Source organism: Natrix helvetica, assembly GCF_964273705.1.
Source record: "Natrix helvetica genome assembly, chromosome: 2".
Classification (NCBI taxonomy): Eukaryota; Metazoa; Chordata; class Lepidosauria; order Squamata; family Natricidae; genus Natrix; species Natrix helvetica.
Window position 1 is genome coordinate 263,483,139 of NC_138552.1, and position 111,167 is coordinate 263,594,305.

The window sequence follows — 111,167 nt, forward strand, 5'->3', positions numbered from 1 at the left end:
GTGCCAAAATTGGACGCATGCATGTGTGCTATTGCACGCGCGTGCCCACTCAATTTACCCACCCATCTGCATGCATGTGTGACAACCCCTGGCGCATGCACATGCGGCCTCTCCCCAGGCTCCGGAGGCTTTCCTGAAGCTTGGGGAGGGTGAAAACGGCCTCCCCTGGAGGCCCTCCAGAAGCCGGAAAGGGGTTGTTTCCGATCTTCCGGTTGGCCCATTGGGACCGTTTTTTGCCCTCCCTAGGCTTCAGGAAAGCCCCCTGGAGGCTTTCCTAAAGCACCGGAGCTGACAGCTGGCGTGCCACTAAATATGGCTCCATGTACCACCTGTGGCACACGTGCCATAGGTTCGCCATCACGGATATATGCAATGCCGAAACTAAGCACTTGTGGGTCCAGCATAGCTGAGAATGGGAAACAATTTTTCTTTGAATACAGTAATTTTATCCAAAACACTTTTCAAGCAGAGGGGTGATGGACAACTTTAAGTAGTTTGGCCCCATTTGTTCAAGATGAGATCTTTGTTCAGTGTTATGGTGATCCAAGTAGCATTTCATTTCATGTCAGATTCAGCTGACTGTTTCACACAAAGCAGCTGATAAAAATTCTGGGGTTTTAGTAATACTAAAAAGATAATATAATGGTTAAAATATCGAACACTGAAGACCCAGACTTATGGCCACCCACAACCATGAAAGTTTGCAGAGTTACGTCCATCATGGTCTCTAAACTCAGAATTCAAGAAGGGAATTTTGTGCAGAGTCTTCCAGAAAAGGTAGGGCATAAATTTTACAAATCAACAACTGAACAAGAATTTGTATCCATTCGGTCAGGTCATCAACCTAAATAATGTTTGTGTAATTTAAAGTTTAAATTTCTCATGCTCTGTTAAAGTTGAAAATGTATGGCAATTTCTTTTTGTCTTAAAAAATGCAAATAAATAAAGAAGTTTTGCCAAAAAGAGTTGGTTGATTATTTTATTATTGTCCTTAATTTAAACCTCCACTGAGCTCTAATCGTGAAAGCAGATGCTACCCTGCTAACAACTTCCTAAACATCTGGGGTTTCCAAAACTGTTTGGAGGGATCAAAGATGCTTCAGGATAACATAGGCAGGAGAAGAATGTATAAAATTGCAAGGGAAGGAGGGACAGTCAGTGAAATTATAATCCCTTCCATGTGTGGAAAGCCTCTGGGCCAAAACAGCTTATTTGCAATCATTATTTCTTATTTTTCTAGTAGTACACCAAAATAGCTTTTAAAAGAACATCATCAATCAATACAATCAAAATTTATTTTAGAACATAAGAAGAAAAAAGGAAATGTAGTAGCAAGCAACAATAAAGTTTATTGAAGATGATTAGCTCAATGTAATTACTGTCAATTATTTAAAGTAGCCCACACCAGGAAGCCAAAGGAATGCAGGCCAATATAACATTTATTGAGATAATAACAGAACCTTGCAAGTTTAAATGCATTTCCCTTCTCCTCACTTCCTTTATGAGAATTAGGAAGTCTTATCTGAGACTTTTTCTTGGATTACAGATCTGCCCCAACTCAGGTTTCTTTCATTTAAGCCTTGTCTTGGTAACATCTCTTCCTTCTGTTCCTCAAGGCCATTCCATCCTTCCATTACAATTATTCAATATCAGAAGCTTGCAGGAATATAAAGTAAAAAAATAAAAAATGATCCGGATGGAGAATAGATTTCTTCAGCAGGCAATCTGAAATTTAAGAGTATAGATTCTTTTTTCAAGTGTTGTACTATAGATTATTACTAGTTGGGCTTTGGTGGAATTACTAGTTGATGTCTGAAAACAAAGGATGAGAAACTGAACTGAGTCAATGGCCATACTTCTTTGGTGGGAGAAGGAAGATCAATTATTTTCATTAAGGGAACCTTCCTGATACATTTATCCTGTCGTGTTCAGTTATCTGGCTGGAGATAAGGGAACTGTTGGTCAATATAGCAGTAGGCACCAAGATGGAGAAAATTATAGGGAATGAAGAATAATTAAAGGAATGAAAGTGAGGCCTTTATTGCAGAATTGCTGGGTGAGTCTCAGAATGTTGTAAAAGAATCATGTGATCATTTCCTATATTTGTAAGTTACTATTCTTGTTTTCACAAAACATCTGTTCTGGAATGATAGACCTGCACAGTGCCATTCAGCTGATAGATGGCAATTTCTTTATCATCCATCCATTTATTAAAATACATTTCTTTATCATCCATCCATCTATTTCCTTTTAAAAACCTTTCCTTACCATTCAAGTAGTAACCAAGATCATGTTAAATTTCTTTGTCATGCAACCATTGCTTTGTTTATCCTATTTTATAGGACTGAGTAATAAGTTATGGGTCTGCTGGTTAGTCATAGGGCATTTCCCCTTCATTTACACTTCTCCTTGAGTAGATGGGCAAGCATCAGTATAAAATTTGTTGTCCCAGCTGACCAACCCTATTCTTCCGCCCTCAGATCTGCTTTGAGTCACTGATGAATGGCACTGTTCTGAATCACAAAAAGAATCACAAATAGCATAGCAGAGTTGGAAGGAACCTTGGAGGTCTTCAAGCCCTGATTATATATGAACATTATGATAAACAAAATGATTGGTTGAGTCCTCTAGCTTTGTTTCCTTTTCCAACATATTACCAGCCACTGAGAAAACATCTCCCAATTAACACCACTGATGATACAGTCCAGCTGCAATTGGGCAATTCTGATTGGCCAAACTAAGTGGAGGACAGTGAATTGTTTCTTTAGTGAGTATAAGGCAAACGATCAGATTCCACGCAGGATTGTTTTAAGATATGTCTTAACATTTATCTACTGTGGGATGAAAAGAGTCAACAGAATCTATAATATAACTAAGGCAGAATATCAGCAAATAGCCCGAGCATTTAAAGATGAAGTGAGGAAAGCTAAGGCTCACAATGAAGAAAGGCTTGCTACAAAAGTAAAAAATAACAAAAAAAGCTTCTTCCAACATGTTAAAAATAAGAAAAGAGTTAAGGAAACAATTGGTCCATTGCTGGGAGAAAGTGGCAAGAAGGTGACAAGCAACAGGGAGAAAGCAGAACTATTTAACTCATGTTTTGCATCTGTCTTTACAGAAAGGGATAAAACAGTCCAACCTATCAAAAACAGCACCACAAAAATCAGATTAGGAACACAAGTTGAAATAGGGAAGAAAATGGTAAGTGAGCACCTGTCTACCCTAGATGAGTTCAAATTACCAGGACCGGATGGATTACACCCCAGGGTTCTGAAGGAACTGGCAGACGAGATCGCAGAACCACTGAACTATATCTTTCAGAGATCTTGGAGCACCAGGGAACTACCAGAGGACTAGAAAAGAGCTGATGTGGTTCCCATCTTCAAAAAAGGGAAAAAAAACAGATCCAAGAAACTACAGACCTGTCAGCCTGACCTCAATACCAGGAAAGATTCTGGAAAAAAATAATCAAGCAATGAATTAGCGAACACCTAGAAGCAAACAAAGTAATAGTCAAAAGCCAACATGGGTTTGTCAAAAACAGATCATGCCAGACTAATCTTATTTATTTTATTTTTATTTATTTCTTCACACTTCTAGACCGCCCCCTCTCCCAAAAGGGACTCGGGGCGGTGTACAGTCCACACAACAAATACATCATCCACAATAAAATTCATTAAATAGATAAACAGATAAATAAGTGAATAAATATAAATATGGAGGAGGTTAAACGAATTAAAAGAACTGTACAGCAAGAATATAAATATGACTTTAAAACCCTAAAATCAATTAAATTTAAAACAATACCCTTAAAATACCAGTTAGAAGTATATTTCCAGGAGGTAACAGTTATAACAATTATAATTATGCCAGACCAGCTAATCGGAACAGGTGAGTCTTCAATTTTTGTCGGAAGAGGGGAAGTCCGTGGTGGTTCTAATATTGGGGGGAGGTCATTCCAGAGGGTTGGGCCCATCACAGAGAAGGCCCTATTCCTTGGCGCCGCCCGCTGGCATTGCCTAGTGGACGGCACCTGGAGAAGCCCCTCCCTGTGAGAGCGAATTGGCCGCAGGGATGTATGTGGGAGGATGCGATCCCGCAAGTAACTAGGTCCTGTGCCATGGAGCGCTTTAAAGATGGTGATCAGAACCTTGAAACGCACCCGAAAAACCACAGGCAGCCAGTGCAGCTCGCGCAGGAGTGGTGTTACGTGGGAGTATCTGGTACCCCCCATGACTACCCGCGCGGCCGCGTTCTGGACTAGCTGCAGTCTCAGGGCGCGTCCCAAGGGAAGCCCCATGTAGAGAGCATTACAGTAGTCTAGGCGAGACGTCACCAGCGCATGAGTGACTGTGCGTAGGGCATCCCGGTCCAGTAGGGGGCGCAATTGGCGCACCAGGCGAACCTGGTGGAACGCCCCCCTTGCCACGGCTGCCACATGGTCATCCATTGACATCTTATTGCATTCTTTGACAAAGTGACCAAATTAGTGGACCAGAGGAATGCCGTCGATATAGTTTACTTGGATTTCAGTAAGGCATTTGATAAGGTAGACCATAACCTACTACTAGATAAAGTAGAAGAATGTGGGTTGGACGGCACCACCACCAGATGGATTCATAACTGGCTGACCAACCGCACTCAACGTGTAGTCCTCAATGGAACTGCATCTACATGGAGGGAAGTATGCAGTGGAGCACCCCAAGGCTCTGTTTTGGGCCCAGTACTCTTCAACATCTTCATCAATGATTTGGATGAGGGAATAAATGGGGAACTCATCACATTTGCAGATGACACCAAGCTGGCAGGAATAGCCAACACTCCAGAAGATAGGCTATAGAAGGATCTTCACAAACTTGAACATTGGGCACTATCTAATAAAATGAGATTCAATGGTGAAAAGAGTAAGGTTCTACATTTAGGCAACAAAAACGAAATGTACAGGTACAGTATAGGTGGTACTTTGCTCAACAGTAGTAACTATGTAAGGGATCTTGGATTCTTAGTGGACAACTTAAATATGAGCCAGCAGTGTGTAGCAGCTGCCAAAAAAGCCACAGTTCTAGGCTGCATCAACAGAGGGATAGAATCAAGAACATGTGAATAAAATAAATAAATAAATAAATTTTATTTGATTAGCCGCAACCCTCTCCCGAAGGACTCGGGGCGGCGTACAATCAAAAGGATAAAATACACATAGGACACACATACATACGAAAAAACAAGAACAATCTCATTTGTGCGTGGAGGAGAGTAGACTTGTAAGTGAAAGACAATAAACACAGCTAAAAACACAATTAAAACACAGTTTAAAATCCCCTTAAATAAAATTGCTAAATTAAAAACCCCTCAGGAGCGTAACGAAGTTATGGTTGAGCCAGGCCAGATATTTGAAAAAGGTGAGTCTTGAGCTTAACACGGAAGGAGCGGAGGTCAGTAGTGGTCCTAATATCCGGGGGGAGGTCATTCCACAGGGCTGGGCCCGCCACAGAGAAGGCTCTGCTCCTAGGCGCCGCCCCATGGCATTGTCTAGTGGACGGCACCTGGAGAAGTCCCTCTCTGTGCGAGCGAATAGGTCGTAGGGATGTGTGGGGCAGAATACGATCCCGCAGGTAACTAGGCCCTGAGGTGAAGTGTTAATACCACTTTATAATGCCTTAGTAAGGCCACACTTGGAATACTGTATTCAGTTTTGGTTGCCACGATGTAGAAAAGATGTGGAGACTCTAGAAAGAGTGCAGAGAAGAGCAACAAAGATGATTAGGGGCCTGGAGACTAAAACATATGAAGAACGGTTGCAGGAACTGGGTATGTCTAGTTTAATAGAAAGAAGGACTAGGGGAGACATGATAGCAGTGTTCCAATATATCAGGGGTTGCCACAAAGAAGAGGGAGTCAAACTATTTCCCAAGGCACCTGAGGGTAGAACAAGAAGCAATGGGTGGAAACTAATCAAGGAGAGAAGCAACTTAGAACTGAGGAGAAACTTCCTGACAGAACAATTAATCAGTGGAATAACTTGCTTCCAGAAGTTGTGAATGCCCCAACACTGGAAGTCTTTAAGAAGATGTTGGATAGCCATTTGTCTGAAACAGTATAGGGTTTCCTGCCTAGGCAGGGGTTGGACTAGAAGACCTCCAAGGTCCCTTCCAACTCTGCTATTGTATTGTATTGTATTGTATTGTATTGTATTGATTATAATTTCTAGTTTGGCTAAAGAGAAAAGAGAGAGTAACAAAAGGGGGAGAGAAAAACTAGTTTGAAAATCCCAGGAAGACAAGTTATCCTAAAAAAAAAAAAAGTACAACCAGTTGCCAGAGGTCACTAAAAGTTATTTTCCTCTTCCCTGAAAGAGAAAAATAATATTGCATCAGAATATTGCTGCTGGTCCTCTCAAGAAAGATGAAGCAGCCAAGGAGAGCTTTTGAACAGTCTCTGCTTTGACAGACAGCCTGTATATTTAATTCCTGCTTCCTCACATAATTTATTTCACCTAGCATGGTGATTCTGAAAATGGGTAAATTGATGAAATAGATGTGTAATTGAGTGACTCCAGAACAACAGGGAAGTATTGGACCTGGATGAAGAGTGACCGTATTGAGTTTGAGGAACTCCTAGCTTGCATTCATTTCCACTTCAAGCCATTGCTAAATATCTCAGGTATCACCACTTAAGCCAAAATTACAGAAATATTTGTGAAGCTGCATACAGAGCAGCTGTCTTGAATCCCCTCCACATGGAGCAAATAAATGATTTACAGATAAATCTTCACTGGTTACAGTTTTGGAAAAACCAGGCAAGGAAGTCAGAGAAGGGGCTTCACTATATAGACCAGAATGCACAAAATTCATTTACTGACCATTCAAGGTTACCATGGCACTGGAAAAAAGTGATTTGTGACCATTTTCACACTTACAACATCCCCATGGTCAAAATTCGGACACTTGGAAAATGGTTCATATTTAGGATGATGACGACAGTGTCCCGGGGTCATATGACTCCCTTTTGTGCTCTTCTGACCAGCAAAGTCAATGGGGAAGACAGTTTCATTTAACAACCGTGCTACAAACTTAAAAACTGCAGTGATTCACTGTCAAGAACAGTCATAAAAAGGAACAAAGCACTCTTAACAACTGTCTCATTTAGCAACAGAAATTTGGGGATCAGTTGTGGTCAAAGACTGTCTGTATATTTTCTCAGTCTGAGTTCTCACTTTTAGAGGTGAAAAATAAGTCAAGATCTTGTGAAGGCTTTAAAATATAGATGTTCCCTTTTTCTGTAAGAGTTCAAAGATTGTCCATTGAAAGGTGTCTTCCACTTCTGTTTAAGGCTTTGGTTGGTACCAGGACAGCAAAATGGGGGGCAGAGAAGGCTAACTGTGGATTAGAGGTGCTGAAGTGTGTTTGCATCAGCTTCAATCACCTGCTAAACACCCTAGTTCACACCTCCTCCTGGAGAGTTTGCTTCTCACCAAATAGGTAGAATGGCTTGTACTATAAAATGAAAATCAATGGGAAAAAAGTAAGGTTCTACATTTTGGCAAGAAAAACAAAATGCACAGGTACAGTATAGGTGGTACCTTGCTCAATAGTAGTAACTGGGAGAGGGATCTTGGAGTCCTAGTGGACAACCATTTAAATATGAGCCAGCAGTGTGCAGCAGCTGCCAAAAAAGCCAACACAGTTCTAGGCTGCATCAACAGAGGGATAGAATCAAGATCACATGAAGTGTTAATACCACTTTATAATGCCTTGGTAAGGCCACACTTGGAATACTGCATTCAGTTCTGGTCGCCACGATGTAGAAAAGATGTGGAGACTCTAGAAAGAGTGCAGAGAAGAGCAACAAAGATGATTAGGGGACTGGAGACTAAAACATTGAGGAACGGTTGCAGGAACTGGGTATGTCTAGTTTAATGAAAAGAAGGACTAGGGGAGACATGATAGCAGTGTTCTGATATCTCAGGGGCTGCCACAAAGAAGAGGAGTCAAGCTATTTTCCAAGGCACCTGAGGGTAGAACAAGATGCAATGGGTGGAAACTAATGAAGGAGAAAAGCAACTTAGAACTAAGGAGAAATTTCCTGATTGTTAAAACAATTAAGCAGTGGAACAACTTGCCTCCAGAAATTGTAAATGCTCCAGCACTGGAAGTTTTTAAGAAGATGTTGGATAACCATTTGTCTGAAGTGGTGTAGGGTTTCCTGCCTCAGCAGGGATTGGACTAGAAGACCTCCAAGGTCCCTTCCAATTCTGTTATTCTATTCTAGTGTTTATACCACCTAAGGTAGCCTCTGGGCAGTGTTTAAAATAGGGGAAATAGGAAAACTACAGATAGTCTCAATTTACAACAGTTCATTTTTTAAAAAATTTTTAAATAAATAATTGTATTGAATATTTTAATATTTAAAAACAGTGAAAAAGACACAACAAGGAAAAAAGCCACAATAAAACAAAACAAAACACGGAACATACATAACAATATAGAGTAATTTTACAGCTTTCAATATCGACTTTCCTGCCTAGCTTTTATAATTCTCCCTTCTGCATTGCCTTCCTATTACTATAGCCTTGTCCTATGATGTAACAAGCATAGTATAAACCCTTATAGTAATATTCATTATTGGTATCTCCATCTATTTGTATTCTCTATTTCCTGTTTTGGCTTTTAATTTCTAGCCACTTGTATATTTTATTCCAAACATTATAAAAGTCCGATTCTTCTCTTTCTTTTAGTTCTATTGTCATTTTGTCCATTTCTGCACACTCAAGTATTTTCCTGGTTGAAGTTTCGTCTGAGGGTGTATTAGTTTTTTTCCAATTTTGTGCGAAGGCAATCCTGGCTGCTGTGAGTATATGTATGGTTATGTATTGAGGTTGTTTGTCCATTTTTTGATCCAGTAGTCCTAGTAAGAATGCTTCTGGTTTGAGTTCTATTTTTCGCTCAGTGATTTCTTCTAATACTTTCGAATTTTGCACCAGTACTTCCTTGTGATGGGGCACGTCCACCACATGTGATAGAATGTTCCAGGCTTATGATTGCATCTCCAACAATTAGAGGATAAATTTGGGTACATTTTGGCCAATCTCGCTGGATGCAAATGCCATCTATAAAACATTTTATAGAGATTTCCTTTGTAAGCTGTTGCCTTCATAAATTTATAATTTCTTTCCCACAGTTTATCCCATTTTTCTAACTCTATATTGTGGCCAAAATTTCTTCCCCAGCTAATCATTGTCTCCTTTACCGTCTCTTCCCCCATTTTATATTTTAAAAGAAAGTTATATAATCTGGTGATCGTTTTTCCTCCCGTTCCTAGTAATATTTTATCTAATTCCACTTGTGTCTCATATATTCCGTATTGTTCCCGATCTTTTTTAAATCTTGTTTTAATTTGTAGGTATGGCCACCATTCCATATTTATTCTCTTTGCTTTCAGATCTTGTACTGATTTTAGTTCTCTTTTTTCATCTAAGAGGTCTACAACAGTTCATTTAGCTTCATTCATATAGCTTCATTCAAAGCTACAACTGCACTGAAAAAAGTGACTTATGACCGTTTTTCACACTTACGACCATTGCAGCATCCTCATGGTCACATGATCAAAATTCAGACTTTTGGCAATTGACTTACATTTATGGCGGTTGTAGTGTCTTGAGGTCGCGGAATCAACTTTTGCAAATTTCTGACAAGCAAAGTCAATGGGAAAACCAGATTCACTTACCAACTCTCATGCTAATTTAATACCTGCAGTTTGTAAAATAAGGCAAAATTCACTTTAAAAATGTCTCACTTTACAGAAAATCTGGGCTCAATTGTGAATGTAAGTCGAGAACTACCTGTCTTTAAAATTGTTCAGCTTAGATTTAGAACATCTTAAGTTTGATTCACTTGCAGGCTGAGGACAAGATGAAGGCTATGTTGTGGTGGTGATGGTGGTGGTGGGATGTTAAGGAATGTTAATACCATGGTTAAATTTAGGTGGGGAAAAAGTCTCTTAGAATTGCAAGAGATCATTTAGCTCATCAGGTGTAACTCACTGCCCAGTTCAATATACATTTGCCTGGGAAAAGCAGCCATTCAAAATCACACCAGTCTTAAGGAGCCAAAGACCTCCCCCTGATCTGCAAGTGCACCAAAAGGAATCTTGGAGCTGAACTGGGAGTGCATTTAAGTAGGACCATAGTGGAGAATGGGGTAATCATTATTTTTCTGGGCTCTAAGGGACCTATAGTTTTCTTTATATATCCATCTTCTTTTCTTATGCTGTCAGACCAGATTATTACGAGTCTTATGACACCTTCTGCCCTCATGTAGGAGGTTTTATATGACGTTCACCCACTCAATCCCTTGTGTGTAGGTGTGGGTGTGGGGGGAATTTCTGTTTTTACACAGCATAAACCAGGTGAGAGAAGATGAAGTCATATAAAACCTCCACTATAAGGGCAGGATGTCATTCTCAAGCTGTAGTCGTATATAAAAGCTTGAGCCTTTTAATAAAACTTGCTAGTGTGAAAAGGTACTATCAGACTCCTGATTTTAGGCTCTCTTTTCTTACAATACCTATAGATGGTAATGATCCTTGTAACAGAGAACAGATCTAGAGTGACATCTACAGGTTCTTTTCACATCCTATACAGCTACGGTCAACTATTTTTAAATTAGATACGGTACAATAACTGGTTTTTGTTAGGTGTGGGTAAATGAGAATCCTCAAGCAAATATTGCAACATACATTTTGCTGGTCTGTAACCATGATCACAAAAGCATATGTTCAACTAAATGCGTCCTCAATCTCCTGGATAAAAAGTTCTTCAGATGCCTACCAAGTGGTAAAGAACAAGAAAAAAATGGATTCACCATGAGGTCAGACAATGTTCAGAATCTTCATCAAGGCAATCCCTTTACTGGGTCATTTGAAAACTACAGAAGCATTTGTTGAGTTTCTACAACTTTCTCATTAAGTAAGCTTATTAGATCATGGTGAAGGCATGTACCCTAACAGAGAGCATAGGAATGGTGATGTGCAGCATCCCTAATTCAAGTCTCAAGTACTACTTAGAGGAAATAAAAAGAATTGATCTATGCTTGACAAATAAATCTCTCTCTAACCAGATACCTTGGCTCATAGTGGACATGTATTTCCTGTCAAAAGTGTACAGTACATCACTATGACTAACTTTCTCCCAGTCACGTTGCTTCTAGATAATGGACATTGTTGGGAGGATCCAATTGGAGCTACACCACTAGTTTTCTGTCTAGATGCCTCCACTTTGCTGAAAGTTGAAACACCCAGGTAATGAGTGGCTGGGGGAAGTGTCAAATCCATAATAAAAGATGAGCCTCATAGAACTTAATTTCTACCGAGGGACTTTTGGAAACAGAAACAGGAGCTGTATAGTACAGTATTATCATCTTAACCCAACATTTTTAATTATGGAATAGTTCTAAAAAGATGAGAGATTTGAGCAAGTTGATTTGTGGATTTTATTCTCTTATTGCCTTCTTTGGCTTTTTTTCTTTTTACATACCTCCTCAAAGCTGAAATTAAACCAAGGGAAGAAGTATAACAATTTCCTGGTTTTAAAAAATAATGGAGAGATTATTTAGCTTTGCTTTGTTATTCTGTTTTAATGGTTGTCATATTGTTTTTAACAATAAGTTATTGGTTCCACACTGCCTAATCATGTTTGGTAAGAAACTTGTGCTGCTGTATATTGAAATTGTGTGTGTGTGTGTGTGTGTGTGTGTGTGTGTGTGTTTGTGTGTGTAATAAAAAGCTAAAATGTGGGGGAGGGCGGTTCTTTCCATTCATGCAAAACTCTCCTATTTGTTACTCTACTGACATTTCATCCTACACAATTTCTTTCCCCCCGTCTTTGTTCAGAATAAACTATAGCAGTTTCAACATGCAGACTAGCAGTTAAAGCCAGGTAAATTTTTACACTAAATTGACCAGAAGCCAATTCACTTTTTATTTTCATTTCTCTATATTTGTATTTATTTTTTCATCATAAACTCAGCATCTTCAAATGTAGCTGAAGTTAAAATTATTCCCAATTCTATTATTAGTTCCTACTCTTTATTTCTCAAGAACAAATGATGCTAGGGATTGGAACCGCCGACCTTTCTAATCAACAAGCTCAGCGTCTTAGCCAGAGCCACTTATTTAACTATATCGTTTTTTAAAAAAAACATATCTTCAGGTTTCCTTATGTGCAAGACTGCATAAAACTGAACCACTACTCGTCGTGATTCAAGATTGCCATAAGGTGTACAGTTAGTCCTCAACGTATGACCACAACTGAGCCCAAAATTTATGTTGCTTAAGTGAGAACGTTTGTTGAGTTTTGCCCCTTTTTATGACTTTTCTTTCCACATTTCTTAATTGAATCACTGTGGTTGTTAAATCGGTAAAAGGTGATTGCATGACCCCAGGTCAGTGCAACCTTTATAAATGTGAGTTGGTTGTCAAGCAACTGAATGTATATCACATGACCCTGGGGATGCTGCAATGGTCATAAGTATGAAAAATGATCATAAGACACCTTGTAACTATGAATGGTCACCAAATGAACTGTTTTAAGCCAAGGACTACCTGTATTAAGTAGGACAACGCATTGCTTCGCCTTTGAAAACAAAATACAGGTAGCCCTCCACTTACGATGACAATGGAGCCCAAAAGTTAAGGCAAACAAGTTGTTAAGTGAATCATTGCAGTTGTTAAGTCGGTAACACGGTTGTTAAGTGAGTCTGACTTCCTCATAGACTTGGCTTGTCAGAAGGTGGCAAAAGGGGACACCTGGGGCCCAGGACACTGCAACCGTCGTATGAGTCTGTTGCTAAGTGGTCTAATATTGGTCACGTGACCATGGGGATGATGCAATGGTCATAAGTGTGAAACGCGGTCATAAGTCACTTTTTTCAGTGCCGTTGTAACTTTGAACAGTTACACTAAATGGACTGTTGTAAGTTGAGGACTACCTGTTGCGCTTCAGTGAGCAACTTTCTAAACAAAATATGTATTTTTTTTCAAGACTGCAACTCTGCACTGGAATGTAGTTTACTTAAAGGAGTTAAGAGGTGAGGTGTGCAGGCCCTAGTACTGTCGTAAATTGAGGACTAATGATATACTGCCCAGATAAAATCCATGAACTAAGATTTTGCTTTACAGGCCATTTTTAAGTTTCTTTTTAATCTGGTGAATTTTCAAGCCTTGATTTATATTGCTTATTTGCATCTAATGAATATGTGCGTACATCTCAGAAACACAACAGCAAACAAAGTTTTGAAAGAAAAACCATTTATTTTCTTATAAAAGTTCTGGACATTTTTGGTTCAAAATCTTTACTTCATATCAGAACTTTCTTTGTACTTGACATGATCTAGGGGCTGGGGGAGAGCTGTAACCTTAACAATGTTTACATCGCTCCTTGAAAACCTCAAAGAAATCTTAGAGGAACTAGTTCCTCCTCCTTTTAGCATAATACTGAAACAGGTAAACACATCTTCCTTTAGGGGATATATTTTTAAAAGCCTGTGTCCATATTGGCGTGTGAATGCATGCATGTAAGCAATCCCATGTATCATTGGAAGAACAGTGAATCCCATTTACTCAGAGATACGTTGCTCTGAATGCTATCAGGCCTACTATTTCCTCTTAACGATGCACAGGGATACATTCCCAGGAACATTTTGAGTAAACCTATACAGGACTAATCAGCAACATGTTTTTACTGGAACTGTATGCTGATGGCTCAGCAACTTTGCACATTTCAGTATTCAACAGTGCTCAACGACAAGAATTATTAGGATTCTCTAATAGGTATCTTATTGCTTTTTTTCTGGTTTGGATCCGGAATTCTATTATGCATAAATACCGTGTTTCCCCAAAAATAAGACACAAAAATAAGTCTTATTTTCTTTTGAGCCCTCCCCCCTGGAAATAAGTGCTTGGCCTTATTTTCGGGGAGGGCTTATTTTCAGGGGAGGGTTTATTTTAGCGCATGCACTCAAAAGCCCAATTTGGCTTATTATTCAGGGAGAGCTTATTTTCAGGGAAACAGGGTAGTATTCCTAAATTTTGCTATATTCGATGAGCTGCTTTCTTCTATGTGTTGCTCTATTGACAGTATAAGAAGAGAAGCAGATGAAATAGCTGAATTTACCAAAATGATTCCAATAGTGTATATACGTTAGCCTTGCCCAACTGGCCTCTCTTTAGATGAGTGGGAATAAACCTTCCAAATTCCCAGCAACTATGAGGGTGCTGACTGGAAATTCTAGTCAAATTGTTCCACACATCTGGAAAGTCCTTAGCAAGAGAGGGCTGCTTTAAGACATGCAAGCACAAGGAAATACAGAATTGAACTGAACTGAACAAGTACTGCTAGACAAAATGGGCTTTCCTCTTTTTTTTCTGGTAAAAAAGCTTTTAAATGCGCTTGTTGAGAGTTATCATGCAAAAACATTACTTTTTGGTTTTTTACTCTTCCCCCTTTGCACAGAAATTCAAAATTATTCTCTCTTTGAGAATCTGTATCCATTCTGTATAGGTACCAATTTATATTGTATTGGTAATGAGGTCAAAATAAAATGCATTATTTCTAAAATGTGTAAATCAATTTGAGGCATTTTTAAAAATTAAAACAGTGGTTCCCTTTGTGGCTAGGAGGCCCAGTTAGGGGAGGGGGAGAAGGAAACTGGACCTTGAATAAGCAGCGGGGCCAGTGCGGGCAACAGGCCAGCATCCACGTATGCAAGTGCCCGCCAGCCCGCCATTCATGCGCTCCAGCCAGCCACTCATGGAGGCCCAATTCCCAATAGACCATGGCCCGGCAGTGGGGCCCAGCCCAACGGTTAGGAACCCCTGAATTAAAAACAAATCAATCTTGAGCAGATCAACATGATCTAAACTGGTTTACAAAAATCTAGGAAAGTCAATTCAGCTAGCCTATAAAATATTGTCCACAGTGCTCTAAATCCTGCTATGGATAAGTCTCTCCCCTCTCTTGAGAATTAAAATTACTTCTTAATCATCTAGAGCTGGTGGCCAGTCAACATCCACGGACTGCAGAAAAAAAGAAAGAAAAATAATTGAATCATACCTAATGCATTTATTTGCAGAATATTTAACCTCAGATAATGGTTTCAGTACAAATGATGAAATTTGGTTTCCCAAGTATGCGACAGTGATTTCCAACATGAAGGCGCCAAGAACTACGTCAAGTGTAGTTAATACACTGTATGTTCCCAGATTGGGGAAAGCTGAGGTGACAATATACTTTAAGTTAACATCTGATTAGCCTTTAAAAACCTGGATGAAAAGCCATTTAAAGCCAACTTGGGGTATGATTTGGTTGTTATGGTCTAATCTGGAGTTTAAACTAAAATTTTAATCCCGGTGACCTTCTACAGTTCTCCACATACAAAACTAAATTTGCATTCTCTCACTCTAACAGGAAAAGTTTTGAAGAGAGATGAGGTGCTGTAGGAAAGGACACAGATTGCAGAGATTAGATTAAAGTCAGGTTGCCAGATCTGAAAAAAATCCCCTGTGATTTGCCTCTTAACTTCCTATTGGAAAGACCAATGGTGGCAATCCCATCCTTCTGTCTACAGAGACATACAAAAGAGAGTACTCACTTGTACATCCAGCTCCAAGATGTCTGCAGTTGTCTTCAACAGGAAACCAATATTGGGCTTAGTTCTTCCAAAATCTCCATGTACAAATTCTTTAACATAACTAACATATTGCCGATAAGGAAATGAGAAAGATATGCTTGTTAGGCTAGATTTTAAAATAAGACTTCAGAATATGTACTTCTCCCTTTCTTTCTCATTCTTTCTCAAACACACTGCTAGAGGTAAATGACAGGATATAGCAAAATTCGGGGGGGGGGGGGGGGAGAGTTAGAAGAGAGGATGGCACCTTCTGGGGGAGGGGGGATAGAGAAAAAAGATAGAATGTAGCATGAGCTATACGCTCGCCACACATTTTCCTGCTCCAAGAAAAACTATACTTGAAGATTTATGTTCATTCTTCCAAATTTAACACTATCGTTTTATTGAAGAGCTCAGTACCGAATTCCTGACCACTGAGGCACTTCAGTTCAGAAAGGATACGTCCCTGCTTGGGTCTTCAAGTGAAGACGGAAATGATGCTCGTCTATGTACTCTGATTGCATGTTGTGGATGACACGAATCCTGACAGCTAATGGCCGCCGATGAAGTACACGTAATGGAGTTTTTTGATCAAGCTTTAAGTCCTGGTCAAGAATTTCAGATAAAAAGTAACATTACATACATCACAAACCCAGGAGTTAGAAAATCCAAGTGTCCATTCAGACATCTTCCACAGTATAGTATATGTTCTCCTGCTTGAGCAGAAGGCTGAACTAGAAGACCTCTAACAACCATTCTATTCTATTCTATTCTATTCTATTCTATTCTATTCTATTCTATTCTATTCTATTCTATATTCCACTCCATTCTGTTCTGTTCTGGGAAACCAGCTCCAGGTTACCACACACAGTGATAACAAAGTAACCTTGATGAACCAATAATGAGGATGAGAACATGACAAAACCTTTGGAGGATAGTATGAAGATTCAAGAAAATGTTGATAAGCTGGAAAATAGGGACTTTGCTTTTCAACAGGAAGAAATGCAAAATTCTACATTAGGTTGAGAAAAATGAAAGACATGGATGGGTACAGGCCATGGAGAAAATATACTAGGAAACAGTGCATGAGAAAACATTCTGCATATCTTGGTGAATCAAAAGCCGAACACAAGCCGACTGTGTGATTTAGCTGAAAAAAAGCAAATAAAACTCTATATCCGTAATGGCGAACCTATGGCACGCATGCCACGGTTGACACGTGGAGCCCTCTCTGTGGACACACGAGCTGTCACCCAGCTCAGCTTCATCACGCATGTATGCGCACCTCCCACCAGCCAGTTATTTTTTGGGTGTCTGTCGCAAATGCGGGGGGGGGGGGGGAGCACAGGGTGTATGACGCAAATTGCATTAATTCTGTGGTTTTCCACTAAAAAAAGATGCAATAATTTTCATCTTGAGTTTGATGAAAGCTAAATAAAATGGGGCTTGTAAAAATCTTTGTACGGGATTTAAAAACGAGCAAACAACTGATAAATACCACCCCAGACATGCAACCTTCATAGAGTCTAGGAACGTAATGTCTTCCTTTTGGATCACTTTCTTTGTCCATATTAAGGCACTGTAGGACTTGGTCTTCTCTTCTTCCCCTTCTTTCATATGTACAATGGCCTCTCTGAAAGGAAAACAAACAACAAATGTGAACAGCCACAAAGTTATGATGGGCAGAAGGTGTCTCAACAGATACTAGATGGGAAAAAAGTCTCCTCCTCCATCCTGCAGCATATCTTGGACGTCAAAAGTAGCAAATCTGAAGTAGCAGAGGATTCCCAAAAATCTGCAATCTGTAATATAATATTACTTGATCAAGAAATCAATAAAATATGACGATCATCTGAAAAAGAGAAGCAAAACTCCCAACTCATGCTTGTGATCAAATACATTCTAGACCTTTTTATGATCTTGTGTTACTGGTTGTATTATTATTTTCCCCCATTATTACTAAATTTATAATCATCCTTATATAAGCACGGAAGGCAGTTAACAAGAACAAAACAAAACTCAACTAATCAAAATAGTAAAATCAAAACTAAATTCGGGACGACTGAAATCAGTTTAATCATAGAAGTTTGGAAAGAGAAGATGTATTTCGGCTACGTTCCTATTCCCTACTGAGGAGTGGGTATCAAATGTACTACCCAGGGAATACATACCATTGCCAGGAAGCCCCTTGAGATAGCCCCCCTCCCGTTTCACCGATCAATCAGCTACTTTAAAAGAGTCTCTTCTGCTGATTTCAGTAAATGTTGTAGATTATGCCAGTGCCAGAAAAAATAAGATGATTCCATTTTACATGGAAATATGCTTTAAAAAAAACTCAGATTGAGGTTTTTTTTTTAAAAAAAATCCTGTTTTATTTAAATTCAACTAACCTGTTGACAAGTTGTAAATCACGAACTTGGACTTTGTCTGAAGAACTGTTGATCCTCTAAAAGTGTTTTATAAAAATAAAAAATAATAATTATATGTGATTATTTTGCAATTAAAATCTGATACTAAAAACATATTTTTTAAAAAATGGGTAGATAGCACTATACTCTTAATTAGCTAAACAAGGAGTACTGTGTATATTCCTGAATATCATTAAATAATTCTTGCCATATGACTTATGAAATCAGCAATGTGTATATACAGTTTAAATGCTAGGGCAGGATATGTACATCATTAAGATGATAATGTGTAAATTACTATGATAGCCTTCCCTTCTCCATGGAATTTAGGGCCAAGTTTTCATCTGGCCACTGTTTAATAACCTCCAGGAGGAGGAGATCATATTAGTCCCCATATAATTTAGCTTTATAGGTAATTTTGCAAGAAAATCTCTGATTGACTCCTTTCATCCCAATCTACACAACAAGGGTTATACAGTAGGTCAACCTTCAAACATTATACCTTTTGAAGCTCCTTCATTTCTACTGCAGCCAACTGGACTTTCCGAGGGTTAACCAGCTCAACTGCAAAGGGCCTTCCTATGAACAAGGGTATAATCATGATGGTGTCAATCAAGAAAGAAGGATGGGAAGAAAACAAATTAAGATTATAAACTAGTTTTCAGATTTAGACATGGGGAAAAAAGAAAATTAACAATTGAAAAATATCCATTTTCAGCAAACTATATAAAAATATATCAAGATGTAAGTTCACAAAGGGAAAAACTTAATACATGCCTAGGTTTATCAATATCTCAAATACCTAAAATTAAAATCAGGTGCGCTAGATGAAGTGCAAACGATTAAATCAGTATAGAGAACCTAGGAGGAACGAGTTTTACTTAAACCTCAGACATTCAGTTTAATTTACTCCTTGTTGGTGAATTATATGGTACCACCATGTCTAAATCAAAAGAGGACCTTGTAGCCTTCAAAAAGATTATAGATGCCTAAAGGCTGGCAAGAGATTTCAAAGGATTACCAACCAAATGGACATCAATAATTCCACTGTCCAGAAGATCATCTACAAGTGGAAAATATTTCACACAACTGCCTATTTGTCCAGGCCAGGCTGTACCAGTAAGTTCAACCCCCCAGCAGAACACAAGATACAATAATACAATACAATAATAGAGTTGGAAGGGACCTTGGAGGTCTTCTAGTCCAACCCCCTGCCTAGGCAGGAAACCCTATACAGTTTCAGACAAATGGCTATCCAACATCTTCTTAAAGACTTCCAGTGTTGGGGCATTCACAACTTCTGGAGGCAAGCTGTTCCACTGATTAATTGTTCTAACTGTCAGGAAGTTTCTCCTCAGTTCTAAGTTGCTTCTCTCCTTGATTAGTTTCCACCCATTGCTTCTTGTTCTGTCCACAGGTGCCTTGGGAAATAGTTTGACTCCTTCTTCTTTGTGGCAACCCCTGAGATATTGGAACACTGCTATCATGTCTCCCCTAGTCCTTCTTTCTCTTAAGCTAGACATACCTAGTTCCTGCAACCGTTCTTCATATGTTTTAGTCTCCAGTCCCCTAATCATCTTTGTTGCTTTTCTCTGCACTCTTTCTAGAGTCTCCACATCTTTTTTACATCGTGGCGACCAGAACTGAATGCAGTATTCCAAGTGTTTTTAAGAATCCTAGAATTTCATCACAAGAGCTTCAGGTACTACCTTGCTTGCTGCTATCAATGGCAAAGTGCATGAGACTTCCATTTGAAAGAAGTTGCACAAATTAAATCGACATAGGAGGTGTGGTGTGCCAAGAGAAAGCTTTTGTTTTCCAGAAGAAAAAAATAGAGCAAGACTAAAGTTTGTTTATAAACACCTAGGCAAAGATCAGGAGCTCTGGAACAATGTGCTCTGGACAAACAAGACAAAGATAATTATGTGGCTACAGGATCAGAAGTTGTGGTCTGCAAATTTTGTTAATTTGTTTGTTAACTTTGAGCAAATTATTTCAAAGTACATTTTTCATAGCTTTTATTGTTCTCCCAAAGGTACTTTTTTCAAGAGGCAACTGGACTTCCTGCTTCTTTATTGAAACAAGAAAGTCCAGTTGCCTCTTAAAAAAAGCACCTTTGGGATAACCATGACCTGGATGACTGAGAATCTCTACAGACATTCAGTTTTTGTTGTTGTTCAATTACATTACATGTTTAAATACTGTTTGAATGAAGATCTTTTATACATAAATGTAGTTAAGTCATAAATTTTCTCCTAATGAGATTTCTTTAGATATGCTGTCCAGATTTCTACACTGAACAGTGGGATGGGCTCCATGGCCTGTCAGTGATGGCTAGCCTTTTAGGCGCCGAGTGTCCAAACTGCGTGCATGCCCAAACTGAAAGGTGTGCACGGACGTGCAAACTCGGGCATGCGCATGTGCAGCACAGACTCGAAGACCAGCTGGCGGGCGGGAGGCGGGCATCCCAACAACGGCAGCATGGCAAGAGGTAAGATCGTTTTCTTTTGTGAGCTTGTGTTTCATTGTTTGCAGGGAAACAGGAACTCACGAAAGAAACACTACGGAGATCTGACCTGGAACGACGGCGCAGATGCCAACAGAGAGGGCTCTGCATTCCACCTCTGGCACACATGCTATAGGTTCACCATCATGGGCCTAAGTGGCCCCTTCCAACTCCCATGATCTCAGAAATGGGGGTTTTTGGGTCAAAGGATTGTCAATTGATTTTTTCCCCATTTAGGATATTTTCAAGTGTTGAACTTACCATTGCCTAACGTTCTCACATCAACATCTTCCCTTCCAGAGGATGAAAAATTAAAACCTTAAAAACAGGAGAAAGAAACATTGACTGAATTTAGAAATCTGTATATGAGCCATGCTATTCAGCATGATCACGGCAAATCATAGTTTAGCTCTACATCAGGGATATCAAACTCAAGGCCCAGGGGCTGGATCAGACCCACAGGGTGCTTAGATCTGGCCGGCGGGACTGCCCTGGAAACAGCAAAGGCTCGCACTGCCTCAGCCGGCAAAAACTGACTTCGGGAGGGCCACGGGCAAACCTTCTGAGCTCTGTTTTCGCTGGCAGAGGGTTGCAGGAGGCCGTCGTAGTTGAAAAGAGAGCTTGGGAGCCTGTTTTTGATGGCAAAGTGCTCGGGCCAAGACAGGAGCCCCCAACATGAGTGACAATGAGCTGGCCATGCCCATCTCAGCCACACCCACCCTGGCCCCCTGAGGTGAAACACAACCCTGATACAGCTCTCAATGAAATCGAGTTTGACAACATTGCTCTACATTAAACAGAGGCTGGGTTACTTGCCTACACAATTTTCCTGCATTTTTTCATCAGTGCATACATATTGCATAACTTATTTAAAGTAATGTAAACATATGCATGAACACACTCACTATCTGCTTTGAAGGCAACCATGAGATGCTCCAAGATCAATTCTTCTACAGAGGATTCCATCTTCCTCTCTCCATCTATAATCCAGGGAGTCTGAGGTAGAGTTCTTGAATATTTATTATATCTTCCTGTTTTTAAAAAAAAACAGAAAAATGTGCTATGATATTTATTAATAATACAATACAATACAATACAATGGCAGATTTGGAAGGGACCTTGGAGGTCTTCTAGTCCAACCCCCTGCCTAGGCAGGAAACTATACCGTTTCAGACAAATGGCTATCCAACATCTTCTTAAAGACTTCCAGTGTTGGGGCATTCACAACTTCTGGAGGCAAGCTGTTCCACTGATTAATTGTTCTAACTGTCAGGAAATTTCTCCTCAGTTCTAAGTTGCTTCTTTCCTTGATTAGTTTCCACCCATTGCTTCTTGTTCTACCCTCAGGTGCCTTGGAGAATTAACCCTTAGTTTATCAAAAGTATTACAAATAAAAGCATTTTACTAGAAGCCAAGTGCACAGAAAAAGAAGTCACTATCATAAAGCATGTATTAGAAGTTCCCTCAAGAATTGCTCCTTAAGCTACTTTTTCCTCATGCCTTGAGCAGCGAAGGCTAAAACATGTTTGCTTTGAAAATATATCTATCAGCTAGTTGATCTATTGTGATATACAGCACATCACATGTTAAGATTGTTTCAGCCTATTTTGATGAAAAATAACTGGATAAATATTTGTATTTCATCTAATTATTCTGATCTGATTATTATAATACAATAGTAGAGTTGGAAGGAACCTTGGAGGCTTCTAGTCCAACCCCCTGCCTAGGCAGGAAACCCTATACCGTTTCAGACAGATGGCTATCCAACATCTTCTTAAAGACTTCCAGTGTTTTCCAAGATGCTTTTCCAAGATGCTTTTCCAATGACATTAGCTATCAAGTGAGTACAATCCTGGCCTAAGAAAAACTGCCAAATATAAATTCCACTTCCTAATAGCCCATTTTAATCAGAAATAGAGTGTGATTTGAAAAACAAATTCTCATTTGAAGTCAAATTTAAATATTCTGCATATCAATCTCCTTCAATGCGGATGAATGTCACTGAAAAAAGGCATCACTTTTTTACCACTTTCTCAATGGCTGAGTCATTTCTCAATGGCTCTACCATCATACTTCCCCATAGAACAAAACTTTTCATATATAGTTATATGGGTTTCCGTCCCAATAACAACTGAGCGGCCTTTTCTTATTAAGCAAAGGGCACATTTGCCCAGGAACCTTAAAAAAGAGTGACCCTTTTCAACCTCTATTAAAGGAAATACTCTCACCAGCCACAAAAATGGCACCATTGTTGCATTGAATCTCAACTGCTCTGCAAGGAGTTTTAGGCGAACTTGGAGGAGATGGATAGTTCCTGTATTAGGGGAGATATAAAAGGCAATTCACTAGAGAAAAATTGAAGGAAAAGTTAAACATTGTGCAAAATAAATAGATATGAGTATCCCCCAAAAACCCCTTTCTTTCAAATATTTCAAAAACATTTTAGAATGCAAATAATTTTAAATAGTGCAATATTATATCTGAGAAATAGAAGCAGGTGAAAAATTACAGTAATTGATAACCTTGATAATCTGAGGAGCATGAGCAGGAGAGTAGGCGTCTTCAGCCACATATAATGGATGCACATGACTACACACAGCCGGTCCTCCATGCTTCATTGCTGACCACAATGTCTCCTTCATCTTTCTTGGAAGGAAAGAAGGAAGGAAGGAAGGAAGGAAGGAAGGAAGGAAGGAAGGAAGGAAGGAAGATCTCCTTCTTGGCATTTCTGTAGTCTTTCAGGGATGAGGAAATCAACCCCACCGAGCACATCCTTCTCTCCTAATCATTTTTACAAAGATATCTGCAGTACCTTTATTTTCCCATTATTCACCAGTGTATTCAGCCACAAGGGCCAATTTTACATTGCCCTATTGATTCAACTCCCTCAAATGCATGAGATTGCCAAGTTCTACATAGAGCAGTGATGGTGAACCTTTTTGGCACTTGTCTGGGATGAGACCTGGAAGAGGAGCTGCCCAGGGGGCATGTGCGCACCGGAAAATGCACTTCTGATTTCCGGCAGTGCATGTGCGCTGGCCAGCTAGACTTCCAGTTACTGGACATGTGCGCGACAATCAGCTGACCACGACGCATGCTCACACCAGAAAACAGAAGACCAGTTCTTCCAATTTCCGGCACTGCTGCACACACGAAGGCCAGCTGATCATCACACGTGCATGCACGCAAGAAACTCGGAAGAGGAATGGGCAACACTGCGCATGCCAGGCAACATGGCTCTGTGTGCTACTTCGGGCACGTGTGGCATAGGCTCTCCATCACGGACATAGAGCATGCAAAATCCACTGGGTATTAAATGTTAGCTTGAACAATTCATGCTTGACACATGCTTGTATTATGACTCCTGTTGACCAAATTTACAATGGTGGGTTGCAGGTGGTACGCCCCAGGATGGGCGTACTGGTGCCTGCCCAGAGCACCGGGTACCGTTCTGGTATGGTGCTCCAGAGGGCCCACCCGCCCGCCTGAGCTCCTTACCTGTATTTGAGCTCTTCGGCGCTTCCACGCACAGAGCACACAGCACCTGTGCGATGCTCCGCTGAGTAGCTGCGTGCTGTGTACGCGCACGCTGCACGCGTTCATGTGGTGGATGCCGGGCCCAGTTGCAACCGTACTGGTTGCAACGGGATCCGGAACCCACCACTGTTTCGTAGCTATGATTTATTCCCTTTTTTTATTAGCACAGCACAGATTCTGATTTTATTTACCATTTCTTATCTTCATGTCTATCCCATATCATCATGATCTTCAATATTTTTAGGCCTACACTTTTTATGTTAGAGCTGTTAATCTCACAGCGTCTGTGTTTTTTTTTTTAACTTTAAAAAAATATTGAAATAAAGATACTATTTAAAAAGTTTGCAACACTGCTGCCAAATCTTTCTAGTTGTTCATAACCCTCTGATAATTTCATATCTACAATTTTACAACTAGGGCTCATCTGCAAATCTAATAATAATTCTTTCAAATTCATCTTTTATATTTTTATAAAGTTATTGAATAGTGCTGGGCCAAGGAAAAAGCTCTGGAAAGCCTACTTGATTGTTTTTTTAAGCTGATGAAGATCCACATATGAATACTCTTTGGATGCAACTATCTAACTAGTTGCAAATCTACCAATCCGAAATACTAATTAGCACATAATTGTTTATTCTGTTTGCAAAACAAACACGAGAGATCTTCCCAAACACTTCACTTCAGGCACACTACATCAATAGTTTTCTACTGTTGTAACATACAAATCACTATCATAAAAAATATAAGGTTAGCCTTTTTTCCTGTTATTAAAAACTTATGCTGACTGCTGGTAAAAACACTATTTTCTGTATCTGCCAACATGCCGCTTGACTATCTTTGTGTTGTGAAATTCTCTCTCTCCCTCCCTCCCTCCCTCCCTCCCTCCCCACCTCCCTCCCTCTGTGCGTTTAACATAAACTCAGGAGTTACTTACTTGTGAAATTCTTCTTCATCAATCATATCCAAAGCTTTTACCACAGCCATTCTGGTGAAGACTGACTATAGAGAAAAGTAAAATGATGCCTGAGTTATCAGGCACTGCCTGATTCTTTCTATCAGATTTATTTTAGCCAAGAAGGAAGCCATTCTTAATGGCATATCTAGTAGTATCCCTTTTGTTTATTGTTTCCTTGTTTTGTTCTAAGCTTGGTGCTTTATTATAGAAGAAAAGTTTTACATTTGAGTAGAGACTTAGGTTTTACAAATTCTAACTTCAGACTGCTTTGGGTGCCAACCTTACCTGGGAAGTATGTGCCTCCCTGTACTTTATTCATTTTTATTTTTATTTCCTTCTATTTCATTGTGTCTGATTTTCAGACACTGCCAAAATAAGCTCCTGCAGGTTTTTTTGGCAAGGTTTTTCAGAAATGTTTTGCCATTGCCTCCTCCCTAGGATTAAGAAAAAGTGACTGGCCCAAGATCACCAGCTGGCTTGATGCCCAAAATGGGACTAGAACTCACGTTCGCCCAGTTTCTAGCCTGATGTCTTTACCACTACACCAAACTGGCTCTCATAGTTTGTATTAGTGTTAACATCATTCATACATATTCTTCTTTATTTATTTCATATGGCTGGCCATCTTTCAAATTCTGAGCAGCTAAAAAATATTAAAAACGATACACATCAAATAATGATAAAAGACAACAAGCATATCATGGCAATTAAGGAACCTGCAACTAGCAATTGCCTGTTTTTAAAGATACATATATTTAAAAACTCAAAGGCATGGTAAGTACTCCGCTATTCTCCAGATGTTCTTGAATGAGAATTCATGTAACTTCAGCCAGCAAAGTCAAAATATTTAGAAAGCATCAGAGTGTCTATCGTGAGATGTGGATTTTGGAGTACAGGGAACTGTATAAAATTAAAGTTAATTACCTGTTTATTTTTTGCTGGTTTGAAGCAACCTGGACACACTGAAGCTCTGAATGAAAACAACAAAAATCAGTCAAATATCTTTAAAAAGGTGATTACATTTTCTACCAAATAGATAATGAATACAATAGTATAAGGCAGGGGTGTCCAAACTTGGCAACTTTAAGACTTGTGGACTTCAACTCCCAGAATTCCCCAGCCAGAGCTGGTATAAGGTTTTATATTTGCCAGTGTCAAAACATTTTATTAAGAACAATTGCCAAAAAGATACTTTTGAAAACACCTTTCCCATCTCCCTAGTCAGACAACTCTTGCTCCTTAGACCGGGTGTATCAAACTCACATTGTCATGTTGTCAACAAATGATGCATTGCAACTTTTCCTCCCCTTTGTTAAAATGGGGGTGGGCGTGACCAGCACGTGGCAAATCTGGCCTGTGGCTGGGGATTTGACACCCCTGCCTTAGACTGTCTTCCTTTGGCCATGGAACTGGAAGGCTCTGCTTCTCTGGCAAAATATCACAGCAAAGTTAAGGCCAATCTGAGGAGCTTTGTATTATTGAGCTGCTAACACTTGCCCAGGGATTAAAAAGCTAAAGAGCAGAAGATTATAGTATCTGAGTTGAGGTGGTGCAGTGGTTAGAGTGCAGTACTGCAGGGTACTTCTGCTGATCACCAGCTGCCAGCAGTTTGGCAGATCGAATCTCACTAGGCTCAAGGTTGATTCAGTCTTCCATCCTTCCAATGTGGGTAAAATGAGGACCCAGATTGTTGGGGGCAATATGCTGACTCTGTAAACTGCTCAGAGAGGGCTGTAAAGCACTATGAAGCAGTATATAAATCTAAGTGTTATTGCTATTGTTATCTTCTATTGACTGGAAAATCAAAGGGCAGTATTCAAACAAAATACAAGACAATAATTCAATTGGAACTATTTAAATCCCAGTTCAGGCCCTTGCATTTCATTCTTGTTTATAAAAACTGATCTTCCCACTTCACTCCCCAGATCTTGTGGGCTATCTCTTTTTTAAGTGGAAGACATTTGGTAGATGAAGGGTAGAAGCATGAATGAGTAGAGTTACATTCTTATCCTTTCTACTCCACTTTAACAATTCCAGTTAAACAATTCCAGTTAGCCCAGTAACAGAATCATGGGCTAGAAGAAGCATGTTATTGGAAACAGAGTAATGAATGCCAATTTACAATGAATGCCATTTACTCTGTTGTTATCCTAAGGCCCCATGGCGAACCTATGGCATGCGTGCCACAGGTGGCACGTGGAGCCATTTGTCAGGGCATGTGAGGCGTTGCCTTGTCAGCTGGCCAGCGTGCATGTGCGCGCTGGCCAGCTGAGTTCAGCTTTTTTAAAAGGCATTTTTCGCTTTCCCCAGGCTCCGGAGGCTTTATAGGAGCCTGGGGAGGGCGAAAAGAGCCTCCCCCCTCCCCGGAGACCTCGGAAGGCTTCAGGAGCTCTCCTGAAGCCTCCGGAGCGCAAAAAAACAGCCATATGGGCAAACCAGAAGTTTGGTTTGCTAGTAGGGTCGGTTTAAGCCCTCTGGAGGCTTCAGGGACCTTCAGGAGGCTTTCCTGAAGCCTCCGGAGGGCCTCTGCGGGGGGGGGGGAGGCTTTTTTCGCCCTCCCCAGGCTCCTCTAAAGCTTCTGGATTCTGGGGAGGGCAAAAAAAGCATGCAAAAAATGGGGGGGAGCACCTCTCATGCACGCATGTGCACTGGGGGAGGTGTCGCGCGTTGCATTATGGGTGTGGCATGCCCGCACATGACCCCCCTGCGCTCCTCCCTTTATGGCACACGAGCCAAAAATAGTTCACCAGCCTAAGGAATGCAACCCAAGCATGGTGACATTATACAGGGCACCTAGCCCTCAGCAGCAGCACTATCAGGCAACATAGCTTGTCTATTAGCTATTTCAAATAGTAGCTTGCTCAAGATATCTCAAATATTGGAGGGAGATCTAGAATGTTCAGCCAATACCATCTGTCTCTGCTCTCATAAAATATTGTTTGTTACATTATACTTACAGGAAACAGCAATCTTCATCTGTCTCCGGATGAGCAAATACAACACTCACTTCAAACAGGCTCTGAATCACAAAGATAGAAGTTAGTTTTCAATTGCTACTGATTTCCTCCACATCACTTTTTTCTTCAATGGATTGAATTCAGTCTGTCCAATCACCTGAACCCTATCATCAGGAATAGATTTACAATCTTAAACAGGAATTGTATTTTCTGCTCAGCAAATACAAAATGTGAGTAACAAATTCAAGTCCTTAAAGCATATGCAGGAGGCAGTGATCCACGCAGGTCCTCAGGCATACAACTGCACATGTTAAAGACATGTCTACAACTGCAGATGTTAAAGAGCAGATCAGCTGTATTATTCATATTGGCATTAAGAAATAGGCATGTTTCTTGGATGCATTTCTGAGAATTTCCTGCAATAATCACTGGATATCTTCAGTGCTTATGGATGCTTCCATTTCATTCTCTTTTACCAAAGAAAATCAGAATGATTTTTACATATACCATATTTTTCAGAGTATAAGACGCACCAGAGTATAAAACGCACCAAGATTTTGAACAGGCAATTTTTAAAAAAAAGTTTTTGCACTCTGCAAACCTCCCCAAAACAGCCCATTTTTTGTAAAAAAGGCCCCGTTTTTTCCAATAAAAGGCATGAATAGCCTTTAGGGGGCTTGCAGAGTGCTCCTGGGGGTTAGCCCCCCCCCCCCCCAATGAGCAAACGGCCTGTTTTTCATCAAAAAAATTGCATGCATAGCCTTTAGGATGCTTATAGAGTACTCCTGGGGGCTGGGGGGGGGGGCAAAAATGAGCAAACAAACCCGCCTGTTTTTCACTCATTTCTGCCCTCCCCAGCCCCCAGGAGCTCTCTGAAAGCCTCCTACAGGCTCTGGCATTTTGGTGAAGGGGATGGGGCTTCGGGAGGCAAAAAATTCAGTGTATAAGACACACCCAGATTTTCAGCCTCTTTTTTGAGGGAAAAAGGTGCGTCTTATACTTTGAAAAATATGGTACTAATAAACCATGAAATACCAGCCAGAATATGAAACCATGGTCTACAGTTGGCTTAATAATTTGAATTGGTTCAAAGTTTTAATCATAGTTCCTGGTTCTGACAAACCCAAATTATCTTACTCTCTATGAAAGAAGTTTGGGTTTAACTGCCCCTTTAAGTCTTTCAGTTCTTTAATTTTCATCTCCACTGTTTCCCTCTACTATTATAAAAAGAGAAGGAACTATATTGTGGGTTAATACTAAATGTATTATTTATTTGAGTTATTTATCAACTGTTCTTTATTAAAAGGTTATTAAAAGGTCGCAGGGACAACGGGACCCCCCATTGCAGGGCAGGGCAGAGGAGTTTGGGGAATACCTGCAGGATAAAATTGATCAGATCCGGAGGGGGTGGACCCACTCCAGTGCTCCAGGGGGGGCGTCCGAGGCTAGTCTTGAGATTCCACGCTGGGAGGAGTTTGACCCTGTTGTCACCGAAGATTTGGACAGGTTGCGCGGGCGACTGCGAGCCACCACATGTTTATTGGACCCGTGCCCCTCCTGGTTGGTACTGGCTTCCTGGGAGGGTTCACGTGGCTGGCTACTGGGACTGGTGAACGCTTCGTTGGGTGAGGGCCTTTTACCAACCGCCTTGAAAGAGGCGGTGGTGAGACCCCTGCTCAAGAAGCCTTCTCTGGACCCAATGGAGCTAGCAAATTATCGTCCTGTCTCCAACCTTCCTTTTTTAGCAAAGGTTGTTGAGAGTGTGGTGGCTCAGCAGTTCCCGCGTCACCTGGAGGAAGATGATTATCTAGACCCGCGCCAGTCCAGCTTCCGACCCGGTCACAGCACGGAGACGGCCTTGGTCGCGTTGGTGGATGATCTCTGGAGGGCAAAGGATGGGGGTTGTTCCTCCATCCTTGTCCTATTAGACCTCTCGGCGGCTTTCGATACCATCGACCATGGTATCCTATTGCGCCGTCTGGAGGGGTTGGGGATCGGGGGCACCGTATTGCGGTGGTTCCGCTCCTACCTCTCTGGCCGGACGCAATGTGTGTTGACAGGGGAGCAGAGGTCGACCCCGAGGCCCCTCACTTGTGGGGTCCCACAGGGGTCGATCCTCTCGCCTCTCCTGTTCAACACATATATGAAACCGCTGGGCGAGATCATACGTGGTTTTGGGGTGAGATATCATCTGTACGCTGATGACACTCAGCTGTATTTTTCCACCCCAAACCACCCCAACGAGGCTGTTGAAGTGATGTCCCGTTGTCTGGAAGCCGTGCGGGTCTGGATGGGTGACAACAGGCTCAAGCTCAACCCCTCCAAGACAGAGTGGCTGTGGCTTCCGGCACCCCGGTACAACCAGCACATTCCATCGCTGGCCATCGGGGATGAACAATTAGCCCCGGTGGAACGGGCACGCAATTTGGGCGTCCTCCTTGATGCCCGGCTGGCTATGGAAGATCATGTGGCAGCCGTGGCGAGGGGGACATTCCACCAGGTTCGCCTGGTGCGCCAATTGCGACCCCTTTTGGACCGGGAGGCCCTGCACACAGTCACTCACGCGCTGGTGACGTCTCGCCTGGACTACTGTAATGCTCTCTACATGGGGCTCCCCTTGAGGTGCACCCGGAGACTGCAGTTGGTCCAGAATGCAGCCGCGCGGGTAATTATGGGGAGATCGAGGTTCTCCCATATAACACCGCTCCTGCGCGAGCTGCACTGGCTTCCTGTGGCCTACCGGGTGCGCTTCAAGGTGTTAGTTACCATCTTCAAAGCGCTCCATGGCATAGGCCTAGTTACCTGCGGGATCGTGTCCTGCCCCATACATCCCTGCGACCCATTCGCTCACACAGAGAGGGTCTCCTCCGGGTGCCGTCCTCTAGAGATTGTCAGAGGGCGGTGCCCAGGAGTAGGTCCTTCTCTGTGGCGGGCCCTACCCTTTGGAACGACCTCCCCCAGACATTAGAACAACAACCGATCTCCGCTCCTTCCGCAGTAAACTGAAGACCCACCTGTTTCGGCTAGCCGGCCTGGCATTATTCGACAACTTTTCCACCCCTAGGTCATTTTTGTCAATTTTAGTTTTTAAACTATTAATGTTATTTATTGTAATTATTTATTTATTTTTTTACCTCCTCTGTATGACACTGTGCTAACTGTTGCTTGTGTACGTCGCCCCGAGTCCCTGTGGGGAGAGGGGGCGACTAATAAGTTTAAATAAATAAATAAATAAAATAAATAAATAACCAGAAAATGCAACAAAACAATATGAAAAAGCCATGCAAGCATGGTAGGTCAACCTGAACATTTTAAAATGCAGAGAGAAATGAAATTTTGACCTGGTACCAAAATAAATGTAACATTCACACAAATTTTATGACTGAGAATTCCACAATATAATATCAAAGGTTCTTTTCCTGTTTGTTACATAACGGGACAAAAGATACTTTGAAAAGAGTTATCCTTAATGAGGTCATGTAGTTACATTAAATTGTAACACTTAAAAGAAATTTCTTTTACAAACACCTAAACATTGGTGAAATGAAAATTAATTATTTGCCTGAACTTTGGAACCAAGGCGTGAAATATTCTAAACAAATCAATGGTTAAGGATAGTAAAAATATTCAATATATTAATGAAAGAATAAAATTCAATCAACACAAAGTGGAGGTTTTCAGCTTCATAATCTTAGAAGTGCAACAGCCAAAATACAGGTTGCATTGGCTAATGGTGAACTAGTGTTGCAAAAGCAGAGTAAGTGGTTTATGTATATGCTACCTTTCCATCAGCAGGGACTCCCAACTCCTCCAAAAACAGGGGATGGATAATCCATTTGTAAGCTTCTTTCAGCTGAACAAAGTCATCTTTTCCAATTGACAAGCCCTGTTTCCTAAATTGTAAAAAAGACAGTGTTTTCTGAAGTACATGCAATTGGGATAAAAAATAAACTGACCCATATTTTTACCATTTTAACAAGTTCTTCTGTAATCCATTTGTTTGTTTGTTTATATCCTAACTTTATTATTTTTACAAATAACATAAGGAGGTGAATATATTCAATACACCTTCCTCCTATATTCCCCACAACAACCCTGGAAGATGAGTTGGGCTGAGAGAGAGTGACTGGCCCAAGGTCGGTCAACTGGCTTTCATGGCTACAGGGGGACTAAAACTCACAGCATCCTGCTATATAGCCTGGTGCCTTATCCACTAGACCAGGGGTGTCCAAACTTGGGAACTTTAAGACTTGTGGACTTCAACTCCCAGAATTCTGAGAGTTGAAGTCCACAAGTCTTAAAGTTCCCAAGTTTGGACACCCCTGCACTAGACTAAAGTGACTATTAACAATCTATTATAATCCAAAGATCTAAAAATAAGTAGAATACAGTACAGGACTGGCAACATCCTTCACAATTGCCAGAGTGATAGTAGAAACACACTGATCCATGACTGAATATCCAGTACCAGTCATAGCTTTGACCACTTAAGCATACTATAATCATGTGCCCAGCAATCAGCTGATACATGACTTATCCAGGGTCACTGCTGTTTCAATCATAATTAAATCATTTAAATCATATGAGTCACGGTGGCACAGAGGTTAGAATGCAGTACTGCAGGCTACTTCTGCTGCCTGCCGGCTGCCTGCAATTTGGCAGTTCAAATCTCACCAGACTCATCCTTCCATCCTGCCGAGGTGGGTAAAATGAGGATCCAGATTGTTTGGGGCAATATGCCGACTCTGTAAACCACTGAGAGAAGGCTGTAAAGCACTGTAAAGCAGTATATGTGTAAATGCTATTGCTATTTCGGTCCTTAGATTGTGTGGAGAATATACTCACCCCATTTCTTCTTTCACCAGTAGCCATGCTGCATGCTTTAGATATGTACATAGGAAAAAGTAGGGAAGCAAAAGAGATGGAGCATGAGAAAGGAAGAGGATTGATATTTTCCTCAACAACTGGCTGAAAATACCCTGACCAGGTTTTCTCTACTTTTCATAAAAATCAAGGTCTGTCTGATACATAGGGTGATCTTTGGCCAAAGTATTTCTACCATCCCCAAGTGAAATACTAAACTTCAAATCAACCTAACCCAAACTGCCAGCAGTGATTTTCCACTTTGCTCCACTATCGATCCACCATCTTGGCTAACTAGTGCCAATCCATATTGTTCAATATCTGCCTAAAGAAGTGAATTTCCCAGCATGCAAAGCAAGGTAACGTGTAAGAACATCCTTTCTTTCTCATTGAAGGCCAGTTTGAAGCATAAATAAAAGTATCAGCAAAATACCCACCTCTCTGACTGAAAGTTGTGGTGGAAACGACACTGAAAACACAAAACTGGAAAACTGATATTCAGAAGAATTAATCTTATGGCATACCTGAAAAATATAGATTTATTTAAAATATTACTTACCATATTTCAACCCATATCCCCAGAACAAATTACTTTATACAGGGCAATCTAGAAAATTGTTTGAGCAATATTATTTATAAAATAATTCTGTTTGTAGAGATAGCATTTTTACCTTAGAATAAATGTGTTGATTCTCACCAGTTTGGCTTTAGTATTAGGGCAAAACCTTACATCACTCCGAAAATGTCTCAACACAACCAATTCAGAGGTTGAACAGATTAACCAAACCTGGCAAGAGAACTACAAATATTGTTCTTGCAAAATATTGCTTAGTGCAAGACAAAAAACAATGGGAAAAAATCATCAGCTTAGATGCACAGTTGCCTTAGATAATGCATGTTTGTTTAGCAGTTCTGAAGCTGGAGGTGCAGCAGAAAGCATTGCTTTCTTTACAAAGAGAAGGAACATATTTAATTATACTGATCTTTGCCAATTCAAGACATTTCATTTCTACAACAGTTGATGTTGTATTCTTTTGGTATTCCTCTCTATCCCAAACGATGCTTGAGCAACCAAAGAGAGTGAGAAAAACCTGCTGGTTGAGGAATACTGATTGTGTAGGAACTATTAAATGATGACTCAGACACTGAATCTGAGCCTGTAAGCTAGGAGCCACATCAATCAGAATCCTCAAAATTGCCATTCTGGAAGAATAGTTCACTCAACAAACCCTGTGCTTCCTGGTGCTTACCAGCTTAGAAAACACAAGTAGGTCCTAAATCAGGAAGGAGGAAGTATCTGGAATTTGTGCACTTGTTTGGGGGTAATGATATTTACTCTCAGATAGATATGAGCAACAAAATCTTCAGCGAAATCCTATATGAATGCCAGCTATGCTTTCAACAATATTGTATGTTACATTTGGTTTTACCCTTTGAAAAGCTGAAAATAAAGCTTCACAAGGCTGACACTTACAGCTTTGACAAAGTCTATTTCACAAAGATCCTGTAGAATCCCCAAACATATATTGCACACAACTGGATTTAAGTTTTCAATTGCTGGAGCATCACTTCCATCACTGTCCATGTCGTTTAGCTCATGGCTTCCATTTGGGTTTTGATCTTTAATCCCATTAGCATTTTCCAGTTTGATCTTTTTACAAGGGGGATTAGCCATTTCACAAGATAATATATTTTCATCTTCTTTGCTCTCCAGAAACTTGCATAGTTCATGAAATAAATCCTGATGGATCAAACAAACATAGAAATCTGTCAATATGGTTTCGCGTTCAACATGGGAAAACAGCACCAAGTTATCATTAAAGGGATGCCTCAGACTGAAAGCTACAGGTTCTGTTTATCTGCACAAGAGTTTTAAAAAAAACTAATATCAGCTAATCAGTGATCTTGTAAAGTAAATTTAAAGCCAGTGAGTTTTAGTTTTGAGTAAACCTGCATAGGAATAGGCTGGGGATCATAACACCAACACTGAGGAGAGTGAATGTTCTCCATTAAAGAATATGACAATTTTGGGCGTAGACGTTTGGGCAGTGACAATAAAAGAGAGGCGAGAAGAAAAGAGGCTGAAAGACCTCAAGTAAGCCATAGCTCAGTCCGACAGCGCAGATTCTTACAGTATCTTCAGTAAGATTTATCTATTGTTAGGAAATCCTCCAAAAGTATTTTGAGAAAAAAACTAGGTCTGAGATAAAAAGTTGACAGTCAAAGAAAATGGTTACCATGCTTGATAGATCAATGATCTAAATCAGCATAAAGCAAACACATATTCCAGCAGTCCCTTCACATTTGCTGGATGAAATGCCTGAAATGCTGAACAGAATAAGACTGAAACTGTTAAAAGAACCAGCTAACAATGGCATCATTTTTAATTGGTGCCTGAACCACAGCAAAAAAAAGTTATCAAGGGCAGAGGATTGAAAAACAAGTCTGAGGCCTGCAGATGATAGAAAAGACCACTGATATTTAGAAGAGAAAAACAAATTAGCAAATGGAACACATTAAATTTCTTAGGAAAAGCACAAGAGATGAAATCCTGAATGCACAAAGGGGGCAAGCCCTGACATATAAAGATAAGGAGATAACCATTCTGAAACAGATCCCCAAGAAAGTGAGGGAGAAAAGAAAATTTTATTCGCAATTGGCGAATAAACTATACCAGAAGGGGGTGTGGTTTCGATGGTTACTGCCTGAAGGTATGCTAATATTCTGGGAGAAGACAAGAGTTAGAATTAATACACCCATAGAGGCGCAGGCCTTTATGGAAAAAAATAAACTACTTCTAGAAAAACCAGAAGACATTTCAGTAGAGGTACAAGACACGGGAGGGGCCGGAGCACTGCCAGCTGGGGGAGATGGGGCGACATCAAGAAAACTCAGATCACACAAATAAGCAAGAAAATCCACGTGATATAAACTGACCGAAATTACCAATTGAATTTACCACACTGACTATATGCTATTATGTAATATTTGAATTTTATGCAAATGTATATTATGAGTTTGGAGGGGGGGGGGTGCACCTACCTCATTTCGCAGCTGCCAAAATTTGTAACCTTTCCCTTACCTTTTCCCTATGTAAAACATTAAAAACCAATAAAAAACTTTGTTTAAAAAAAAATTAGCAAATGGAACCATCAGAGGAGATTAAATAGCCAAATTCCTACACAGATCTGGACTCTAAGGGTCAGTCATAAATGGGACTACTAACTTTTAATCACTTTCAGTTTATTAACCTATTGGCTTCATGATGTTTTGCTTGGTTATTTCCTTTGGCTGGACTCTGAGATAGATATTTTTAGCATTAATTCTCATCTCCTTCCCCCATTCAGGATCCCTAGCACAACGTAATAAATAGTATTGCTTGCATGTCTTCCTTCACTGTGAAAACGTTTTGGACCTGTTCACTCCAAATCTCCTTTCAACCCTCAGGAAAGATTGTATGAAAAGAGGTGTGACTAAGACTGAACACTTCATGAAAATAATTCTCATCAACATTATATATTCTAATTTAATCAAACCTTATGAGGTTGCCTGTACGAAGTCTGTAATCCTACACCACAGAATCTGAAAATACAGCGGGGACACGTTCCAGAATTCCGTAACATCTGAGCAACAGGTCTGTCTTTTTCTGTCAGTACAAACATGTTGATAAAGCCTGTATATGGGGGGAAAAGTTAATAACAGAATCACTACAATAACCACAATGGAAAGAAGAACAAGGAAGGGCCATAGTTCGCTAATAGTGTACATGTGCTACATGCAGTTCCTCCTTACCCCCACTGTCAATACAGACTATATTAAGCTCAATTGACTAAATGTCTGACAATAAATGGAAGGTGCCTTTGTTCCTAAGAAAAATTAATGATAACAAACATTTAAAGAACAAATTGACAGGGAAGATATGGAACTAACAATTATATTAGTTACGTATAACAACCACTAAAAAGACCTTTTCCAGGATGATCTATCCGCAAGGTTGCCCTTTAGGTCTTCTAATAGTGTACGCATCAAAACGGTAATCTAATCCCACCCAACTACCCGGCTGCCAATTGTCCTGTTCTATTTCCTTCCATCTTTCCCAACCTTATATATTTCTACAGAGAGAGACATCTTTTGCACAAAATATCAGAATATTTATAATATTACTATTATTAGATTTTATCCCACCTTTTAATATATAATTCAAGGCAGCTAATTAATCTAAATTGAATATTCCTATTTTCTCCACAACAAACTCTGTGAAATGCATTGGGATAAGAGTCACTGGCCAAAGTTACCCAGCAAGCTTTCATGGCTAAGGGAAGTCTACAACTTAGTCTGCTGATTTGTAGGCCAACCAGAAGTAATTTGAGCTCAGTCATTTGTGCCTCAAGTGAAAATGTGAATGTTGGTTTTGGTTTCTCTTCTCTCATTTCAGTTTGCTGATGTCTAAGATAGTGTAGTCAATTCATTTCATCTTTCACTTTGTTTAGTTTTTCCATGTTCATGCTTTTTATATCTCATACAGTTTTAAGGGGTAATGCGAGTTATAATTGGAAGATGCATAATTGCATCTTCCAATTATACATGTGTAGCTCCAACTCTTATCCAGTCAACAATTATTTTTAAAGAAGTCATCAATTTTGTGCTAGAAGCAAAATTCTGGTTTTTGGATAACAGTGCAATCCTAAATCTTTTTTCTCTCAAGAAAAAAATCTTTATTAAATTAACTTAAGAGTGATAAGAACTTTAGTTTAAAATTATGCTATGTTTTATCTTAAGAGAAAGGTTAAAAGACAAATGCATTTATCTCAGTCTTATTTTCATACAATTATCTTTGGAAAAACATTTTATTCCATGTTTTGACATTTGGAGATTTGGCGATTAAAAAAAAATGAACGTATGATCATACTTTTCTACTTTTGAGACTTTGTAATCTAATCTATTGAATCTCTAGTAATTAACAATGAAACTGAAAATACTGTAAATGGATTTAGAGTAATATATGTAGCATATACTCACATAGATTCCAAATCTTAGTCTATATATCAGATTATAAAAGCAGGATTGAAGTGAAAAATATATTTTACTCTTCCCTCTTGAGTGTTGCTCAATGTTTGATTTACAACTGTTTTGCAAGAATGTTTCTCAGTTACTTCCCAGCCTGGGTCCTGCTTGCTACCTCATCATGGTGATGGTGTTCCTGGAAAGACTGAGCAAATAATGCTAGGAGTGAATGCCAAGAGTTCCTAATCTTAGCATGGTCATCTAAGAAAGAAGTTATTTCTAGTTCCCGAGAAAAAAACAAGCAGAAGCCTATAACAGGCAGCAATGATGTAGGAAGGTGTTGGAACTGGAAGATCACTGTAATGACAACAGCAGAGGTTTCATTTCATATTGTGCCGAGGAATGCAATGGTAAACCATGTAGATCTAGCACTGATATTACCTAGGAGGGTAATGAAATGTCTGTAATCAAATAACCAGACGCAGAGACCACATAGTTCAATTCTGAGTAATATATTTTCTTCTACTGGTAATCATGAAACATGCTTCTATTTTTCCAAGAAAACCATGCAGGTAGACAATATAAAGTGACTGACAATATGGTGCCAGATAATAAGTCCGTCAGGCTGGATGGATTTCAACATGCTACTGAGAAAGAGCTGAGGGTGTTTTGGAAGAGTAATTGTGTTTATAATGTGGCTAGATTAAAGTTTTCAGGATATCTGATGTTGGCATACAGGAAAAGAAATCGGTCTAACTCGCATCCTCCCCTAGAACGGTCAGGATAGTGATCGCATAAGCTCGAAGATCCCTACATCCGGCAATGTATATTAATGGCAATTCAACCGGGATCCTGGAATATATACTGTATAGTCACCGCTGCTAGGATGTATTAGCGAGCACGCAAATCGCACAGAAACTGTGACTTCCTTCCGAATAAGCATTGGCAAAGCATTGTTGGCTCTATCCCTTTATCTTGCTACAAGAAATCAAAGAATCAGAGTAGGCTACTTAATCTTTCTACGGTGCTCAAATATATGAACATAACGGCCAACGATCGCCTACCTTTTCGCCTATGTCAATAGGAGGAATAGGGGGAACTATTTAGCTGCCACGCCCCACGTCCCTGTCAATGGCTGCTCCTCGCTTCCGGATGAGAAGGAAACGCTTTCTCGATAATAATTGTTCCGGAGCACAACTGTGCAAGGATGCCAGATTTTACCGCTTTTTTTTAAATGTCCAACGCTTTGATGAAAGACGGTGGTAGCACACCGAGCTTAAAGGAAAAAGATGGCTTAGAGGAAAGAAAAAGAAGAAAAGAAAGAAAAAGAACGAAAGGAAGGAAGGAAGGATATTTCTTAAACTGCTGAAAGAGAACACTTAATTTTTTTCCTCTGGAATACAGCTGTTTTTTTAATTAAAAATTTAATGATTAAAGTAATTGTGCACGATGTAAAAAAAACTTTTTCAAGCAAAGGAAGATGTGGTTGAGTTTTTTTAATGGTGTAGGAAGAAAATAGTCCAAACAGAGAAATAAGTGTTATTGCTAGCCGCTTTATTATTATTATTATTATTATTATTATTATTATTATTATTATTATTATTATTATTATTATTATTATTATTATTATTATTATTATTATTATTATTATTATTATTTATTTTTCAGAACATTTATATATTTTTTTATTCTCTTACATACCATTTTAAGTATACATTCACATAATTATTTTTCTTCTTTACATTTATCGTTCATAGAAGGAAGGGAAAGGAGAGGGGGAAGGAGGAAAGTAGAGGAGGGAGGGAGGGAGAAAAGAAAGGGAAAATAAGGTGGCGTTACAACAGGAGGAAGGGATGGTAAACAAAGCAACCCAAACTCTATACCTATATTATAACCTATAAAATGGAATAACAAATGCTAACCGCTTTATTTGAATGTTGCAAAAATATCCCCAATGCTGTTTCAGAACTAAACTATCTAAAGATACCGAGTGGAGGGTTAAATAAAAAGTAAAATTAAACCTGACTTTATTAGCCCTAAGAAAGACGTATATCGGACGGCCATGTAAACATAATTTAAAGACAATTTCGTGAACCAACGTAATAGAATAGAGCTGGAAGAGACCTTGGGGGTCTAGTCCAGCCCCTTGCTCTGGCAGGAGACCCTATACCAGGGGTGTCCAAACTTGGGAACTTTAAGACTTGTGGACTTCAACTCCCAGAATTCCCCAGCCAGCATGGCTGGCTGGGGAATTCTGGGAGTTGAAGTCCACAACTCTTAAAGTTCCCAAGTTTAGACACCCATGCCCTATACGATTTCAAACAAGTGGCTGTCCAGTCTCTTCTTTAAAAACCTCCAGTTGATGAAGCGCTCACGATTTCTGAAGGCAAGCTGTTCCACTGGTTGTCAAACGTTGCCTTAATGTTGTTTTCAAATAAATTAGAAAACTTAAGGCACCGAGGCAATGAAAACATAGAGCAGGGGTCCCCAAACTTGGCAATTTCAAGTCTTGTGGACTTCAACTCCAAGAATTCTCCAGCCACCATAGCTTGAAGTTTGAAGACCTCTGACATAGAGGCATATTTGCGGAAGTGCTGCTCTATTTCCTTTTCACACTTCTCTTTGACTTGAATAGGAAGCACGCATCGCAGCCAGAAACAGTCGATCGGATCGACGCTTTCGTCGCGCGAGCTGAGGAAGCCGGCGCGGTTTCTGGCGTAAGTTCGATAGCTCGGCTCTCTCTGGAGCAGGAGCAGGAGCAGGAGCGCTCGCCCGAGGGTCTCCTGAGCGGTGATGGCGGCCAATCAACCGCCTCCTCCCAAGCCGTGGGAGAACCGGCGCCTGTAAGTTTGGCGGTGGCTGCGGGTGCAAGGCGGGCGAGGAAGAACCCTAGAAGAAGAAAGACCCACCTCGGAGCTTAATTGTTACTATTTAAACGGAAGGGGGGGATTTAGTGGGGAAAGGAAGGTACTCTGCGCATGCTTAAGCGTTTCGTGGTGGTCGTTGTAAAAATAATTTTCGGAAATCCACCTTGATCTCTAAACCTCCGCCCCGGATTCACTCGGTTATTGAGTTAGATGAGGGTGCAAAAGAGGTACAATCGTCTTACTCCGTCTTCTAGGATAAGTGGAAGCCTAGTAGACATACCATAGTGGCCAAAATTGTGGAAACCTTTTGGGAAAAGTGTATTTTTGAGGTTTGATGGCTAATAACATCACTTTTTTTGGAGTTTCAAGACAATCCTATTCCACTGTTGGAATGGCCTGGGAATAGCCCAAATCTTAACCCAATTAAAAATCTAAAGACTAAACAAATTTGTCAGTCAGAAGCGACCCAGCAATAAAACCCAGTTAATAGAAGCAATCATTCGATCTTGGTTTCACATTATTAACAGCTGCAGACTAAAAGACTTGGTTCATTCCTTGGGAAGACATTGTAAGACCTCAATTCATGCCTCATGAATTACCCAACTAAGTATTAACTGACATGGTGATAATTTTTATATATCTAGTTTTTTCTATTTGTTCCATTTTTTTTCTTTATAACTACTATTCTAATAGTAAATTCTTCATAAAAGTTATTGCATTACTTTCTTGATTAAATTATCTTTCCATTGATATATAATTTTATGGTACTACTCCAAAAAAAGTGGTGTTATTAGCTAGTTTTAGAAAATACACTTTTCCCAAAAGGTTTGGCCACTACTGTAAGAAGGATTTCTCTCCTCTCCCCTCAAATTTCATTACAGTATTTTTCAGAGTATAAGATGCACCCAGATTTTGAAGAGGCAATTTTTTTTTAAAAAAGTAGGTAGGTAGATAGAGGGAGAGGGAGAGAGAAATACAGTAGGTAGGTAGGGAGAGAGAGAGAGAGTGTAGATAGGTAGGTTAGTAGAGGGAGAGAGAAATACAGTAGATAGGTAGGGAGAGTGTGTGTAGGTAGGTAGGTAGAATAAGGGATAGAGAGAGAGAAATACAGTAGATAGGTAGGGGGGAGAGAGAGAGTAGGTAGGTTGGTAGGTAGAAGGATAGAGAGAAAAATAGAGAGAGAAATGCAGTAGATAGGTAGGGAGAGAGAGAGAGAGTAGGTAGGTAGGTAGATGGGTAGATGTTTCCAGGTGTATTTATCCATGTGCTGGAGAAGGAAATAGCTGACAACCTATAGCACCTAAAACTTTGTTTCTGCTGGGACAGCACTTGATCAATGTAATTCTCATCAACTACTGTAACTAAACAGCTTTCCAAAAGGGAAAAAAAGGTTTTGCACTCTGCAAACCTCCCTAAAACGGGCCCGGTTTTTTTGGGGGGGGAGGGGCAAAAATAAGCAAAAAATGGACCATTTTTTTGTGAAAACGGGCTTTTTTTTCTCCAAAAATTGCATGCATAGCCTTATGGAGACTTATAGATTGCTGCTGGGGGCTGGGAGGGCAAAAAACAGACCATTTTTTGCTCATTTCTGCCCACCCCAGCCCCCAGGAGCTGTCTGAAAGCCTCCATAAGGCTATGCACGGCCATTTTGGTGAAGGGGTGGGGCTTCAGGAGGCAAAAAATGCTGTTTTCGGTGTACAAGACGCACCCAGATTTTCAGCCCCCTTTTAGAGGAAAAAAGGTGCATCTTATACTCCGAAAAATACGGTACTTGTATTTCACACTAATTGTCTTCCAACTCAAGGCAAAGATATTCCCACCCACCCCTGAATTCAGACGTTCCTCTTTTTTTCTTCTCCCTCAATCAGGTTTACTTCTAAGGATTTTTTTTTTACTCTGGGGGCGGGGAAGTTAAAACATGACCTCATTGTAAATATTTTGTTTTCTTTTTGTGTTTCCACCTTGGAACTTGTCAGCTTTGTATGTTTGTCTGGAATGTGTGACTGTATACCTGAACGATTGGTGGGTTATGTTTTGTGCAGTTAGGTTTTCTCACTTCTGGCTGTTTTAAATTTTGCTCTGAAAATTGATCTGATTTTAATTTAAGTTTTTTCTAGTGGGGCTGTCTCTACTTAAAAGTGCAGCAGCTTGTTGATTGCATACTGTGCTAGTTTACACCTATTAGGACATACTTGCTTTCCTCCCACTTCTCCCTTCTTTTCCATTAAACAGGTGTGGTAGAGCAGTTCTTATTGCTTCCTAGCTACATAATTAAGATTGCATCATATACCCGCATAAGCTGCATTTCTTTCCAGACTTTAACTTGAGAGACAACTAAGTTTTGTCAGTCTTGACATTTATGTCAGCGTGTAGAATTTGTTGTAAAGATACTGTGCAGAGGTTGCACTTGGATATCAGATTTAAATAGCTTGTTATGCTTTACTGTGCTCCAATTTTAAGACAATTATGAAAATGTTTGTTATACAGTGGATGTTTTATTTGCTGTAAACCAGTGAGAATCACATGATTGTGGCAATCTCAAAATCATATAAATGCACAATTTTTGATTTTATGTTTTATATGTGTGTGTGTGTGTGTATAATCTATGTATACACATACACACACACCATGGTTCCCCCAAACTAAAGGGTCTTATTTTCTTTTGACCCCCAAAATAAGCACTTGGCATTACTTTTGGGGAGGTCTTACTATTTTTGAAATGCAGGAGGCAGCAAGTGTGGTCACCTCATGGCTGCTGCTCTGTTGCAATATTTTCAGGGAGGGCTTATTTTCGGGAGAGGACTTAATGTGTGTGTGTGCGCACGCACACACACACACACACACACATATGTGAATAGAAACTATTTAAATTGGTTCACCCATAAACGTGTTCTCATTTAGTTAAGGAGCTGAAATTTGCATACAGTGTTTTGCCCAAAAGAAACCCAGTCACTCCTTGGATGTCCTCAGTCTTAAACATATACTGTATTTGAGTCCAGCTACAATCAGATGTTCCCTTCTGCTGTTTTCTCTTTTTAAAAAATAACTCTGGTTTTTGGAACAATTTAGAAGTGCCAGCCTAGTTTTCTTTTTTGTTTCACATACATATTGTAATATATGTGGGTAGAAATGAAAACAGTCAGTTGTGCAATTAACCTTTGATCTCAACCTGCAACTCTACTCACTTGAAATTCCCTTGTTATGTAAAATCATTTTAAAAGCCAGTTCTTATTTACTTGAAAGTATTACTGGGACTTAAGTATCAGCGGAACTAATTCTGAAATAAAATGAACAATCTATTTGTGATACTTTAAAGCAGCAGTGCAAAAATGTCTTGGGCCAAAGATCACATTGGCATTTCAGTTCTCTGTTGGTATATTTCAAAAAGTAAATGAAACCAGAACAAAACATAAAACATTATGATTTCTTAATATTTAATCCACTTTTTACTTTTAAAGTAAATTCATGTTCATTCTTCCTTAGCTTTAATTTGTTTGTTTTTATTTCTTATGCCTCATGTGAGAGTAAAAGCCAGACAGGAGTAGCAGAAAGAAGCACTTGTGACTAAAGGGTATTCTTCTCTTCTCCTATTCTGTATACCAGTGGCAGGAAGGAAAGTTCTCCTTAAAGTGAACTTAAAGAAAACAAATTCCTGCAAGCGTCACTTTCAGTGAATTAATCTTAATGGAACAAAAATACAACCCATGCATTCTTTTTTCGCTCTATTTCCTAGTGGAGAGAGTACATGAGGGAGAAACAGACATAGTTTATCCCACATTGCCTCCTAGCAGCAACTGTGCTTGATTAACTCTGCACCTAAAGATTGCCTTACATCTTTTCTCTGCAAAAAGAAATAGAAAAGGGACAACCATTGATTAATGACTAGTGATAATATCCTTAATTGATCATAAGAGTTTCTTTGCAAATATCAGGAAAGACTAAAGTATGAGAGAGAGAACAACAGAAGCTTCTTAAAGAGAGTCAGCCAGGCAGTGCCCATTATATCCAAGGTGAGACAACACAGCCAGGCCTGCTATGCCCAAAATCCAGGACTTGCAAGAATATTCAATAGCAGGCAGCACACTTACTTGTCGTTCTGTTAATTTTAGCCTATTTCTCCAACCTAACAATCTTTTAGATTTGTATTTCTATCTTTTAAGGTATTGGTCTTCCAACACAATTTTAAGATTTTCAACTTAAGGATATATAACATAATGTTCAGTATAAATTTAATAAATAAACAAAACTTCTGCAAATTATGAATGGAAAATTTGAAAATTAGAAAATCTAGGGCTGAGCATTTAGAGTACCTAATTTGACATCTCCCTCCCAACTTGATGCCAAACTATTCTCAGATGAGTCATTCTCTGAGTATAATTTCTGAGTCAAAATGTATCTACTATAATGCCATTCAGCCCACACTTAACTAGCTTGCAAATTAACATGACCTATGTTACTTAGTATGTTTTTTCAAAGTAAAGGTATATTATTCATATGGCATTTCCACAATCTGTTACCTGATCAAAAGAATGAGGTGAAATTTGTTCTTAACAAATCAGTGCTAACTTGTTGCTGCATTGTTTTCAAAATTTATCTCTCTATGGTTTGCTTTAGAATCTTACCAAATATCAGATGGACTGATTTGTAATTAGCTGAATCTTCCTTTTTCTCCTTTACAAATATAGGAATGTTTGCTCTCCAGTCATCTAGTGATGCACTAGTTCTCCCGGTTTTTGCAAAGCTAAAACATACGTATTCTGTCAGAGCTTTTGCTAGTTTTTTTCAGTATTCTAGGATGGATTTAATCTTGTCCTGGACTTTTATACTCATTCCTGACCATGTTTATGTCAGTGTCAAGTTTCAGTCTTACTCTTTCACAATTTCCTGCTAGAAGACATAATTTATATTGAAAAAGTCTGAGTCAATATGCTTATCAAACATTTATGTTAAAAAGAATTTTAAATCCTCTGAGTGAGCAAGAGCAATTTTAAAAATGGTATAAGGCATAGTTAGCATGAATTTATAAACATACCCAGAGTGCATATGAATTACGTTTACTTTTAAGAATTATCCTATATATTAACAGAAGACTTCTGAATTTTAGATCTGCTGATGTAGGAATCAGTCAAGTGACTAGACCTGGACAGCCCACACTCACTCGTATTCCGCCTCCTATTCTGCCAAGGCCTTCACAACAGACTGGGAGCACTGCTCTGAACACCTTCAGACCTGCATATGGCAGCTCTTTTTCTGCAGGCTATGGCACATATGGGAATTCTTTTTATGGAAATTATAACCCATATAATTGTGGATATGGTGGCTTGGGCTACAGCCGTTTTCGAATGGATGATATTCCTACCAGTCGATTTGTTCAGCAAGCTGAGGAAAACAGCCGGGGTGCATTTCAGTCCATTGAAAGCATAGTCCATGCCTTTACCTCGGTCAGCATGATGATGGATGCTACTTTTTCAGCTGTCTACAACAGTTTCCGAGCTGTATTGGATGTGGCCAATCACTTTTCCAGGCTCAAAATACATTTTACCAAGGTGTTTTCAGCCTTTGCATTAGTCAGAACTATAAGGTATTTCTACAGATGGCTGCAGAGGTTACTGGGTATGAGAAGATGCTCAGAGAATGATGATTTGTGGGCAGAAAGCAAAGGAACTGTGGCCTGCATTGGTCCGGAAGATAAGGCAGCTAACTCTGCAAAATCCTGGCCCATTTTCCTATTCTTTGCTGTGGTTTTAGGCGGTCCGTACCTTATATGGAAGCTGCTATCCACCTACAGTGATGATGAAACAGGTAAAGAAGATATTTGTTTGATTGGAAATAGAAGCGTTATCTTCTACCCTCTGATATTTCAGCTGTGGGGTATTAAGAATGAGTAAGCTTTGCAAACTGCTTCAAATCTTGTTTAAATTAGAAAACTGAATCAGACAGTCTTTAATGACAAGTATGTTTGTTTTATTTCAATTTTATTTATTCACATTTACATTTCTAAATCACCCATCTCTCTCAAAGAGTGTATATAAAAATTATATATCAACCTTAACCACTCATTTCCCTCATATACCGTGTTTCCCCGAAAATAAGACAGGGTCTTGTTTTCTTTTTACACACAAAATATGCCTTGGGCTTTATTATGAGGGGAGGGTTTATTGTTTTGGGGTTGCCGGGCGGCTGTTCTCTTCCGAGCGGGCTCCCAAAGAGCCAGGCACAGCCTCATGAGCGACTGGCACACAGCAGCCATGAAGCGACCATGCTCATGAGCAGCCACCCGACAAACCCCCTTTCCAGCCGGGGACAGCGCCATTCACTGATCTAGGGGTATCGCCAAGCCGCGGGAGCGCCTGTTCGCCGCTGCCCGGCTCCCGCGGCTTGGCACCTTCGAAATGGCAGTGAATGGTGCTCTGCATGGCTGGAGAGCGGGGTTGTGCGAGCGGCTGTTTTGCTCTCACTCGTGCGCCTCCCAGCCTCATGATGCCCTGGCCCAGCTTTCCCCGCAGAGCCAGGGCACCTCTGCTGCCACTGCTGTATAGCTTTTTCTGCGGCTTCCAAACCGAGTCTTCCTGCAGTGGCCGCTCTGGGCGTGCGCTCTACGGTTGACGCTGTGCCAGCAGCTGGCCCACAACCATAGAGCGTACGCCCAGAGCGGCCACTGCCGGAAGACTCGGTTTGGAAGCCGCAGAAATGGCGTTAAGCAATGGCGTTAAGCAACGCGATCACCTTTGCCTCCCCTCCCCGGTTCCCGCAGCTTGGCACCTTCGGGATACCGCTAGGTTGGTGAGTGGCGCTCTGCCTGGCCTGAGGTGGGGGGTTGTCCAGGGGGCTTATTTGTGGGGGAGGGCTTATATTTTTGCCCACCAGAAAAATGAGGCATGGCCTTATTATCAGGACATGTCGTAATTTCGGGAAAACATGGTACTCATTTTAATTTAACATTTACAATTTTAAAAATTTAAATGTTACCTAAAATTTTAGAATTAAAAGTTTTAAAAGTTATAGGATGCAACAATAATTAAACAGTTAAAAATACTCTCTGTGTATGTATGTGTGTATACACACACACGCACACGTATACGCATGCATATACATACAGAGAATTTTTAATGTTTATTCTTGCACACACACACACACACACATATATATACACATATACACATAGATACATATACATACACATGTAGTCCTTGACTTACAACAGTTCATTTAGTGACTTCAATATTACTGTGGCACTAAAAAAAGTGACTTATGGCCATTTTCACACTTATGATTATTGTAGCATTCCCATGGTCATGTGATCAAAATTTAAATGCTTGGCAACTGACTCATATTTATGACGGTTGCAATGTCCCAGGATCATGTGATCCCCTTTTATGACCTGACAAATAAAGTCAATGGGAAAGCAAGATTCACTTAACGACCCAGTTATTAGCTTAACAACTGCAATGATTCACTTAACTATGGCAAGAGAAGTTGTAAAATGGGCAAAACTCACTTAACAAATATTTCACTTAGCAACATAAATTTTGCACTCTGTTATAATTGTAAGTCAAGGAAAGACCAACATCAATTAATTTTAAAAGCTTATTATTAGGACCTGGCATACTATAGTGTATAACTATGAATAACCTGGATCTCAGGTGGTTTTCTTTCCTTCTGCAAAGCTTTTCAAAAGTCAAATTGATTGCTGTAAATGTAGTTGCTTCCAAGATTTAAAATAAGTGATCACGATGAGGAATACTGGAGATCTAACTATTTTAATGGATTTGTATGTAATTTGGAAGAAATTAAAAACAGACCAAGTTTAACAGACATAACTCCATGCATATTAAACTTTAATCTGTTAATTTATTTCTTTCATCTACATCCAGTCTTTTACAGAGGAATTTGAACCCAAATTTCTATATTACTTGTTTGGATAACTTTGGAAAAAATAAACACTGGAGTTTTGTTTCCTTTTAATATATATACCATAATATTACCATTGTGCAAACTTTACAGTTCTAACTTTTAACTATTTACAGAGTGGCTTGCAAAAGTTTGAAATGGATTTCCTGTATTTGGTTCTAAAGACTGTTCTTACATCATGCCTCTCATAAGTTCAGGGTTGCATACTCACCACCAAGGTTATTGAACTACTTAATCTTTGTTCTGTGAAACAGTTTCCAGTGACTGGGCCAGTGGAGAGGATGATCATGTTGTTGGGAGAGCAGAATATGATTTCAATGCTATTTCAGAAGAAGAAATTTCTTTCCGTGCAGGTGAAATGTTAAAATTGGCACCCAAAGGTGAGATAAATTTGTTTTAAAATAGTCCAGCATTCTCAAATTTCTGAGCAGTGTGTAGAAATCAAAACAGAAAAGATACTTATTTTGTGTGTCTATTGAACGATTAATGAGAAATTAGGAGAAAACTTTTTTTGATCTCATACAGGCAGAGGCATCTGCTTGCAAATATTTATCAATAAAGAAGGTCCTTGTTTACATATTTTCATAGAAATCTCTGGATTTGCACTATTGAGATTAGTTGACTGTCTTAACCAGTATATTAATTGGAGGCTTGAAGTTATACAGGTAGTCCTTGACTTACAACCAGTCGCTTAGCAACCATTCAAAGGTGCAGTGGACCTCCTCAGAGAGCTATTTATGACCCAGTTTCAAAATTATGACAACGGGGGTGGGGGGAAGTGGTCACACGGTTGCATTTTCGGCATTAGGATTTTTAGCAAAAACACCCATCAGGTACAGTGGGTTTACTTAACAATTACCATGTTGGCATAAAAGTAAAATTGAGTGCACTCACATGGTAACCCACAATGATTGGCACAATTTAGGACTGTAATTCCAGCCTTAATTATAATTAATTAATAATAATAATGCTCATAAATTGAGGATTACCTGTACATATTTGGGTGTCTTTCATTAATTTCCTAAAATCTCTTCCAGCTCATTCATTCTGTGCTCCTTCAACTACATCTCACATATCTACAAGTTTATATCAGTTTTTTCTGATAGAAATAGTTCATTTCCATTCAGATTTATTTGGAAATAAATCCCATAGTTTCAGTGGAATATTCCCAGATAAACTTGTCTAAAAGAATATCTAAGGATGCACTCACATTTATTTATTTTTATTTATTAAATTTGTTTGGCACTTATCTCACCATGAGGTGATTCTGGGTGGTTTACAATGTTCACTCTAAACATAGTTTAATATCAGTTTATTTATTACTGCGTGCATATATAGTGGCCCATTTTGCAATTGCAACTCTGGGCAACCAACACAAGATTAAAAACCAATAGAATGAAAGAATAAATAACAAAACAAGTGACACCTGAGAGCAATGAGATATTGTGTAAGCACAGAAAAGTCAGTGACACCACAATGAGGGTTCATCTATCTACAGTTAAACCTACATCTAGAGGAACATCCATATCATCACCAATTTATGAAATGTCAGCAAGGTCAGAGCCAAATGATTTGTAAGGAGTTTGATGTTCCAGAGAACAAGCTACAATACAGAAGACCCACATCCTGGTCCCTGCCAGATAGTACTGCCTAATGGGTGGGCCCCAATGTGTTCCCCCCCTACTATTTTCCAACAGTAGTTGGAAAAATGTGGTTCTGCATATAACCAGAGCCCATGCCCTGGAAGATTTTCTAGGCAGTAACCATTACCTATGACTAGGCAAAGAGGCTTACTCTTGTGTAAGAGTCTTGGTTTGTGTAATAAATCAGATTAGGTTAAAATGATGTTGGGTAATTAAAGATTTAATGTTTCTATGAACTTAGCCATGCATGTAGCTTATTACCTGAATACAGAAGTTCTGTTTTTTTTTAATCCGGCAGTAGGGTTGAGCATGTTGTGTGAAGCTAGCCATAGCATGTAACCTAGATGATATCCCAAACTGCTGCCAGCAGTCATCTTTATCACAGGCCAGTGTCTTAGCCACCAGTGTATTTGCTGGACTGCTAATTGTTCCCAATTTTTTCCATCCTGAGACCAGAGCAATTCTTAGCTGATATGTGAAGCTATTGTTAGGAAAAATAGAATCTTAACATAATTTCAGCTACGGTCCAGGATTGGATGCTGTGCTGGGAATCTCCACCAGGCCACCCATCATTTTGGTTTTTAACTTTTCTATTCAATTGTCTACTCAATTTTTCTGATTTTAATTATTTTTTTAGCATTTGTTTACCTTTTATTGTATTGTAAGTTGCTCGATCACTGTATCAAGTGAAATGGATGGCATAGAAATTTAATAAATCTTCAGACAAAAGGGAAAGGCTGAAGATTTGGTGGGTGGGTGGGGGAAATATTGAGTACAGCTAGGTCCAGCTTCCTCTTACAAAGAGGCTTTGTACCCAGTTAATGCTACCTCCTAGGTCAGGTTGTAACAGGAAAGGCATGGGCCTTACCCACGGGTGGCAGAACCTAACCTTGGCAGGACCAAGGACTCTATTGACCTGCTCAGAAGTAACCAAACTCTGCCCAGATAACTTGACAAGATTAAACCCCAGTCATCTCTACAGGACCAGCATGACTGTACTCCAACTCTAAGTAAATAAAAACAACTTTAACCATCAGATACATAGTGTAATTTTATTGATTTAAGTTATCTAACCCTCACAACAGCTCTGTAATAGATCCCTCAAGCCTCCCTTATCCAGAAGGGATCAAGTAAGCAGAAACAAGATTGCATTTAGGCAACAATCGAGCATTAATATTTTTAAATGCAACCATTTTGCAGTGCTTGCATTTAAAAATATTCTCTAGATTATGTTTAAAAAACAAGACAACCTCTGCTTTAAGGTCAGACTGTAAAGGGTATCACACACGCATCACACACACAATTGGGAAATGGCTTGCAAATTGGCAATGCCTAGCTAAGTTCGCCAATGACAATATATCGATTTTGAATCTGGCTATATTTTTTCTTAAGGATCATGGTTTTATTGCTATTCCCTACTGGTTTGGTACCTTTTCCTTACTTTCTGTTCATGAGTTCAAGAGTAATGCTGCTCTTCTCAAGTTCTGAAATCTATAGGTTTACAGTGGGGTTAATGATACTATACAATCACTAACCCAGGAGCCACATTGTTCTTTAACATTAAACTCTATGAAATAGCTATTCAGTATTGTGTCAATTCAATCATAACTACTCACCAAGAGAGAGAAACCTGCAAGATAGAGGTATTATGGATGAACAGGACAAGATACTGGGATTAAGTTCAGCTTTGCACTGCCCCCCAAAGAGCAAGTTTATAGTATGGGAGTATACTTTGATCTTCTGCTGCTGCTGGCTTTGTAGATGGCCAAAGTGGCAAGTGCCATGCAGTTGTGCCTGATACACATGATATACCATCTATAATCTCTATAGTTCAGTTGACTGTTATTCACACCTTGATTATATCCTGTTTTGACTTTGGCAATATACAGGAAATCCTCAACATATGACCACAATTGACCCCAACATTTCTGGTTTTAGTGAAACATTTACTATTTTGCCCCATTTTATGACCTTTCTTGCTACAGTTGTTAAGTGAATCACTGAAGTTGTTAAGTTAGGAGCATGGTTAGTAAGTGAATCTGGGTTCCCATTGACTTTGCTTGTCAGAAGGTCACAGAAGAGGATCACATGACCTTGGGACACAGCAACGGTCATAAGTATGAATCAGTTCCCAAGCTTCTGAATTTTGATTATGTGACCATTGGGATGCTACAATGTCATAAATGTGAAAGATGGTCACAACTCACTTTTTTCAATCTTATTGTAATTTTGAACGGTCACTCAATGAATTGTTGGAAATTGAGGACTACCTGTACTACCCTTGAAATTTGTTCAAAAGTGTCAATCTGTGTTAAATACAACAACTGGTATAAATTACAGGGATTCTTGTAAGTTGCAGTGCACAGTTCTGCACAGATTGCCAATTTCTATGCTAACCTTTAAAATGGGTTAGGGTTTGACTATCTAAAAGACCTCTACTCGTAATAGAAATTTGGTTGTAGAGATATGTAAGTCCTTCACTGTCCTATAATTTAGTCTAAACATTAATTTTGGCTAATTTAACTATTGCTAACCATAAGCATTCTAAATCTTTCGTCAAATAGGTTTTCATTGCAATTTGAAAAGCTTAGGAGAATTATATAAATCTAATTTGACTATCTTAAATTCTCTAATACACTTTTATTAGGTCACTGTCATTACATAAGAATTTTCTGGTAATTGCATGTGTTTTGTTTTTCTTACCAGAACGACAACCCAAGATACGTGGCTGGCTTTTGGCCAGCCGTGATGGTCAAACAACAGGACTCATACCAGCTAATTATGTCCGAATACTTGGTAAAAGAAAAGGGAAAAAAACCTTAGAGATAGAGAAGATTGCAGAGCATCAATCCTCAGTCAGCAATACCTCTCTGGGTCAAGAAAGCACAACTGTTGGTGTTTTGGAAGAGCAAGAGGCTGCTTTTGAGTCTGCTTTTGTGGAAACAAACAAAACCCCTGTCAGATCAAACTCTCCTCCGCTTAGTGAAAATAAAGAAGATTTTTGACGCTTGAAGACTTATCAGAACGATTGGACTGCATTGGACTGTATTCACCAATAATACTTTAGGGTAGCCATTCAGTAGTAAGCAGCAAAACACAGTTATTGACAATATCCAGGTAATGTGCTATTCATACCTGGTAACATCAGTCATAAAAAACTTTGTCGTTGACTGTAGACCCTATTAGGTTCATTGAACATTAGGCAGTTGGGTAAAGTATGCTAAGGTCCATTGTATGATGGCAAACATTGCTGACTATAGAGTAAAATACCAACTTCTGATCTGAAGAAGTTGACACTAAGGCTTCAGATAGCCTTCTATCCTGAAGCCGTTTTTAAAGTCTAAAGAATCTGCTTCATATAGTAGCATTGTGGTCTATTGAGAAAAACTGTTTTCAGAGGTTTTGACTATACCTTCTGCCTGTCATTTTGTACATCTTGTGAGATAAGGAAAATCCCTGATTCAGGGAGATAGCTAGCAATAGGAAAACTTACAGAGTTGAAACTAATGTCTCCACTAAATAGAAACAAATATATGTAATATGCTTTTTAAAAAACAAGCAAAAAGGCCATCTAATTGTAGTTCTAGGATATATACTGATAGATCTCTTATATGCTTCATTATGAAAGCTGGTTTTTTTTAAATTGCTCTATAGCATTGCATTTGAAGCCTGATATAATCCTCTTAATTTGGATTGGAAGTTACTTGTTATGTGTTAAAAGCTACGCTGCCACTTGTTCTTCCGGATAAATTATGTAACAACCTCCCTCTATCTTTTTACTGAAACATGTTCTGTCAAGAATACTTCAGAGACTCAACCTCAGCATAAATTGACAATATTTCTGTGTTTTAAAGTTAATTATGTCACGTTACATGCAGTCTGAGCCTAGTGATTGCTAAAACTGATATACATGTTTTCCTGTAGTTCATTTCTTCACTTGCAAATGCTAACTATGTCATTTCACTTAACATTCTACTTAGTAAATCTGTAGTAATTTCTCTAGTAAGAATGTTGAACATGGCTTATGTATCCAAAATGTGTGAGGTGTTGTTTACAAAGTCAGATTGATATGCTCATAAAAATCACATTAAATACTATACTGAGACCATGCCATTTGCAATAGCCAGGATAAAAATCTAAGTTTATTTTGAAGAAGGCTTCAAAAGTAAGTGATAAACTAACTTCTGGGTGAAATGTATTAGATGAAATATATAGACTTTGGAGTTCTGTAGTGCTGATAACTTAAAATGTTTTGAACTTACAACAAAATTATACACTCATTTTTTCTCTCTCTCAGAATAAATGGATTTTCAAATTGAAAAATACAAATTGACATCCTTAATTTTAAATCAAAATTCTACTACACATACTTTATTTGCAATTTTGCTCCAAATCTTTTTTTAAGAATTCTAAACTCTTTTGCATCCAGTTAAATTACAGTACAGAATAAAGAGCTCGAATGAGAGTACCATACATGGAATTATTTTTTTCACCATAGCATTTATATTTTGTTAATTTGCTAAGGGCCTTAAGAGTATTTTCTTTTATTCTTTTCACTTAGTGAGGAAGCAATACAGTAATTTCTAATTAAAATACTTGAATTTCTAATTTGATATGATTAGTAGCTGAAAGCCAGAAAAATGCAAAACTAGGATTAGATATGAAGGTAGATCAGGCGGCAGGCCTGAATAATCATTTGCACACATTTCTTCATTATTTTCATGGTTATAGGTTTGCATGAAACCCTGCAATGTAAATTGGTACCCCCGTTTTCCTCCAAAAATATGCTAGGAAATTTAAGTAAAGATATTGACATGGATCAAGTACCTGAAATCAGTTTTTCTTGCCTACTGAAACTATCATCTGGTCATAAAAAGGGTAGATTCCTGATTGTAACTGACCTTCAAATCAAGGTTTAAAATATTTGATTTTTCTGTTATTTTACTATTATAAATGTGTTGAATTCTAATAAAAAGGATTATCCACTTTCAGTAAAAAGTTGAATACTCTTGAATTTGATTTGTTTCACTACTTGGGAAGTTTGGGAAGTTGAATTTACAATAATCATTATCATATGTGAATTTACTTCAGGATAGGCACTGTTTTAGCTATTGTTCGAAGTTTTGGTGGTTGCAGCACCCGTATGGTCACATGATCAGACTTCTGTGCACTTAGGAATGCAAGGGCACTGCAACTATTCCCACCCAGCTATTTCCTCCCCCCCCCTCTCGGGGTGCTCTTTTGGCTGCTTGTCACTTTGCACTCTGTACCCCAGCTCACCTTTTCCACCTTCTTGTTTCTGCTGCTGACCAGGTATATCAGGCTTTTAACTGCTGGGCTGCATGGACCTGGCTTCATGAGGTAAAAGGGGGGAGGGAGTGCAAAGCAGCCATTTCTTGAGTTAGAGTGCACCTTTTTGCTACACCCTTGACCTATAAGGGGCTGGCTTCAGGGTACAAAAAAAGGGAAGAAAAGTGCAGGGCAGCCAAATGGGCAGAGATGGGTGAATGGGGGGAAATTGGAGGCAATTCCTTATCTTATTGAGGCTTGGGGATGGGAGGGACCAAGCCCAGAATGGTTTGGATTGGGGTGGGTCCTCAGCTAATGACCAGTAACATTTGCTTAACAACAAGAGGATGGCTGAGATTGTGATCACTAAGTGATATAGTCACATGATGTCTTGTTTATAACCACCCTGCTTAACGACCAAAATTGTAGTCCCAATTATGGCTCTAAATTGAGGGCTATCTATTTAACTAAGAAAGTAGCATGTACTGTATATGCATGTCAGTGTGAATCCTAACTCTGAACCATATGTGCTTTAGTGGAACCAGAGTGCAAATGTTTATAATTATTTAACCCTTAGTGAAGATTGTATCATGCATTTGGAGTAACTGTAAAATCTATTAAATTCCACTGAATTTTGAGTACAGCCTTGTTTTCTCTAAGGAATAGTAAAAATAGGTATCAGAGTAAAAGTAGGATATCAATTTGAAACAAAAAGCAGTCTTACAACTATAATGTGTGCTACTATTGGTATTATGTTCCACCCATCTTTTTATATTACACAGTATTGGTTGCTGTAATTGACCATTTTTGAAACCCAAAAAGTAATACATAAAATATATTCTGATAAATATACATTTGTAACTTCTAATTTAGGTAAAATAAGGCTAATTGGGGCCAGGAAATCATCTTAGATAGTATTTTACACATCCTAATGCATTCTCCCACAATGTATTTATCACTGAAGAATGTGTGTATGCATGTACACAGATTCTTGAGATGATGATGTTGAATAAAATGACAGTCACTGTTAAATGTATGGCATTGGAGCAAAGCTGGTTACTATATTAATAGAAAATGTAAGGTAAGATCCTGACCTTTATGGAGTGTCACCATTAAGTCCATAGTGGCAGACCTTCACAGTTGTTTTCCTCCTTTACAATAGCATGATCCCAGAGATTAAAGTACCTCTAATTTGCTAAGAATTTAGAAGACCAGTAAGACCTGGCTTTACAAGATGAGCTTGGGGAATAATGTAAACTCTGGACTATTTTGGAGGTATCATTGATTGCTGTTTGGACTTTCCTTTGGGATATATTGTTAATTTTTTAAATTACATTTTTAATCCAATTATTGTGGTTTGGCCGGTAAGCTGTCAGGGCAGCCTCCATCAGTAACCAAGAAAGAAACCACTCAACTCCATTTTTCAGAATTAAGAGTACTTTTACTGGTTATGAGTAGATAGCAGCTAGGCAAAGCAAGATCTGAGGCAAAAGCGTGCGTAATCATAGATATCAATATGTGACCCAACTCCCTCCCCCTGGTAACCCCATCCCTCAGTCCAATCCGCACACCTCATAGGTGTCATGTGGGTTGCATCTTCAAAAACCATCATCAGGTTGGTATGCCGGACAGTTGGCCTTGGTGACAATTCCACTATCTGCAGCATGCGCAGTAGATGGTGAGAAAAACACTCCCTTCTTCATTCACTCCTGTGCTGAAGCTTCCCCTCCCAAATACCATGTCATCCCCACTCCCCGTTTCAATAGCAGCCGAAAGCAAGCAGCAAAGCAGAGGCTGATAGTCAAAGTTACTTGCAATTGGAATGACATATAAATACAGTATATTAATAAAGAATCCCACCAAGTGGTCCCTATTTTTCTACTTGCATTTTTACATGCTTTCAAACTGCTAGGTTGGCAGACGCTGGGACAAGTAACGGGAGCTCATACCAGAGATTTGAACCACTGAACTGCCGATCTTTCTGATTGACAAGCTCAGCCTCTTAGCTACTGAGCCACCATGAATTTAAATTCATGCTGATAGTTGCAAAATATTCCATTTGATAAAGGACTTTATGTGGAACTGAAATAAATGTTACATATTTAACGTATGGTCAGTACTGTATACCATATGGATATTACTCTGTAAAAGGCTTACAAACATATATAAGTAAGATTCCACCACCCCCTTGTTTATTTATCATTGCAGAATGATTTATTTCAGGGCAGATTGACTAATACACTTGTGTATTCATGTGAATACATTTCTCAATAAAAATAGCTTGAGAACTTTGGAAACTGATTTCTTATCATAAAAAATGAACTGATATAGAACATTATTTGTGCATGTATTTGTTTCTTGGACCTCTCACTGTAAATAAATAAGCACAGTTCTATATACTGGTGTAGACTTTCACTGACAGTCATCTGTTGAGCAGAGTTGGTTTCAGGGTTTAGTGACAACCTTCAGGCAAGGTGTTCTGCTATCTGAAGGTGTCAGCCCGGGTTACTGGTGAAATATCAGGAAATCTGTTGTCCAGACCAGTCATTAAACCCTTCAGCCCAATACCGCTTAAAAGAGTTTTGCTTGAATAATCTGGTTTGTGTGTATAAAACGTTTCAGACGACAATTCTATCATGTAAGATCTCCCATTCAATACCAAAGTTAGAACATTTCAATGTTTATTCTGTGCTTTATTCTAGCTGAAATGAGATGAATTTCATTTTGAGAAAATGACAGGTTGGTATGTATTCCTCACAATTTCGTTTCCAGTTGACTGGAACTGATTTCCATTACTCGACTAAGATTTGTAAGCTGGATCCCACAGCCTGAGAGCCATGCCCGCAAAAACTGCTCCAGGGAAACTGTTTGAAAAATAGTTCAGGAATACTAATGGCCTGCTTGAATTTTCTCCCTGCTTTTAATTTTGCGTGTATTATTATTTTATAATAATTATTTTAATTTATTTTATAAAAGCCCACTAGAATTGTTTGCAATAGAAAAGCTAATTAGATAAATTCCCAGCTACTTCATCACATTGTAAAATGATCAGAAAGCAGAAGCAAGCATGAAGCTATAGGGATAAGAAAAAGGTTTATATTTCTCAGTAGTTAGTATAAAACAAGGTAGTTGCAAATAGATTGCCATGCACACACAATAGTTTTAATATGAGATGAAGATCTGCTCTCCACTTTTGAAAGAGGATCATTTACCTCATTGACAGTACTATCCACTCAACTGGAACTTAATTGGTGCATCCCTGCTTGTTATCCCATTTTGTTACTTGGAGCATATGCAGAGTTTCATTCAAGATTTCATTTCATAATCAGAACTATGCCTCACTCAAGACAAATTAATCTCAGGTGAATTTTGGCAAATCTGCCACTAAAGTCTCAATGATCATAATCCCAAACTTGTCATATAAGAGCAGGTTGGTCAGGTGGAAAATGTTCAGTCAAGAGAAATTTTAGAGTCTGGATGATGGTAGCATATAAAGGTAAAATAGGGTTAATATATTTTCTAATTATCATATGCGTTCAGGCCTGTGTTTGCTGTTAGCTGCCACATAACTAGCTTGATAAGATTTCTAACTGAAGAAAATAAACATTGACTTGCAAGGTAAATTTTAACTACCCATTAAAAAAAGACCGAGGTAAGATCGGTTAAGTTCTAGCTGCAAAGCCACATCCATCTTGCATCTTGATAGTAATATGTTTAATGAAGGCTGGCCTGAGTTACATTAGCGCAGCAACTGACGTACAGAAAACATGGCAAGGGGCTCATGGGAGTCTACCTCTAATCTATGTTCTACGCCCTTTTCTAAATTGCTGTTCTCCTTCGCAATCAATCCCTCCCCAATCACTCCTTCCTATTCCACTCTTCCATTTCCATTCCACCAGGGAGCGCCCTGATTGGGAAAAAAAAATAGACCAGAGCTGCAATTACAGGGCGCTGTCGCTTGTTGCTAGGCGACCAGACGCGAAAGGGCAGGGCGGAGGAAAGCGTGCGAGAAGAGGCTCGAGCAGAGAAGGCCGCTGCACTGCGACAAAAACGAAAAGGAGGAGGCGCGCGTGCGCTAGCCCTCCTGGTTTGCCATAGGCTTGTTGGGACCCCGGGAAGGCGAGGTATAGCGAGGGGAGGCGCGTGGATTGGCTACTTAGGGTATGAATGACTGAATATTTCCCTTCCCCGAATCGCTCTCTCTCTTAATCAGAAAAGGGCGGTATTAAGAGACTGAGCGCACTGTCAAAGGGCTAAGGAGGCTGGCTGGGAGAGCAGGTGGATGGGCGAGAGCGCGGGTGGGTGAGTGAGTGGGAGCTATAAAAATGGCACAATTCCGCTGCCTCCCAATTTAGTGTAAGTGACTCGGATGGAGCAGCAGCTTCCCTAATTCATAATTCATTTGATTGCATGGTATCTTAGATAGTGGTGTATCTAAAAGGTTCATTTAAAAAAAAATACTGTGAGTCTCTTGATTTCCAATGTTTTTTAATAGTAAAATACCTAAAAGAGGAGAGGTTATGAAGCTATTGTTAGACTTCAGTAAATGAATTCCTATAGGGATTTTTAAATATATACTGTATGTAAGTATATATTACAGTTGGACACATAGTCACCCAGATATTTAGACAGACTTGGCATTTTTATCCTGGGATAGGTAGATGTTGTTTGATAGTGTTAGAGGTACCGTCACAAGTACAGCTGCCTTTTGCAATTGACTGATGGTAATTTTGACAGTGCTAGTAGTGTTTAAGGCTGCTCAAGATGTTTTGGGATTGAATCCAAAGCTATTACCATGGGTACTTAGCTTTGCTTTCTTATTATTTACAATCCTGAGGGTTGAAAGCTGAACAAATGAAAATGTTTGAGCAATATTTGTATTGCCTCGAATGTTTATATGTACCTTGGAATAAAAAATATAACTTCTTACTGTAACAAAATGGGAGAAGTCTCGGGATTTGAGGAGAGAGGGTTGCATATTTGCACTTGTGTGTTCGATGTCCTGAGAAGTGTATAGATTGAAACATTCTCTCCATTTTGTGTGGATGAAGTGGTAGCTGCTGCTCAGTGGGTTGGAGTGATTCAGGCTTTCTTGGGGGTGGGGAGGATGAAGAGATGAAGGAAGATTCAGAGAACAACAACAACAAATTTCGACTGATAGTAAGGATGGATCAAGTTCAGTTTAGGATGCTCTATTCTCTAAACTTAGAATTGAACAGTGTGAGCTTTCTAAAAATGTGTGATAAAGTTGACGCTGAAGTTCTGCCTCCACTCAAGTTATAATTTGCTTCTCTCTTATGGTACTATTGCTGCTTAGGTTTGTACAGTGCTTTCTCTATATATTCAATTTACAGGAATTTACCTATTGGTTTGCAAGCAACACTGACTCTTTTGAAGCGTACTTCAGGTAATTGATACTATCTGTGTCCTTCCTAATATTTCATTTTTGCATCTGTTTATGCAATTGGGGCTTAGGGCTATCAGGAAATAAATTAAGGATAAGAATTTAAAGAAATACTAGACATTGGAAAGATGCTTCCTACAGCTAAGTAGTTACTGCAAGAACTGCAGGTAAGCCAAGGAAACTAGCTAAATAGTGATATATATTATGAGATGCTTCATTTTTTTTCCAGCTTTTGTACTGAGAAAGACTTTTTGTTTCAAGAATATAGTGCTTTATGTATTTATATTTAACATGACTAACTTATTTTTTTAAATAAACATTTTACAGGATTACAAGGTGTTTTTTATCATTTCCATGTTCAAATAAGTTTTAAATTGTTTGAGAGAATCTATATTTCTTCACAAAAGTACAGGACAAAAATTAGAGAGGAATTCCTGCCCTTAAAATGCACACAGAGAAGAAAACCTGTACTCTAAATAATTATGTGGCAGATAATCTCCAATTGTTTGGTTTTGTTTTTTACTTTTAGTCAAATAATTGGTCTTTGTGGATAGAGATGTTTACAGTTAGTGACAATATTTTGTACTATGGTATTAGCTTTTTATTTTTGGTCCCCCTAATAAGGGTTCTCTGCTCTCCAAGGATATACCATACAATATACAATAGCAGAATTGAAAGGGACCTTGGAGGTCTTCTAGTCCAACCCCCTGCCTAGACAGGAAACCCTATACCATTTCAGACAAATGGCTATCCAACATCTTCTTAAAGACTTCCAGTGTTGGGGCATTCACAACTTCTGGAGGCAAGCTGTTCCACTGATGAATTGTTCTAACTGTCAGGAAATTTCTCCTCAGTTCTAAGTTGCTTCTCTCCTTGATTAGTTTCTACCCATTGCTTCTTGTTCTACCCTCAGGTGCCTTGGAAAATAGTTTAACTCCCTCTTCTTTGTGGCAACCCCTGAGATATTGGAACACTGCTATCATGTCTCCCCTAGTCCTTCTTTCTGTTAAAGTAGACATACCCAGTTCCTGCAACTGTTCTTCATATGTTTTAGTCTCCAGTCCCCTAATCATCTTTGTTGCTTTTCTCTGCACTCTTTCTAGAGTTTCCACATTTTTTCTACATTGTGGTGACCAAAACTGAATGCAGTATTCCAAGTGTGGCCTTACCAAGGCATTATAAAGTGGTATTAACACTTCCCGTGATCTTGATTCTATCCCTCTGTTTATGCAGCCTGGGTTGGTTTTTTTGGCAGCTGCTGCACACCGTTGGCTCATATTTAAATGGTTGTCCACTAGGACTCCAAGATCCCTGTCACAGTTACCACTATTGAGCAAGGTACCACCTATACTGTACCTGTGCATTTCATTTTTCTTGCCTAAATGTAGAATGTTACCCTTTTCACCATTGAATTCCATTTTATTAGATAGTGCCCAGTGTTCAAGTTTGTCAAGATCCTTCTGTATCTTAAGCCTCTCTTCTGGAATGTTGGCTATTCCTGCCAGCTTGGTGTCATATGCAAATTTGATGAGTTCCCCATTTATTCCCTCATCCAAATCATTGATGAAGATGTTGAAGAGTACTGGGCCTAAAACAGAGCCTTGGGGTACTCCACTGCATACTTCCCTCCATGTAGACGCAGTTCCTTTGAGGACTACACGTTGAGTGAGGTTGGTCAACCAGTTACGATTCCATCTGGTGGTGATGCTATCTAGCCCACATTCTTCTACTTTAGTATAGGTTATGGTCTACCTTATCAAATGCCTTACTGAAGTCCAAGTAAACTATATCAACGGCATTCCTCTGGTCCACTAATTTAGTCACTTTGTCAAAGAATGCAATAAGATTAGTCTGGCATGATCTGTTTTTGACAAACCCATGTTGGCTTTTTGCTATTACTTTGTTTACTTCTAGGTGTTCGTTAATTTGTTACACCATGGTGTAGCAAATCTTACTTAATCTTTTCCGAATAACAGGCTATTGTTTTGAGTCAACCCCCCCTTTCTAGAACTTTGCAAGGTGATTTGTCCTTAAAGATGTCTTTAATTCTCAGTCCTTTAATATTTATTCTTATAATGTTCATTTCATAAAAAGTCTCATAGTCTGAAAAGTGACATATAACCTATGCCTTTTCCCAAAAGTCCGTGCACTCATTGGGATGAAGTGTTCAGTATGGTTGGTCATTTTCTAGTTGCTGCCGACCCCAAGGTAGAACTCTTTAGTTCCAGGCAGGACTCCCATCTGAATGTATGATGATTGCTTGTGATCCTAGCAATTGAATGATAGTCCTCTTGTCTGCTTGTAATAGCTGTCTGGATGGGGTTAGGCTGCTTCTGGACTTCTGCACATCCTTGAAAATGCCAAGATGTGGCTCAGTTATCCCATTGCTGGCTTGGATGCCTTTGAGTAAATGTATGAGTGAATGTCTGAATGCATAAAGGAAGTGGGGGAAAGTTTCTCTCTTTGACTGCAGCTAATTATAAAAAGATCAAGTATGAATCCCAACTTCATTCCATCACATTCCTTCTTTAAACAATTTGTTAATTGTTTTGTTCTGCACTGCTCTTTGACCAAAGTAAAGTTTGACTGCCAGTTGCTTAGTTTATTGTATCCCCAGTTGTTTTCAGGTAAATATTTTTTCCAGGTATTTTTTTTTTTTGAGGTAAATATTAATACTAGGACATTTCCTATATGTGGCTAAATTTTCTCCAATGCTGTCAGATGCTGGGTGCATTTTTATCCAAAGAAAGCTGAACTCTCCTTACAGGTTACATAATAGCTACTATATAATTTGGCAAACCAAAATTCTTTAAACATTGTGAGAATTTTAAATTTTCTTGCCTTTTTCAGTGCCAAAAAATGAACCGCGGATATATAGAAAATAATAATGTCCCACATGACAATAATCAAATGGTTTTGGATATGATTCTTTGTTCTTTAATTGGGGTTCCTCAACCTATCAACTGGGAAAATGTGGCAAGATTGGTTCCAGGGTATTCATCCAAAGAGGTAGGCTTCTTTTTCATCTCCCAACTTTTAACAGAAAAGTTGTTTCTAAGCAAGTTCAGATTGGAAATGTTGTTTACTTAATTTACTTAATAACTTTCTTGTAATAGATGGGTTGTATGTTTTGTCTTTTGGGGTTATGTTTTGTTGCTGTTTTTGATATTTTGTGTTTTATCTTATTTGTAAATTGTCAAACATCTGACTAGATTATGATGGGATGGAAATCTTATCTATGTACAAGTAGTTCTTGACTTATGACCAATTGCATAACAATCTTTCGAAGTTATAGCAAATCTTCCCAGAGCTATTTACACCCATTTTTAGAGTTACAACTACCATCATATATTCCGGATCACGTGATCACATTTTGAGCATTTGGAAATTGGTTCACTTTTACAGGTGTTTGCAGCATCCTGTGGTCATGTGATCATGATTTGTGATCCCCCCCTCTAGTTTCCAGCACTTCCAGTTCACTGAAAAAAGCACTCATTGTGGAAAATAGATTTACTTAATGATCATAGCATTCGCCTAATGACCAACACAAAAAAAAAATGTCATAAAATTCACATCAACTGATGCCTTGATTTAAAACTGCAACAGCTTATAACTGTAACTGTAGGCTCAATTACGGTCATATATTGAGGACTATTGTTCAAGCCTTTGGAGAAGTTGTCAGGATGTTATGACATGTTAGCTGTTGTGATACCAAAGGTTGCTTACCCTGAAGGTATTTTCAGAATTTATACTGTGAATTGTTGGCAAAGTGTGATGCTCTAGAACACGGGTATCAAACCCGCCACATCATGTTGCCATCATGTGATGTATTGGACAGTTTTTTCCCTTCGCGGAGCTGGGGTAGGCGTGGCCCACACGTGACACATCTGGCCCACGGGCCGTCAGTTTGACACCTCTGCTCTAGAACAATGTTTCATGTCAGTTTTGCTGTCAGCATATTCTGAATACTAGTTATTATCTTAATCACAGTTTATATATTTTCCTGATTTAACAAATTACTATATCCTAATCATGGTGATTTCAGTCATAATAAACTATAATACAAAAATTGTTTAAATGCAGCTTTTCAAATTTCTGTTATGGCTTATGAATGGGGCCCTATCTGAGAGATTAGTTGTATACTAAGTAGGTCACTCATACAGTTCCTTCTGAAGAATTTCTGTTTGTTGAATTGAACAAAGCCTTTCCTCTGATGGGCAAAACCTCCTGTCCCTCCCCTCATTTCCCACCCACCCCTACTGCAGTTTTTTTTTTTTTACCAAGCTCTTTCCACAGTGTGTGTTTTTCCACCAGCACCTCTGAAAACTTCTTCCCCAACCACCTGATCATTCCCACATTTTGCCTGCCTGTTGTATGGGCAATTTACTCCCTTCACTGAAGCCAGGACATGAAAGCACCAATCCAATCCTACCTCAGGTACCTACTCTCAGGCACTCAGCAGCTCCCTGAAGACAAACTTCTAACTCCATCCAATCCAGCAATCAAGTTCTAGCCACTTTTTGCAGCACCTTTGCAGTCCAGAACCTCACACAGACTAATTTCTGACTACTGTTGGTAGATCACATTTTTGGCTATTGGGGATTTTGGAGAAGGCAAAAAGTCATGTGGAAGGACATGACCCAGTCGGTATTTGATAGCTGATTTTCAAGACGCTTTTTACCAAATTCCATATGAAATACTTTTGAGTAAACTTAGAAGGAATGAAATATCAGATACTATCAGATACAGATACTGTTATGGATTCTAACTTACTAAACAAAACAAAAAGAACCCGTACAAATATTAGTAGAGCAAAGTAAGAAATTAAGACCCTTGAGGATCTTTTTTGTGATGGGAGCTTTTCAACTTATACATAAATGATCTTGATTTAAGGAAAAACAGTGAGCTAGCTAAGTTTGCAGGTGATACAAAACCAATCTATTATAGGTGATTAAAAAGGAATGTGATTGTGAAGAACTCCAGGAGGAAGTCTTTAAAATGGATAAATGGCCAAGCAAATGACAAATTGAATTCAAGTAAATATGAAGAGATTGTTAGGGCAGCCCATCAGCCCAGGTGCATATATACACTGATGGAACCTAAGCTGTCTGCAACCACTCAGGAGAAAGATCTTATGGCCTTAACGGGTAGGGCGGTGAGCTTGATTCGATATGCAGCAGCTATGAAAAATGAAAATTCCTACAAAGGATCCTTATGAAACTAAACTATCCATGTTGTAAACAGGAATAATTTCAGAAGAAGGCAAGTGAAATGATCAAAGGGTTTAAACATCCTTTTTAGGAGACACCCCCCCGCCAAATTATTTGGGCCTTTAGCTTAAAATACAGGCAGCGGAAAAGTACATAATTTATGGGCTTGATGATTAAAAAGGATAGAATATGGAAAGAAGGGAGCCATGGAATAAGTGTAAAACTGGGATCCCCAACTTCTAGTCCATGGAACAGCACTGGACCGCGGCATCCAGCAATGGTTCCACACAAACAAGAAAGGCTCCATCCACAGAATGCAGGCAGCACACGAACCCACACCCTTTCCAGTCCATGGGAAAATCTCTCTCTACGGAATCAGTCCCTAGTGCCCAAAAGTTTGGGGGCCTCTGGTGTAAAGAGAGACTACAGTTCACATGGATTATAACTGCTATAAAGAACATTGGAAGGTACATCTTTTTTCCTTTTTTCTCTTTTTCAAAAAATTTCTATCTGTTTGTCACTTTTCTTTTACTTTCTTTTCATTTTTCCTTTAAATTTATATTGTTTTACTTTGCCAAAAGCTTATTATATAAAAATTAATTTTAACAAAGAATGATAATTGAGTATATAAAATCATAAAATGCATAAAATGCACATATAGAGAGTAAATTTTCTCCCTCAGAAAATTAAGATCAGGAATTATCTAATAAAAGTGTATTGAAAGGAAAATTGGAGCAGGAAAAAATAGGTCACTAACCCCTAACCCTAACCCTGGCCTATAAAATTCTTTGGCACAAGATGAATCACACTAATTTACATATATTTAAGAGGGGATTGAATAAATTCATAGAAATTTTTTTTATGAACTTGCGGTTTTCCCCTTGAAAACTTTGTTATATCTAGGTTGAGTCTCTAAATCAGGCGTGTCCAATCTGTAGTCCATGGGCCGCATCCAACCCTGGACAGCAGATTGTAAAAATATTTTTAAAGAAGTTTGTTATTTATAGACATTAACTATATTATATATATTTTATGCAGTCCAAGACAATTCCTCTTGATTCATTGTGGCCCAGGCAAATCAAAAGGTTGAACAACCATGTTCTAAATATTACTTAGAACAAAACAATAACAGGAGAAGGATTTGTCTCCATTTCTTGTTTGAGATTATCTCAGAAGCATCTGGTTGTGAGAAACCAAACAGGATGGATCTTGGCCTGGTTCAGAGGGATTTCTAATATGTTATTAATTATTGGTCAGCTCTCAGCATCCTAGGCAAGGTAAGATGTCTAACTAAATATACTTTACTATATTTTGACAGTGTGCAAAAAGATTTGATGAGCTGAAAAGCAATGGAAGTTCTCCAGTGGATAACCAGTTCAATCCACTAATGGCCAGTGGTGCGAAACCTGTGGAAACACTAGCTGGTTATATTAAATCATCACTTCTTAATACTCAGGATGAGTTACAAGAACCCTCTAGTGAAAATGATGCAATTTCTTTAAATGGTAGGCTTTAATCACTTCTGCTGCTGTGTTTATAGAATTATGCATGTTATTTTTCTCCTCTTGATATATCAATTGCTTTTGCTCTATATATCAATTATATATCACTTTTCAGATTAAACCAGAATGGATTTTTTAAATTAATCTTGGATTTCTTTAAATGTATATCCATTTTCTACCAAACATTTTGTGGCTTTAAAACAAAAAAAGAAAACTTGACGACTTGGGACTTCTTGGATCTAAACTACCCTTAAAAGTAGTTAAACAATTAGGCCTCAAAAGTATATCATACTTCTATTATGAATTGGACAGCACCATACTAATTATTTATTATAGACAGAAGTTATTTTGCTTTATGAAACTTGTATGAACCAAGCTGTAATTAACCCTTTATCAGCATTTTAAAAAAATGATGCTTTCCAAGAATGTTGCCAACCAATTTATAGTCTATAAACCAAGGAAGCTGTATTAACCATACAATGTACCTACCAAGAATTTAAGGCATATACAGTAGGTATGTAATATACAGGTAAGCCTCGATTTAGGATTGCAGTAGGGACTGGAAAATTTATCATTAAGCAATGCAGTTGTTAAGTAAGGCCACAAACAATTTTATTGTTTGATCAGAAATCATATGAGACTGACTGGTGACATCCTGCTGGATTCCCCATTGACTCTGCTTGTCAGAAGCTGTCTGGGAATGTTGCAAATGGCAATCACCTTACTACAGGGTGCTGCAACTGTTGTACATGTGAACTAGTTTTCAAGTGTCCATATCATGAATATGTGACCACAGGGATGCTGCAATAGTTTTAAGTGCAAAGAGCAGTCCTAAGTCACTTGTTCAACTCCATTGCAACTTCAAACAGTCACTAAACAAATGGTAATTAAATGACTACTACCTGTAGTACAATGTTTAGAGTTTGAAGACAAGCTTTCAGGTGTTCTCAGGGATGGCTGAGAAAAGGCAACTGAGAATGATACCATTGCTACTCAAGATAATGCTAGGTGCTAAGTACTATACAAGCTGCTCAGAGACCATGTCAAAAATACTATCATATAGTATATATCTCATGATGCTTACACAAACAGCGTATGCATAGGTCGATAAAAATAAGGCACAATAAGAGAGCAGAATGAGAGAGAGAAAGAGTGTGCAAGTGAAAACAATATATAGTATGACGGTGGCAAACTCAAGCATGTTCTATAAACAACTGTGTGTGATGAGACTGTGAAAACAGAGGAAAAGAAAGATTCTACATAAGAATTATGTGGCAAAATCACTTATCTCCTCCTGAAATCTCCTGATTTATGTAAGTGAGAAGGAACGAGTCTGGAAATTAGAATTTACCAGCCAAAACCTGATTACATATCTATTTAGGATATTAGCATCTAGACCAGCGTTTCTCACCCTTGGCCACTTAAAGATGTGCGGACTTCAATTCAAATCTATCATATAAATAACATAGATGAAGAGTTATCTCTCTTGGTTTTGGGTGCTGTTCTTTTCAGGGATTTGTTTTATACATAATTTACCGGGAATCTACAGCAATCCTGTTTTACCTGTCCCATTGATAATCAGAGATTTAGTATTATCATTTTTTAAAATTAAAAGCACTATGTTAAATAAGAAAAACGCAGACACACTCCAGTGGATTTTTTTTTAAATGTTCATTTGTATTTTAGCAAGGAGTTGGCAAAGAAGGAAGTATTTGACAAGGGCAGAGATAACTGCTACATTACATTGACTATTATTACGTTATGCATAATTCAGAAGTGGTATGTTTGTTTAAGCACATTTGCATTTATTCTCCCATAAAGCATATTAGACAACATGTACTATATAATAGTACATAGAGTTATGCTGGTTTTCCTTGTCTCTTGCGAGTGGAGATAAACTCAGAGATTAAAAAGATTTGCTCATTTACTTTTCTTATACTTGGGTTGTGTTAATTTTGTAAAAAAAGCCTCCCCCCCCTGACAATGCATTAAAAGTATTCATTTAAAATTTAAATAACTATCACACCATTCCTTTGGGACACTGCTTACCACACATGAGAAGTACACATCTCAACATTATGACCTAATGCTTTTTCTCCCCACTTGTGTTTAAGGAAAGTCAAGTATAGCTTCCTCAAGGAATTGCTCTTCAGAAAGTGAAAAATGTCCTGCACTTAAAGGTGGAGAAAATGCTGATGAAACTGAAGGGTAGGAAGATGGCTGTTTCATTTTAAACAGCTAGATTAACCTTAGCCTTTTTGATGGGTACTTATATACGTCTCTGTATTTTGTGGAATTTCAGAGGGAGGGATTGGTGTTTCCGTGGGGAGCATTGGCTTGCTAAAGGAAAAAAAAGAAACATTCAAAATGTGTTCCTTATGAAAAATAAATTTGCTCAGGTCTAAAAATATTACAAATGACCATATCGTAGCCTATCCAATTAATTTCAGTTTTGAAAACATTCCAATTCTGGATCCCTTAACATTCACATAATTATAATGTGTTTTATGGTTTAGTAAAACAGTATTAGATTATAGCCGGGGAATAGAATTGCAGAAGTAAATCTTTAGCTCAGGGTGACAAGAGTACTGTTTCTCTGAATTATCTTGGCAAATGGAATTATGGGATTCCAATGTGTCATTTTTTCAAAAAGGGATGTTTCAGTTGTGAAGATACTCTGATTCCACAGTGAACTTGAAAAGTATCAGTACCAACTTTCTCTTTCATCTTTATTCAGTGAGTCTTTGAAAGTTTGCACACTAAGCTTTCTCTTCAAAACTCAGTTTTTTCAAGGAGTCAATGTACTGTAAACACCAACAGATTAATAGTGAGCCTCCCTTTGCTTGGGTACAGATTTTATCTAAGAGGAAATGTCCAGAAATGGTCTGCAGTATTCAGGAGTTCTGTGACCAATTATCTAGGAGCGGGGGTGGAGGGATGGGTGGGATTTACCATTGTGTTTGTAAAAAGCAAACAGCTCTTCTAAGCCTTGAAACCTTTCCTTCTAATCAAATGAGTTTTGCTAAGAGTGAAGGCTTCAGTGTGTGACAAGCATTCACTGTCTGCCAGGTCTTCTTCATTCATTTGTACAGAGGATGAGACTTTAAGTATCTTTTTTCCTACCTTTCTTTTCTTCTTTCTCTTCTGCTTTTCACACCTCAGTATAAATTTTTAAAAAACTGTATATAATACAATACAATACAATAGCAGAGTTGGAAGGGGCCTTGGAGGTCTTCTAGTCCAACCCCCTGCCTAGGCAGGAAACCCTATACCGTTTCAGACAAATGGCTATCCAACATCTTCTTAAAGACTTCCAGTGTTGGGGCATTCACAACTTCTGGAGGCAAGCTGTTCCACTGATTAATTGTTAGGAATTTCTTTAAAAATCATATTGTAATTAGAAAAGATAAGCGAGATAACTTTACCTAGATGTAATTTTATTTATTTTTTTAACATGTTTGTAATTAATTATGGACTAAAAGTAACAATTTCTTGTGCTTTTTGTCTTCAGAAGACAGTTTTCAAGGGAATCTAATAGAGATTGAGCTAGTTGTTAACCGTATTGGATTAGAATTGTGTGAACGTAGATTCAAATTCCCACTCAGCGATAAAGCATCTTGGATGGGTTTGAGACCAACAACATTTTTGGCATAATTAATATTACTGGACTGTAATAAGAATAAGATTGTAACGAAGAACTATATATGTAGTCTTGAATTTTTGAAGGGAATGAATAGATAACAAAAAATACTGTATGTCCAGTTGTAGAGAAAATGAAAATTCAGACTACACACCTGGTTCTTTTCTTTTCTTTCTTTCTTTCTTTCTTTCTTTCTTTCTTTCTTTCTTTCTTTCTTTCTTTCTTTCTTTCTTTCACTTATTTACTTATTTATTTGGCTAGTTAGTTAGTTAGTGTGGCTACCCATTTCAACAAGTAATTGTGGACGATAAAATTTTAAAAAAATAAAAACAATTACAACAATATAAGAATTAAAATACATAGCAGCCAAGAATAAATCAAACATAATTATTAAAATAACCAAAAATCACGTCCCTGCATACACTTGGGGTCCTGGCTTGGACACAATTTTAAGGTCCTTTAAGGAAAAGCCAGCAGGGTTGGGGCCATCCTGATCTTTGGAGGGAAAATGTAACAAAAAGCAGGGGTTATGACAGAAATAAAATCACCTTCTTGGTCTCGCCAACTGGCATTTTTTGAATCCTAGCCAATAGGACCCAAGCATGGCCATCCTGTCTGATTTTTCCAAATGCTGCTTAAGTTTTGTTTGGAGCAGATCCTTGATGCAGTTCAGTGAACTACTAGTAATGAATGCAACTGGGTTTAGATATTTCTGTTTGGGCAAAAGATTTGTATGCGAATAACAGGTCTGCATGCTGCTATTGTGTCTTGAGGAACACAGAACATAAGCAAATTTAGAAAATTTATATCATAAAAACAAAAGTTAGAAATATGGGGATATAAAAAGGACTAATGTTATAAAGGAGATTTGTTTAAGTAGGCAAGTAAATTATTATCATTATTATAGAATTAATATTATTGAGCTGAATATTATTGTAAACATTTTGATTATGATTTCCTAAAAATAATTGTACCCAGACAACACACTGTTTGATTGAAATTGAATTTTTATATTATATAAATAAAACAAATAAAAAAGAACATAAGCAAATTAAGCATGTTCATAAGTGTTTCACTTTACTTCATTTTACTCTGGAGAAATAGAAAGAAACTATATTGGTCTGTTTCCCAATAAAGATGTATTTTACCCATCTCCATAATTATGGGGGATTCTTTTATTGCTTCCTATCAAACATAGCTACAGTGTGCTTTAAATGCATGTTTACCCAGCTCATGGTCCACTAAGACAATTATATTTTAGTATTCAATTATCCTTTTCCTACTTTAGGGTTCCTTAACTTTCATACATTAAAACATCATTATAACTTGAAAATCCATGTTGTTTGTCTCATGAAAGTATTATACAAACAATTAATGTGTAGATCTAAGAAACTTCATTTCCATAACAATAAAATTGTACCTAAATTTAAAATTGAACAATAATTTTCACAAATTATTCTAATATTCTAGATAATGAAAATAATATTCCTCCCTATGATTTTTCCCTTTTAAATAAAGGCCAAATATGGTGATCCATGTGTGTGATGAAGCAAAAAATCTGAAGGAAGATTTTGTTTGTCCACGAGATCTATTGATTTCTGAAATGAAGTACTTTGCCGAATATCTATCAATGGATGCCCAACGCTGGGAAGAAGTGGACATTTCAGTTCACTGTGACGTTCACATCTTTAACTGGTTGATAAGATATGTTAAAAGGAACACTAAGGAATATGAGGTTGATGAAATACCCACCTTAGGTAAAAGAAAATATATTCATTTTTGCCACATATTTTTTGAAAACCTGACTCCTACATCAGTCCAAAAGTCTGATTGCAAAAATGGTTTTGAAAGGTGATTTTCCTTTCCCGTTCTGCTTTTGATGATGAAAGCCTAATCTCTACTAACAGGAAAAGCTGAAATAAGATATAAAGTTTAATGGGATTTATGTCTTACAAAATGAGTGTAGAACAAGTGCTACACAACTTAATTTGTTAACAGTAGTTAAGAAGTCGGGGATTCCCATTTAACCTCCTTCATTTTCATGCATAGATTCACAGTTTCCTTTGACGAAATAATTATGGCTCTGTTCTTTTGCACTCTGTATACAGAAACCACCCAATCAAATTTGGGATTTGATCCAGAAATGTGGTAATGACTTGATGTGTTCTGGTTTACTCCGTAGCTAATCTAATCTAAATTAGTGCATGGATTTGATGCAAATGTTTAGGATGAAGGATATCAAAGTTACTAAGAATTGATGCAGAGCTTTCTAAGTACCCTAGTTTAAAGTGTGGCTTCTAAAGATTACTACTTACAACCTTTTTAAAGACAGAATGTGAAAAATTGATAATGGTAGCCTCAATGGTGAAAAATATCTGCCCCTATTTAGGAGGAGAGACGAAGTTTGTGTGTGTGTGTGTGTGTGTGTGTGTGTGTGTGTATTTGTGTTGTATTTGTACTGATAAATAAATAATCAGTACAAATACAACACAAATATAAAAATAAATAAAAAGGCAACATTAAAAATAAAAATATGGTTTTCTGCCTGCATGGTCTTCTGTGATGAGCCAAAGGACAGAAAGAGGGAGTAGTGACCATCCTCCCATATTTAGGCATACCAGGGGTTGTAACACAAATACATATATATATATTAGCTCGAAATAGATCTATACTAGTCTCCCTTTATTTATTTATCAGTACAAATACAACACACATACACACACACACACACACACATCTCTGTATGTCTGTGTTTGTGTATGTCTTGTGTGTTTATGAATATAAAAAAATAAATAGTGCTAGGGATGGGTAACAAGGGGTCCTTGCTGCTCTCTGAGCTTGATTGTTTCCTTGCAGACATTTCATTATCAAACTAGGTAACATCATCAGTGCTAGTTAGAGAGTGAGGTTTGCTCTCTTTTTATACACCAGTGGTTTGCCCTGTCAGTGTTGGTAGGAATAGTTTTGGTGGTTCCTTGATTGGGTAGAACACTCTGGATACCATCAATCAAGATTAATTCCAGGAGAAATCAGTAGAAGATTAAAGTATACACTCAGCTTTCCCTTCACTGAAATTCATGCTATTAATACATTTATGTGATTCTGACTTAATCAAACAATTTTTAGCATTTTAGCATTTTTTCTTTTAAAAAAAATATTGTTCATGTAGTTGTTAGTTCTCACTTATGTTCTGTATAGCATATGTTAAAGTTTGCATAATAGAGTAAATGCAGCATATTTATTTAATTGAAACTAGGGGTAGGCAATAGAAGGGAGCATGCTATCCACAGGCCCCATTTTTCCTTGGTTTCTCACGTCTTGTAACATTGCACTATAAATCTTTGGGAGCAGAATTCTAACCTTAAAAAAAGGTTAAAATACATGTGTTATATTTCTTCTAAGCTTAACAACCATTTTGTCAAAAAGGACCAAACAGCATTTCCCACCTCCATTCCTTAAACATAACAAACAAACAAACAAACAAACAAACAATTGTAGTTCTGCTCCTTTAGATGATCTCACCAAATCATTCTCATGACTCTCAGTGGCTTTGTCATCAACATAATCATCTGTAAGAGTTCTGGCTATATAAAGATTGCCCATACCCAGTTTAAAACCAGGTCTTTCCTTTCCTTACTGTATATAAAGGAGGAAACACAACTATTTTTAGATCATGAAAGGTTTATTTCCGGGGTGGAAAATAATAGGCTAGGTTAGCAATGCTAGTATGAAAATTACAGGTATTTGTGAGGATATTGGGCTTTCCAATATTGCTTTGTTTTCAAATGTGATTTTGATCTAGCTTTATGCCTGATCTAAAGTACAAATATTTTTTAAAACTAAGTGCGCTCTCATACTGTCTAATTTATAAGGGACTGAAGTTAGATATATCGAAACTTGAAACTGGTCTTCTGTTCAACTCAGCTTTCAATATTGAGAGCCCATTCCTCTCTGAAAACAGGCAATGTTGTCTTCAAAAAAAGAAAGATCAATAGCTTGAAACACAAAATTCTACACTATGAATACATTTTATAACACATTTAAAATGTCAGGTTTTAAATTCTGAATATTGGCTTGAGATAGTCATTTTCTTTCTTTAGTTTCTTTGTGTTGTGGGGCTTGCTTTGTCATAATGATGTGAACTGTAAAACCCTACACTATTATTTCTGATTGCATACCATGCTTGCACAAAAATAAAACAGGGTCTTATTTTCTTTTGACCCCGAAATAAGCACTTGGCATTATTTTCAGGGAGGTCTTATTATTTTTAAGGTGCAGCAGGCAGCAAGCGTGGTCACCTCATGGCTGCTGCTGTGTTGCAATATTTTGGGGGAGGGCTTATTTTTGGGGTAGGGCTTATTTTAGCACATGCGCTCAAAAGCCTGATTAGGGCTTAATATCCTGGGAGGACTTATTTTTGGGGGGAAAGGGTATTAGGATAAAAAATAGTAAGAAGCAAATAATTATTTAGCATTAAATTATTAAGCAGTTTAATTATTTAGATATAGATGTAAATAGAATGGAAAAATCTAAATTATACAAGCATAATACAAGATCAAGGTAGCTAATAAAAGGGCCCAAAACAAATCTCCAAACTTTCTCTTATTACATTTTTATGGAACATGGATTTTCTGAAGCAAGACATCTTTTATAATGGTTCCTTTGATTTTGTTTGTTAATCTCTGGCAATATTTGTAAATCTGATAACTTTTCAATTTGTTATCTTGGTCTTTTTTAGAACCAAGCAATGTCATTTCAATACTTATTTCCTCTGAATTCCTGAAGATGGATTCTTTGGTGAGTATACTATAGCAATAAGCATTCTGTATCTTTGGTGTTCTAAAGTCATCTAGAATGAAAACATACAGAGCTGATCTGTGTGGTCTGAAATCCATTGTAAGTATTATTCCATTACAGTTCTGGAAGCTGCTTGGTATTATGACACCCTCTCTTTCTGTGAGCTATCCAGGAATATGATCATCTTTATAAATCTAATAAATAAATAAGTAATGCAGTGGGTTTGCAAATATTTTATCTCTGTGGTATTTGGATGCTATATTCATTTCAGAGATTATGGTCATATACAGTAGATCTTTGCTAATGGCTACAAATTGCTTGTAGTTATCTTCTTTTTTCTCCATATCTTTTTTTAAAAAAACAAATCCTTTTATTCCAAATCAAATAATATTTGGTATTAGAAATGCCTCATGTTGGCTTTTATGGGGAAAATCAATGTGATTGCTAAGAACCAACACCAGCTTAATGGTACACAACTAATCCAGCTGGTTTAAGCAAGAAGCTTAATTTAACATTAAATCTTTCTTGATGAGTCTCTCTGATATTTCCTAAAGCAGGAACTGCAGAAGTTTATAGAACCTTTAAAAAGATCGTGACCTGCCTTAATTTCTAAGTTCTTAAAAATGTAGACTGTATTTTCCAAATATTTGCTAAGCAAAGATGACAGTTCATTAATTGTTTATATGCATGTCCCTGTCTTGCAATATTGTTATACTTTTATTTACAAATGTATAATTAGAGTTACTTGAATAAAGTGCTTAAAAACTAGTTTAGATTTGGAGATGGGACATGTATCATCCAAAACAATTAGCTTCATGCCTGTTGAAATGCTGTAAAAAATAAGGCTATATGATGTCCAATTGTATGCAAGTTATGTTCAAAGATTAATTCGTGTAGTACAAAATCTTTACCATTGTTAAGAATCACCAAACCTACTGGGATTGCTGGGCCGGGGGCAATACCAGTTTTGGGAGAAGTGTCTCAGACACCAAGAAAAAAAAACCCAGTTTGTAGGATTGCATCCCATCCAGCAACAACCCAAGCAACAATAGATTTTGTCTTCTGCTAGTAATAAAGCAGAAAACAATTTCTGTGTTCATTGCTCATTGCACATACATAAAACTTGAGAAGGTTTTCGTGCTTGAACTGCAAAAAATAACCAGTGATGTAGGGATACAGAAAACTCTTAGTACCCTGCTAATTATTGCCTGGATTTTTGCAGTCCCAAACCAGAGGTGGGTTCCTACCAGTTCGGACTGGTTCGGCTGAATAGGTAGTAACCCGGCTGGCCACACCCCCGAACCAGTTCTGTTGGCGGCATCTACTTCGCATAGGCAGAAGCATTTTTTTACCTACTGTGCATGCGCACGTAACTTGTATCAAGCACATCTCTGAGCGGATTGGCATTAGAAGAAGCCAGAACCCACCCCTGCCCAAAACTAATGCTCAAGTTGGAGGGAAACAGTAATACAAGGTAGCAATATTCAAAGAAATGGCATCAAATAATCAGGCTCTCTTGGTAGAGCTTGAGTTTTCTTTCATTCAAGTTGGATGTACCTCATAGAGGATGGAAAATGGAGATGGAAAAAGAGAAGTAATCCATTCTATTTCCTGATTGATAGACGGGTGGGTCTATTGCTTGTTAAGCATTCGTGAACTTGATTTGACCTGGAAATCATACAAACGCAATAGAGAACAGGAGATGGAACTGTATGGAATATTTAAAGCCGCTTTCTTACAGAAGTCCCTCCAAACTTTAACTGCCATCTTTTTTTAAAAAAAAAGAAAAGAATGTGTAGTATTCCTGTTTTTAGAGATCTGGTCATCTTGCTAATTACATATTTCATAGATAATTAAATTCTTTGACTGCTAGTTCCCACCAAACCCAAATTTTGTGTAAACTACGAAACACGTTTCTTGTCTGCATGTGCATACACATCAGAAAAAGATAGGAATCGCTCTACCCACTTCTAGCCTTACCCTGATCAGTCCAGCAGGTTCCTCCCCAACTCTATTCCAACCTTAATAGGTAACAGTAAGTATTTGAATTTCTGTATGTAAAAGTGTCTGAGTGATTCATTTCTCCTGGCCATTGGATCCCCCTAATGCTTTTCTTGGAATATGAAATGCTGTGAGAAATATTTGTATGACTATTTAGTAGTAAGTGAGTTATGTTTATGTTTTTTTAGGTAGAAAAATGTATTAATTATTGCCACAAGAATATGAGTACAATTGTAGCCACGCCATGCAATATGAACTGCATTAATGCTAACCTACTAACCCGCATAACTGATCTTTTCACACATAATGAAGTAGAAGAGGTGAAGGACAAGAGAGATAAATTTAAGAGGTACTTTCTTAGCAAAACAAAACCTTACCATTGTCTCCTTTCCCTTTTGTATTTATATTATCATTAGTTTGAAAGAAATATTACTAACTGCACAATTGAGACCAGTATTTAGTTAATTATGATTAAGCTCCCAGAACAAAGTTTGAGCTTCAACAAAATCATAGAAATTAGATCGATTAATAAATAAAAATTTCCTGTCCTTGGATATAGCACAATCACCAAATGTACCAAATCTAAGGAACTATTAATGTAATATTACTCTATTCTTCTTTGGTGAGATTTTATCCCTAGCCCTAAATTTTAAAATTGCTGCAATATTATAGGCACATTTCTTTTGTTTGTAATGTAACATTTAGAATATGAATGAAATACTTGGTAACTCATTTTTATGAGTCCTTTTCTTTTGTAACTAATAGCAAACTTTTCTGTAAGAAGATAGAAAGACTGTTTGATCCAGAGCATCAGAATGCAGATTCTAAGGGAAATGCTGCAACCCTGTACAGGTATACAGCTTTCCATTGCTTTGCACTACTTTGGCATATGTTCCATACCTCATTGCAGTTTTGTAATATCATTCTCGTATTTTGGTTTTTTGTGCAGGTGTTACTTATGTAAGAAACTGCTTATTAAGGATACTGAAAGAAAAATCCCATGTATTCCTGGAAAGATTAATGTGGATCAATATGGAAATATTCTCTATATTCACATAAGGTGCTTCACACATCATTTTGCATTTTTTGTGTTTTTATCTTGACTTCTTTTAACATATGCTATAGAAAAGTTTTAGTTTATAAACTACACTCCATCTATTATAATGCCTCCACTTTATAATGCCTTTGTAAGGCCACACTTGGAATACTGCATTCAGTTTTGGTCACCATGATGTAAAAAAGATGTTGAGACTCTAGAAAGAGTGCAGAGAAAAGCAACAAAGATGATTAGGGGACTAGAGGCTAAAACATATGAAGAATGGTTGCAGGAACTGGGTATGTCTAGTTTAATGAAAAGAAGGACTAGGGGAGACATGATAGCAGTGTTCTAATATCTCAGGGGCTGCCACAAAGAAGAGGGAGTCAAACTATTCTCCAAAGCACCTGAGGGTAGGACAAGAAACTAATGAAGGAGAGAAGCAATTTAGAACTAAGGAGAAATTTCCTGATAGTTAAAACAACTTGTCTCCAAAAGTTGTGAAGGCTCCAGCACTGGAAGTTTTTAAGAAGATTTTGGATAACCATTTGTCTGAAGTGGTATAGGGTATCCTGCCTAGGCAGGGGGTTGGACTAGAAGACCTCCAAGGTCCCTTCCAACTCTGCTATTGTATTGTATTGTATAGTTAGATGTTTTGTCAAAAAGTATTAAATCCAAATTAGTATATTATATGCAGATCAGACTACTTAGGTGTGTTTAGCAGTGTTTCTCTAAGATCTGAAATAGAGGGGAATTTTAACATTACCTAACTCTTTATATCAGAAGTGCCAAGAATTAAACATGGGGCCATTTATATGTAAATCATGTATTTCTGGACTATCTATGAACTGGAAGACTTCCAAGGCCCCTTCCAATTCTCTTATTCTGTTATTCTAATGTGATAACATGATATTCTTCAAACAAACAAGGCTTTTGGTCTTTAAGGAATTATTCTATTCTATTCTATTATTCCAGCTGACAGCTTTAATCAAATGTTCTAGGGAACAATGGCTAGGAAACAATGACTTTTGAAATATAGATTTATTAACAAAATAATGTAGCAAATCAATGCAATCCCGGTTACTGTCTCAAATATATAATTTACTTTGAAAACAAAAGGTAAGCAGGATCACACTTGGGTTACTATTTGAATGGGAGACAATGAAGAAATGCCAAGGCTTTATTCAAAATAATTCCTTGGAAGGAAGCAGTGGTAAACCGCTTCCATGCTGTTGTCAAAGAAATATGGATATGCCAATGAGGTTATTAGAACTTAAACTCTATTCAGGGTTTCTTTAAAACAGCTGCTCGTTTTTCTCTATAGAGATAAATCTTGGGATATCCATGAGTATCTCCTGAGTCTTTTTGAAGAATTAAAATCATGGCGAGATGTATACTGGCGTCTTTGGGGAACTATTAATTGGTTGACCTGTTCGCGGTGTAATCAAGTGAGTATTTTTTTTTAGCCCCATGAGGATATTTTTAGTTGTCTTAACATTTATAGAGCAGCATTTTTGAAGAAATATACATTTTTAAGAACAATGTATCATAGAGTCCAGTCTGATTTGCAGCTTTTTCTTCTTTTTTAAGTAAAAAAAGATTTCAAGAATGGTAATGGTGATAATATATATGTTTGTTGCTATTGGGTGTCTCTTGCAGACTTTCTTGTGCACTGAGTTTTCACACTGCCAATATCATCCTCAACCAGTCCTCTATCCTGGTGTAGCAAGTTCTCTTGGTTCCACTGGTACCGGAATATATCCCTGCTGTAACCAAAAAGTTCTTAGATTTGATCCTGCTCCTATTCCAAAAGTATGTATTTGGAAGAAATCTTTTGAAATCATCCTGCCACATAACGTTTAACCAATTTACACCCTCAATCTCCATTCCAGACCAAAGCTTTATTGCCCTTTTAATGAGCTACTGCAGATTTATTTATGTGAATGCCATCCAGCCGGTATGCAAATTTACTTTACTTTTTTGTGTTTGACTTGTAACGAGGCATGATTCACTGAATGATTTTTAATATTTACTTTTATTTAATATGCCCAGACCATTGGCCCCACAACAGGGGAGTATTTCAATGTAGGTGGTTAATTAAGAGCCAATCCCACCTCCTCCACCTCCCCAGAATTCTGGCTTCCTCCTTCCCCATCTTATAACTATGATTTTACTTTGATGGTACTTTCTTTTTTACTGGATTAGGAGTGTTTGTCTCTGATGATTTTAAAGTTTTTGTGCTGTAAACCACCCAGAGTTCAAAAAAGAGATGGGTGGTTAGGTAGGTAGGTAGGTAAGTAGGTAGGTAGATAGATAAGCACAGAGACCTAAATACAGTACAAGGCCTACTTTTCCACAACAACAAACCTTTGAGGGGAGCTGAGAGGCACACACTATTCTTCTGTGGCAGAGGAGGGGCTAGAACTTGAAATATGGATCTCTACAGAATCTTTCTGCTTTTGTTAAAACAGGTGATATTATGTCATCAGTTCTATATCAGTTGATAGATAAGTGCAATGTAAGAGCACATATATAAAAAGGGGGCAAGATTGTGTTATGATGTTGTACTGCTATTTTCTGCATTCTGCCCCTTTTGATTCCATCCCCCCTGCATGCGCACATGCGCGCGCACACGCACACACACACACGAGCCTGAGTTCATTTTCTTCATTCATAGTCCATCCCATTAACCATACATTATACTGGCTGTCCAAAATCACACATGTTATAACAAGTGTTATAATCATTGGGCCAAAATCACTTTTGTTTGTAAAGATTATGTCATTATATACATTATAATTATGTATTATTTAATTTGTCTCATTGACTTTCTCTCCGGGTTCTTTTTTAATAAAAGGGATGTAAAGTAAGAGATCATGTGATTGGCTTGCCTCCTGGAGGTGAAGGTGGGGATAATGTGCCCTATCAGACAGCTAAAACACTGAATGATCTGATTCAGCACCGAAATATTATTGTTCTTCCCTTTTCAAAAGACCAGAACAGGTAGGAAAATAGGTATATGTTACTATTTATCTATGTAAAATAATTTCTAGATGTATGCCATCAGTTAAATAACCTCCTATAGAATCAACAACATTATTGTGCATAATAAAGTATTGTGTTTGTCTGCTGATTTAATATTTTGCCATTTTTAAAAAATATGTTCTGTTTTGGACAGTCATCTGCCTGCAGAATTCTGACTAGAATATCATCGCTGTTTCTTTTTGTTTTTTGAAGCAATTCTGGAATAGGACTGAATGATGAGAAGGGTTTTGAATGTAATATTTTATTGGAGCCAAATTCATCATGGGGGCCCAAAGCAGGAGAAATTAATGCTGTGAGTAATTCCCTTCCCCCACCCCCATATTTAATTTTCCATTAAGTTGTATCACTCTGCTTATTCCAATTGAGTAAAATAAGTTCAGGGAGGCACTTTCTTTAAGACAGGTGTATGGAAATTGTGGCTTTCCAAATGTTGTTGGATGGATCTCCCATCAAGCTTGAGCAATAATAAAAAATGTGGCACTATTTGGACAATTGCAGATATCCTCACTTGTCCTTCAAAAGAAGCACATTAACCTTGGTGTCTTTAAGGAGAATGTGTAAGTACAACATGTATGGGAAATTCTTTCTGCCAGACCAGTAAATTGGATGCAACTTGATGCATAGATGCCTATCGACATCTGCTTTTTTTATCATGTTAGCCAAGTTCTTTCCAAAGAGGTAAAGCTGCTGAGACCCAGATGTTTGGGCTAAAGAAATTGGTTATTGTTCAATACCAAACTGGTTACCTATGAATGAGCGCCCTCTATTACCTTCCCACACTCTGTCTTCTGCCTTCATTAGCTGCCTTCACAGAAGCTTTACTATGTTAGATGTAACAAAGGCTTGCTTGAAAAGGAGAGCAATTCATTAAAGTAGACACTGAAAAGATGAGTGAAGCACAAGAGCACTAAGTACATTCATGAAACATCAAATTGCCAGAGGCAGAAAAATAATTTGATCATTGTATGCATGGTGACTCTCTATTATCACCGGTGCAGATAGGATTGTGATATTATTTAGTTGATAAAGTAAGAAAAAAAATGTTTGTTTGAATTTTGAAAAATATTGCTTCCTTGGGTACTTTACATCTTGAGATGATTTTGTACCAAAGAACAAAATCCTGCTCAAGAGGAACTTTCAAATAATCATTTAATGCAGCATATTATGATTTTGAATTTTTTTGAGTTGCTTTTATAGCCTAGCATTTTCCTATGATGTAAACCACTCCTTTTGGGTGGCATGGGATGCCTGTATCATTACTGTTCTTTTGCATTGTAAGTGGAGAATTGTCCTTTGTGTATGCATTAGATCCCTTTAAAAATGCTCACAGTAGACTTGCCACATTCTCCAACTCTCACTTCTGTCCTGGTTTTTTTTCCCTTTCCTTTCTTTAGTTCCTTTCTCTGAAAAACTGGACTCTTCAGCTGGTATGTTTATCTTAATTTACATTCCATTATATAAAATTCCTTCATTCTCAAAATTCTGCATGTTTAGTTGCTTTGTTATACTAGGGTCCTGCTTTCAAGGAAACCCCGTTTGAAATTTAACTTAAACCACTGTCCTCAGCAAATATTAGGGTAGAAATATGGTAGATAATTTGTGAAAAACTGCAAGTTTCTGGCTGGAAAGGTTAGAGTCAGAACATTATTTGGAAAGTTGCTAGTTCAGCTTTAAAGCATCTCCTTCACACCATTGAGTCGAAGTGGCACAATAGTTAGAGTGCAGACTGCAGGCTATTTCAGCTGACTGCTAGTTGCAGTTCAGCAGTTCAAAATCTCACCACCTTAAGATTGACTCAGCCTTCCATCCTTCTGAGGTAGGTAAAATGAGGACCCAGATTGTTGGGGGCAATATGCTGACTCTGTAAACTGCTTAGAGAGGGCTGTAAAAGCAATGTGAAGTGGTTTATAAGTCTAAGTGCTATTGCTTTCCCAAGTGCTATAGTCTAGAAGGTAGTTTCTGCAATTTTAATTGCTACAGTGGCTTACACTTGAATGTTTATTGGTCTTGCTCTTCTTTTTCTCTTTCTTTGTTTTTTTCCCTTTTCCTTTTGTATTTGTATTCATTTATTAATTAAGTTTATATCCTGCTTTTCGTTTAAGAGCTCAAGGTGGCAGTTTTTACATTTTACCGTTATACTTTCATTGAATATTAGTAGGTTATGGTTCTCAACCATGACCTGAGCATTTTGTGGTGCAAATTATGATTTTGCAGCTCAATCGTAGCTCCTACTGGGAAAGAAAATGGTGCCGAACTTAATCCATTATATTTGGGCTGTTTTGAAACATAATAGAATTTCTAAACATGTTGATGATTGCTATAACTCTGAGTCACTACACTTGGTTGAGATTTGTAGTGGAAGAAGAGCCTTTTTTTCTTTTGATATGAGAGCTGTTCTAAAATAAGTGAATGCATAGATAAATAAATGTTTTGCTAGGCAGAATCTAAAAGAATAAGAAACACAAGTCATATGAGAATGAATCATCAGCCGTTTATAGTGCTACCAGTCTTGGATTCCCAGGCAAGAGAGGGTTGCCTTCTCTGTTTCATCTAAATCAGTGGTTCCCAATGTGGGGCGCAATTTGATTTTTAATGGGGGCAATTTGAACCTTGTTTAAACCAAGTTAATGGCCTTTTAGGCTTCATCCGCGTGAGTAGAGTTCGCTTTTTAAGTAAAGTAAGAATTATATATCACAGGGGAGGCACCAGGATTTTAGAGATGCTTAGGTGGATCATGGCCAAAAAAAGGTTGGGAACCACTGATCTAAATTGAAAAACTGCAACCTATAGTGCAACAGATAATCCTCACAACAGTTTCCTGCAATTATGTGACATGTATAGAATAAACAGGAAGTGTTTTTTTGTCTGAATGTCTGATTATTCTTACCCCAGATTCCAGTGCCATGCAGATCCCTGAGAGCAGTAAACTCAAATTATTAGATGCTAACCATCATTTTGACTGGCTACTCCTTGGAGTTTCTGCAGTGTTTCCATTTGAGTTTTTTTAAGAACATCCCAACTGTTCCTTGCTTTAGAAATGGTGATGATCTAAGGTTCTTCGTTGCCTCCCCTGTTTTTCAACATATATATGTTTTAGTCCAAAGTATCAATATAAGAATGTCAAGAAGCTCTTTCATTTGACCTATTAAACCTAAAAGTTATATAAGTTGAAGATGTGTCTGGGATTGGTGATAGGAAAAGAAATTGATTTTTAATTCAAATGAACAAGAAAATCTGCCATTCCTGCCCTATTTAATGACTATTTAATGCTCTGCAAACAACCATTTTTTAAATGCTAGTTTGAGAACCTGGATTGTTTATGGGAGCTAGGGGAATAGATAATATAGAATACCTTCTCCATATTACTTCCATTCCACCATAATCAAGATGGGAAAATTAGAATTTTTAAAATTTAGATGTGGTAGAAAGTGAAACCTAGATCTCTTAGGTAATGCACAACTCCAAGATTCCTTAAGGCTCATATAGGGAATAATTTTCAAACACATATCCCAGATGACGACAACAGAACATTCAATTTTAAAGCAACCAGTTTCTCTTTATAGTTTATTGTGTAAATCCTGTGACCTAACAATCTATTGTTGTTCAGAGATGAGTAGTATCCATTAATTTCCTCCGTATCCCCTGGCTATAATAGAAACAACAGTTGCTGCTTTCAGAAGATGATGAATATACAACTGGATCTGAAGTCACAGAGGATGAAATAGGTGATGAAGAAGAAGTGTCCAGGAAAGCAGGTATTTTTTTCTGGCTGTAATATTAAATATGATAACAGGGATGCAAGAAAGTGAAAACTATTTTCACAAATCAGTATACCACCTAGAACTTTAATATGTATTCATTATTGCACGCATCCATCCATTCATTCATTTGTCATGTTTATATGGCCCCCCATCTCAAACAAATGAATGGGCAGCATACAACAAAGCATAAAACAAAACAGAGACAGGAGCTGACGTCGCAATGGTACGACACGCGATCTTGGAGCTTCGAGATCGCAGTCGATTTTTTTTGCCACTGGACGGTCCTTTTGGACCTAAACTGTCCCGAAGAGACGGTGACAGGGAAGATCTCTTGTTGATCTCAGGGACATTGCAAAGTCCCTGATTGATCCAAGAGAATCTCTTCTTGCCGGTGACAAAAGTGCAGCCAAAAGCTGCTGAAGTTGGGACAGCTCGGCAACAGGAGGAAAGCGGAAAGAGAAAGTGTGTCCATCTGGTGAGGAAATTTTATTGTTATAAAAGAGACTGCCCCCCCAAAAAAAGCTAAATTAAACTTGCAAAGAAAAGAAAATAAGCAGCGAAATTAAGCTATATTGGACAGTGTGTTATCCTTTTTTTAAATGGATAGAAGTTTTGCAAATATTTCCTACTTTTTAAAGTGAAAGTATTGGTTTTTCTTCTATTTCTTTTTTTACCTATGGATTAAATCTTTTTCTTTATTTTTATAATATTGGTTTCGATGGGTTTTTTCTCTTTATTTTGCTCCATTTAAGAATTTTGTTTCTTTTAAGCCTGGAATATAAAAAAGATATAAAAGGAATATAAAGAGGGTAGTAACATCAGAGGGAAAAGAAGTTACACTGCCACTTGGAGGTTGGAGGTTGAGTCCTGGAAATATTGCTTTCTCTTTTTTCTCTTTGATCATTTTGACTTTGCACTTCAAAGGCTTCAGCTTGTTTACAGAAGAGATAAAGAGAAGAGCATGGGTTGTTTATACAGGTGCTCTTTGTATGCTTCTTTGGCAGCTGGAGAGAAGTGAAAACAAAACCTTGTTTTGAAACTAGAGTGACAGTGTTTACTAGTTGGAAAAATGGCACAACACCAAAAAGAAACCATAACATTACAACAGATTATGTTTGAAATTCAAAAATTATTAGAAACAACAGAGAGAATTGAGAAGAGATTGGAAAATATAGATTGTAATGCAGTAAAATTCTATGGAAAAATTGAAGATATCCAGCAAATGGAAAAAGTGGAGGTTAGAGTCCTAAAAACCCAAGGGAAAAATGAACAAAGAGGCAAGATAATTGTGGATACTGACAGTGAACTGAGTGTGGTTGGAGATGGAAAGAGTGGAACATGGAAAGGGAAGATAGATGGAAAGGAGCTCTACCCCAGATTTCAAGATATAGAAGAAGAGAAATGGATTCATGGAGAGAAATTTAGACAAAAGAACTACTGATAACCAAAGATAAGCTGATTAAAGAAGCTGATGGAAGGTCTCGAGATTTTACAAGATATGTAAAAAACAATAAGTTGTGAAGAGAAGTCCAGACAAATTTGATTAAGGAAATAACCAGAAGATTAATTCCACAAATGTCAAAAGACGTAACACTGCACTATTACTGGAAAGACACAGGTTGAGATATGAAAACTAATAACAAAATATTGGTCAAATTTAGTTAAAATTACAGCATTATGTTAAAAATGAAGTGATAATGGATATAGTTAGATAAATAATTGATAATGATAACAATATACATATATGTATTAGTTTGATAAGAGGAAATTTGGTATAAATTCTACATGGTGATCATTTAGTTAAACTAAGCCCCAAAAGAAAAAAAATGAAATGATGATGGATATTGTTAAATAAATGATTGATAATGATAATAATGTAATATTTGTATTGACATGATAAAAGGGAAATTGGATATAAATTGTAAACAGTGATTAAGAAAGGAGGTCTAGAAACTTTGTTATTAAACATAATTAATTTTTATTTAGAAAGTGTTATAAAGATGTAATGTTGCTGGATGATATTGAAAATAGATAATGGAATGCCATCATGTGGTTTTGCTTTAAATTTTGGAATATTTTATATAAAGGGACATAAAAACAATTATAGTAATATGAAGATTGAGGTATGATGATAGTAATATATATAAATATATTTGATTTAAAATATATAACTTGATATGAATTGTAGATGATGACTGTGGAAGGGATGCACTAGAGCTCTTTGTAACCAATTGACACACTTTTTACAATTTGTAATGGAAGATATTTTTGTAGTGTTATATATATATAAAAAGCATAAAACAAAACAATCAAGTATTAATATTATTATTTAAAACTTTAAAAAAGCCCCCAAATGAAAAAAAGGCAAAGAGCAGGTGTTAATTACACTGGAGCCATCTCAATATCGGATCTTATATAAGATGATATATGTTATACTAATTCACGATTACTGTTTTGTGCTCTTATTTCTTGCATTATAGAATCTCTCTCTCCCTCTCTCCTTTCCCTCCCTCCCTCCCTCATATCACTCTGGCATGCTGTACTTAAAAGAAAGAAACATACAGATTCAACAAATTAAACATATGTTTAAATTCATTCGTTGTGTACTTGAATATGACAAATGAAGCGAGCCTAATATGGTATATGCTCATCATTGGTGTACACTATTTTTAATTAACAGGAAGAAAAGAGAGGCCAAAAAAACCCATCAGAAATCCAAAAAAGCAAGTATCTTCACCTAATATTCAAAAGAAGGAAAAAACATTGGAGAAGGTAAATCCGAAATGTGTAAAATATTATTCAAATGATTTTAATAATGATAAAAAAAAATAACTTTTTGTTATTCGCTGAAAGTAGCAACAACTTTTGATTTAATTTTCAGCCCAACCCTGAAAATTTAGTTTAAGATAGGCCTTTCTGTTTGATGGATCTAGAATAAGACTTGGGTCTCAATAATTAAATGAGACGAACTAGTCCTAATGAGGTTAGCTATGTCTTCTTTCCATGATTAGTTTTGTTAGTAGATAGAAAATCTGACTTCATAGCTACCGTTACTGGGTTTTTTTGTTGTTCCTCTGATCCTAAAAACAAGTATCTCCAGGGGAAATCCTCCGTGGTTAGTAGCTTGCATAGTTTAAGTAAAGAAAATTTGATCGAAGATTTTTCTTAATATCTTTTTTAGTGTATTCCTTTTTTCTTTTATTTGACAGCCTAACTCTCGAGACACATCTCCCTTTATGTAAGTATTGGCTAAAATTTAGAGGAAAGCCATCAAGACAAACTCTAGTATTTTATTATTTATATAGCTGCCTATCTGAACAAATGACTCTGGGTGGTTACAAACATCCAGTGGTGGGTTGCAGGCGGTATGCCCTGGTACGAGCGTACCGGAGCCTGCCTGGAGCACCGGATACCGTTCTGGTATGGTGCTCCAGAGGTCCCACCCACCCACTGGAGCTCCTTACCGGTCTTTTAAATCTTCGGCGCTTCCACGGATGGTCATGGCACGTACAGTGGCTGCATGACGTTCCACTGAGCAGCTGGAGCGTTGCGGAGGCTCACGGAGGCACTAAGACGCATGAGCGTGCTGTGCGTGAGCGCTGCACGTGTCCATGAAGACAACGCCGGGTCCGTTACAACTGTACCGGTTGGAACGGGATCCGGAACCCACCACTGCAAACATCATCAATATTTCTGGTTGCCAAGTGCCCAAATCATAGTCACATGACTGTGAGGTCATTAGTAATAGCCACAACTTTAAGGACCCAGTCATAACTCTCTATTTCCAATACCACTGACAGTTTAAATGGTCAGTGAACAAGGGATAGGGAAGCAAGGACTACCTGTACTAATTTGGTTAATATAATATGTCAAGCGATAGTTTCAATACTGTAGGTAAGAGATTTAGTTCTTGTGCATGTCTTCCTCCTCTGCTATGCCCAGTTATTTTACTAGAAACAGTTTGATGGCTGAACTGGCAAACTGGTTTGTACTTTCTTTTCAAATTCCTTTCAGGCTATGATATATTCTTGTGGTTTGGAGGGAGAGCATAAGCCATAGTTTGCTGCTCCAGCTGTTGTATTTAGTTTTCATATGTGACATAAGTATATGAACATAATGCTAATTTCTGCTTTTGGTATACTATGATACAATGATTTTCGGCCCCAAGCTGAGAGGTTAAATAAATGCAGCAAGGTGTGGCAATTTTATTTAATCAGTTATTTATTTTAACAGTTTATATAGATGCACATCTAACTGCAGTGACTTCGGGCAGCACACATGCTTAAAACTAGCAAAACATATAATAATAGATGATGATGATGATGATGATGATGATACAGCGACATAACATATGTCCATATCTAAAAATCCAATCTTAATCCATACAGATGAAACAACAAATCCACTAATAGGCTGGTTTAATTTCATAGTCCCAATGCCTGGATGAGTATTTAGGTCTCTTTTCTTAAGAAGGCCAGAAGAATCCAGGCCATTCTGATCTGTTCCATAGGATCTATGTTCTAGAAAGAGAGATTCTAGTACAGAGAAGGCACAATTCCTAGGTCCCTAATGAGAGGGGCTTGAAGCATGTTGCCGTTCCAATTTCGGTGATCAAGCAGAGGTGTCACATAAATATATATATATAAAGTGCCCCAAACTGCTCACATTGCTGCATTCTAGACCAACTGCAGATTTTGAATGCTCTTCAAGGGAATCTTGATGCAGGCTCAATTATAGCAATCCATCTGGAAAGTTGCTAAAATCAGAGGTATCATAGTCAGGGCTTCCTGGTAAAGGAATTTATGCAGCTGACTCATAACTGAGCCTGTGCTCAGGCCCTCCACTCCACAGCTGCCACCTATTCTTTAAGCAGAAGCTACTCTTCAACAAGAACCTCCAAGTTGCATACCAACTCTGGGGAAGTGCTGCTTCATGAAGAGATAAAGATCAATCACTTTATTGGCCTGGGGCAAAGATATATAATTAAACATCATCTGCATACTGGTCATATCTTCCCTTGTGTCAACAGATGACTTCTTTAATGACTTACTACAGATGTTACAGAGAAGCACAGAGTACTTAGAACTTTGAGAAGTTGTACAAAGTAGGGGCCACAGGCTTGATCTCTCCCTGCTAATTGTCTATGGAGATTCTCAGTTATCCAGGTCATGGTTGTCCCAAAGGTGCTTTATCAAAAGGCAACCGGGCTCTCTTTGTTTTTTGCTTGAAGATGTTTCGCTTCTCATCCAAGAAGTTCCTGAGTTCTGAATTGAAGAAGCTTCGTGGATGAGAAGCGAAACATCTTCAAGCAAAAACAAAGTTGCCTTTTGAAAAAGCACCTTTGAGACTCCTCACTAATTAATATCAACTGGAATCAGAACTAGAGGAGGGAGAACTACTGTAGCACTGTGCCTCCCACTCCTAATTTTCTGAGCTAGTCCAAAAAGATGCCACGATCAATGGTATCAGAACCTGCTGCACGCCCAACAAAGGGCAGGAAATGTATGTTACCCACCAAAGATCATCAGCAATGTAAACAGTGCTATCTTAATACTGTAGCCAGGTCTGAAACCTATGGAAGGATCCTAATTATCTGCTTCCTCTGGAGCTGCAAGCCCACTTCACAACCTGCCCTAAAATTATCCAGTTCCTTTGAGTTCTGCAGTGGGAGATAATTGTCCCTTTTGAAACAGATCCAATAGTGCCCTGAATTATTCTAGGAAGAATGTGACTGATTGCCTGCTTCTATGTTTTTTGTAATGGCTTATCTGCTCTTTCATTAGAATGAGTATGCAGCAGAGTAAGTGGGATCCTTCCAGATCACTAAGATTCAATCAAGATGCTCAAAGAGAAGAAGGTAAGATGTACCTGCTTAGCTTCTGTGATTTTAATAGATAAAATAATATATTGTGCCAGACCTGCATAAAATGTGTAAATGTCCAAGATTCTGTGAGGTAGGAATTAAATCTTTCTGCTGTCCATGAAACATCTTAATATCAGTGAATACTCCTGAAAGATGTGCATAACCTTTGTTATTATTATTTCTATTTCTTTTATATTGTGTTTTTATTTCCCGTAAGCTGCCTTGAGTCGCCTGTGAGCTAATAGGCAATATAAATTTTCCAAATAAACAAAATAAAATAAATAAATAACCTGCAGCCCTCGGCTTTATGTATTCTCCAGAGTCTTGAGGATTGGCCTCAGAAACTCTCCAAACAAATTTTAATGTGACAGATAGAAAAATTATTTTAAAATTATCTAACTTTAATTTGTGTAATCTTAATTTATTTCAGTTCACAACAAACACACTTTAATGTAAACCTTGAGGTATAGTCTTTGTCCTTCCTTTCAATATTTAAAAGATGTTTGAAAATCCACTTTATAAAGAAAGTTCTCCTTCTTGCCCATCAGTATCTATGCTTAATTTGTTCAAAAGAATAGCTAAAGCAAAACTTGATGGAAGCATATTTGGCACGGTTAATCTTGGTTATTAACTCTTTCTTCTTGGGAGAAATTCGTAAGAGCAGATCTAAATTATTCTGGTCCCTCATCCTAATTCTTTACGTCCTTTTTGAGAGAAAAAAGGATCAAATTCTTAATCTACAAAAAGATGGGAGGAACAGTCCTCCTTACTCTAATGGTGAGCGCAGTAGTAGTTTTTTTTACAATACCTAACTTCTTTAATGAAAACCTCTCTTGTCTCTTATAGTAAAGATTTCTCACTGGCTAGACTTCATGGTCTGCCATCCACCACAAGATTGCCTAGGCACCTCTTGATTTACTCAGGTATTAAGACAGAATTATGAATTAATAATACCTTTCCTAGCCCCTTGTTTAGGTTATTCAAAAAAGGTGGGGTCTTTCTTTTTAATAGTGGATCGATCTCTAGAAACATAAGAGATTTACCAATTTTTGTGTGACTATAATTGCTGAAAAAGGGCTGTGGCTTTCATACTAATGTTTATTGATTCATTTAAATCTTACTAGATATGGTTGGTTATTCACTTCACTATTTGGCATTTACTACATTCCATTTTAATTTTCCTGTCTTTGTTGGGTTTGAACTTTGACCAGATATAAAGTAATTGATACTCTGAAGAGTGAAAAGGTTGTTGGAACTGGCTCTTCTATTTCTTTTCTGTGGTGTGTTTTATTTTCAGATCAGCGGCGAATGATTGAGATAACAGGACATCTAATAAAAATTAGGTTGGGGGATCTTGATCGTCTAAAATCAAAAGAAAACAAAGAAGTGAGCTTTATTGCTGTTCTAATTTAATATCACTGACGTATTTTGGCTACGCATTTGATTTTTCCCCCTTTAAATTACTATGTGTTGCCTTTCTATAATCGAGTAAACCCTCCACCAAATGCTGGTTATAATAATGATTCCTAAAAATAAATATCGTATCTTCTTGTCTCCTCCCTTGGTTTTCCTATCCGTGAGCTGCCTGATGCTTTTGGTCTAAGTGCTTTTCTTGTCTCTCTCTCTGATATGGTCACATTGCCATATTGGATGTCTTTCCATCACATTAAAACAAATCACCATTTCCTACCCACAACTAAGTTGTCCTTTGCTCCTCCTTTGAGTACCTCTCTGGATTTTACCTTATTTTAGTTTCTATGGAGGTTTTCAATCATCCAGGTCATGGTTGTCCCTAAGGTGTTTTGAATTGAGAAGCTTCTTGGATGAGAAGTGAAACATTTTTCAAGGGAAAATACAACAAGAAAGTCCAGTTGCCTTTTGGCAACACTTTCATGGCTGTTTGGATAAAATGGATTCATCTAACAATCACCAGTTCGCTTAACAGCCAACGCTTTCCCTTAACAACTTCCCCCCAAAAAGGTGGTGAATATCAAACAGTTATGTAGCGAACCATGTAACCATTTCGAAGCTCTATTACGACCCTAAATTGAGGATTACCTGTACTGATTTCTTCTCATTATTTGGTAAATCTGGGTATTATTACAGTATAATTACAGTTCAGTTTTTAACTAGTCTCTCCTTGGGACTAAAAAACCAAAACATTTAGCAAAGGCTATGCATCTGCCATTATATATTATAAGAAATAAAGCACTAATCTGTAAATCACGTGATTATTTGACTTCTGTCCTTTCAGTCTGCAGCCGGAATTTATGCAAGACTTGAAGCTCAAATCAGGGCAGCGGCACAAGTCAATATTCGTCAGAACATCCCTGAAAAAATGATAAGGTAAATATTAAGTTCATAGGAGAAAGAGAGTAAAGAGTGAGAAGGTAATAGCATTTTGTGCGCTTTCAGCGTTTAGTCATGCCAGCCACATGACCACGGAGACGTCTTCGAACAGCACTGGCTCTTTGGCTTAGAAACAGAGATGAGCAACACCCCCTAGAGTTGGGAACAACTAGCATATATGTGTGAGGAGAACCTTTATCTTTTCCTTAATTGATGAAAACACAAGTAGTAGAACAAAATGAAAGTCTCTTGGACTTTAAGAGAGCTAATTTCAATAAACTTAGAGCTTTGGAAAAATTCCATGGATGAGAATCCTCAAGGGAAAAACAACTCAAGAAACTTGGGAAATTTTGAAAAATGAGATTACAAAAGCCCAGTCTAGCACAATACCAATGAAGAAGAAAAACAACAGTTCCCAAAAGAAACCAACATGACTGCATAAAGAACTCTCTGACAAATTGAAAGACAAAAAGATAAGAGTAAAAAGTGGAAAGGGGGGGACTTAACTAAGGCAGAATAACAGCAAATAGCCCGAGCATGTAAACATGAATTGAGGAAAGCTAAGGCTCACAATGAAGAAAGGCTTGCCACAAAAGTAAAAAATAACAAAAAAAGCTTCTTCCAACATGTTAAAAACAAGAAAAAAGTTAAGGAAACAATTGGTCCATTGCTGGGAGAAAGTGGCAAGAAGGTGACAAGCAACAGGGAGAAAGCCGAACTATTTAACTCATGTTTTGTATCTGTCTTTACACAAAGGGATAAAACAGTCCAACCTATCAAAAACAGCACCGCAAAAATCAGATTAGGAACACAAGTTGAAATAGGGAAGAAAATGGTAAGTGAGCACCTGTCTACCCTAGACGAGTTCAAATTACTGGGTCCGGATAGATTACACCCCAGGGTTCTGAAGGAACTGGCAGACGAGATCTCAGAACCACTGAACTATATCTTTCAGAGATCCTAAGCACCAGGGAACAGATGACTGGAAAAGAGCTGATGTGGTTCCCATCTTCAAAAAAGGGGGAAAAACAGATCCAGGAAACTATAGACCTATCAGCCTGATCTCAATACCAGGAAAGATTCTGGAAAAGATAATCAAGCAACGAATTAGCAAACACCTAGAAGCAAACAAAGTAATAGCCAAAAGCCAACACGGGTTTGTCAAAAACAGATCATGACAGACTAATCTTATTGCATTATTTGATAATGTGACAAAATTAGTGGACCAGAGGAATGCCGTCAATATAGTTTACTTGGACTTCAGTAAGGCATTTGATAAGGTAGACCATAACCTACTATTAGATAAAGTAGAAGAATGTGGGTTAGGCAGCATCACCACCAGATGGATTCATAACTGGCTGACCAACCACACTCAGCGTGTAGTCCTCAATGGAACTGCATCTTCATGGAGGGAAGTATGCAGTGGAGTACCCCAAGGCTCTGTTTTAGGCCCAGTACTCTTCAACAACTTCATCAATGATTTGGATGTGGGAATAAATGGGGAACTCATCAAATTTGCAGATGACACCAAGCTGGCAGGAATAGCCAACACTCCAAGAAGATAGGCTAAAGATACAGAAGGATCTTGACAAACTTGAACATTGGGCACTATCTAATAAAATGAAATTCAATGGTGAAAAGAGTAAGGTTCTACATTTAGGCAACAAAAACGAAATGCACAGGTACAGTATAGGTGGTACCTTGCTCAACAGTAGTAACTGTGAAAGGGATCTTGGAGTCCTAGTGAACAACCATTTAAATATGAGCCAGCAGTGTGCAGCAGCTGCCAAAAAAGCCAAGACAGTTCTAGGCTGCATAAACAGAGGGATAGAATCAAGATCACGTGAAGTGTTAATACCACTTTATAATGCCTTGGTAAGGCCACACTTGGAATACTGCATTCAGTTTTGGTCACCACGATGTAGAAAAGATGTGGAGACTCTAGAAAGAGTGCAGAGAAGAGCAACAATGATGATTAGGGGACTGGAGACTAAAATATATGAAGAACGGTTGCAGAAACTGGGTATGTCTAGTTTAATGAAAAGAAGGACTAGGGGAGACATAATAGCAATGTTCTAATATCTCCCTCTAGAAGAGGGAGTCAAACTATTCTCCAAGACACCTGAGGGTAGAACAAGCAGCAATGGGTGGAAACCAATCAAGGAGAGAAACAACTTAGAACCGAGGAGAAATTTCCTGACAGAACAATTAATCAGTGGAACAGCTTGCCTCCAGAAGTTGTGAATGCCCCAACACTGGAAGTCTTTAAGAAGCTGTTGGATAGCCATTTGTCTGGAACGGTATAGGGTTTCCTGCCTAGGCAGGGGGTTGGACTAGAAGACCTCCAAGGTCCCTTCCAACTCTGCTATTGTATTGTAATTGTTACTGTTAACTTCTGTTTTAATTTTTCCAATGTATTTCTATCAATTTAGGACAAAAGCTCGGTTTGGTCAAAGCCGCCCAACTTAAAAACAAAACCCAGAGGTTCTCTGCGCTGAAGCCAAAGCCCTTTCCTGCCTTCTGCAACTGCTTTCAGGATTCCAGAATCCGGCATGCTTTTTCGAAAGGTTTCAGGGATTGACTTTCCCGTCCCCCATGTTAATTATTCTGTTTTTGATGAATTAATACCCATTTTTCATCTGTAGTAAGTTGTAAATACACCATTTTCAAGCAATGGTGCATTTATAAGCCTGCAAAACAAAATGTAAAGTCCTTATTTGACTGAGGGTGGAAAAAGTGGTGCTATTGAAATTAAGAATTTCATATTTTGCTATCAATTTTTAGTAATGGTCAAACCTGGCCTTTTTATATACTTTATGCTTTATCTGGCAACAATATTAACTTGTAATGATTTAGTTGTATAAAAATAAGGTGGTAATGCCTTTGCCTCCTGTTTAAAATCTTGATCTTATTCCTGTTCTGCCCTTAAGTTTTCCTCTCTACAGTGTTCTCTCCCAGTGAGACAGTGTGCATGTTAATAGGTATTTCCTTTCCAAATTTCCTTTTTTTAATGCTTCAATTAAAAAATGTAGTGAAAAAAATCCACGCCATTTTATGAGTTACAGACAATCCCACAGTCTTTTTCTGTACTTAAGTGCCAAATATGACAAATGATAAGGGTAAAGTCCATGCTTGTAACTATAAGGCTTTTCATAACTGACTTATGTATACATCTCTTTGCAAAATTAATCTTCGTTTAGAAAGATTTGTGTCTGGAGGCTTCAAGTTGTCAACCTGCTCCTTCATATGAAACTGAAAAATAGAAGTCATCCATCTTTTAAATGTAATAACACCTTTTGGCAGAAATGGATGCTGTGAAATGCTGTAAAAATAGAACAAATTGTGAAGGAGACTGAAGAGCTAACATATGCAGTCCTAGCTCAGCATTTCTCTTCTGCAATCATCCACTGCAAAGAATATTGTGCAGAAGCATTTGCAGCAGGGGTGTCAAACTCAAGGCCCGCAGGGTGGTTAAATCTGGCCTGGAAATATCAAAGGACCGGCTTGCAGTACATCTGCCAGGCAAAAACGGGCCTCACGGAGGGCCATGTGCGAGCCCCTCACACCCCATTTTGGCCAGCAGGGTGCTGCAGGAGGCGTCCTTCCCATCTCCCCACCCGCCAACCCACGGAGAGCTGCAATGCTGAGTTGTCCCTTGAAGAAATCCAGTTTGATACTCTTGATCTGCAGGATTCCTTGTAAGAGCTTTAAGAGAAGAAAGACCTCTTCCAGGTCATCAATCAAAATTTTGTAACTACTTCTCCCATCTACAGGTAATCCTCACTTACCGCCTCATTTGGCAACTGTTTGAAGTTAGAATTGGGTAAAAAAAAAGCTTTGCAACCAATCCTCACACTGAAGATCTTTGCACCATCCCACTGTAATGTAATTCGGGTTCTTCACAACCGGTGCATGTTTACAAATGTTGCATCATGTGGTCACATGATTACCATTTGCTTGCTTCCCAATTGGCTTGCAACAAGCAGAGTTAATGGATAATGTGGAAGCAAAATCACAAGTCGCATCCACATGATACTTTGCTTAATGACCACAGTGGAAGTGATGTCATAAGTCCATCGTGGTCCCATGATTTTCCACTTAGGGGCTGTGGCAATTAGCAACAGAAATACCAGTTCTAATTGTGGTTGCTAAAGTTTACATACTTGAATAATTCAAGCAATGATATGAAAGGAAGGAAATATAATTTTTTTAGATTAAACTTTTTTAAAGGATTTAGTTTAAAAATACTTTAATTTCTTTTGAGACCATAAGAATTTAATTTTTTTCCTTTCTAAAACCAAGACAGAAAGTGTGTTTCAGTATGTCGCTTGCAGCTATGTTGTCTATCATATGAGGAGAGTAGCTTTCTATTATAAAGCATATGAAAACAATTGTGGGGAAACCCAGGCATTATGGATAGTATTATGTAAAACTAGGAAGAAAAAACCAGCAGAGAACATAATTATAAACAACTACAACATTTTTGATTTGTGCATTGAGACAAATATTCCACATTTGGTCTTCATACTTGGGCATTATATTAAATGCTGAAGGTAATAGAAGATAAACCTGAAACGTGTAGAGAATGATGGTATTCTGAACTGGATGGGTGATAGCCACATTATTTGTTGGAAGTTTTCCAAAAGGTTCCATGAAAATTAGTATTCAGAAACTTCCTTTAGTAGGGCTACATAATATCAAAGAGATAAAAGACAACGAAGATCCTATTTCTAAACGTATACAAAATGAATTCTTAAACTTTAATGCACTTCAGCAAAAGCGAATCCAAAGTAAATGTTGATAATTTCTAAAATTTAACCCCATACAGTAATAGTGTTTTTTATGGTGTATTGTATGTAAAAAAAACATCACAATATTTGTATTTTTACTTAGATGTTTTTCATAGCAAAATTCCAAGTATCAAGAGGCACTTACACAAATATTCATTAACAAATTCACTTGAATTCTTGTTGCACTGAAATAAATTATGTGTTAATACAAATGATGTGTCCTAAAGATCTATACAATCATCATGGCGGTTGATACAGACCTAGTTAGGGAAATATTGAGGACCTTGTTGAGGTATTTCAGATGAAACCTTTATTTATTTTATGTGAAATTTCTAAGAGATGGTGTATAAGTGTGTCTATCACATACTTAGAACTATATAGAAATGGGATAGAGATGGTGCTGCAAATGTGCTGGATCTCAGTTCAGGCACCTCATAATATACTAATCTAATTGATGATTTTTTTAAAAAAGCCTGGGTGATAAGAAACTCTCTTCCTCACATTCTGGCATCCTAGCAGTATCTCAAGAATATAAGACAACTAAATGGAGGTTGTTAAAGCAAACTACACATCTGGTATTGAAACTGCTAAAAGTCAAGATCACAGCCTAATGTTTTCTGCTTCTGAATCACTACGGTAAAAGAGAAGTGTGTGTTTAGTATTAAAAATGGTAAGGATCTTGGAACCTCCAGCAAATGTAACCAGGAAAGAACAAGACCTGTTTAGAAATGCAATGAAGATTAAATCATCTCTAGATTCCACCATCAAAGAATGTCTTGTGAGGGGCACTTAATTCTTTTCCCCTATTTAAGATATCTAGAAATATATTGCACAAAAAGCAGATTAGTTAAGTCTGAACTTTTCTGTCCCATATTAAAACAATCTCTGTAATCCATCCCTCGAGTTGCTTTGTCTCCCAACAGCTGACCTGTAAACAGAGAAGTATTTTAATGCTGACATTATGTAATTGCTAATTTACAAATGCAAAACATCTAAGACCTGCTATCCCTTACCAGCACCCTAATCACTACTAGTAGACAGATGAGGCTATTGTATAGGATCTACCCATACTTTGTGAAATAAGAAAAATGCATGATTGGTATTTGTGTGTGCATGCCAGGGTTGGGTTCCTACCAGTTCTAACCTCTTCTATAGAAGAGGTTCCACAAATCTACAGGGTTGTTTAGAACCGGTTCTAGCTCCCTCCCCCTGCCCGTCCTCACATCATCAAGATGAAGAGCTAGAGGAGGAATTCTGGGAGTTGAAGTCCACAAGTCTTAAAGCTGTCAAGTTTGAACACCCCTGGTGTTTTTTTTCTAAAGAGTTAGGGGTGCAAGGGTCTTGTAACTTGACAGCTTTAAGACTTGCGTGCTTCAAATGCCAGAGTTTCTAAGCCAACATTTTGGTTGCTAAGCAAGAGCGTTGTTAAGTGAGTTTCACTACATTTTCCAAGTTGGCCACGTCCACCCAGTCACATGGTTGGCAAGCCACTCCCACAAAGCAGGCCACACCTACAGAAGAGGTTCTAAAAAAAATTGAAACCCACCACTGGTGCATGCCCACACTTTCCCTCATCTGGGACCCCTCCTCCTTTCACAATTTAAGAGTTTGAATTTTTAGGTGCCTATACTATATTGAGATGGGGTGCAATAGCTCAGCAATTAAAGACACTGAGCTTGGGTTCGACACCTGAGCTCTGTACAATGGGATGAGTTTCCATTACTTGCCCCAACTCCTGCCTACCTGGCAGTTTGGAAAATTGCAAATGCAAGTAGATTAATAGGTGCCACTGTCAACTTCTTGTCTCGAGGCTCGTAAATTAATTAGGCCGTCTTCTGGGAACTTCACAGCCACTTTGATGGGAAGGTAACAGTGTTCCTTTGCGCCTTTGGCATATAGCTATGTTGGCCACATGACCATGGAAATTGTCTTTGGACAATGCTGGCTCGCTTGGCCAAGAAACAGAGATGAGTGCTGTGCCCTAGAGTCCGATATGACTGACAGGATATGAGCGATATGATATATGTTTATGTACACAAATGCAGTGATGTCGGACTTTCAGGAGAGAGGTATGATGATGTCTCGGTGAAAATGGAGCTGACAATTGTAACAAAGACCCAGGAAGTAGCCTGGTTCCTTGGAATATGTCTGAATAAAAAGGAGGGATTTAAAGGAAGGAGGATTTAAAAATGTGAAAAATAATAAATTAATAAACAAAGAAATAGGTGGGAAATTGTCTACATGCACTCTGGACAGCTGCCTCTCGCAAAGAGACTGCAGGACAATACTTTCTTAAAGATTTCAGCACCAGGAGATGAAGGGATCAACCATCTTACAATCAGTAAGGCATTTGATAAGGTAGACCATAACCTATTACTAGATAAAGTAGAAGAATGTGGGTTAGATAGCACCACCACCAGATGGATTCGTAACTGGCTGACCAACCGCACTCAACATATAGTCCTCAATGGAACTGCATCTACATGGAGGGAAGTATGCAGTGGAGTACCCCAAGGCTCTGTTTTAGGCCCAGTACTCTTCAACATCTTCATCAATGATTTGGATGAGGGAATAAATGGGGAACTCATCAAATTTGCAGATGACACCAAGCTGGCAGGAATAGCCAACACTCCAGAAGATAGGCTTAAGATACAGAAGGATCTTGACAAACTTGAACATTGGGCACTATCTAATTAAATGAAATTCAATGGTGAAAAGAGTAAGGTTCTACATTTAGGCAACAAAAACGGAATGCACAGGTACAGTATAGATCTGTGATGGCGAACCTATGGCACGCGTGCCACTTGTCATTTGTCAGGGCACACGAGGCGCTGGCCAGCGCGCATGTGCTTGCTGGCCAGCTGAGTTCACCTTTTAAAAAGCTATTTTTCGCCTTCCCCAGGCTTCAGAGGCTTTATAGGAGCCTGGGGAGGGCGAAAAGAGCCTCCCCCCCCCCAGAGGCTTCAAGGACCGTCCGGAGGCTTCCCTGAAGCCTTCAGAGCGCTTAAAACCACCCTCCGAGCAACCCGGAAGTGACTTCCGGGTTGCTCGGAGGGTGGTTTTAAGCGTTCCGAAGGCTTCAGGGACCGTCCGGAGGGAGGGGGGACTCTATAGCCTTCCTGCCTTGCGTCCCGCACAGGAATCCGTCCCCTTGGAGCTTTGCGCGGGCGTCGCAAGGGTTAAGCCGAAAGGGAGGGGGAGGGGGAAAGCGAAGGGGGCTTTGTTGTCCTCCTCCTCCTTTTCCTCCTTTCCCCCTCCGGCTTGAACGCGGCGCCGGGGCCCAGCAGGCAGCAAACGAGTCGGAACCTGCCGACCGGAGGAAGAGGGTGAGAGGTGGGTCTTGTGAATGGTGGCAGCAGCGGCGGCAGTGGCGGTAATAGTCGCAACTCGGCGGCAGGCCGCCCCGGCTGGGAGACAAAGGAGGGGAAAGGCAGCAGGCAGCCGAGTTGCGACTATTGAGCACGATGCGGCGCGGCGCCACCTCAGGCCGGGATCGAGGTGGCTGCGTGGCCTGCTTGGCATGGCGCAGCTAGAGGAGCAGGAGGAGGAGGCGGCGGCGGCGGCAATGTGAAGGCCGGGCCCTGGCAAGCGCGCCGAGGCTGGGCAGAGCGGCGCAAGGACACCGGGCCCGAGGCGCCGCGCGGCGGAGGCGATCCACGCCCGGGCGATGGAGACGCACGTCTCGTGCCTGTTCAGGGACCGTCCCGAGGCTTCCCTGAAGCCTTCGGAGCGCTTAAAACGACCCTCCGAGCAACCCGGAAGTCACTTCCGGGTTGCTTGGAGGGTGGTTTTAAGCGTTCCGAAGGCTTCAGGGAAGCCTCCGGACGTTCCCTGAAGCCTCCGGAGGGCCTCCGGGGGGTGGGGGAGGCTCTTTTCGCCCTCCCCAGGCTCCTATAAAGCCTCTGGAGCCTGGGGAGAGTGAAAAAAGCATGTAAAAATGGGCGCGTTGTGCGCGCATGCTCACTGGGGCGCGCACGTTGCATTATGGGTGCGGCACGCCTGCACACGACCCCCCCGTGCTCCCCCCACTTGTGGCACGTGAGCCAAAAAAGGTTCACCATCGCTGGTATAGATGATACCTTGCTCAGTAGTAGTAACTGTGAGAGGGATCTTGGAGTCCTAGTGGACAACCATTTAAATATGTGCCAGCAGTGTGCAGCAGCTGCCAAAAAAGCCAACACAGTTCTAGGCTGCATAAATAGAGGGATAGAATCAAGATCACGTGAAATGTTAATACCACTTTATAATGCCTAAGATAAGGCCACACTTGGAATACTGCATTCAGTTCTGGTCGCCACGATGTAAAAAAGATGTGGAGACTCTAGAAAGAGTGCAGAGAAGAGCAACAAAGATGATTAGGGGACTGGAGACTAACACATATGAAGAACGGTTGCAGGAACTGGGTATGTTTAGCTTAAGAGAAAGAAGGACTAGAGGAGACATGATAGCAGTGTTCCAATATCTCAGGGGTTGCCACAAAGAAGAGGGAGTCAAACTATTCTCCAAGGCACCTAAGGGTAGAACAAGAAGCAATGGGTGGAAACTAATCAAGGAGAGAAGCAACTTAGAACTGAGGGGAAATTTCCTGACAGTTAGAACAATTCATCAGTGGAACAGCTTGCCTCCAGAAGTTGTGAATGCCCCAACACTGGAAGTCTTCAAGAAGATGTTGGATAGCCATCTGTCTGAAACGGTATAGGGTTTCCTGCCTAGGCAGGGGGTTGGACTAGAAGACCTCAAAGGTCCCTTCCAACTCTACTATTGTATTGTATTGTATTGTATTGTATTGTATTGTATTGTATTGTATTGTATTGTATTGTATCTTGTAATAACAGTGGCAGAACCTTTTAAAGAACATTAAGTTCTCAGCTTTTCTAGGTCTCACTTTTAATCACTTTCAGAAATTGTCTGTTAACCATCTTAAAGCTTTTGGAGACCTTTAGAATGATACATTTGAAAAGCATTTTAGTTTATCTTCAACTTTGAATAGAAGAAAAATTAATTATATGCTTAAGAACTTTAAAAAATTTTAAGAACAGAAAAATGCAAAATACGTTTTTGATATAAAAAATTTGTAAATGGATTAGGGTCCAGGTTCCAGAGTATTGACTTATTGTAAGATTTTGAATTCACTATAAAAAATTAATGGTAAATAGGCTAATTTTGTTTTTCCTGTTTTCTTGTTCTCCCAGACGAGTGACATTGAGCTGGCCACTCCCATCCTCTCCCCCCCAGGTCAAACACAATCCTGGTGCGGCCCTCAATGAAATCGAGTTTGACAGCCCTGGCATAAATAGACTTTCATGCAGCATCTCCCTCCTCAAAGTCTTTCCAGACAATAGAAGTCTTCACGATAGGTTTATTCCGGTGTCTGAAAGAAAGACGTCATAGTGAAATGTGTAGCTATGGCTCAGTGGCAGCAGTGAAAGGCTGAGGTCAATAAATTTCTTTAAGCATGAACTTGGCAAAAAAAAAAAAGACGACAAGAATCCATGCTGACTGCAACTCAAAGGTAGGTATGTTTGTGCTGGTTCACCTCCTTCCTCTGAGGCTGGTCCCAATCAGTTTTACAGTAATATGGAGTGAGCGGTCTTGCTCACAATCCCCCTTTTGTATTGTGCCACAGGGCTCAGTACTCTCTCTGCTCTTTTTTAACATCTACATTAAACTGCTGGGCGAAATCATGCAGCCCCATGGTCCAAGGTATCACCAATACACTGATGATACCCAATGATATATCTCGGTCTTGGGTAAAGTGAATGATGCAATGAAAGTCATCTTGCGGCGCGTAGAGGCTGTAGGGTCTGGATGGGGCACCAAAGACTTCAACTGAACCCTGGTAAAATGATGTGGCTGTGGGTGGGTCTCATGGATGGGATTGTACTACCCTAGACAGACCTATTGAGTAACTTGAGGCTTCTCTTGGACTTACAACTCCTGCTTGAAACGAAGATGGCAGCCATGGCCTGGAGAACCTTTACCCTACTCTGTGTTGGGTGTCAGTTATGTCCTGTCCTAGACAGTGCAGTCCTCCATTTGGACATTCATGCCTAGAAGCTTCAGCTGATGCAGAATGCAGCCCTGCAAGCCATACTGGGTATCCAAAGAAGGGTGCATGCCATACTTTGTTCTGTGAACTGCACTTGGCGCTAGTTTGCTTCTGGGTACAATAAATCACTACATTGCATAGGACAAGGCTATCAACAGAACCAGCTCCACCCCACTACATCAGCCTGTCCTGTTTGTTCAGGCAGAGAAGGTATGCTGCAGATCCCATCAGTCAAGACTTGACTGGTGGGGGTCTAGGCAGAAGGACTTTGCTGCTCCTGCCCCAAATATTGACCACCCGCAAACAGGGCAAAACTTGGCTATGTGACCTTACATGGGAGATATAAAGGCCCACACAATTGTGAGGCTGGTCAATTCCATGAGACACCCCTTCCACCTGCTAACCCCACAACTGGAATTTTTTCACCTTTTGACATTCTATAATGTTATTTTTATAATTTAATTTTTAATTTTTTAAAACTAATTCAGATTTTAATGAAATTTCAATGCATTGTTTATATATTAATTATATTGTAAGCTTCCAATGCATGTTGATCCTAGGAATCTTTTATCTGTTGGTTGTGGAGCACAGTTGGGAGGTGGAAACTAAGAAAAACATGAAGAGAAAGCAAATGTGTGGAATTATTGCTTCTTCACAGCTTAGACTTCTCCAAGAAATATGAATCCGCTGATGAGAATTATGTATCATAAGTATTATGTCTGGTGCCATCAAAATCTGTGAGCTCTCATAAATGATAGTACAGAACCAAAATTAATCTACTTGAGTAATCATGAAGTTACCTATTATGATTATGAGTCACAAGACAAAGACACTGAGGTGGGGGCCCTTAAACTCCATATCATTTGAAGCTTCCTGAAGCTAGGATTGGAGCTGCTGGAGAGAAGGAGGGGGTGAGTCACAAGACAAAGACACTGAGGTGGGGGCCCTTAAACTCCATATCATTTGAAGCTTCCTGAAGCTAGGATTGGAGCTGCTGGAGAGAAGGAGGGGGTGAGTCACAAGACAAAGACACTGAGGTGGGGACCCTTAAACTCCATATCATTTGAAGCTTCCTGAAGCTAGGATTGGAGCTGCTGGAGAGAAGGAGGGGGTGAGTCACAAGACAAAGACACTGAGGTGGGGACCCTTAAACTCCATATCATTTGAAGCTTCCTGAAGCTAGGATTGGAGCTGCTGGAGAGAAGGAGGGGGTGAGTCACAAGACAAAGACACTGAGGTGGGGGCCCTTAAACTCCATATCATTTGAAGCTTCCTGAAGCTAGGATTGGAGCTGCTGGAGAGAAGGAGGGGGTGAGTCACAAGACAAAGACACTGAGGTGGGGACCCTTAAACTCCATATCATTTGAAGCTTCCTGAAGCTAGGATTGGAGCTGCTGGAGAGAAGGAGGGGGTGAGTCACAAGACAAAGACACTGAGGTGGGGACCCTTAAACTCCATATCATTTGAAGCTTCCTGAAGCTAGGATTGGAGCTGCTGGAGAGAAGGAGGGGGTGAGTCACAAGACAAAGACACTGAGGTGGGGGCCCTTAAACTCCATATCATTTGAAGCTTCCTGAAGCTAGGATTGGAGCTGCTGGAGAGAAGGAGGGGGTGAGTCACAAGACAAAGACACTGAGGTGGGGACCCTTAAACTCCATATCATTTGAAGCTTCCTGAAGCTAGGATTGGAGCTGCTGGAGAGAAGGAGGGGGTGAGTCACAAGACAAAGACACTGAGGTGGGGGCCCTTAAACTCCATATCATTTGAAGCTTCCTGAAGCTAGGATTGGAGCTGCTGGAGAGAAGGAGGGGGTGAGTCACAAGACAAAGACACTGAGGTGGGGGCCCTTAAACTCCATATCATTTGAAGCTTCCTGAAGCTAGGATTGGAGCTGCTGGAGAGAAGGAGGGGGTGAGTCACAAGACAAAGACACTGAGGTGGGGGCCCTTAAACTCCATATCATTTGAAGCTTCCTGAAGCTAGGATTGGAGCTGCTGGAGAGAAGGAGGGGGTGAGTCACAAGACAAAGACACTGAGGTGGGGGCCCTTAAACTCCATATCATTTGAAGCTTCCTGAAGCTAGGATTGGAGCTGCTGGAGAGAAGGAGGGGGTGAGTCACAAGACAAAGACACTGAGGTGGGGGCCCTTAAACTCCATATCATTTGAAGCTTCCTGAAGCTAGGATTGGAGCTGCTGGAGAGAAGGAGGGGGTGAGTCACAAGACAAAGACACTGAGGTGGGGGCCCTTAAACTCCATATCATTTGAAGCTTCCTGAAGCTAGGATTGGAGCTGCTGGAGAGAAGGAGGGGGTGAGTCACAAGACAAAGACACTGAGGTGGGGGCCCTTAAACTCCATATCATTTGAAGCTTCCTGAAGCTAGGATTGGAGCTGCTGGAGAGAAGGAGGGGGTGAGTCACAAGACAAAGACACTGAGGTGGGGGCCCTTAAACTCCATATCATTTGAAGCTTCCTGAAGCTAGGATTGGAGCTGCTGGAGAGAAGGAGGGGGTGAGTCACAAGACAAAGACACTGAGGTGGGGACCCTTAAACTCCATATCATTTGAAGCTTCCTGAAGCTAGGATTGGAGCTGCTGGAGAGAAGGAGGGGGTGAGTCACAAGACAAAGACACTGAGGTGGGGACCCTTAAACTCCATATCATTTGAAGCTTCCTGAAGCTAGGATTGGAGCTGCTGGAGAGAAGGAGGGGGTGAGTCACAAGACAAAGACACTGAGGTGGGGGCCCTTAAACTCCATATCATTTGAAGCTTCCTGAAGCTAGGATTGGAGCTGCTGGAGAGAAGGAGGGGGTGAGTCACAAGACAAAGACACTGAGGTGGGGACCCTTAAACTCCATATCATTTGAAGCTTCCTGAAGCTAGGATTGGAGCTGCTGGAGAGAAGGAGGGGGTGAGTCACAAGACAAAGACACTGAGGTGGGGACCCTTAAACTCCATATCATTTGAAGCTTCCTGAAGCTAGGATTGGAGCTGCTGGAGAGAAGGAGGGGGTGAGTCACAAGACAAAGACACTGAGGTGGGGACCCTTAAACTCCATATCATTTGAAGCTTCCTGAAGCTAGGATTGGAGCTGCTGGAGAGAAGGAGGGGGTGAGTCACAAGACAAAGACACTGAGGTGGGGGCCCTTAAACTCCATATCATTTGAAGCTTCCTGAAGCTAGGATTGGAGCTGCTGGAGAGAAGGAGGGGGTGAGTCACAAGACAAAGACACTGAGGTGGGGGCCCTTAAACTCCATATCATTTGAAGCTTCCTGAAGCTAGGATTGGAGCTGCTGGAGAGAAGGAGGGGGTGAGTCACAAGACAAAGACACTGAGGTGGGGGCCCTTAAACTCCATATCATTTGAAGCTTCCTGAAGCTAGGATTGGAGCTGCTGGAGAGAAGGAGGGGGTGAGTCACAAGACAAAGACACTGAGGTGGGGGCCCTTAAACTCCATATCATTTGAAGCTTCCTGAAGCTAGGATTGGAGCTGCTGGAGAGAAGGAGGGGGTGAGTCACAAGACAAAGACACTGAGGTGGGGGCCCTTAAACTCCATATCATTTGAAGCTTCCTGAAGCTAGGATTGGAGCTGCTGGAGAGAAGGAGGGGGTGAGTCACAAGACAAAGACACTGAGGTGGGGGCCCTTAAACTCCATATCATTTGAAGCTTCCTGAAGCTAGGATTGGAGCTGCTGGAGAGAAGGAGGGGGTGAGTCACAAGACAAAGACACTGAGGTGGGGGCCCTTAAACTCCATATCATTTGAAGCTTCCTGAAGCTAGGATTGGAGCTGCTGGAGAGAAGGAGGGGGTGAGTCACAAGACAAAGACACTGAGGTGGGGGCCCTTAAACTCCATATCATTTGAAGCTTCCTGAAGCTAGGATTGGAGCTGCTGGAGAGAAGGAGGGGGTGAGTCACAAGACAAAGACACTGAGGTGGGGGCCCTTAAACTCCATATCATTTGAAGCTTCCTGAAGCTAGGATTGGAGCTGCTGGAGAGAAGGAGGGGGTGAGTCACAAGACAAAGACACTGAGGTGGGGGCCCTTAAACTCCATATCATTTGAAGCTTCCTGAAGCTAGGATTGGAGCTGCTGGAGAGAAGGAGGGGGTGAGTCACAAGACAAAGACACTGAGGTGGGGACCCTTAAACTCCATATCATTTGAAGCTTCCTGAAGCTAGGATTGGAGCTGCTGGAGAGAAGGAGGGGGTGAGTCACAAGACAAAGACACTGAGGTGGGGACCCTTAAACTCCATATCATTTGAAGCTTCCTGAAGCTAGGATTGGAGCTGCTGGAGAGAAGGAGGGGGTGAGTCACAAGACAAAGACACTGAGGTGGGGGCCCTTAAACTCCATATCATTTGAAGCTTCCTGAAGCTAGGATTGGAGCTGCTGGAGAGAAGGAGGGGGTGAGTCACAAGACAAAGACACTGAGGTGGGGACCCTTAAACTCCATATCATTTGAAGCTTCCTGAAGCTAGGATTGGAGCTGCTGGAGAGAAGGAGGGGGTGAGTCACAAGACAAAGACACTGAGGTGGGGACCCTTAAACTCCATATCATTTGAAGCTTCCTGAAGCTAGGATTGGAGCTGCTGGAGAGAAGGAGGGGGTGAGTCACAAGACAAAGACACTGAGGTGGGGGCCCTTAAACTCCATATCATTTGAAGCTTCCTGAAGCTAGGATTGGAGCTGCTGGAGAGAAGGAGGGGGTGAGTCACAAGACAAAGACACTGAGGTGGGGACCCTTAAACTCCATATCATTTGAAGCTTCCTGAAGCTAGGATTGGAGCTGCTGGAGAGAAGGAGGGGGTGAGTCACAAGACAAAGACACTGAGGTGGGGGCCCTTAAACTCCATATCATTTGAAGCTTCCTGAAGCTAGGATTGGAGCTGCTGGAGAGAAGGAGGGGGTGAGTCACAAGACAAAGACACTGAGGTGGGGGCCCTTAAACTCCATATCATTTGAAGCTTCCTGAAGCTAGGATTGGAGCTGCTGGAGAGAAGGAGGGGGTGAGTCACAAGACAAAGACACTGAGGTGGGGGCCCTTAAACTCCATATCATTTGAAGCTTCCTGAAGCTAGGATTGGAGCTGCTGGAGAGAAGGAGGGGGTGAGTCACAAGACAAAGACACTGAGGTGGGGGCCCTTAAACTCCATATCATTTGAAGCTTCCTGAAGCTAGGATTGGAGCTGCTGGAGAGAAGGAGGGGGTGAGTCACAAGACAAAGACACTGAGGTGGGGGCCCTTAAACTCCATATCATTTGAAGCTTCCTGAAGCTAGGATTGGAGCTGCTGGAGAGAAGGAGGGGGTGAGTCACAAGACAAAGACACTGAGGTGGGGGCCCTTAAACTCCATATCATTTGAAGCTTCCTGAAGCTAGGATTGGAGCTGCTGGAGAGAAGGAGGGGGTGAGTCACAAGACAAAGACACTGAGGTGGGGGCCCTTAAACTCCATATCATTTGAAGCTTCCTGAAGCTAGGATTGGAGCTGCTGGAGAGAAGGAGGGGGTGAGTCACAAGACAAAGACACTGAGGTGGGGACCCTTAAACTCCATATCATTTGAAGCTTCCTGAAGCTAGGATTGGAGCTGCTGGAGAGAAGGAGGGGGTGAGTCACAAGACAAAGACACTGAGGTGGGGGCCCTTAAACTCCATATCATTTGAAGCTTCCTGAAGCTAGGATTGGAGCTGCTGGAGAGAAGGAGGGGGTGAGTCACAAGACAAAGACACTGAGGTGGGGGCCCTTAAACTCCATATCATTTGAAGCTTCCTGAAGCTAGGATTGGAGCTGCTGGAGAGAAGGAGGGGGTGAGTCACAAGACAAAGACACTGAGGTGGGGGCCCTTAAACTCCATATCATTTGAAGCTTCCTGAAGCTAGGATTGGAGCTGCTGGAGAGAAGGAGGGGGTGAGTCACAAGACAAAGACACTGAGGTGGGGGCCCTTAAACTCCATATCATTTGAAGCTTCCTGAAGCTAGGATTGGAGCTGCTGGAGAGAAGGAGGGGGTGAGTCACAAGACAAAGACACTGAGGTGGGGACCCTTAAACTCCATATCATTTGAAGCTTCCTGAAGCTAGGATTGGAGCTGCTGGAGAGAAGGAGGGGGTGAGTC

General features: G+C 39.1%; 3 protein-coding genes across 5 annotated transcripts; 2 read left to right on the top strand and 1 right to left on the bottom strand.

Moving 5' to 3' along the window:
- Positions 1-13,285: 13,285 nt before the first annotated feature.
- PUS10 (pseudouridine synthase 10) lies at positions 13,286-39,322 on the bottom strand. Of its 3 annotated transcripts, XM_081943140.1 has the most exons (19): positions 38,940-39,317; positions 37,908-38,013; positions 36,425-36,561; positions 34,363-34,629; positions 33,326-33,412; positions 32,871-32,905; positions 31,807-31,918; positions 28,026-28,087; positions 25,993-26,038; positions 25,048-25,112; positions 22,805-22,890; positions 21,482-21,607; positions 20,838-20,894; positions 18,573-18,649; positions 18,053-18,108; positions 17,178-17,295; positions 16,125-16,267; positions 15,645-15,744; positions 13,286-15,069 (listed from the first exon to the last, which is right to left on the bottom strand). In XM_081943140.1, the coding sequence occupies exons 3-19, from the start codon at positions 36,548-36,550 to the stop codon at positions 15,031-15,033; spliced, it is 1,602 nt and encodes a 533-aa protein (XP_081799266.1). In that variant the 5' UTR covers positions 36,551-36,561; positions 37,908-38,013; positions 38,940-39,317; the 3' UTR covers positions 13,286-15,030. The 3 variants fall into 3 exon arrangements, with proteins under 3 accessions (XP_081799266.1, XP_081799267.1, XP_081799268.1); XM_081943141.1 differs by lacking the exon at positions 37,908-38,013 and having other exon boundaries at positions 38,957-39,318; XM_081943142.1 differs by lacking the exons at positions 13,286-15,069; positions 15,645-15,744 and having other exon boundaries at positions 16,127-16,267; positions 17,161-17,295; positions 38,940-39,322.
- A 1,206-nt stretch (positions 39,323-40,528) lies between these two features.
- Positions 40,529-55,317, top strand: PEX13 (peroxisomal biogenesis factor 13). Its single transcript, XM_081943143.1, has 4 exons — positions 40,529-40,735; positions 45,864-46,561; positions 48,925-49,050; positions 53,020-55,317. Exons 1-4 carry the CDS (start codon positions 40,686-40,688, stop codon positions 53,316-53,318), a joined length of 1,173 nt encoding a protein of 390 aa, XP_081799269.1. The 5' UTR covers positions 40,529-40,685; the 3' UTR covers positions 53,319-55,317.
- A 4,258-nt stretch (positions 55,318-59,575) lies between these two features.
- SANBR (SANT and BTB domain regulator of CSR) lies at positions 59,576-99,201 on the top strand. Its single transcript, XM_081940350.1, has 22 exons — positions 59,576-59,726; positions 60,957-61,009; positions 63,857-64,015; positions 67,535-67,721; positions 69,833-69,926; positions 72,877-73,115; positions 76,097-76,155; positions 78,345-78,505; positions 78,922-79,008; positions 79,106-79,216; positions 80,517-80,640; positions 80,852-81,004; positions 82,050-82,195; positions 82,430-82,529; positions 83,632-83,664; positions 85,893-85,992; positions 88,679-88,770; positions 89,208-89,236; positions 91,782-91,855; positions 93,159-93,247; positions 94,116-94,207; positions 96,643-99,201. Exons 3-22 carry the CDS (start codon positions 63,866-63,868, stop codon positions 96,677-96,679), a joined length of 2,157 nt encoding a protein of 718 aa, XP_081796476.1. The 5' UTR covers positions 59,576-59,726; positions 60,957-61,009; positions 63,857-63,865; the 3' UTR covers positions 96,680-99,201.
- The last annotated feature ends 11,966 nt before the right edge of the window (positions 99,202-111,167 follow it).

Excerpts from the sequence above, each read along its gene's own strand:
- PEX13 (XM_081943143.1), top strand. The coding sequence starts at position 40,686 with ATGGCGGCCAATCAACCGCCTCCTCCCAAGCCGTGGGAGAACCGGCGC. Across the intron at positions 40,736-45,863 it reads CCGTGGGAGAACCGGCGCCT|ATCTGCTGATGTAGGAATCA; the intron begins GTAAGTTTGGCG and ends TCTGAATTTTAG. Across the intron at positions 49,051-53,019 it reads GTTAAAATTGGCACCCAAAG|AACGACAACCCAAGATACGT; the intron begins GTGAGATAAATT and ends TTTTCTTACCAG.
- PUS10 (XM_081943141.1), bottom strand. The coding sequence starts at position 36,550 with ATGTTTGTACTGACAGAAAAAGACAGACCTGTTGCTCAGATGTTACGG. Across the intron at positions 31,919-32,870 it reads CTGGTGAAAGAAGAAATGGG|GAAACAGGGCTTGTCAATTG; the intron begins GTGAGTATATTC and ends TTTACAATTTAG. Across the intron at positions 16,268-17,177 it reads CGTTCCTAGACTCTATGAAG|GACTTAAAGCTTGATCAAAA; the intron begins GTTGCATGTCTG and ends ATTCTTGACCAG.
- SANBR (XM_081940350.1), top strand. The coding sequence starts at position 63,866 with ATGAACCGCGGATATATAGAAAATAATAATGTCCCACATGACAATAAT. Across the intron at positions 76,156-78,344 it reads TCCTGAAGATGGATTCTTTG|GTAGAAAAATGTATTAATTA; the intron begins GTGAGTATACTA and ends ATGTTTTTTTAG. Across the intron at positions 85,993-88,678 it reads AGAAGTGTCCAGGAAAGCAG|GAAGAAAAGAGAGGCCAAAA; the intron begins GTATTTTTTTCT and ends TTTAATTAACAG.